Source organism: Oncorhynchus keta, chromosome 25 (genome assembly GCF_023373465.1).
Source record: "Oncorhynchus keta strain PuntledgeMale-10-30-2019 chromosome 25, Oket_V2, whole genome shotgun sequence".
NCBI lineage: Eukaryota > Metazoa > Chordata > Actinopteri > Salmoniformes > Salmonidae > Oncorhynchus > Oncorhynchus keta.
This window is the reverse complement of record NC_068445.1, coordinates 50,655,084-50,785,083: the sequence shown is the minus strand read 5'-3', so window position 1 is coordinate 50,785,083 and position 130,000 is coordinate 50,655,084. Positions and strand designations below refer to the sequence as shown.

The following is a 130,000-nucleotide window of genomic DNA, read 5'->3' as shown; positions in this document are numbered from 1 at the left end:
TCACGGCAGACCAGTGTCAGGGCCTGGATTCGCCCTGCCGAAGATTCTTCCCAAGATGTTTGGCCAATGAAAACATCCATTGTGATGTGGATGAGAACCTGTGGCCAAATCCACAAGACAGGGTTGATGGAAATATAGAAGTACAGTAATCAATCCTTTGTTTAGCTTTTTACAGTAAGGTGAGGAACACTGCAGTTGATGTTTTACAGTAAGCCGGGAACACTGCAGTGATGTTTTACAGTAAGCCAGGTGAGGAACACTGCAGTGATGTTTTACAGTAAGCCAGGTGAGGAACACTGCAGTTGATGTTTTACAGAAGCCAGGTGAGGAACACTGCAGTGATGTTTTACAGTTAAGGAACACTGCATTGATGTTTTTACACAAGCTCTCACTGAATGTGTTTTGTTTATCGAGGAACACTGCAGTGATGTAAGCCAGGAACACTGCAGTGATGTTTTAAAAATCACAGGAACACTGCAGATGTTTTACAGTAAGCCAGGGAGGAACACTGCCATGTGTGGCTGATGTTTACAGTATACCAGGAACACTGCAGTTGATGTTTTACAGTAAGCCAGGTGAGGAACACGTTGTTTACAGTAAGCCAGGAACACTAATGTTTTACAGTAAGCCGACAACACTGCAGCTGATGTTTTATATACTCCTAAGCCAGATTGAGGAACACTGCAGTTGATGTTTTACAGTAACCTGGAACACCTTGATGTTTTACAGTAAATCAGGAACACTGCAGCTGATGTTTTACAGTAAGAACACTGCAGTTGATGCATTAAGCCAGGAACACTGCAGTGATGTTTTACAGTAAGCCAGGAACACTGCAGTGATGTTTTACAGTAAGCCAGGTAGAGGAACACTGCAGTTGATGTTTTACAGTAAGCCATGGGAACACTGCAGTTGATGTTTTACAGTAAGCCAGGAACATGTTTCTCCACATGGAGGAAAAAGGCAGTGATGTTTTACAGTAAGCCCTCCTCCAGGAACATGGAGTGATGCATAAGCCAATGAACATCACGAACACTGCAGTGACCAGTGTGGGAACACTGTGATGTTTTACCCTGCCGAGGAATACTGCAGTGATGTTTTACAGGCCAATGAGGAACACTCCATTGTGAGTAAGCCAGGTGATGAGAACCTGTGATGTTTTACAGTAAGCCAGGAACACTGCAGTTGATGTTTTACAGTAAGGAACACTGCAGTTGATGTTTTACAGTAAGCCAGGTGAGGAACACTGCAGTGATGTTTTACAGTAAGCCAGGTGAGGAACACTGCAGTTGATGTTTTACAGTAAGCCAGGAACAGTTGATGGTAAGAGGAACACTGCAGTGATGTTTTACAGTAAGCCAGGTGAGGAACACTGCAGTGATGTTTTACAGTAAGCCAGGTGAGGAACACTGCAGTTGATGTTTTACAGTAAACCAGGAACACTGCAGTGATGTTTTACAGTAAGCCAGGTGAGGAACACTGCAGTTGATGTTTTACAGTAAGCCAGGTGAGGAACACTGCAGTGATGTTTTACAGTAAGCCAGGAGAGGAACACTGCAGCTGATATTTTACAGTAAGCCAGGTAGAGGAACACTGCAGTTGATGTTTTACAGTAAGCCAGGTGAGGAACACTGCAGTGATGTTTTACAGTAAGCCGGGAACACTGCAGTTGATGTTTTACAGTAAGCCAGGAACACTGTAGCTGATATTTTACAGTAAGCCAGGAGAGGAACACTGCAGCTGATATTTTACAGTAAGCCAGGTGAGGAACACTGCAGTTGATGTTTTACAGTAAGCCAGGTGAGGAACACTGCAGTGATGTTTTACAGTAAGCCAGGAGAGGAACACTGCAGCTGATATTTTACAGTAAGCCAGGTAGAGGAACACTGCAGTTGATGTTTTACAGTAAGCCAGGTGAGGAACACTGCAGTGATGTTTTACAGTAAGCCGGGAACACTGCAGTTGATGTTTTACAGTAAGCCAGGAACACTGCAGCTGATATTTTACAGTAAGCCAGGAACACTGCAGCTGATATTTTACAGTAAGCCAGGTAGAGGAACACTGCAGTTGATGTTTTACAGTAAGCCAGGAACACTGCAGCTGATATTTTACAGTAAGCCAGGTAGAGGAACACTGCAGTTGATGTTTTACAGTAAGCCTGGAACACTGCAGTTGATGTTTTACAGTAAGCCAGGAACACTGCAGCTGATATTTTACAGTAAGCCAGGTAGAGGAACACTGCAGTGATGTTTTACAGTAAGCCAGGTGAGGAACACTGCAGTTGATGTTTTACAGTAAGCCTGGAACACTGCAGTTGATGTTTTACAGTAAGCCAGGAACACTGCAGTTGATGTTTTACAGTAAGCCAGGAGAGGAACACTGCAGTGATGTTTTACAGTAGGCCAGGTGAGGAACACTGCAGTGATGTTTTACAGTAAGCCAGGAGAGGAACACTGCAGTGATGTTTTACAGTAAGCCAGGTGAGGAACACTGCAGTGATGTTTTACAGTAAGCCAGGAGAGGAACACTGCAGTGATGTTTTACAGTAGTTTTTTTCTTTTTTTGTAGCTAATTATTTTTGCTTTGATTCAAAGAACCCTATGTTATGATTTTATTGTATTTCATCAATAAATGTAATATTTTGTTCAATGATTCCACTGTCTGGACCCTCGACATTCCACCTGGCTGGCACTCCCCTGACCCTTGACATTCCACCTGGCTGGCACTCCCCTGACCCTCGACATTCCACCTGGCTGGCACTCCCCTGACCCTCAACATCTCACCTAGCTGGCACTCCCCCTGACCCTCGACATTCCACCTGGCTGGCACTCCCCTGACCCTCGACATTCCACCTGGCTGGCACTCCCCTGACCCTTGACATTCCACCTAGCTGGCACTCCCCTGACCCTCGACATTCCACCTGGCTGGCACTCCCCTGACCCTCGACATTCCACCTGGCTGGCACTCCCCTGACCCTCGACATTCCACCTAGCTGGCACTCCCCTGACCCTCGACATTCCACCTGGCTGGCACTCCCCCTGACCCTCGACATTCAACCTAGCTGGCACTCCCCTGACCCTCGACATTCCACCTAGCTGCCACTCCCCTGACCCTCGACATTCCACCTAGCTGGCACTCCCCTGACCCTAGACATTCCACCTAGCTGGCACTCCCCCTGACCCTCGACATTCCACCTAGCTGGCAATCCCCTGACCCTCGACATTCCACCTAGCTGGCGCTCCCCTGACCCTAGACATTCCACCAAATCAAAGTTATTTGTCAAGTGCGCTGAATACAACAGGTGAAATGCTTACTTACAGGCTGTAACCAATAGTGCAAAAAAGGTATTAGGTGGACAATAGGTAGGTAAATAAATTAACCAACAGTAAAAAGACAGGCTATATACAGTAGCGATGCTATAAAAGTAGCGAGGCTACATACAGACAGCGGTTCGTCAGGCTGATTGAGGTAGTATGTACATGTAGATATGGTTAAAGTGACTATGCATATAATGCCTACAATTTTTAGGGCCTTCCTCTGACACCGCCTTGTGTAGAGGTCCTGGATGGCAGGAGGCTTATCCCCAGTGATGTACCGGGCCGTACGCATTACCCTCTGTAGTGCCTTGTGGTCAGAGGCCGAGCAGTTACCGTACCAGTCAGTGATGCAACCAGTCAGGATGCTCTCGATGTTGCAGCTGTAGAACCTTTTGAGGATCTCAGGACCCATGACAAATCTTTTTAGTTTCTTGAGGGGGAATAGGCTTTGTCGTGCCCTCTTCACGACTGTCTTGGTGTGTTTGGACCATTCTAGTTTGTTGTTGATGTGGACACCAAGGAACTTGAAGCTCTCAACCTGCTCCACTACAGCCCCGTCGATGAGAATAGGGGCGTGCTCTGTCCACCTTTTCCTGTAGTCCACAATCATCTCATTAGCCTTGGTTACGTTCAGGGAGAGGTTGTTATTCTGGCACCACCCGGCCAGGTCTCTGACCTCCTCCCTATAGGCTGTCTCGTCGTTGTCGGTGATCAGGACTACCACTGTTGTGTCGTCTGCAAATTTAATGATGGTGTTGGAGTCGTGCCTGGCTATGCAGTCGTTGGTGAACAGAGAGTACAGGAGGGGACTAACCACGTACCCCTGGGGATGCTCCAGTGTCCAGTGTTGAGGATCAGCGTAGCAGATGTGTTTCTACCTACCCTCACCACCTGGGGGCGGCCCGTCAGAAAGTCCAAGATCTAGTTGCAGAGGGAGGTGTTTAGTCCCAGGATCCTTAGCTTAGTGATGACCTTTGAGGGTACTATGGTGTTAAACGCTGAGCTGTGGTCAATGAATATGCATTCTCACGCAAGTGTTCCTTTTGTCCGGGTGGGAAAGGGCAGTGTGGAGTGCAATGGAAATTGCATCATCTGTGGATCTGTTAGGGCGGTATGCAAATTGGAGTGGGTCTAGGGTTTCTGGGATGATGGTGTTGATGTGAGCCATTACCAACCTTTCAAAGCACTTCATGGCTACAGACGTGAGTGCTACAGGTCTGTAGTCATTTAGGCAGGTTGCCTTTGTGTTCTTGGGCACAGGGACTATGGTGGTCTGCTTGAAACATGTTGGTATTACAGACTTAATCAGGGACATGTTGAAAATGTCATTGAAGACACCTGCCAGTTGGTCAGCACATGCCTGGAGCACAAGTCCTGGTAATCCGTCTGGTCCCGCAGCCTTGTGTATGTTGACCTGTTTAAAGGTCTTACTCAATTTGGCTACAGAGAGCGTGATAACACAGTCGCCTGGAACAGCTGATGCTCTCATGCACACCTTAGTTTTGCTTGCCTCGAAGCGAGCATGGAAGTGATTTAGCTCGTCTGGTTGGCTCGTGTCTCTGGGCAGCTCAAGGCTGTGCTTCCCTTTGTAGTCTGTAACAGTTTGCAAAACCTGCCACATAAGATAAGCGTCGGAGCCGGTGTAGTGTGATTCAATCTTAGCCCTGTATTGATGCTTTGCCTGTTTGATGGTTCGTCACAGAGAAGACTCTGGTTAGAGGGTGTTGTTATGCGATAAGATTCAAGTTAGAGCATCTTGTTATGTAAGAGGACGCTGGCAAGAGGGTGTTATTATGCGATAAGATTCAAGTTAGAGCATCTTGTTATGTCCCTCGACTTCTTGGCACTGACGGAAACATGGATCACCACAGATAACACTGCCACTCCTACTGCTCTCTCTTCGTCCGCCCACGTGTTCTCGCACACCCCGAGAGCTTCTGGTCAGCGGGGTGGTGGCACCGGGATCCTCATCTCTCCCAAGTGGTCATTCTCTCTTTCTCCCCTTACCCATCGCCTCCTTTGAATTCCATGCTGTCACAGTTACCAGCCCTTTCAAGCTTAACATCCTTATCATTTATCGCCCTCCAGGTTCCCTCGGAGAGTTCATCAATGAGCTTGATGCCTTGATAAGCTCCTTTCCTGAGGACGGCTCACCTCTCACAGTTCTGGGCGACTTTAACCTCCCCACGTCTACCTTTGACTCATTCCTCTCTGCCTCCTTCTTTCCACTCCTCTCCTCTTTTGACCTCACCCTCTCACCTTCCCCCCCTACTCACAAGGCAGGCAATACGCTCGACCTCATCTTTACTATATGCTGTTCTTCCACTAACCTCATTGCAACTCCCCTCCAAGTCTCCGACCACTACCTTGTATCCTTTTCCCTCTCGCTCTCATCCAACACTTCCCACACTGCCCCTACTCGGATGGTATCGCGCCCGTCCCAACCTTCGCTCTCTCTCCCCGCTACCCTCTCCTCTTCCATCCTATCATCTCTTCCCTCTGCTCAAACCTTCTCCAACCTATCTCCTGATTCTGCCTCCTCAACCCTCCTCTCCTCCCTTTCTGCATCCTTTGACTCTCTATGCCCCCTATCCTCCAGGCCGGCTCGGTCCCTCCCTCCCCGCTCCGTGGCTCGACGACTCATTGCGAGCTCACAGAACAGGGCTCCGGGCAGCCGAGCGGAAATGGAGGAAAACTCGCCTCCTGCGGACCTGGCATCCTTTCGCTCCCTCCTCTCTACATTTTCCTCTTCTGTCTCTGCTGCTAAAGCCACTTTCTACCACTCTAAATTCCAAGCTTCTGCCTCTAACCCTAGGAAGCTCCTTGCCACCTTTCTCCTCGCTCCTGAATCCCCCCCCTCCCTCTCTGCAGATGACTTCGTCAACCATTTTGAAAAGAAGGTCGACGACATCCGATCCTCGTTTGCTAAGTCAAACGACACCGCTGGTTCTGCTCACACTGCCCTACCCTGTGCTCTGACCTCTTTCTCCCCTCTCTCTCCAGATGAAATCTCGCGTCTTTGACGGCCGGCCGCCCAACAACCTGCCCGCTTGACCCTATCCCCTCCTCTCTTCTCCATACCATTTCCGGAGACCTTCTCCCTTACCTCACCTCGCTCATCAACTCATCCCTGACCGCTGGCTACGTCCCTTCCGTCTTCAAGAGAGCGAGAGTTGCACCCCTTCTGAAAAAAACCTACACTCGATCCCTCCGATGTCAACAACTACAGACCAGTATCCCTTCTTTCTTTTCTCTCCAAAACTCTTGAACGTGCCGTCCTTGGCCAGCTCTCCCGCTATCTCTCTCAGAATGACCTTCTTCATCCAAATCAGTCAGGTTTCAAGACTAGTCATTCAACTGAGACTGCTCTTCTCTGTATCACGGAGGCGCTCCGCACCGCTAAAGCTAACTCTCTCTCCTCTGCTCTCATCCTTCTAGACCTATCGGCTGCCTTCGATACTGTGAACCATCAGATCCTCCTCTCCACCCTCTCCGAGTTGGGCATCTCCGGCGCGGCCCACGCTTGGATTGCGTCCTACCTGACAGGTCGCTCCTACCAGGTGGCGTGGCGAGAATCAGTCTCCTCACCATGCGCTCTCACCACTGGTGTCCCCAGGGCTCTGTTCTAGGCCCTCTCCTATTCTCGCTATACACCAAGTCACTTGGCTCTGTCATAACCTCACATGGTCTCTCCTATCATTGCTATGCAGACGACACACAATTAATCTTCTCCTTTCCCCCTTCTGATGACCAGGTGGCGAATCGCATCTCTGCATGTCTGGCAGACATATCAGTGTGGATGACGGATCACCACCTCAAGCTGAACCTCGGCAAGATGGAGCTGCTCTTCCTCCCGGGGAAGGACTGCCCATTCCATGATCTCGCCATCACGGTTGACAACTCCATTGTGTCCTCCTCCCAGAGCGCTAAGAACCGTGGCGTGATCCTGGACAACACCCTGTCGTTCTCAACTAACATCAAGGCGGTGGCCCGTTCCTGTAGGTTCATGCTCTACAACATCCACAGAGTACGACCCTGCCTCACACAGGAAGCGGCGCAGGTCCTAATCCAGGCACTTGTCTTCTCCCGTCTGGATTACTGCAACTCGCTGTTGGCTGGGCTCCCTGCCTGTGCCATTAAACCCCTACAACTCATCCAGAACGCCGCAGCCCGTCTGGTGTTCAACCTTCCCAAGTTCTCTCACGTCACCCCGCTCCTCCGCTCTCTCCACTGGCTTCCAGTTGAAGCTCGCATCCGCTACAAGACCATGGTGCTTGCCTACGGAGCTGTGAGGGGAACGGCACCTCAGTACCTCCAGGCTCTGATCAGGCCCTACACCCAAACAAGGGCACTGCATTCATCCACCTCTGGCCTGCTCGCCTCCCTACCACTGAGGAAGTACAGTTCCCGCTCAGCCCAGTCAAAACTGTTCGCTGCTCTGGCCCCCCAATGGTGGAACAAACTCCCTCACGACGCCAGGACAGTGGAGTCAATCACCACCTTCCGGAGACACCTGAAACCCCACCTCTTTAAGGAATACCTAGGATAGGATAAGTAATCCTTCTCACCCCCCCCCCCTTTAAGATTTAGATGCACTATTGTAAAGTGACTGTTCCACTGGATGTCATAAGGTGAATGCACCAATTTGTAAGTCGCTCTGGATAAGAGCGTCTGCTAAATGACTTAAATGTAAATGTAAATGTAATGTGAGAAGATGCTGGCCAGAGGGTGTTGTTATACGATAAGATTCAAGCTAGAGCGTCTCATGAGACAAGGCCGAGTATAGCGCACACTCTTTAGCCATGTGAGAAGACAGGAGATTCCTGCTAGAGGGTCTTGTTAAGTGAGAAGACGCTGGCTAGAGGTTCTTGTTATGGGAAAAGACGCTGGCTAGAGGCTGTTGTTATGTGAGAAGACGCTGGCTGGAGGGTCCTGTTATGTGAGAAGACGATGGCTAGAGTGTCTTGTTAAATGATAAGATGCTGGCTAGAGGTTCTTGTTATGTGAGAAGACACTGTCTATAGTGTCTTGTTTTGTGAGAAGACGCTGACTAGAAGGTCTTGTCATGGGAAAAGACGCTGGCTAGAGGCTGTTGTTATGTGAGAAGACGCTGGCTGGAGGGTCCTGTTATGTGAGAAGACGATGGCTAGAGGGTCTTGTTATCATTACATTACATTTAAGTAATTTAGCAGACGCTCTTATCCAGAGCAGTAGCTAGCTACGATCAAACAAATCAAACCGTTGTGCTGTAATGAAATGAAATGAAAATGTGATACTACCTGTGGAGCGAAGCGGAATGCGACCGGGTTGTTGAGTGCAGAAGTTCTATTCGGTAGACGTTGGCTAGCTGTTGGCTAGCTAGCAGTGTCTCCTACGTTAAGGACGACAAATAGCTGGCTAGCTAACCTCGGTAAATTAAGATAATCACTCTAAGACTACACACTCTAAACTACACAATTATCTTGGATACGAAGACAGCAAAGACAACTATGTAGCTAGCTAACACTACACTAATCAAGTCGTTCAGTTGAGTGTAATAGTTTCTACAGTGCTGCTATTCGGTAGACGGTGGACGTTTGCTAGCTGGCTAGCTGCTGGGCAGATAGCAGTGTAGACTACGTTAGGACGACGAAATACGATAATTACGCAATTATCTTTGATACAAAGACGGCTATGTAGCTAGCTAAGAAGAAATTGCTAAGATTAGACAAATCAAACCATTGTACTATAATGAAATGTAATGAAAAGTTATACTACCTGCGGAGCGAAGTGCGGATGCGACCGTTCGCTCCAACCCGGATGTTATGTGAGAAGACGCTGGCTAGACGCTGGCTAGAGGGTCTTGTTATGTGAGAAGACGCTGGCTAGACGCTGGCTAGAGGGTCTTGTTATGTGAGAAGACGCTGGCTAGAGGGTCTTGTTATGTGAGAAGACGCTGGCTAGAGGGTCTTGTTATGTGAGAAGACGCTGGCTAGACGCTGGCTAGAGGGTCTTGTTATGTGAGAAGACGCTGGCTAGAGGGTCTTGTTATGTGAGAAGATGCTGGCTAGACGCTGGCTAGAGGGTCTTGTTATGTGAGAAGACGCTGGCTAGAGGGTCTTGTTATGTGAGAAGACGCTGGCTAGACGCTGTCTAGAGGGTCTTGTTATGTGAGAAGACGCTGGCTAGAGGGTCTTGTTATGTGAGAAGACGCTGGCTAGAGGGTCTAGTTGTGGTAGACAACGCTGGCTAGAGGGTCTAGTTGTGGTAGATGATGCTGGCTAGAGGGTCTTGTTATGTGACAGTAATGTGGCTATTATGTTCAGTTGAAGAAAGACACTTCAGTGTTCTAGACACAGAATAATATTCTCTGTCTTTTTAGAATGGCATGTTGTTTGAAGTTGATATGAAAATAAAGATATTTGATCTTTCCTTCTGTATTGAGACATGAGTACATTAGAAGGGTTGTGAACATGGTGTGTGTTTGTGTTAGAGTGAGAGAGGGAGAACGAGAGAGAGACAGCTCTCTCCCTGGCCCGCTCCCGGTATTTATTTCCCCCAGCAGAGCAGGTAATCAGTTGGCCAAACACACACACCCACCAAGCAGCCAAATAACCTTCAGGATGCCCCCTCCCCCCCACAGAGTTAGTGAGCGGGAACAGTTAAGATTTACAAACAATGATGAAGCTTGTCATACGTCTTTCTCCATCCGTCACGCGGGGCCGCGGCGGGCCGCCCCAGTGTTCTTCATAAAACCCAGCTCGCTGTGAAATATGCCCTGCCGCCCTGTTTACTGCCCCACGCCCGTCAGCAGCCCCACGCCGTAAATCCACCGGACGGGAGGAGAAGTGGCGCTGCAGTCCATCAACCCCATCCCCACACCTCACCCCCCCACCCCGCTAGAAGCCACTCCAGATGAGCTGCCCCTCCTGAGTTATGTCTTAGTCTCAATGTTATATGAGACAGCCCTCCCTCCCTCCCTCGCTCCCTCCCTCGCTCCCTCTCTCGCTCCCTCCGTGACTTTCTCCCTCCCTCCCTTCCTCCCTCCCTCCCTCGCTCCCTCCCTCCCTCGCTCCCTCTCTCGCTCCCTCCGTGACTTTCTCCCTCCCTCCCTCCCTCCCTCCCTCCCTCCCTCCCCCTCCCTGACTTCTCCCTCCCTCCCTCCCTCCCTCCCTCCCTCCCTCCCTCCCTCCGTCCCTTTCCCTCCCTCCCTCCCTCCCCCCCTCCCTCCCTCCCTCCCTCCCTCCCTCCCTCCCTCCCTCCCTCCCTCCCTCCGCTCCCTCCGTGACTCCCTCCCTCCCTCCCTCCCTCCCCCCCTCCCTCCCCCTCTCCCTCCCTCCCTCCCTCCCTCCCTCGCTCCCTCTCTCGCTCCCTCCGTGACTCCCTCCCTCCCTCCCTCCCTCCCCCCCTCTCTCCATCCTCCCCTCTCTCCCTCTCTCCATCTCTCCCTCTCTCCATCCCTCCCTCCCTCCATCCCTCTCTCTATCCCTTCCTCTCTATCAGCCCACATACATGTCACAGTATGTCACCAGTATTCACTGAAACACCCTTGTGGCTCCCTGGAGCCGACTACACAACACAGCCCCTCCCTACGTCACATAACCAAGAACTAACATCACACAGTACCAGTCAACAGTTTGGACACACCTACTCATTCAATAGTTTTTCTTTATTTTTACTATTTCCTACATTGTAGAATAATGAAGACATCAAAACTATGAAATCATGTAGTAACCAAAAAAGTGTTAAATATGCCAAAATAAATGTAATATTTGAGATTCTTCAAAGCAACCACCCTTTGCGTTGATGACAGCTTTGCACACTCTTGGCATTCTCTCATCCAGCTTCACGAGGAATGCTTTTACACCTGCATTGTTTGCTGTTTGGGGTTTTAGGCTGGGTTTCTGTACAGCACTTTGAGATATCAGCTGATGTACGAAGGGCTATATAAATAAATTTGATTTGATTTGATTTTCCAACAGTCTTGAAGCAGTTCCCACATATGCTGAGCACTTGTTGGCTGCATTTCCTTCGCTCTTCGGTCCAACTCATCCCAAACCATCTCAACTGGGTTAAAGTTCTTTGAATGTGGAGACCAGGTCATCTGAGGCAGCACCATCACTCTCTTTCTTGGTCAAATAGCTTTTACACGGCCTGCAGGTGTGTAGGGTCATTGTCCTGTTGAAAAACAAATGATAGTCCCACTAAGCCCAAACCAGATGGGATGGCGTATCGCTGTAGAATGCTGTGGTAGCCATGCTGGTTAAGTGTGCCTTGAATTCTAAGTAAATCACAGACTGTGTCACCAGAAATGCACCATCACACCTCCTCCTCCATGCTTCACACATGTAGAAATCATTCGTTCACCACCTCCTCCATGCTTCACACATGTAGAAATCATTCGTTCACCTCCTCCTCCATGCTTCACACATGTAGAAATCATTCGTTCACCTCCTCCTCCATGCTTCACACATGTAGAAATCATTCGTTCACCTCCTCCTCCATGCTTCACACATGTAGAAATCATTCGTTCACCTCCTCCTCCATGCTTCACACATGTAGAAATCATTCGTTCACCTCCTCCTCCATGCTTCACACATGTAGAAATCATTCGTTCACCTCCTCCTCCATGCTTCACACATGTAGAAATCATTCGTTCACCTCCTCCTCCATGCTTCACACATGTAGAAATCATTTGTTCACCTCCTCCTCCATGCTTCACACATGTAGAAATCATTTGTTCACCTCCTCCTCCATGCTTCACACATGTAGAAATCATTCGTTCACCTCCTCCTCCATGCTTCACACATGTAGAAATCATTCGTTCACCTCCTCCTCCATGCTTCACACATGTAGAAATCATTTGTTCACCTCCTCCTCCATGCTTCACACATGTAGAAATCATTCGTTCACCTCCTCCTCCATGCTTCACACATGTAGAAATCATTTGTTCACCTCCTCCTCCATGCTTCACACATGTAGAAATCATTCGTTCACCTCCTCCTCCATGCTTCACACATGTAGAAATCATTCGTTCACCTCCTCCTCCATGCTTCACACATGTAGAAATCATTCGTTCACCTCCTCCTCCATGCTTCACACATGTAGAAATCATTCGTTCACCTACTCGGCGGTTGGAACCAAAATCTCAAATTTTGACTCATCAGACCAAAGGACAGATTTCCACTTTTCAAATTTCCATTGCTTGTGTTCTTTGACCCAAGCCCGTCTCTTCTTCTTATTGGTGTCCTTTAGTACTGGTTTCTTTGCAGCACTTCGACCATGAAGGCCTGATTCACGCAGTCTCCTCTGAACAGTTAACGTTGAGATGTATCTGTTACTTGAGCTCCGTGAAACATTTATTTGGGCTGCAATCTGAGGTGCAGTTAACTCTAATGAACGTATCCTTTGCAGCAGAGGTAATTCTGGGTCTTCCTTTCCTGTGGCGGTCCTCATGAGAGCCAGTTTCATCACAGCGGTTGATGGTTTTGCGACTGCACTTGAAATGAAATTCAAAGATTTTGAAATGTTCTGTTTTCACATACCTTCATGTCTTAAAGTAATGATGGACTGTCGTTTCTCTTTGGTTATTTGAGCTGTTCTTGCCATAATATGGACTTGGCTTTTACCAAATACGTCTATCTTCGTTATTCACCCTTACCTCATCATAACACAACTGTGTGTTGGACTGAGTGTTGTCAGAGAGTGATGGTGTATCAGGAAAGAGTGATGTTAGAGAGAGATGGTCATTCAGGACAGAGTGATATCAGAGAGTGCTGTTGATTCAGGACAGAGTTATTTAGAGAGTGATGGTGTTTCAGGACTGAGTGATGGTGTTTCAGGACAGAGTGATGGTGTTTCAGGACTGAGTGATGTCAGACAGTGATGGTGATTCAGATGAGTGTGATGTTAGAGTTATGGTCATTCACCACAGAGCGACGTTACAGAGTGATTGTATTTTAGGACAACGTGATGTTAGAGAGTGATGGTTTTTCAGGACAGAGTGGTGGTGATTCAGGACCGAGTGATGTCAGAGAGTGATGGTCATTCAGGACAGAGTGATGTTAGAGAGTGATGGTCATTCAGGACAGAGTGATGGTGATTTAGGACAGAGTGATGGTGATTCAGGAAATATTTATATCAGAGAGTGAGGGTGTTAAAAGACAGAGTGATGTCAGAGAGTGATGGTGTTTCAGGACAGAGAGATATTTGAGAGATGGTCATTCAGTACAGAGTTATGGTAGAGAGTGATGGTCAATCAGGAAAGAGTGATGGTTATCCGGACAGAGCGATGTTGGAGAGTGATGGTAATTCAGGACAGAGTGACTGTGATTCAGGACAGATTGATGGTGTTTCTGGACAGAGTGATGTTAGAGAGTGATGGTAATTCAGGACAGAGTGATGTCAGCGAGTGCTGGTCATTCAGGACAGAGTGATGTCAGAGAGAGAATGTGATTCAGGACAGAGTGATGTAGAGAGTGATGGTGATTCAGGACTAAATTATGTTAGAGAGTGATGATGTTTCAGGACAGAGTGATGTTGGAGAGGGAGGGTGTTTTAGGACAGAGTGATGTCAGAGAGTGATGGTCAGTCAGGACAGAGTGATGTCAGAGAGTGATGGTCAGTCAGGACAGAGTGATGGTGATTCAGGACCGAGTGATTTCAGAGAGTGATGGTCATTCAGGACAGAGTGATGGTAATTCAGGACAGAGTGACTGTGTTTCAGGACAGAGTGATCTTAGAGAGTGATGGTTATCCTGGACAAAGTGATGTTTGAGAGTGATGGTGTTTCAGGACAGAGTGATGTTAATGCGTGATGGTCATTCAGGACAGAGTGATGTCAGAGAGTGATGGTGATTCAGGACAGAGTGATGGTGAGTCAGGACAGAGTGATGGTGAGTCAGGACAGAGTGATGGTCATTCAGGACAGAGTGATGTCAGAGAGTGATGGTCATTCAGGACAGAGTGATGTCAGAGAGTGATGGTCATTCAGGACAGAGTGATGTCAGAGAGTGATGGTCATTCAGGACAGAGTGATGTCAGAGAGTGATGTTCTTTTTTGACAAAGTGATGTTATTGAGTGATGTTGATTCAGGACTGAGTGATGTTGGAGAGTGATAATGTTTCAGGACTGAGTGATGGTAGAGAGTGATGGTCATTCAGGACAGAGTGATGGTGATTCAGGACAGAGTGATTTCAGAGAGTGATGGTGATTCAGATGAGTGTGATGTTAGAGTTATGGTCATTCACCACAGAGCGATGTTACAGAGTGATTGTGTTTTAGGACAACGTGATGTTAGAGGTGATGGTAATTCAGGACAGAGTGACGGTGTTTAAGGACAGGACAGGACATGTTGAGAGTGATGGTCATTCAGGACAGAGTGATGGTCATTCAGGACAGTGATGTCAGAGAGTGATTTTGATTCAGGACAGAGTGATGGTGTTTTAGGACAATGTGATGTTGGAGACAGAGTGATGTAAATGAGTGAAGAGTGATGGTGATTCAGGACAGAGTGATGGTGTTTCAGGACAGAGTGATGGTGTTTCAGGACAGAGTGATGGTGATTCAGGACAGAGTGATGGTGATTCAGGACAGAGTGATTTTGATTCAGGACAGAGTGATGGTGTTTTAGGACAATGTGATGTTAGAGACAGAGTGATGTAAATGAGTGAAGAGTGATGGTGTTTCAGGACAGAGTGATGGTGATTCAGGACAGTGATGTCAGAGAGTGATGGTGATTCAGGACAGAGTGATGTTAGAGAGTGATGGTGATTCAGGACAGAGTGATGGTGTTTTAGGACAATGTGATGTTAGAGACAGAGTGATGTAAATGAGTGAAGAGTGATGGTGTTTCAGGACAGAGTGATGGTGATTCAGGACAGAGTGATGGTGATTCAGGACAGAGTGATGGTGATTCAGGACAGAGTGATGGTGATTCAGGACAGACTGATGGTGATTCAGGACAGAGTGATGGTGTTTCAGGACGGAGTGATGGTGTTTTAGGACAGAGTAATGGTCTTTCAGGACAGAGTGATGGTGTTTCAGGACAGAGTGATGTTTTTTTCAGGACAGAGTGATGGTGATTCAGGACAGAGTGATGGTGTTTCAGGACAGAGTGATGGTGTTTCAGGACAGAGTGATGGTGATTCAGGACAGAGTGATGGTGTTTCAGGACAGAGTGATGGTGTTTCAGGACAGAGTGATGGTGTTTTAGGACAGAGTAATGGTCTTTCAGGACAGAGTGATGGTGTTTCAGGACAGAGTGATGTTTTTTCAGGACAGAGTGATGGTGATTCAGGACAGAGTGATGGTCTTTCAGGACAGAGTGATGGTGTTTCAGGACATAGTGATGGTGATTCAGGACAGAGTGATGGTGATTCAGGACAGAGTGATGGTGTTTTAGGACAGAGTGATGGTGTTTTAGGACAGAGTGATGGTGATTCAGGACAGAGTGATGGTGTTTCAGGACAGAGTGATGGTGATTCAGGACAGAGTGATGGTGTTTCAGGACAGAGTGATGGTGATTCAGGACAGAGTGATGGTGATTCAGGACAGAGTGATGGTGTTTTAGGACGGAGTGATGGTGTTTTAGGACAGAGTAATGGTCTTTCAGGACAGAGTGATGGTGTTTCAGGACAGAGTGATGTTTTTTCAGGACAGAGTGATGGTGATTCAGGACAGAGTGATGGTGTTTCAGGACAGAGTGATGGTGATTCAGGACAGAGTGATGGTGTTTCAGGACAGAGTGATGGTGATTCAGGACAGAGTGATGGTGATTCAGGACAGAGTGATGGTGTTTCAGGACAGAGTGATGGTGTTTCAGGACAGAGTGATGGTGTTTCAGGACAGAGTGATGGTGTTTCAGGACAGAGTGATGGTGATTCAGGACAGAGTGATTTTGATTCAGGACAGAGTGATGGTGTTTCAGGACAGAGTGATGGTGTTTCAGGACAGAGTGATGGTGTTTCAGGACAGAGTGATGGTGTTTCAGGACAGAGTGATGGTGTTTCAGGACAGAGTGATGGTGTTTCAGGACAGAGTGATGGTGATTCAGGACAGAGTGATGGTGTTTTAGGACAATGTGATGTTAGAGACAGAGTGATGTAAATGAGTGAAGAGTGATGGTGTTTCAGGACAGAGTGATGGTGATTCAGGACAGAGTGATGGTGTTTCAGGACAGAGTGATGGTGATTCAGGACAGAGTGATGGTGTTTTAGGACAGAGTGATGGTGTTTAGGACAGAGTGATGGTGATTCAGGACATAGTGATGGTGTTTCAGGACAGAGTGATGGTGATTCAGGACAGAGTGATGGTGTTTCAGGACAGAGTGATGGTGATTCAGGACAGAGTGATGGTGATTCAGGACAGAGTGATGGTGATTCAGGACAGAGTGATGGTGTTTCAGGACAGAGTGATGGTGATTCAGGACAGAGTGATGGTGTTTCAGGACAGAGTGATGGTGTTTTAGGACAGAGTAATGGTCTTTCAGGACAGAGTGATGGTGTTTCAGGACAGAGTGATGGTGATTCAGGACAGAGTGATGGTGATTCAGGACAGAGTGATGGTCTTTCAGGACAGAGTGATGGTGTTTCAGGCCAGAGTGATGGTGTTTCAGGACAGAGTGATGGTCTTTCAAGACAGAGTGATGGTGTTTCAGGACAGAGTGATGGTGTTTCAGGACAGAGTGATGGTGTTTCAGGACAGAGTGATGGTGATTCAGGACAGAGTGATGGTGTTTCAGGACAGAGTGATGGTGAATCAGGACAGAGTGATGGTGAATCAGGACAGAGTGATGGTGAATCAGGACAGAGTGATGGTGTTTCAGGACACAGTAATGGTCGTTCAGGACAGAGTGATGGTATTTCAGGACAGAGTGATGGTGATTCAGGACAAAGTGATGGTGTTTCAGGACAGAGTGATGTAAGAGTGATGGTAATTCAGGACATAGTGATGGTCATTCAGGACAGAGTGATGGTGTTTCAGGACAGAGTGATGTTAGAGAGTGATTTGTTTCAGAACAGAGTGCTGTTATAGGGTGATGCTGTTTCAGTACAGAGTGATGGTTATTCAGGACCGCGTGATGGTGTTTCAGGACAGAGTGATGGTGTTTCAGGACAGAGTAATGGTCTTTCAGGACAGAGTGATGGTGTTTCAGGACAGAGTGATGGTGTTTTAGGACAGAGTGATGGTGTTTTAGGACAGAGTGATGGTGTTTTAGGACAGAGTGATGGTGTTTCAGGACAGAGTGATGGTGATTCAGGACAGAGTGATTTTGATTCAGGACAGAGTGATGGTGTTTTAGGACAATGTGATGTTAGAGACAGAGTGATGTAAATGAGTGAAGAGTGATGGTGTTTCAGGACAGAGTGATGGTGATTCAGGACAGAGTGATGGTGTTTCAGGACAGAGTGATGGTGATTCAGGACAGAGTGATGGTGTTTTAGGACAGAGTGATGGTGTTTTAGGACAGAGTGATGGTGATTCAGGACAGAGTGATGGTGTTTCAGGACAGAGTGATGGTGATTCAGGACAGAGTGATGGTGTTTCAGGACAGAGTGATGGTGATTCAGGACAGAGTGATGGTGATTCAGGACAGAGTGATGGTGATTCAGGACAGAGTGATGGTGTTTCAGGACAGAGTGATGGTGATTCAGGACAGAGTGATGGTGTTTCAGGACAGAGTGATGGTGTTTTAGGACAGAGTAATGGTCTTTCAGGACAGAGTGATGGTGTTTCAGGACAGAGTGATGGTGATTCAGGACAGAGTGATGGTGATTCAGGACAGAGTGATGGTCTTTCAGGACAGAGTGATGGTGTTTCAGGCCAGAGTGATGGTGTTTCAGGACAGAGTGATGGTCTTTCAAGACAGAGTGATGGTGTTTCAGGACAGAGTGATGGTGTTTCAGGACAGAGTGATGGTGTTTCAGGACAGAGTGATGGTGATTCAGGACAGAGTGATGGTGTTTCAGGACAGAGTGATGATGGTGAATCAGGACAGAGTGATGGTGAATCAGGACAGAGTGATGGTGAATCAGGACAGAGTGATGGTGTTTCAGGACACAGTAATGGTCGTTCAGGACAGAGTGATGGTATTTCAGGACAGAGTGATGGTGATTCAGGACAGAGTGATGGTGTTTCAGGACAGAGTGATGTAAGAGGTGATGGTAATTCAGGACATAGTGATGGTCATTCAGGACAGAGTGATGGTGTTTCAGGACAGAGTGATGTTAGAGAGTGAATTTGTTTCAGAACAGAGTGCTGTTATAGGGTGATGCTGTTTCAGTACAGAGTGATGGTTATTCAGGACCGCGTGATGGTGTTTCAGGACAGAGTGATGGTGTTTCAGGACAGAGTAATGGTCTTTCAGGACAGAGTGATGGTGTTTCAGGACAGAGTGATGGTGTTTTAGGACAGAGTGATGGTGTTTTAGGACAGAGTGATGGTGTTTTAGGACAGAGTGATGGTGTTTCAGGACAGAATAATGGTCTTTCAGGACAGAGTGATGGTCTTTCAGGACAGAGTGATGGTCTTTCAGGACAGAGTGATGGTCTTTCAGGACAGAGTGATGGTGTTTCAGGACAGAGTGATGGTGTTTCAGGACAGAGTGATGGTGTTTTAGGACAGAGTGATGGTGTTTTAGGACAGAGTGATGGTGTTTCAGGACAGAATAATGGTCTTTCAGGACAGAGTGATGGTGTTTCAGGACAGAATAATGGTCTTTCAGGACAGAGTGATGGTCTTTCAGGACAGAGTGATGGTGTTTTAGGACAGAGTGATGGTGTTTCAGGACCGAGTGATGGTGTTTCAGGACAGAGTAATGGTCTTTCAGGACAGAGTGATGGTCTTTCAGGACAGAGTGATGGTGTTTCAGGACAGAGTGATGGTGTTTCAGGACAGAGTAATGTTCTTTCAGGACAGAGTGATGGTGTTTCAGGACAGAGTGATGGTGTTTCAGGACAGAGTGATGGTGTTTCAGGACAGAGTGATGGTCTTTCAGGACAGAGTGATGGTGTTTCAGGACAGAGTGATGGTGTTTCAGGACAGAGTGATGGTGATTCAGGACAGAGTGATGGTCTTTCAGGACAGAGTGATGGTCTTTCAGGACAGAGTGATGGTCTTTCAGACAGAGTGATGGTCTTTCAGGACAGAGTGATGGTGTTTCAGGACAGACTGATGGTGATTCAGGACAGAGTGATGGTGTTTCAGGACAGAGTGTTGGTCATTCAGGACAGAGTGATATCAGAGAGTGATGTTGATTCAGGACTGAGTGATGGTGTTTCAGGACAGAGTGATGGTGTTTCAGGACAGAGTGATGGTGTTTCAGGACAGAGTGATGGTGTTTCAGGACAGAGTGATGGTGTTTCAGGACAGAGTGATGGTGTTTCAGGACAGAGTGATGGTCTTTCAGGACAGAGTGATGGTCTTTCAGGACAGAGTGATGGTCTTTCAGGACAGAGTGATGGTGTTTTAGGACAGAGTGATGGTGTTTCAGGACAGAGTGATGGTGTTTTAGGACAGAGTGATGGTCTTTCAGGACAGAGTGATGGTGTTTCAGGACAGAGTGATGGTGTTTTAGGACAGAGTGATGGTGATTCAGGACATAGTGATGGTCTTTCAGGACAGAGTAATGGTATTTCAGGACATAGTGATGGTTATTCAGGACAGAGTGATGGTTATTCAGGACCAGTGGTAAAAGAGAGTGATGGTGATTCTGGACAGAGTGGTAAAAGAGAGTAATGGTTATTCTGGACAGAGTGGTGTTCCAGAGTAATGGTGATTCACGACCGAGTGATGAAAGAGAGTGATGGTCATTCAGGACAGAGTGATGAAAGAGAGTGATTGTGATTCAGGACAGAGTGATGGTGAGTCAGGACAGAATGATGGTGAGTCAGGACAGAGTGATGGTGAGTCAGGACAGAGTGATGGTGAGTCAGGACAGAGTGATGGTGAGTCAGGACAGAGTGTTGTCAGAGAGTGATGGTGTTTCAGGACAGAGTTATTTAGAGAGTGATGGTTTCTCAGGACTGAGTGATATTTGAGAGTGATGGTGATTCAGGAAAGAGTGATGTCAGAGAGTGATGGTGTTTTAGGACAGAGTGATGTCAGAGAGTGATGGTGTTTTAGGACAGAGTGATGAAAGAGAGTAGTGGTTATTCAGGACAGAGTGATATTTGAGAGTGATGGTGATTCAGGACAGAGTGATGAAAGAGAGAGTGGTTATTCAGGACAGAGTGGTAAAAGAGAGTGATGGTGATTCTGGACAGAGTGGTAAAAGAGAGTAATGGTTATTCTGGACAGAGTGGTGTTCCAGAGTAATGGTGATTCAGGACAGATGAGAGTGATGGTCATTCAGGACAGAGTGATGAAAGAGAGTGATGGTGATTCAGGACAGAGTGATGGTGAGTCAGGACAGAATGACGGTGAGTCAGGACAGAGTGATGGTGAGTCAGGACAGAGTGATGGTGAGTCAGGACAGAGTGATGGTGAGTCAGGACAGAGTGTTGTCAGAGAGTGATGGTGTTTCAGGACAGAGTTATTTAGAGAGTGATGGTTTCTCAGGACTGAGTGATATTTGAGAGTGATGGTGATTCAGGAAAGAGTGATGTCAGAGAGTGATGGTGTTTTAGGACAGAGTGATGTCAGAGAGTGATGGTGTTTTAGGACAGAGTTATTTAGAGAGTGATGGTTTCTCAGGACAGTGATATTTGAGTGATGGTGATTCAGGAAAGAGTGATGTCAGAGAGTGATGGTGTTTTAGGACAGAGTGATGTCAGAGAGTGATGGTGTTTTAGGACAGAGTGATGGTCATTCAGGACAGATTGATGTTAGAAAGTGATGGTGTTTCAGGACAGAGTGATGGTCATTCAGGACAGAGTGATGTCAGAGAGTGATGGTGTTTCAGGACAGAGTGATGTCAGAGAGTGATGGTCATTCAGGACAGAGTGATTTTAGGGAGTGATGGTGATTCAGGTGAGTGTGATGTTAGAGAGTTATGGTGATTCAGGTGAGTGTGATGTTAGAGAGTTATGGTGATTCAGATGAGTGTGATGTTAGAGAGTTATGGTCTTTCAGCACAGAGTGTTACAGAGTGATGGTGTTTTAGGACAACGTGATGTTGAGTGATAATGTTTCAGGACAGTGATGTGAGGGTGTTTCAGGACAGAGTGTGGTAGTGAGTGATGGTCATTCAGGACAGAGTGATGTCAGAGAGTGATGGTCATTCAGGACAGAGTGATGTCAGAGATTGATGGTCAGTCAGGACAGAGTGATGTCAGAGATTGATGGTCAGTCAGGACAGAGTGATGTCAGAGAGTGATGGTCATTCAGGACAGAGTGATGTCAGAGAGTGATGGTCATTCAGGACAGAGTGATGTCAGAGAGTGATGGTCATTCAGGACAGAGTGATGGTCATTCTGGACAGAGTGATGTCAGAGATTGATGGTCTTTCAGGACAGAGTGATGGTCATTCAGGACAGAGTGATGTCAGAGAGTGATGGTCATTCAGGACAGAGTGATGGTCATTCTGGACAGAGTGATGTCAGAGATTGATGGTCATTCAGGACAGAGTGATGTCAGAGAGTGATGGTCATTCAGGACAGAGTGATGGTCATTCTGGACAGAGTGATGTCAGAGATTGATGGTCTTTCAGGACAGAGTGATGGTCATTCAGGACAGAGTGATGTCAGAGAGTTATGGTCATTCAGGACAGAGTGATGTCAGAGATTGATGGTCATTCAGGACAGAGTGATGTCAGAGAGTGATGGTCATTCTGGACAGAGTGATGTCAGAGATTGATGGTCATTCAGGACAGAGTGATGTCAGAGAGTGATGGTCATTCTGGACAGAGTGATGTCAGAGATTGATGGTCATTCAGGACAGAGTGATGTCAGAGAGTGATGGTCATTCTGGACAGAGTGATGTCAGAGATTGATGGTCTTTCAGGACAGAGTGATGGTCATTCAGGACAGAGTGATGTCAGAGATTGATGGTCATTCAGGACAGAGTGATGTCAGAGAGTGATGGTCATTCTATACAGAGTGATGTCAGAGATTGATGGTCTTTCAGGACAGAGTGATGGTCATTCAGGACAGAGTGATGGTCATTCAGGACAGAGTGATGTTAGAGAGTGATGGTCATTCTATACAGAGTGATGTCAGAGAGTGATGGTCATTCAGGACAGAGTGATGTCAGAGAGTGATGGTCATTCTATACAGAGTGATGTCAGAGATTGATGGTCTTTCAGGACAGAGTGATGTCAGAGAGTGATGGTCATTCAGGACAGAGTGATGTCAGAGAGTGATGGTCATTCAGGACAGAGTGATGTTATGGAGTGAATTTGATTTTGGACAGAGTGATGTTAGAGAGTGATGGTCTCTCAGGACAGAGTGATGGTCTCTCAGGACAGAGTGATGTCAGAGAGTTATGGTCATTCAGGACAGAGTGATGTCAGAGATTGATGGTCATTCAGGACAGAGTGATGTCAGAGAGTGATGGTCATTCTGGACAGAGTGATGTCAGAGAGTGATGGTCATTCTGGACAGAGTGATGTCAGAGATTGATGGTCATTCAGGACAGAGTGATGGTCATTCTGGACAGAGTGATGTCAGAGATTGATGGTCATTCAGGACAGAGTGATGTCAGAGAGTGATGGTCATTCAGGACAGAGTGATGGTCATTCTGGACAGAGTGATGTCAGAGATTGATGGTCTTTCAGGACAGAGTGATGGTCATTCAGGACAGAGTGATGTCAGAGAGTTATGGTCATTCAGGACAGAGTAATGTCAGAGATTGATGGTCATTCAGGACAGAGTGATGTCAGAGAGTGATGGTCATTCTGGACAGAGTGATGTCAGAGATTGATGGTCATTCAGGACAGAGTGATGTCAGAGAGTGATGGTCATTCTGGACAGAGTGATGTCAGAGATTGATGGTCATTCAGGACAGAGTGATGTCAGAGAGTGATGGTCATTCTGGACAGAGTGATGTCAGAGATTGATGGTCTTTCAGGACAGAGTGATGGTCATTCAGGACAGAGTGATGTCAGAGATTGATGGTCATTCAGGACAGAGTGATGGTCATTCAGGACAGAGTGATGGTCATTCAGGACAGAGTGATGTTAGAGAGTGATGGTCATTCTATACAGAGTGATGTCAGAGAGTGATGGTCATTCAGGACAGAGTGATGTCAGAGAGTGATGGTCATTCAGGACAGAGTGATGGTCATTCAGGACAGAGTGATGTTAGAGAGTGATGGTCATTCTATCAGAGTGATGTCAGAGAGTGATGGTCATTCAGGACAGAGTGATGTCAGAGAGTGATGGTCATTCTATACAGAGTGATGTCAGAGATTGATGGTCTTTCAGGACAGAGTGATGTCAGAGAGTGATGGTCATTCAGGACAGAGTGATGAGTGATGGTCAGGACAGAGTGATGTTATGGAGTGAATTTGATTTTGGACAGAGTGATGTTAGAGAGTGATGGTCTCTCAGGACAGAGTGATGGTCTCTCAGGACAGAGTGATGTCAGAGAGTTATGGTCATTCAGGACAGAGTGATGTCAGAGATTGATGGTCATTCAGGACAGAGTGATGTCAGAGAGTGATGGTCATTCTGGACAGAGTGATGTCAGAGATTGATGGTCATTCAGGACAGAGTGATGGTCATTCTGGACAGAGTGATGTCAGAGATTGATGGTCATTCAGGACAGAGTGATGTCAGAGAGTGATGGTCATTCAGGACAGAGTGATGGTCATTCTGGACAGAGTGATGTCAGAGATTGATGGTCTTTCAGGACAGAGTGATGGTCATTCAGGACAGAGTGATGTCAGAGAGTTATGGTCATTCAGGACAGAGTAATGTCAGAGATTGATGGTCATTCAGGACAGAGTGATGTCAGAGAGTGATGGTCATTCTGGACAGAGTGATGTCAGAGATTGATGGTCATTCAGGACAGAGTGATGTCAGAGAGTGATGGTCATTCTGGACAGAGTGATGTCAGAGATTGATGGTCATTCAGGACAGAGTGATGTGAGTGATGGTCATTCTGGACAGAGTGATGTCAGAGATTGATGGTCTTTCAGGACAGAGTGATGGTCATTCAGGACAGAGTGATGTCAGAGAGTGATGGTCATTCTATACAGAGTGATGTCAGAGATTGATGGTCTTTCAGGACAGAGTGATGTCAGAGAGTGATGGTCATTCAGGACAGAGTGATGTCAGAGAGTGATGGTCATTCAGGACAGAGTGATGTTATGGAGTGAATTTGATTTTGGACAGAGTGATGTTAGAGAGTGATGGTCTCTCAGGACAGAGTGATGGTCTCTCAGGACAGAGTGATGGTCTCTCAGGACAGAGTGATGTCAGAGAGTTATGTCACTGCTGAAGAGTCATTGTGTCTTTGTTTCCCTGAGAGATTAAGTTTCCTGAATAGTTGAATAGACACACACACACACACACACACACACACACACACACACACACACACACACACACACACACACACACACACACACACACACACACACACACACACACACACACACACACACACACACACACACACACACACACGTAACACACACGTCAGCACACACACACACATGCACGTAACACACACGCTCATCACATACACACACATGCACGTAACACACACGCTCAGCACATACACACACATGCATAACACACACACACATGCACGTAACACACACGCTCAGCACATACACACACATGCATCACACACACACACATGCACGTAACACACACGCTCAGCACATACACACACATGCATAACACACACACACATGCACGTAACACACACGCTCGCACATACACACACATGCATAACACACACACACATGCACGTAACACACGCTCAGCGCATACACACACATGCACGTAACACACACGCTCAGCACATACACACACATGCACGTAACACACACGCTCAGCACATACACACACATGCACGTAACACACACGCTCAGCACATACACACACATGCACGTAACACACACGCTCACACACACACACATGCACGTAACACACACGCTCAGCACACACACACACATGCACGTAACACACACGCTCAGCACACACACACATGCACGTAACACACACGCTCAGCACATACACACACATTCATCACACACACACGCTCAGCACATACACACACATGCACGTAACACACACGCTCAGCACATACACACACATTCACACGCTCAGCACATACACACACATGCACGTAACACACACGCTCAGCACATACACACACATGCACGTAACACACACGCCAGCACATTCACACACATTCATCACACACACACACACACATGCACGTTACACACACGCTCAGCACATACACACACACATGCACGTAACACACACGCTCAGCACATACACACACATTCATCACACACACACACATGCACGTAACACACACGCTCAGCACATTCACACACATTCATCACACACACACACACACATGCACGTTACACACACGCTCAGCACATACACACACATGCACGTAACACACACGCTCAGCACATACACACACATGCACGTAACACACACGCTCAGCACATTCACACACATTCATCACACACACACACACACATAACACACACGCTCAGCACATACACACACATTCATCACACACGTGCACATGCACACGCACACTACTGAGGTTTTGGAGCTAGGAACTCAAGCATTTCGTAACATCTGCTAAATATGATAATATATGTGACCAATAAAATGTGAATAGATTTTATTTGAATACAGAAATAAATCTAGAGGAAGTAGTGTAGCCTCTGTCTCTCTCGCTCGCTCTCTGCCTCTCTTTGTCTCTCTCTCTAAATCTCTCTCTCTCTCTCTGTCAATTCAATTCAAGGGGTTTTATTGGGAAACATATGTTAACACTGCCAAAGCAAGTGACGTAGGTTTACATACACCTTAGCCAAATAAATTTAAACTCAGTTTTTCACAATTCCTGACATTTAATTCTAGTAAAAATTCTGTTTAGGTCAGTTAGATTCACCACTTTATTTTAAGAATGTGAAATGTCTGAATAATAGTAGAGAGAATGATTTATTTCATCACATTCCCAGTGGGTCAGAAGTTTACATACACTCAATTAGTATTTGGTAGCATTGCCTTTAAATTGTCTTGCTGAGCGGCCTTTCAGGTTATGTTGATACAGGACTCGTTTTACTGTGGATATAGATACTTTTGTTTCTGTTTCCTCCAGCATTTTCACAAGGTCCTTTGCTGTTGTTCTGGGACTGATTTGCACTTTTCGCACCAATGTACGTTCATCTCTAGGAGACAGAACGCATCTCCTTCCTGAGCGGTAAAACGGCTGCGTGGTCCCATGGTGTTTATACTTGCGACCTATTGTTTGTACAGGTCACATGTCTGCCTACCCATGTCAGAAACGCAGACTCGGTCTCAACCTTTAAGTCTTTACTGAAGACTCATCTCTTCAGTGGGTCATATGATTGAGTGTAGCCTGGCCCAGGAGTGGGAAGGTGAACGGAAAGGCTCTGGAGCAACGAACCGCCCTTGCTGTCTCTGCCTGGCCGGTTCCCCTCTTTCCACTGGGATTCTCTGCCTCTAACCCTATTACAGGGGCTGAGTCACTGGCTTACTGGGGCTCGCTCATGCCGTCCCTGCAGTGGGTGCGTCACCTGAGTGGGTTGATTCACTGTTGTGGTCATCCTGTCTGGGTTGGCGCCCCCCTTGGGTTGTGCCGTGGCGGAGATCTTTGTGGGCTATACTCAGCCTTGTCTCAGGATGGTAAGTTGGTGGTTGAAGATATCCCTCTAGTGGTGTGGGGGCTGTGCTTTGGCAAAGTGGGTGGGGTTATATCCTTCCTGTTTGGCCCTATCCGGGGTGTCCTCGGATGGGGCCACAGTGTCTCCTGACCCCTCCTGTCTCAGCCTCCAGTATTTATGCTGCAGTAGTTTGTGTCGGGGGCTAGGGTCAGTTTGTTATATCTGGAGTACTTCTCCTGTCCTATTCGGTGTCCTGTGTGAATCTAAGTGTGCGTTCTCTAATTCTCTCCTTCTTTCTTTCTCTCTCTCGGAGGACCTGAGCCCTAGGACCATGCCCCAGGACTACCTGACATGATGGCTCCTTGCTGTCCCCAGTCCACCTGGCCATGCTGCTGCTCCAATTTCAGCTGACCTGAGCCCTAGGACCATGCCCCAGGACTACCTGACATGATGACTCCTTGCTGTCCCCAGTCCACCTGGCCATGCTGCTGCTCCAGTTTCAACTGTTCTGCCTTACTATTATTTGACCATGCTGGTCATTTATGAACATTTGAACATCTTGGCCATGTTCTGTTATAATCTCCCCGACACAGCCAGAAGAGGACTGGCCACCCCACATATGCTCTCTCTAATTCTCTCTTTCTTTCTCTCTCTCGGAGGACCTGAGCCCAAGGACCGTGCCCCAGGACGACCTGACATGATGACTCCTTGCTGTCCCCAGTCCACTTGACTGTGCTGCTGCTCCAGTTTCAACTGTTCTGCCTTGTTATTATTCGACCATGCTGGTCATTTATGAACATTTGAACATCTTGGCCATGTTCTGTTATAATCTCCACCCGGCACAGCCAGAAGAGGACTGGCCACCCCACATAGCCTGGTTCCTCTCTAGGTTTCTTCCTAGGTTTTGGCCTTTCTAGGGAGTTTATCCTAGCCACCGTGCTTCTACACCTGCATTGCTTGCTGTTTGGGGTTTTAGGCTGGGTTTCTGTACAGCACTTTGAGATATCAGCTGATGTACGAAGGGCTATATAAATAAAATTTGATTTGATTTTGATTTGACATGGTACCTTCAGGCATTTGGAAATTGCTCCCAAGGATAAACCAGACTTGTGGAGGTCTACAAGTTTTTTTCTGAGGATTTGGCTGTTTTCTTTTGATTTTCCCATGATGTCAAGCAAATAGGCACTGATTTTGAAGGTAGGCCTTGAAATACATCCACAGGTACACCTCCAATTGACTCAAATGATGTCAGAAGCTTCTAACTTTTCTGGAATTTTCTGGAATTTTCCAAGCTGTTTAACCTGTTAACCCTACTTTTTCGAACATTCTGTTAAAAAGCAACATTTCAGCGCCCTGCTACTCATGCCAGGAATATAGTATATGCATGTGATTAGTATGTGTGGATATAAAACACTCAGACGTTTATAAAACTGTTTAAATCACGGCTGTGACTATAACAGAACGTGCGTTTCATCGAAAAGCGCAGGAAAATCTGATCACTGAAAATGGAAATATCCATGCGCGACTTGAACCCATTGATAAAGGTGAACCACATTTAATGGGGCTGAGGTTGCAATACCTACAGCTTCCACACGTTGACTAGAGTCTTGTCATTTGCCTACTATTTGTTTCTTGGTCAAACAGACGCAAGGCAACGCATTTCCTCGGTCTCCGACCGGATATTTTGCTGAGATTTACCGGACATTATTTCCAGACGTACCCCTATAGAATATACATCGCCTCGTGATCAATTTGATCGCTTATTAACATTTAATAATACCTAAAGTTGCATTACAAAAGTATTTCGAAGTGTTTTGTGAAAGTTTATCGTCGACTTTTTTAATTTAAAAAAATGACGTTACGTTATAAGACGCTATTTTTGTCCGTTTATCACACAGTCTTCATAGATCGATATCTAGGCTATATATGGACCGATTTAATCGAAAAAAAAGACCCAATAGTGATTATGGGACATCTAGGAGTGCCAACAAAGAAGATGGTCAAAGGTAATGAATGTTTTATATTTTATTTGTGCGGTTTGTGTAGCGACGACTATGCTAATTATTTTGTTTGCGTCCCCTGCGGGTCTTTTGGGGTGTTACATGCTATCAGATAATAGCTTCTCATGCTTTCGCCGAAAAGCATTTTAAGAATCTGACTTGTTGCCTGGATTCACAACGAGTGTAGCTTTAATTCAATACCCTGCATGTGTACTTTAATGAACGTTTGAGTTTTAACTAGTACTATTAGCATTTAGCGTAGCGCATTTGCATTACCAGATGTCTAGATGGGACGCCTGCGTGTCGGGTAGGAGCAAGAGGTTAACCTCCATCCTTCTGTAGCTCAGTTGGTAGAGCATGGTGCTTGTAACGCCAGGGTAGTGGGTTCGATTCCGGGACCACCCATACGTAGAATGTATGCACACATGACTGTAAGTCGCTTTGGATAAAAGCGCCTGCTAAATGGCATATATATATATATATATTTTTTTAACTAACTAGCCTGTTTTAACCTCCATCAAGAGGACCATGACAGCTAACTAGCCTGTTTTAACCTCCATCAACAGGACCATGACAACTAACTAGCCTGTTTTAACCTCCATCAACAGGACCATGACAACTAACTAGCCTGTTTTAACCTCCATCAACAGGACCATGACAACTAACTAGCCTGTTTTAACCTCCATCAACAGGACCATGACAACTAACTAGCCTGTTTTAACCTCCACCAACAGGACAACTAACTAGCCTGTTTTAACCTCCATCTAGAGGACCATGACAGCTAACGAGCCTGTTTTAACCTTCATCAACAGGACCATGACAACTAACTAGCCTGTTTTAACCTCCATCAACAGGACCCTGACAACTAACTAGCCTGTTTTAACCTCCATCTAGAGGACCATGACAACTAACTAGCCTGTTTTAACCTCCATCAACAGGACCTGACAACTAACTAGCCTGTTTTAACCTCCATCTAGAGGACCATGACAGCTAACTAGCCTGTTTTAACCTCCATCAACAGGACCCTGACAACTAACTAGCCTGTTTTAACCTCCATCAACAGGACCATGACAGCTAACTAGTCTGTTTTAACCTGCATCAAGCGGACGATGACAGCCAACTAGTCTGTTTTAACCTCCATCAAGCGGACCATGGTAGCTCACTAGCCTGTTTTAACCTCCATCAACAGGACCATGACAACTAACTAGCCTGTTTTAACCTCCATCAAGAGGACCATGACAGCTAACTAGCCTTTATTAACTACTAGCCTGGGGCAGCACGGGAGATTACACACATTCACACAACCTCTCCTCTCGTCTTATCCCTCTATTCTTTCCTCTCTTCTCCTCCTCTCTCCTCCTCTCTACTCTTCTCCTCCTCTCTTCTCATCCTCTCCTCCTCTCTCTCTCTTTTTGTCCTCTCTTCTCCTCCTCTCTCCTCCTCTCTTCTCTTCTCCTCCTCTCTCCTCATCCTCTCCTCCTCTCTTCTCTTCTCCTCCCTCTCTCCTCCTCTCTTCTCTTCTCCTCCTCTCTCCTCATCCTCTCCTCCTCTCTTCTCTTCTCCTCTCTCTCCTCCTCTCTACTCTTCTCCTCCTCTCTTCTCATCCTCTCCTCCTCTCTTCTCTTTTTGTCCTCTCTTCTCCTCCTCTCTCCTCCTCCTCTCTTCTCTTCTCCTCCTCTCTTCTCATCCTCTCCTCCTCTCTTCTCTTTTTGTCCTCTCTTCTCCTCCTCTCCTCCTCTCTTCTCTTCTCGTCCTCTCTCCTCATCCTCTCCTCCTCTCTTCTCTTCTCCTCCTCTCTCCTCCTCTCTTCTCTTCTCCTCCTCTCTCCTCCTCTCTTCTCATCCTCTCCTCTCTCTTCTCTTCTCCTCTCTTCTCTTCTCCTCTCTTCTCTTCTCCTCCTCTATTCTCCTCTCTTCTCTTCTCCTCCTCTCTTCTCAACTCCTCCTCTCTTCTCTTCTCCTCCTCTCTCCTTATCTTCTCCTCCTCTCTTCTCCTCCTCTCTCCTTATCCTCTTCTCCTCATCCTCTTCTCATCTCCTCTCTCCTTTCCTCGCCTCCTCCTCTCGTCTCGACCAGTTTGTCTGCTGTTTAAATGTTTGTAAATCATCCTGACTCGTCTTCTGAAGGTTTGACAGATGGTGCTTGTGGTTCAGAAGGGTTAGGTTTAGTGCTGTGCTCTCCGAAACAGTTGAGCGACTTAGATAAACACAGTTTAGTGATCTCATCCTCCCAGAGGTCCGGCCTGATGGATTTCACTGTCTGTCCGTCCGTCTGTCCGTCTGTCCGTCTGTCCGTCTGTCCGTCTGTCCGTCTGTCCGTCTGTCCGTCTGTCCGTCTGTCCGTCTGTTCGTCTGCCCGTCTGCCCGTCTGCCCGTCCGTCTGCCCGTCTGTCCGTCTGTCCGTCTGCCCGTCTGCCCGTCTGCCCGTCTGCCCGTCTGCCCGTCTGCCCGTCTGCCCGTCTGCCCGTCTGCCCGTCTGTCCGTCTGCCCGTCTGCCCGTCTGTCCGTCTGTCCGTCTGTCCGTCTGTCCGTCTGTCCGTCTGCCCGTCTGCCCGTCTGTCCGTCTGTCCGTCTGTCCGTCTGCCCGTACTACTGATGTGATGCCTCTACACCTGCATTGCTTGCTGTTTGGGGTTTTAGGCTGGGTTTCTGTACAGCACTTTGTGACATCAGCTGATGTAAGAAGGACTTTATAAAAATGTGATTGATTGCTTGATTTCACTGTGTGGTGTGTCTAGCTATAATGACTCTCTATTGTTTAAAGGTAATGATGCCATTGCCCTTCAGTTCAATATTGTATATTTTCCATAATGTCTATCTATAATGTTTCTGTGGATCAGAGAGGAGACAGACAGGTCATTACCAGGGTTGAGGATTAAACGGGTTAGATGGAACTTTAGCATAGGGACAGGTCAATAAGGGACGGTCTGGGTGGTGATTTAACAGACGGACAGATGCAGGGTCACGCCTCTCCACTGGGGACAGATTGGTTAACAATAACGGAGCAGGACAGGGGCTAATGTGTTTAATTAGCCTTTGACCCCCAGGGGCTGACCCCTTCTGGTGTGTCAAACACAGAGCTCCTCTGTCAGACCACTGACCAATCAAAGATCTCCCCTAACAGTGTCATAATAGGGATTAGTTCAAAGTGTCCCTGGTCCTAGATAGACCGTCGCTGTACCGCTTGCTTGTGGGGAAATAGTCTGTGCTTACCTAGGTTACCCCATTGGCTCACAGCAAATAACTGACCTTTTTCAAATGCAATTTTCTTGTCTGCTTGTTTTAGTCGATTACAAAACCACATTTAGTTTTTTTACAGATATGTTCAATATCTCCCAGTCTGCTGTCCCCAATTGCTTCAAAATGTATACCATTGTTACTGTACCCAAGAAAGCAAAGGTAACTGAACTAAATGACTATTGCCCCGTAGTCTCAATTACCTCGACTAACCGGTGCCCCCACACACTGACTCTGTACCGGTACCCACCCTGTATATAGTCTCCACATTGACTCTGTACCAGTACCCACCCTGTATATAGCCTCCACATTGACTCTGTACCGGTATCCCCTGTATATAGCCTCCACATTGACTCTGTACCGGTATCCCCTGTATATAGCCTCCACATTGACTCTGTACCGGTACCCCCTGTATATAGCCTCCACACTGACTCTGTACCGGTACCCACCCTGTATATAGCCTCCACATTGACTCTGTACCGGTACCCCCTGTATATAGCCTCCACACTGACTCTGTACCGGTACCCACCCTGTATATAGCCTCCACATTGACTCTGTACCAGTACCCCCTGTATATAGCCTCCACACTGACTCTGGACCAGTACCCCCTGTATACAGCCTCCACATTGACTCTGTACCAGTACCCCCTGTATATAGCCTCCACACTGACTCTGGACCGGTACCCCCTGTATACAGCCTCCACATTGACTCTGTACCAGTACCCCTGTATATAGCCTCCACACTGACTCTGGACCGGTACCCCCTGTATATAGCCTCCACATTGACTCTGTACCGGTACCCCCTGTATATAGCCTCCACATTGACTCTGTACCGGTACCCCCTGTATATAGCCTCCACACTGACTCTGTACCAGTACCCACCCTGTATATAGCCTCCACATTGACTCTGTACCGGTACCCCCTGTATATAGCCTCCACATTGACTCTGTACCGGTACCACCTGTATATAGCCTCCACATTGACTCTGTACCGGTACCCCCTGTATATAGCCTCCACACTGACTCTGTACCGGTACCCCCTGTATACAGCCTCCACATTGACTCTGTACCGGTACCCCCTGTATAAAGCCTCCACACTGACTCTGGACCGGTACCCCTGTATATAGCCTCCACATTGACTCTGTACCGGTACCCACCCTGTATATAGTCTCACTATTGTTATCTTACTGCTGCTCTTTAATTACTTGTTACTTTTATTTCTTATGCTTATTCATATTTTTATTCATTTTTATACTGCATTGTTGGTAAGCATTTCACTGTAAGGTCTACATATGATTAATACAATTTGATTTGATTTGATTAGCACTCACTTCTGTCATCATGACGTGCTTTGAGAGGCTTACGGATCATATCACCTCCACCTGACAGAGACTCACTTCAATTTGCATACCGCCCCAATAGATGCACAGAAGACGCAATCGCCGTCGCACTGCACACTGACCCATCTGGACAAGAGGAGACCTACGGCAACTGGACGCACAACCGCAGGGCTCTCCAAAGGGTGGTGCAGTCTGCCCAATACCGGGGCAATAAGCCTGTCCTCCAGGACACTTACCCGATGTTACAGGAAGGCCATAAAGAAATACTGCATCCCCCATCTCATATGTATATACTGTATTCTATACTATTCCACCCATCTCATATGTATATACTGTATTCTATACTATGCCACCCATCTCATATGTATATACTGTATTCTATACTATTCCACCCATCTCTTATGTATATACTGTATTCTATACTATGCCACCCATCTCATATGTATATACTGTACTCTATACTATGCCACTGTATCTTAGTCCAATACCCTCTGACATAAACTCAGCAAAAAAGAAACGTCCCTTTTTCAGGACCTTGTCTTTCAAAGATAATTCGTAAAAATCCAAATAACTTCACAGATCTTCATTGTAAAGGGTTTAAACACTGTTTCCCATGCTTGTTCAATGAACCATAAACAATTAATGAACATGCACCTGTGGAACGGTCGTTAAGACACTACTTCTGTCTCTGCTGCTAAAGCCACTTTCTACCACTCTAAATTCCAAGCTTCTGCCTCTAACCCTAGGAAGCTCTTTGCCACCTTCTCCTCCCTCCTGAATCCCCCCCTCCCTCTCTGCAGATGACTTCGTCAACCATTTTGAAAAGAAGGTCGACGACATCCGATCCTCGTTTGCTAAGTCAAACGACACCGCTGGTTCTGCTCACACTGCCCTACCCTGTGCTCTGACCTCTTTCTCCCTCTCTCTCCAGATGAAATCTCGCGTCTTGTGACGGCCGGCCTCCCAACAACCTGCCCGCTTGACCCTATCCCCTCCTCTCTTCTCCAGACCATTTCCGGAGACCTTCTCCCTTACCTCACCTCGCTCATCAACTCATCCTGACCACTGGCTACGTCCCTTCCGTCCTCAAGAGAGCGAGAGTTGCACCCTTCTGAAAAAACCTACACTCGATCCCTCCGATGTCAACAACTACAGACCAGTATCCCTTCTTTCTTTTGTCTCCAAAACTCTTGAACGTGCCGTCCTTGGCCAGCTCTACCGCTATCTCTCTCAGAATGACCTTCTTGATCCAAATCAGTCAGGTTTCAAGACTAGTCATTCAACTGAGACTGCTCTTCTCTGTATCACGGAGGCGCTCCGCACCGCTAAAGCTAACTCTCTCTCCTCTGCTCTCATCCTTCTAGACCTATCGGCTGCCTTCGATACTGTGAACCATCAGATCCTCCTCTCCACCCTCTCCGAGTTGGGCATCTCCGGCGCGGCCCTCGCTTGGATTGCGTCCTACCTGACAGGTCGCTCCTACCAGGTGGCGTGGCGAGAATCTGTCTCCTCACCACGCGCTCTCACCACTGGTGTCCCCAGGGCTCTGTTCTAGGCCCTCTCCTATTCTCGCTATACACCAAGTCACTTGGCTCTGTCATAACCTCACATGGTCTCTCCTATCATTGCTATGCAGACGACACACAATTAATCTTCTCCTTTCCCCTTCTGATGACCAGGTGGCTCATCGCATCTCTGCATGTCTGGCAGACATATCAGTGTGGATGACGGATCACCACCTCAAGCTGAACCTCGGCAAGACGGAGCTGCTCTTCCTCCTGGGGAAGGACTGCCCGTTCCATGATCTCGCCATCACGGTTGACAACTCCACTGTGTCCTCCTCCCAGAGCGCTAAGAACCTTGGCGTGATCCTGGACAACACCCTGTCGTTCTCAACTAACATCAAGGCGGTGGCCCGTTCCTGTAGGTTCATGCTCTACAACATCCGCAGAGTACGACCCTGCCTCACACAGGAAACGGCGCAGGTCCTAATCCAGGCACTTGTCATCTCCCGTCTGGATTACTGCAACTCGCTGTTGGCTGGGCTCCCTGCCTGTGCCATTAAACCCCTACAACTCATCCAGAACGCCGCAGCCCGTCTGGTGTTCAACCTTCCCAAGTTCTCTCACGTCACCCCGCTCCTCCGCTCTCTCCACTGGCTTCCAGTTGAAGCTCGCATCCGCTACAAGACCATGGTGCTTGCCTACGGAGCTGTGAGGGGAACGGCACCTCAGTACCTCCAGGCTCTGATCAGGCCCTACACCCAAACAAGGGCACTGCGTTCATCCACCTCTGGCCTGCTCGCCTCCCTACCACTGAGGAAGTACAGTTCCCGCTCAGCCCAGTCAAAACTGTTCGCTGCTCTGGCCCCCAATGGTGGAACAAACTCCCTCACGACGCCAGGACAGCGGAGTCAATCACCACCTTCCGGAGACACCTGAAACCCCACCTCTTTAAGGAATACCTAGGATAGGATAAGTAATCCTTCTCACCCCCTTTAAGATTTAGATGCACTATTGTAAAGTGTTCCACTGGATGTCATAAGGTGAATGCACCAATTTGTAAGTCGCTCTGGATAAGAGCGTCTGCTAAATGACTTAAATGTAAATGTAACAGTCTACAGATGGTAGGCAATTAAGGTCACAGTTATGAAAAGTTAGGACACTGAAGAGGCCTTTCTACTGACTCTGAAAAACAACAAAGAAAAATGCAGAGGGTCCCTGCTCATATGCGTGAACGTGTGAGATGCCAAAGGCAGCGCTACAGGGAGACAGGACGGACAGCTAATCGTCCTCGCAGTGGCAGACCACGTGTACCAACACCTGCACAGGATCGGTACATCCGAACATAACCCCTGCGGGACAGGTACAGGATGGCAACAACAACTGCCAGAGTTACACCAGGAACGCACAATCCCTCCATCAGTGCTCAGACTGTCCGCAATAGGCTGAGAGAGGCTGGACTGAGGGATTGTAGGCCTGTTGTAAGGCAGGTCCTCACCAGACATTACCGGCAACAACGTCGCCTATGGGTACAAACCCACCGTCACTGGACCAGACACGACAGACAAAAAGTGCTCTTCACTGATGAGTCGCGGTTTTGTCTCACCTGGGGTGATAGTCGGATTTGCGTTTATCGTCGAAGGAATGAGCGTTATACAGAGGCCTGTACTCTGGAGCGGGATCGATTTGGAGGTGGAGGGTCCATCATGGTCTAGGGCGGTGTGTCACAGTATCATCGGACTGAGCTTGTTGTCATTGCAGGCAATCTCAACGCTGTGTGTTACAGGAAGACATCCTCCTCCCTCATGTGGTACCCTTCCTGCAGGCTCATCCTGACATGACCCTCCAGCATGACAATGCCACCAGCCATACTGCTTGTTCTGTGCATGATTTCCAGCAAGACAGGAATGTCAGTGTTCTGCCATGGCCAGCGAAGAGCCTAGATCTCAATCCCATTGAGCACGTCAGAGACCTGTTGGATCGGAGGGTGAGGTCTTGGGCCATTCCCCACAGAAATGTCCAGGAACTTGCAGGTGCCTTGGTGGAAGAGTGGGGTAACATCTCACAGCAAGAACTTACAAATCTGGTGCAATTCATGAGGTGGAGATGCACTGCAGTACTTAATGCAGCTGGTGGCCACACCACACACTGACTGTTACTCACTGCAGTACTTAATGCAGCTGGTGGCCACACCACACACTGACTGTTACTTTTGATTTTGACCCCCCTTTGTTCAGGGACACATTATTCCATTTCTGTTAGACACATGCCTGTGGAACTTGTTCAGTTTATGTCTCAGTTGTTGAATCTTGTTATGATCATACAATTTCTTGCACATGTTAATTAAGTTTGCTGAAAATAAATGTAGTTGACAGAGAGGACGTTTATTTTTTTCTGAGTTTATATGTGTATATTCCTAATCCTCCTTTCTTAGATTTACGTGTATTTTGGGCATATGTTGTGAAACTGTTAAATATTACTTATTAGATATTACTGGACTGTTGGAGCTAGAAGCACAAGCATTTCACTACACCCACAATAATATCTGATAAACACGTGTATGTGACCAATAAGATCTGCTAACCATGGGTATGTGACCAATAACATCTGCTAACCATGTGTATGTGACCAATAACATCTACTAACCATGTGTATGTGACCAATAACATCTACTAACCATGCGTATGTGACCAATAACATCTGCTAACCATGGGTATGTGACCAATAACATCTACTAACCATGCGTATGTGACCAATAACATCTACTAACCACGGGTATGTGACCAATAACATCTGCTAACCATGGGTATGTGACCAATAACATCTACTAACCATGCGTATGTGACCAATAACATCTGCTAACCCTGTGTATGTGACCAATAACATCTGTTAACCATGGGTATGTGACCAATAACATCTACTAACCACGTGTATGTGACCAATAACATCTACTAACCATGGGTATGTGACCAATAACATCTACTAACCATGGGTATGTGACCAATAACATCTACTAACCATGCGTATGTGACCAATAACATCTACTAACCATGGGTATGTGACCAATAACATCTACTAACCATGTGTATGTGACCAATAACATCTACTAACCATGGGTATGTGACCAATAACATCTACTAACCATGTGTATGTGACCAATAACATCTACTAACCATGTGTATGTGACCAATAACATCTACTAACCATGGGTATGTGACCAATAACATCTACTAACCATGTGTATGTGACCAATAACATCTACTAACCATGGGTATGTGACCAATAACATCTACTAACCATGTGTATGTGACCAATAACATCTACTAACCATGTGTATGTGACCAATAACATCTACTAACCATGGGTATGTGACCAATAACATCTACTAACCATGTGTATGTGACCAATAACATCTACTAACCATGGGTATGTGACCAATAACATCTACTAACCATGTGTATGTGACCAATAACATCTACTAACCATGGGTATGTGACCAATAACATCTACTAACCATGGGTATGTGACCAATAACATCTACTAACCATGTGTATGTGACCAATAACATCTACTAACCATGGGTACGTGACCAATAACATCTACTAACCATGTGTATGTGACCAATAACATCTACTAACCATGTGTATGTGACCAATAACATCTACTAACCATGGGTATGTGACCAATAACATCTACTAACCATGTGTATGTGACCAATAACATCTACTAACCATGGGTATGTGACCAATAACATCTACTAACCATGTGTATGTGACCAATAACATCTACTAACCATGTGTATGTGACCAATAACATCTACTAACCATGGGTATGTGACCAATAACATCTACTAACCATGTGTATGTGACCAATAACATCTACTAACCATGGGTATGTGACCAATAACATCTACTAACCATGTGTATGTGACCAATAACATCTACTAACCATGGGTATGTGACCAATAACATCTACTAACCATGGGTATGTGACCAATAACATCTACTAACCATGTGTATGTGACCAATAACATCTACTAACCATGGGTATGTGACCAATAACATCTACTAACCATGGGTATGTGACCAATAACATCTACTAACCATGTGTATGTGACCAATAACATCTACTAACCATGTGTATGTGACCAATAACATCTACTAACCATGGGTATGTGACCAATAACATCTACTAAACACGTGTATGTGACCAATAACATTTAATTTGATTTGATATGTAAGAATGCTGTTAATTGACTACAGCTCAGACTTCAACACCATAGTGCCTCCAAGCTCATCACTAAGCTCAGGGCCCTGGGTCTAAAACCCCACCCTGTGCAACTGGGTCCTGGACTTCCTGATGAGCCGCCCCAGGTGGTGAAGGTAGGGAACAGCACCTCCACCTTATCACTGCATTGTCGGAACTGGAAGCACAAGCATTTAGCTACACTCGCATTAACATCTGCTAACCATGTGTATGTGACAAATAACATTTGATTTGATTTGACCTCGCTGACTATCAACACAACCAAAGTTTGCGTGCTCAGCCCCTCCTGTACTCCCTGTTCACCTATGACTGCGTGGCCATGCACGCTCCATCTCAATCATCAAGTTTTGCAGACAACACAACAGTAGTAGGCCTGATTACCAACAACATCGAGATGGGGGTACTCGGGCAGCCCTGGTGGAGTGGCGCCAGGAAACCTCTCCTCAATGTCAACCAAATAAAGGAGCTGATCGTGGACTTCAGGAAACAGCAGAGAGACGTACTGATCAACATCGATGGGACAGCAGTGGAGAAGGTGAAAAGATTTAAGTTCCTCGCGTACACCTCACTGACAATCTGAAATGGTCCACCCACACAGACAGTGTGGTGAAGGGCCGGCAGCACCCCTTCAACCTCAGGATGCTCTCCTGCCCAACGCATCACCGGGGCATCCTGCCCTCCAGAACCAACATCTGCTAAAAAATGTGTGTGTGACCAATAAAATTACTTTTCAACATTGCCTACTCCCTAGTGTTGTCACTACTTAGAAACATGTAATATTGTAGGGCATCCTCATGCGCACTTCATGGCGGTGCCACCTGAGTGAGAGAGTAAGTTAGTTAGCTTGCTAATGAATGGAACATTAATCTTAGGGATAGGCGTCCCTCCTGCGGTGAAACTGGAGGCTGCACAATTCAAATAAATAATCATAAAAATGATGGATATCAAACATTTAGGTACATACATAGTGTCTTATATTGGTTGAAAGCTGAAATTCTTGTTAATCTAACTGCACTGTCTGATTTACAGTAGCCATTACAGTGAAAACATGCCATGTGATTGGTTGAGGACGGTGTCCTACATCAAAACAGTTTTCCACAGGTTTCATAAATTCACAAATAACGATGAAGTATTCAACTACTTTTTGAAAATCTTACTCTGATTGTTAACCATATGGTCCCAGCTCTACACTTTGTTAAAACAAGTTAAAATACATTTCTATCCACTCCTCAGATCCCCTAAAATGTAATCAAACTATAATATTTCATACGGACAGAAGTATGTTCAATAGGAAACCGATTTTAGCAGGTGCGTCTTGTCTTCATCGCGCGCCCAAACACGAATTTCCAAGAGTGTGTCCCTGTACTAAAACTCATACTTCTTACTCGTTTTGGAAGTTACAAGCCTGAAACCTCAAACATAGACTAGGCTCTGGACTGGGCTAACGCGGTCTGGAACAGTCCAGACTCGGTTCGGGACCACTACCTGGAGTTCACCCGCCGTTTCGAGCTGTGTTCGATCATCCACCAGAGGGTAAACAAACTTCTTACTCGTTTTGGACAAGCCTGAAACTTCGAACATAGACTGCTGACACACTGTGGAAGGAATCGCATCCTGGGAGCTAAAAATTATTATTTCCATATTCAAAAATGTCAAAAATCCATTTTATTCTTGTTTTTTTCTCCTACCATATTTATGGTGTTATAGTCTCCTACATTATTTTAACATTTCTACAACCTTCAAAGTGTTTTCTTTCCAATGGTACCAATTATATACATATCCTGGCTTCAGAACCTGAGCAACAGGCAGTTTACTTTGGGCACGTCATTCAGGCGGAAATGGAGAAAAAGACTAGTTTTCAGCTTGCCATGACAAAAAACAAACAGACTATACGACTACAAGTAGTGAGTGGAGTTATTATTTGGTATTTTATTAGGATCCCCATTATCTGTTGCAAAAGCAGCATCTTCTCTTCCTAGGGTCAACACAAAACATGAAACATAATACAGTGCCTTAAGAAAGTATTCGGCCCCCTTGAACTTTGCGACCTTTTGCCACATTTCAGGCTTCAAACATAAAGATATAAAACTGTATTTTTTGTGAAGAATCAACAACAAGTGGGACACAATCATGAAGTACAACGACATTTATTGGATATTTCAAACTTTTTTAACAAATCAAAAACTGAAAAATTGGGCGTGCAAAATTATTCAGCCCCCTTAAGTTAATACTTTGTAGCACCACCTTTGCTGCGATTACAGCTGTAAGTCGCTTGGGGTATGTCTCTATCAGTTTTGCACATCGAGAGACTGACATTTTTCCCAATTCCTCCTTGCAAAACAGCTCGAGCTCAGTGAGGTTGGATGGAGAGCATTTGTGAACAGCAGTTTTCAGTTCTTTCCACAGATTCTCGATTAGATTCAGGTCTGGACTTTGACTTGGCCATTCTAACACCTGGATATGTTTATTTTTGAACCATTCCATTGTAGATTTTGCTTTATGTTTTGGATCATTGTCTTGTTGGAAGACAAATCTCCATCCCAGTCTCAGGTCTTTTGCAGACTCCATCAGGTTTTCTTCCAGAATGGTCCTGTATTTGGCTCCATCCATCTTCCCATCAATTTTAACCATCTTCCCTGTCCCTGCTGAAGAAAAGCAGGCCCAAACCATGATGCTGCCACCACCACGTTTGACAGTGGGGATGGTGTGTTCAGGGTGATGAGCTGTGTTGCTTTTACGCCAAACATAGCGTTTTGCATTGTTGCCAAAAAGTTCAATTTTGGTTTCATCTGACCAGAGCACCTTCTTCCACATGTTTGGTGTGTCTCCCAGGTGGCTTGTGGCAAACTTTAAACAACACTTTTTATGGATATATTTAAGAAATGACTTGATTACACACAGGTGGATTGTATTTATCATCATTAGTCATTATCATCATTAGTCATTTAGGTCAACATTGGATCATTCAGAGATCCTCACTGAACTTCTGGAGAGAGTTTGCTGCACTGAAAGTAAAGGGGCTGAATAATTTTGCACGCCCAATTTTTCAGTTTTTGATTTGTTAAAAAGTTTGAAATATCCAATAAATGTCGTTCCACTTCATAATTGTGTCCCACTTGTTGTTGATTCTTCACAAAAAATGTAGTTTTATATCTTTATGTTTGAAGCCTGAAATGTGGCAAAAGGTCGCAAAGTTCAAGGGGGCCGAATACTTTCGCAAGGCACTGTATCTCAGTCTATATCAGTCAGTCTGTTGCTGCTACCGTCTCTCATGACCGAAATGGCTTCTGGACATCAGAACAGCGGCTATTCACCTCGAATTGGACAAAGAGTTTTTCTTTAATGAGTTGGACGGGAAGGATATACTCCAAACACCCAAACAGGCCCTGAACCCCATCATTCACTTGAGACAGAAACTGAGACTTTGCTGAAAGAGATCAGGGTGCCTTGTGAGGATCAGGCGACGAATCTAATCTGCATTTTGCCATTAGTATTGTTAGCAAACGTTCAATCGCTGGAAAATAAATGAGACAAACTGAAAGCACATATATCCTACCAACGGGACATTAAAAACTGTAATATCTTATGTTTCACTGAGTCGTGGCTGAACGAAAACATTAATAACATACAGCTAATAGATTATACACTGTATAGGCAGGATAGAATAGCAGCCTCTGGTAATTACATTGTTTTATGTATTTATTTTACCTTTATTTGAAAGTCAGTTAATTAAGAACAAATTCTTATTTACAATGAAGGTCTAGGAACAGTGGGTTAACTGACTTGTTCAGGGGCAGAACGACAGATTTTTACCTTGTCAGCTCGGGGATTTGATCTAGCAACCTTGCAAACCATTACAGATTATAAATGGAAGCACAGCTGAGAGCTGCCCAGTGACAAGAGCCTACCAGACGAGCTAAATAACTTCTATGCTCGCATCGAGGCAAGCAACACTGAAACATGCATGAGAGCACCAGCTGTTCCGGACGACTGTGTGATCACGCTCTCCAGAGCCAATGTGAGTTATACCTTTAAACAGGTCTACATTAACACGGCTGCAGGGCCAGACAGATTATCCGGATGTGTACTCTGAGGATCCACTGACCAACTGACAAGTGTCTTCATTGACATTTTCAACCTCTGCCTGTCTGAGTCTGTAATAACAACATGTTTAAAACAGGCCACCATAATCCCTGTACCCAAGAACACTAAGGTAACTGCCTAAATGACTACCGACCCTTAGCACTCGCGTCTGTGGTAATGACATGCTTTGAAAGGCTGGTCATGGCTCACATCAACGCTATTATCCCGGAAACCCTACACCTACTCCAATTTGCATATCGACCCAACAGATCCACAGATGATGCAATCTTTGTTGCACTCCACACTGCCCTTTCACACCTGGACAAAAGGAACACCTACGTTAGAATGCTATTCATTGACTACAGCTCAGCGTTCAACACCATAGTGCCCTCAAATCTCATCACTAAGTTAAGGAACATGGGACTAAACACCTCCCTCTGCAACTGGATCCTGGACTTCCTGACGGCCCGCCCCCAGGTGGTAAGGGGAGGTAACAACACATCCGATATGCTGATCCTCAACACCCCTCAGGGGTGCTCAGTCCCCTCCTGTACTCCCTGTTCACTCATGACTGCACTGCCAGGCGCGACTCCAACACCATCATTAAGTTTGCCGATGACACAACAGTGGTAGGCCTGATCACCGACATCGATGAGCCTATTCGCAGGTTAGAGTCCTGACCGTGTGGTGCCAGGACAACAACCTCTCTCTCATTTTGATCAAGACAAAAGAGATGATTGTGGACTATAGGAAAAGGTGGACCAAGCACGCCCCCATCCTCATCGACGGGGCTGTAGTGGAGCAGGTTGAGAGCTTCAAGTTCCTTGGCATCCACATCACCAACAAACGAACATACCTTACATGGTTCAGGGACACCAAGACAGTTGTGAAGAGGGCACAACAAAACTTATTCTCCCTCAGGAGACTGAAAATATTTGGCATGAGTCCTCAGGTCCTCCAACGCTTTTACTATGGATATAGATACTTTTGTACCTGATTCCTCCAGCATCTTCACAAGGTCCTTGCTGTTGTTCTGGGATTGATTTGCACTTTTTGCACCAAAGTACGTTCATCTCTAGGAGACAGAATGAGTCTCCTTCCTGAGCGGTATGACGGCTGCGTGGTCCCATGGTGTTTATACTTGCGTACTATTGTTTGTACAGATGAACGCGGTACCTTCAGGCGTTTGGAAATTACTCCCAAGGATGAACCAGACTTGTGGAGGTCTACAATTATTTTTCTGAGGTCTTGGCTGATTTCTTTTGATTTTCCCATGATGTCAAGTAAAGAGGCACTGAGTTTGAAGGTAGGCCTTGAAATACATCCACAGGTTTGTAAGTCGCTCTGGATAAGAGCGTCTGCTAAATGACTTAAATGTAAATGTAATGTAAATGTACACCTCCAATTGATTCAAATGATTCGAATTAGCTTATTAGAAGCTTCTAAAGCCATAACATCATTTTCTGGAATTTTCCAAGCTGTTTAAAGGTACAGTCAACTTAGTGTATGTAAATTCCTGACCCACTGGAATTGTGATACAGTGAATTATATGTGAAATAATCTGTCTGTAAACAATTGTTGGAAAAGTTTCATACACAAAGTAGATGTCCTAACCGACTTGCGAGAACTATAGTTTGTTCACAAGAAATGTGTGGAGTGGTTGAAAAACGAGTTTTAATGACTCCAACTTGAGTGTATGTAAACTTCCGACTTCAACTGTATATCAGTCATTATCTCTGTATATCAGTCGAAATCAGTCAGTCCATATCAGTCTATACCAGGGCATCCATATCAGTCTATACCAGGGCATCCATATCAGTCTATCTATATCAGTATATATTAGTCAGGCTATATTTGTTCATATCAGTCAGTCTATATCAGCTTATATCAGTTAGTCTATATCAGTCCGTCTATATCAGTCTATATCAGTTAGTCTATATCAGTCAGTCTATATCAGTTAGTCTATAACAGTTAGTCTATATCCGTCCGTCTATATCAGTCTATACCAGTCAGTCTATTTCAGTTAGTCAGTTAGTCTATATCATATCACCTCCACCCTACCTGACACCCTAGACCCACTCCAATTTGCTTACTGCCCAAATAGGTCCACAGATGATGCAATCTCAACTACACTGCACACTGCCCTAACGCATCTGGACAAGAGGTGAGAATGCTGTTCATCGATTACAGCTCAGCATTTGACACCATAGTACCCTCCAAACTAGTCATCAAGTTCGAGACCCTGGGTCTCGACCCCGCCCTGTGCAACTGGGTACTGGTCTTCCTGACGGGCCGCCCCCAGGTGGTGAGGGTAGGTAACAACATCTCCACCCCGCTGATCCTCAACACTGGGGCCCCACAAGGGTGCGTTCTGAGCCCTCTCCTGTACTCCCTGTTCACCCACGACTGCGTGGCCACGCACGCCTCCAACTCAATCATCAAGTTTGCGGACGACACAACAGTGGTAGGCTTGATTACCAACAACGACGAGACGGCCTACAGGGAGGAGGTGAGGGCCCTCGGAGTGTGGTGTGTCCTCACACTCAACGTCAACAAAACTAAGGAGATGATTGTGGACTTCAGGAAACAGCAGAGGGAACACCCCCCTATCCACATCGATGGGACAATAGTGGAGAGGGTAGAAAGTTTTAAGTTCCTCGGCATACACATCCACCCACACAGACAGCATCATGAAGAAGGCGCAGCAGCGCCTCTTCAACCTCAGGAGGCTGAAGAAATTCGGCTTGTCACCAAAAGCACTCACAAACTTCTACAGATGCACAATCGAGAGCATCCTGTCGGGCTGTATCACCGCCTGGTACGGCAACTGCTCCGCCCACAACCGTAAGGCTCTCCAGAGGGTAGTGAGGTCTGCACAATGCATCACCGGGGGCAAACTACCTGCCCTCCAGGACACCTACACCACCCGATGTCACAGGAAGGCCATAAAGATCATCAAGGACATCAACCACCGAGCCACTGCCTGTTCACCCCGCTGTCATCCAGAAGGTGAGGTCAGTACAGGTGCATCAAAGCTGGGACCGAGAGACTAAAAACAGCTTCTATCTCAAGGCCATCAGACTGTTAAACAGCCACCACTAACATTGAGTGGCTGCTGCCAACACACTGACTCAACTCCAGCCACTTTAATAATGGGAATTGATGGGAAATTATGTAAAATATATCACTAGCCACTTTAAAAATGCTACTTAATATAATGTTTACATACATTACATTATTCATCTCATATTTATACGTATATACTGTACTCTATATCATCTACTGCATCTTTATGTAATACATGTATCACTAGCCACTTTGAACTATGCCACTTTGTTTACATACTCATCTCATATGTATATACTGTACTCGATACCATCTACTGCATCTTGCCTATGCCGCTCTGTACCATCACTCTGTCACGCCCTGGTCTTAGTATTTTTTGTTTATATATTTATTTGGTCAGGCCAGGGTGTGACATGGGTTTATTTTGTTGTGTTCTTATTGGGGTTTTAGTAGGCATTGGGATTGCGGCTGAGTAGGGGTGTCTAGCATAGGTTGGCTGCCTGAGGCGGTTCTCAATCAGAGTCAGGTGATTCTCGTTGTCTCTGATTGGGAACCATATTTAGGTAGCCTGGGTTTCACTGTGTGTTTGGTGGGTGATTGTTCCTCTCTCTGTGTTTGTTGTCACAAGATAGGCTGTATAGATTTTCTCGTTTCGTTTGTTGTTTTGTATATTTAGTTATTTCATGTATCGTTCATGTTTCATTAAAGAACATGAATAACCACCACGCCACATTTTGGTCCACTCTTCATTCAACAGAAGAACGTTGTTACACACATATGTCTATGGCGCTCTGTACCATCACTCATTCATATATCTTTATGTACATATTCTTTAAATCTTTACACTTGTGTGTATAAGATAGTAGTTTTGGAATTGTTAGTTAGATTACTCGTTGGTTATTACTGCATTGTCGGAACTAGAAGCACAAGCATTTCGCTACACTCGAATTAACATCTGCTAACCATGTGTATGTGACAAATACATTTGATTTGGTTTGATTTATCAGTCAGTCTATATCAGTCGGTCTGCATCAGTCTATATCAGTCAGTCTATATTAGTCAGTGTACATCAGTCTATATCAGTCAGTCTATATTAGTCAGTATGCATCAGACTATATCAGTCAGTCTATTTCTTTCTAAATGAGTCAGTATGCACCAGTCTATATCAGTCAGTCTATATTAATCAGTCTGCATTAGTCAGTCTGCATCAGTCAATATCAGGCTGTCTATATTAATCAGTCTGCATTAGTCAGTCTGCATCAGTCAATATCAGGCTGTCTATATCAGTCAGTCTATATCAGACTATATGAGACAGTGTGTGTACACTGTAACCCTGGTATGTAGGAGGTGATATCCACACACTGTAACCCTGGTATGTAGGAGGTGATATCCACTCACTGTAACCCTGGTATGTAGGAGGTGATGTCCACACACTGTAACCCTGGTATGTAGGAGGTGATATCCACACACTGTAACCCTGGTATGTAGGAGGTGATGTCCACACACTGTAACCCTGGTATGTAAGGAGGTGATATCCACTCACTGTAACCCTGGTATGTAGGAGGTGATGTCCACACAGTTTTAAGGGAGTTTTAAAATCACCCAATTGGAACCTCCCATTTTAAATTGGTAATAAAACACTTGGTGAATGCACTTGGTGAATGCACCAATTTGTAAGTCGCTCTGGATAAGAGCGTCTGCTAAATGACTTAAATGTAAATGTAAACAAACAGTGCCATATGTTTAATGTGTGTTTTAATGGTGAGGAGGAAGTGTTTAATGTGTGTTTTAATAGTGAGGAGGAAGTGTTTAATGTGTGTTTTAATAGAGAGGAGGAAGTGTTTAATGTGTGTTTTAATAGAGAGGAGGAAGTGTTTAATGTGTGTTTTAATAGAGAGGAGGAAGTGTTTAATGTGTTTTAATAGAGAGGAGGAAGTGTTTAATGTGTGTTTTAATAGAGAGGAGGAAGTGTTTAATGTGTGTTTTAATAGAGAGGAGGAAGTGTTTAATGTGTTTTAATAGAGAGGAGGAAGTGTTTAATGTGTGTTTTAATAGTGAGGAGGAAGTGTTTAATGTGTTTTAATAGTGAGGAGGAAGTGTTTAATGTGTGTTTTAATAGAGAGGAGGAAGTGTTTAATGTGTGTTTTAATAGAGAGGAGGAAGTGTTTAATGTGTTTTAATAGAGAGGAGGAAGTGATTAATGTGTGTTTTAATAGAGATGAGGAAGTGTTTAATGTGTTTTAATAGTGAGGAGGAAGTGTTTAATGTGTGTTTTAATAGAGAGGAGAAAGTGTTTAATGTGTGTTTTAATAGAGAGGAGGAAGTGATTAATGTGTTTTAATAGTGAGGAGGAAGTGTTTAATGTGTGTTTTTTTTTTTTTTTTAATAGTGAGGAGGAAGTGTTTAATGTGTTTTAATAGTGAGGAGGAAGTGTTTAATGTGTTTTAATAGTGAGGAGGAAGTGTTTAATGTGTTTTAATAGAGAGGATGAAGTGATTAATGTGTTTTAATAGAGAGGAGGAAGTGATTAATGTGTTTTAATAGAGAGGAGGAAGTGTTTAATGTGTTTTAATAGTGAGGAGGAAGTGTTTAATGTGTTTTAATAGTGAGGAGGAAGTGTTTAATGTGTTTTAATAGAGAGGAGGAAGTGTTTAATGTGTTTATGTCATTGTTTTAATAGTGAGGAGGAAGTGTTTAATGTGTTTTAATAGTGAGGAGGAAGTGTTTAATGTGTTTTAATAGTGAGGAGGAAGTGTTTAATGTGTTTTAATAGTGAGGAGGAAGTGATTAATGTGTTTTAATAGAGAGGAGGAAGTGTTTAATGTGTGTTTTAATAGTGAGGAGGAAGTGTTTAATGTGTTTTAATAGTGAGGAGGAAGTGTTTAATGTTTTTAATAGTGAGGAGGAAGTGATTAATGTGTTTTAATAGTGAGGAGGAAGTGTTTAATGTGTGTTTTAATAGTGAGGAGGAAGTGTTTAATGTGTTTTAATAGTGAGGAGGAAGTGATTAATGTGTTTTAATAGAGAGGAGGAAGTGATTAATGTGTCTTTTAATAGTGAGGAGGAAGTGTTTAATGTGTTTTAATAGAGAGGAGGAAGTGTTTAATGTGTGTTTTAATAGTGAGGAGGAAGTGTTTAATGTGTTTTAATAGTGAGGAGGAAGTGATTAATGTGTTTTAATAGTGAGGAGGAAGTGTTTAATGTGTGTTTTAATAGTGAGGAGGAAGTGTTTAATGTGTTTTAATAGAGAGGAGGAAGTGTTTAATGTGTTTTAATAGTGAGGAGGAAGTGTTTAATGTGTTTTAATAGAGAGGAGGAAGTGTTTAATGTGTTTTAATAGAGAGGAGGAAGTGATTAATGTGTTTTAATAGAGAGGAGGAAGTGTTTAATGTGTGTTTTAATAGAGAGGAGGAAGTGTTTAATGTGTGTTTTAATAGTGAGGAGGAAGTGATTAATGTGTTTTAATAGTGAGGAGGAAGTGTTTAATGTGTGTTTTAATAGTGAGGAGGAAGTGTTTAATGTGTTTTAATAGTGAGGAGGAAGTGATTAATGTGTTTTAATAGTGAGGAGGAAGTGTTTAATGTGTGTTTTAATAGTGAGGAGGAAGTGTTTAATGTGTTTTAATAGAGAGGAGGAAGTGTTTAATGTGTTTTAATAGAGAGGAGGAAGTGTTTAATGTGTGTTTTAATAGAGAGGAGGAAGTGTTTAATGTGTGTTTTAATAGAGAGGAGGAAGTGTTTAATGTGTGTTTTAATAGTGAGGAGGAAGTGTTTAATGTGTGTTTTAATAGTGAGGAGGAAGTGTTTAATGTGTGTTTTAATAGTGAGGAGGAAGTGTTTAATGTGTGTTTTAATAGTGAGGAGGAAGTGTTTAATGTGTTTTAATAGAGAGGAGGAAGTGTTTAATGTGTTTTAATAGTGAGGAGGAAGTGTTTGTGTGTTTTAATAGAGAGGAGGAAGTGTTTAATGTGTTTTAATAGAGAGGAGGAAGTGTTTAATGTGTTTTAATAGTGAGGAGGAAGTGTTTAATGTGTTTTAATAGAGAGGAGGAAGTGTTTAATGTGTTTTAATAGAGAGGAGGAAGTGTTTAATGTGTGTTTTAATAGTGAGGAGGAAGTGATTAATGTGTTTTAATAGAGAGGAGGAAGTGTTTAATGTGTGTTTTAATAGAGAGGAGGAAGTGTTTAATGTGTTTTAATAGAGAGGAGGAAGTGTTTAATGTGTTTTAATAGAGAGGAGGAAGTGTTTAATGTGTGTTTTAATAGAGAGGAGGAAGTGTTTAATGTGTTTTAATAGAGAGGAGGAAGTGTTTAATGTGTTTTAATAGTGAGGAGGAAGTGTTTAATGTGTTTTAATAGAGAGGAGGAAGTGTTTAATGTGTGTTTTAATAGAGAGGAGGAAGTGTTTAATGTGTGTTTTAATAGTGAGGAGGAAGTGTTTAATGTGTGTTTTAATAGTGAGGAGGAAGTGTTTAATGTGTGTTTTAATAGTGAGGAGGAAGTGTTTAATGTGTGTTTTAATAGTGAGGAGGAAGTGTTTAATGTGTTTTAATAGTGAGGAGGAAGTGTTTAATGTGTTTTAATAGTGAGGAGGAAGTGTTTAATGTGTTTTAATAGTGAGGAGGAAGTGTTTAATGTGTTTTAATAGAGAGGAGGAAGTGTTTAATGTGTTTTAATAGAGATGAGGAAGTGTTTAATGTGTGTTTTAATAGTGAGGAGGAAGTGTTTAATGTGTTTTAATAGAGAGGAGGAAGTGTTTAATGTGTTTTAATAGTGAGGAGGAAGTGTTTAATGTGTTTTAATAGTGAGGAGGAAGTGTTTAATGTGTTTTAATAGTGAGGAGGAAGTGTTTAATGTGTGTTTTAAGTGTTTAGTGAGGAGGAAGTGTTTAATGTGTTTTAATAGTGAGGAGGAAGTGTTTAATGTGTTTTAATAGTGAGGAGGAAGTGTTTAATGTGTTTTAATAGAGAGGAGGAATGTGTTTTTTAATGTTTAATGTGTTTTAATAGAGAGGAGGAAGTGTTTAATGTGTTTTAATAGTGAGGAGGAAGTGTTTAATGTGTTTTAATAGTGAGGAGGAAGTGTTTAATGTGTTTTAATAGTGAGGAGGAAGTGTTTAATGTGTTTTAATATGAGGAGGAAGTGTTTAATGTGTTTTAATAGAGGAGGAGGAAGTGTTTAATGTGTTTTAATAGTGAGGAGGAAGTGTTTAATGTGTTTTAATAGTGAGGAGGAAGTGTTTAATGTGTTTTAATAGTGAGGAGGAAGTGTTTAATGTGTTTTAATAGTGAGGAGGAAGTGTTTAATAGTGAGGAGGAAGTGTTGTGTTTTAATAGTGAGGAGGAAGTGTTTAATGTGTTTTAATAGTGAGGAGGAAGTGTTTAATGTGTGTTTTAATGAGGAGGAAGTGTTTAATGTGTTTTAATAGGAGGAAGTGTTTTTAATGTGTGTTTTAATAGTGAGGAGGAAGTGTTTAATGTGTTTTAATAGTGAGGAGGAAGTGTTTAATGTGTTTTAATAGTGAGGAGGAAGTGTTTAATGTGTTTTAATAGAGAGGAGGAAGTGTTTAATGTGTTTTAATAGAGAGGAGGAAGTGTTTAATGTGTTTTAATAGTGAGGAGGAAGTGTTTAATGTGTTTTAATAGTGAGGAGGAAGTGTTTAATGTGTTTTAATAGTGAGGAGGAAGTGTTTAATGTGTTTTAATAGTGAGGAGGAAGTGTTTAATAATGTGTTTAATTAGTGAGGAGGAGTTTAATGTGTTTTTAATGTGAAGTGTTTAATGTTTTAATAGTGAGGAGGAAGTGTTTAATGTGTAGTGAGGAGGAAGTGTTTAATGTGTTTTAATAGTGAGGAGGAAGTGTTTAATGTGTTTTAATAGTGAGGAGGAAGTGTGTTTTTTAAGTGATTAATGTGTTTTAATAGTGAGGAGGAAGTGTTTAATGTGTTTTAATAGTGAGGAGGAAGTGTTTAATGTGTTTTAATAGTGAGGAGGAAGGAATGTGTTTTAATGTGTTTTAATAGTGAGGAGGAAGTGTTTAATGTGTTTTAATAGTGAGGAGGAAGTGTTTAATGTGTTTTAATAGTGAGGAGGAAGTGTTTAATGTGTTTTAATAGTGAGGAGGAAGTGTTTAATGTGTTTTAATAGTGAGGAGGAAGTGTTTAATGTGTTTTAATAGTGAGGAGGAAGTGTTTAATGTGTTTTAATAGTGAGGAGGAAGTGTTTAATGTGTTTTAATAGTGAGGAGGAAGTGTTTAATGTGTTTTAATGTGTTTTAGAGAGGAGGAAGTGATTAATGTGTTTTAATAGAGAGGAGGAAGTGTTTAATGTGTGTTTTAATAGAGAGGAGGAAGTGTTTAATGTGTTTTAATAGTGAGGAGGAAGTGTTTAATGTGTTTTAATAGTGAGGAGGAAGTGTTTAATGTGTTTTAATAGTGAGGAGGAAGTGTTTAATGTGTTTTAATAGTGAGGAGGAAGTGTTTAATGTGTTTTAATAGTGAGGAGGAAGTGTTTAATGTGTTTTTTAATAGTGAGGAGGAAGTGTTTAATGTGTTTTAATAGAGGAGGAAGTGTTTAATGTGTTTTAATAGAGAGGAGGAAGTGTTTAATGTGTGTTTTAATAGAGAGGAGGAAGTGTTTAATGTGTGTTTTAATAGAGAGGAGGAAGTGTTTAATGTGTGTTTTAATAGTGAGGAGGAAGTGTTTAATGTGTGTTTTAATAGTGAGGAGGAAGTGTTTAATGTGTTTTAATAGTGAGGAGGAAGTGTTTAATGTGTTTTAATAGTGAGGAGGAAGTGTTTAATGTGTTTTAATAGTGAGGAGGTGATTAATGTGAAGTGTTTAATGTGTTTTAATAGAGAGGAGGAAGTGAATGTGTTTTAATAGAGAGGAGGTGTTTTAATGTGTTTTAATAGTGAGGAGGAAGTGTTTAATGTTTTAATAGGAGGAAGTTTTAATAGAGAGGAGGAAGTGTTTAATGTGTTTTAATAGTGAGGAGGAAGTGTTTAATGTGTGTTTTAATAGAGATGAGGAAGTGTTTAATGTGTTTTAATAGTGAGGAGGAAGTGTTTAATGTGTGTTTTAATAGAGAGGAGGAAGTGTTTAATGTGTGTTTTAATAGAGAGGAGGAAGTGTTTAATGTGTTTTAATAGTGAGGAGGAAGTGTTTAATGTGTGTTTTAATAGAGAGGAGGAAGTGATTAATGTGTTTTAATAGAGAGGAGGAAGTGTTTAATGTGTTTTAATAGTGAGGAGGAAGTGTTTAATGTGTGTTTTAATAGAGAGGAGGAAGTGATTAATGTGTTTTAATAGAGAGGAGGAAGTGTTTAATGTGTGTTTTAATAGTGAGGAGGAAGTGTTTAATGTGTGTTTTAATAGAGAGGAGGAAGTGTTTAATGTGTGTTTTAATAGTGAGGAGGAAGTGTTTAATGTGTGTTTTAATAGAGATGAGGAAGTGTTTAATGTGTTTTAATAGTGAGGAGGAAGTGTTTAATGTGTTTTAATAGTGAGGAGGAAGTGTTTAATGTGTTTTAATAGAGAGGAGGAAGTGTTTAATGTGTGTTTTAATAGAGAGGAGGAAGTGTTTAATGTGTTTTAATAGAGAGGAGGACGTGTTTAATGTGTGTTTTAATAGAGAGGAGGAAGTGTTTAATGTGTTTTAATAGAGAGGAGGAAGTGATTAATGTGTGTTTTAATAGAGAGGAGGAAGTGTTTAATGTGTTTTAATAGAGAGGAGGAAGTGTTTAATGTGTTTTAATAGAGAGGAGGAAGTGTTTAATGTGTGTTTTAATAGTGAGGAGGAAGTGTTTAATGTGTTTTAATAGAGATGAGGAAGTGTTTAATGTGTGTTTTAATAGTGAGGAGGAAGTGTTTAATGTGTTTTAATAGAGAGGAGGAAGTGTTTAATGTGTGTTTTAATAGAGAGGAGGAAGTGTTTAATGTGTTTTAATAGAGAGGAGGAAGTGTTTAATGTGTTTTAATAGTGAGGAGGAAGTGTTTAATGTGTTTTAATAGTGAGGAGGAAGTGTTTAATGTGTTTTAATAGAGAGGAGGAAGTGTTTAATGTGTTTTAATAGAGAGGAGGAAGTGTTTAATGTGTTTTAATAGAGAGGAGGAAGTGTTTAATGTGTTTTAATAGAGAGGAGGAAGTGTTTAATGTGTTTTAATAGAGATGAGGAAGTGTTTAATGTGTTTTAATAGTGAGGAGGAAGTGTTTAATGTGTTTTAATAGAGAGGAGGAAGTGTTTAATGTGTGTTTTAATAGTGAGGAGGAAGTGTTTAATGTGTTTTAATAGAGAGGAGGAAGTGTTTAATGTGTGTTTTAATAGTGAGGAGGAAGTGTTTAATGTGTTTTAATAGAGAGGAGGAAGTGTTTAATGTGTTTTAATAGTGAGGAGGAAGTGTTTAATGTGTGTTTTAATAGAGAGGAGGAAGTGATTAATGTGTTTTAATAGAGAGGAGGAAGTGTTTAATGTGTTTTAATAGTGAGGAGGAAGTGTTTAATGTGTGTTTTAATAGTGAGGAGGAAGTGTTTAATGTGTTTTAATAGTGAGGAGGAAGTGTTTAATGTGTTTTAATAGTGAGGAGGAAGTGTTTAATGTGTTTTAATAGTGAGGAGGAAGTGTTTAATGTGTTTTAATAGAGAGGAGGAAGTGTTTAATGTGTTTTAATAGAGAGGAGGAAGTGTTTAATGTGTGTTTTAATAGAGAGGAGGAAGTGTTTAATGTGTTTTAATAGAGAGGAGGAAGTGTTTAATGTGTGTTTTAATAGAGATGAGGAAGTGTTTAATGTGTGTTTTAATAGTGAGGAGGAAGTGTTTAATGTGTTTTAATAGAGAGGAGGAAGTGTTTAATGTGTTTTAATAGTGAGGAGGAAGTGTTTAATGTGTTTTAATAGTGAGGAGGAAGTGTTTAATGTGTTTTAATAGTGAGGAGGAAGTGTTTAATGTGTTTTAATGGTGAGGAGGAAGTGTTTAATGTGTTTTAATAGAGAGGAGGAAGTGTTTAATGTGTGTTTTAATAGAGAGGAGGAAGTGTTTAATGTGTGTTTTAATAGAGAGGAGGAAGTGTTTAATGTGTGTTTTAATAGTGAGGAGGAAGTGTTTAATGTGTGTTTTAATAGTGAGGAGGAAGTGTTTAATGTGTTTTAATAGTGAGGAGGAAGTGTTTAATGTGTTTTAATAGAGAGGAGGAAGTGTTTAATGTGTTTTAATAGAGAGGAGGAAGTGTTTAATGTGTGTTTTAATAGTGAGGAGGAAGTGTTTAATGTGTTTTAATAGAGAGGAGGAAGTGTTTAATGTGTGTTTTAATAGTGAGGAGGAAGTGTTTAATGTGTTTTAATAGAGAGGAGGAAGTGTTTAATGTGTTTTAATAGTGAGGAGGAAGTGATTAATGTGTGTTTTAATAGTGAGGAGGAAGTGTTTAATGTGTTTTAATACATTTACATTACATTTAAGTCATTTAGCAGACGCTCTTATCCAGAGCGACTTACAAATTGATGCAAACACCTATGACAACCAGTGGAACAGCCACTTGCATCTAACTCTTGTTGGGGGGAGTGAGAAGGATTACTTACCCTTACTTACCCTATCCTAGGTATTCCTTGAAGAGGTGGGGTTTCAGGTGTCTCCGGAAGGTGGTGATTGACTCCGCTGTCCTGGCGTCGTGAGGGAGTTTGTTCCACCATTGGGGGCCAGAGCAGCGAACAGTTTTGACTGGGCTGAGCGGGAACTGTACTTCCTCAGTGGTAGGGAGGCGAGCAGGCCAGAGGTGGATGAACGCAGTGCCCTTGTTTGGGTGTAGGGCCTGATCAGGGCCTGGAGGTACTGAGGTGCCGTTCCCCTCACAGCTCCGTAGGCGAGCACCATGGTCTTGTAGCGGATGCGAGCTTCAACTGGAAGCCAGTGGAGAGAGCGGAGGAGCGGGGTGACGTGAGAGAACTTGGGAAGGTTGAACACCAGACGGGCTGCGGCGTTCTGGATGAGTTGTAGGGGTTTAATGGCACAGGCAGGGAGCCCAGCCAACAGCGAGTTGCAGTAGTCAAGACGGGAGATGACAAGTGCCTGGATTAGGACCTGCGCCGCTTCCTGTGTGAGGCAGGGTCGTACTCTGCGGATGTTGTAGAGCATGAACCTACAGGAACGGGACACCGCCTTGATGTTAGTTGAGAACGTCAGGGTGTTGTCCAGGATCACGCCAAGGTTCTTAGCGCTCTGGGAGGAGGACACAATGGAGTTGTCAACCGTGATGGCGAGATCATGGAACGGGCAGTCCTTCCCCGGGAGGAAGAGGAGCTCCGTCTTGCTGAGGTTCAGCTTGAGGTGGTGATCCGTCATCCACACTGATATGTCTGCCAGACATGCAGAGATGCGATTCGCCACCTGGTCATCAGAAGGGGGAAAGGAGAAGATTAATTGTGTGTCGTCTGCATAGCAATGATAGGAGAGACCATGTGAGGTTATGACAGAGCCAAGTGACTTGGTGTATAGCGAGAATAAGAGAGGGCCCAGAACAGAGCCCTGGGGGACACCAGTGGTGAGAGCGCGTGGTGAGGAGACAGATTCTCGCCACGCCACCTGGTAGGAGCGACCTGTCAGGTAGGACGCAACCAAGCGTGGGCCGCGCCGGAGATGCCCAACTCGGAGAGGGTGGAGAGGAGGATCTGATGGTTCACAGTATCGAAGGCAGCCGATAGGTCTAGAAGGATGAGAGCAGAGGAGAGAGAGTTAGCTTTAGCAGTGCGGAGCGCCTCCGTGATACAGAGAAGAGCAGTCTCAGTTGAATGACTAGTCTTGAAACCTGACTGATTTGGATCAAGAAGGTCATTCTGAGAGAGATAGCGGTAGAGCTGGCCAAGGACGGCACGCTCAAGAGTTTTGGAGAGAAAAGAGAGAAGGGATACTGGTCTGTAGTTGTTGACATCGGAGGGATCGAGTGTAGGTTTTTTCAGAAGGGGTGCAACTCTCGCTCTCTTGAAGACGGGAGGGACGTAGCCAGCGGTCAGGGATGAGTTGATGAGCGAGGTGAGGTAAGGGAGAAGGTCTCCGGAAATGGTCTGGAGAAGAGAGGAGGGGATAGGGTCAAGCGGGCAGGTTGTTGGGCGGCCGGCCGTCACAAGACGCGAGATTTCATCTGGAGAGAGAGGGGAGAAAGAGGTCAGAGCATAGGGTAGGGCAGTGTGAGCAGAACCAGCGGTGTCGTTTGACTTAGCAAACGAGGATCGGATGTCATCGACCTTCTTTTCAAAATGGTTGACGAAGTCATCTGCAGAGAGGGAGGAGGGGGGAGGATTCAGGAGGGAGGAGAAGGTGGCAAAGAGCTTCCTAGGGTTAGAGGCAGATGCTTGGAATTTAGAATGGTAGAAAGTGGCTTTAGCAGCAGAGACAGAGGAGGAAAATGTAGAGAGGAGGGAGTGAAAGGATGCCAGGTCCGCAGGGAGGCGAGTTTTCCTCCATTTCCGCTCGGCTGCCCGGAGCCCTGTTCTGTGAGCTCGCAATGAGTCGTCGAGCCACGGAGCGGGAGGGGAGGACCGAGCCGGCCTGGAGGATAGGGGACATAGAGAGTCAAAGGATGCAGTAAGGGAGGAGAGGAGGGTTGAGGAGGCAGAATCAGGAGATAGGTTGGAGAAAGTTTGAGCAGAGGGAAGAGATGATAGGATGGAAGAGGAGAGAGTAGCGGGGGAGAGAGAGCGAAGGTTGGGACGGCGCGATACCATCCGAGTAGGGGCAGTGTGGGAAGTGTTGGATGAGAGCGAGAGGGAAAAGGATACAAGGTAGTGGTCGGAGACTTGGAGGGGAGTTGCAATGAGGTTAGTGGAAGAACAGCATCTAGTAAAGATGCGGTCAAGCGTATTGCCTGCCTTGTGAGTAGGGGGGGAAGGGGAGAGGGTGAGGTCAAAAGAGGAGAGGAGTGGAAAGAAGGAGGCAGAGAGGAATGAGTCAAAGGTAGACGTGGGGAGGTTAAAGTCGCCCAGAACTGTGAGAGGTGAGCCGTCCTCAGGAAAGGAGCTTATCAAGGCATCAAGCTCATTGATGAACTCTCCGAGGGAACCTGGAGGGCGATAAATGATAAGGATGTTAAGCTTGAAAGGGCTGGTAACTGTGACAGCATGGAATTCAAAGGAGGCAATAGACAGATGGGTAAGGGGAGAAAGAGAGAAAGACCACTTGGGAGAGATGAGGATCCCGGTGCCACCACCCCGCTGACCAGAAGCTCTCGGGGTGTGCGAGAACACGTGGGCGGACGAGGAGAGAGCAGTAGGAGTAGCAGTGTTATCTGTGGTGATCCATGTTTCCGTCAGTGCCAAGAAGTCAAGGGACTGGAGGGAGGCATAGGCTGAGATGAACTCTGCCTTGTTGGCCGCAGATCGGCAGTTCCAGAGGCTACCGGAGACCTGGAACTCCACGTGGGTCGTACGCGCTGGGACCACCAGATTAGGGTGGTCGCGGCCACGCGGTGTGGAGCGTTTGTATGGTCTGTGCAGAGAGGAGAGAACAGGGATAGACAGACACATAGTTGACAGGCTACAGAAAAGGCTACGCTAATGCAAGGAAATTGGAATGACAAGTGGACTACACGTCTCGAATGTTCAGAAAGTTAAGCTTACGTAGCAAGAATCTTATTGACTAAAATGATTAAAAAGATACAGTACTGCTAAAGTAGGCTAGCTGGCAGTAGCTGCGTTGTTGGCACTACACTAATCAAGTCGTTCCGTTGAGTGTAATAATTTCTACAGTGCTGCTATTCGGGGGCTAGCTGGCTAGCTAGCAGTGTTGTTAACGTTACGTTGAGTTAAAAGAACGACAATAGCTGGCTAGCTAGCCTAGGAAATCGGTCTAGACTACACAATTATCTTTGAGACAAAGACGGCTATGTAGCTAGCTATGTAGCTAGCTACGATCAAACAAATCAAACCGTTGTACTGTAATGAAATGAAAATGTGATACTCCTGACCGGTGATTGAATTCGAATCAGTAAACGTGTGGTGACGTTGGCTAGCTGTTAGCTGTTAGCTGTTGGCTAGCTAGCAGAGTCTCCTACGTTAAGGACGACAAATAGCTGGCTAGCGAACCTCAGTGAATTAAGATAATCACTCCAAGGCTACACACACTAAACTACACAATTATCTTGAAACAAAGACAGCTATGTAGCTAGCTAACACTGAACTAATCAAGTCGTACAGTTGAGTGAATAGCACTACAGTGATGCTAATCTGTGTGCGTTAGCTAGCGTTGCTAGCTCCTGGGCGAATAGCAGTGAAGGCTACGTTAGGGGCGACGAAATACGAAATACGATAATTATGCAATTATCTCTGATACAAGGACGGCTATGTAGCTAGCTAAGAAGAATTGCTAAGATTATGTAGCTAGCTAACAGTAAACTAATCAAGTCGTACAGTTGAGTGAATAGCACTACAGTGATGCTAATCTGTGTGCGTTAGCTAGCGTTGCTAGCTCCTGGGCGAATAGCAGTAAGGCTACGTTAGGGCGACGAAATACGATAATTATGCAATTATCTCTGATACAAGGACGGCTAAGTAGCTAGCTAAGAAGAATTGCTAAGATTAGACAAATCAACCTTTGTACTATAATGAAATGTAATGAAAAAGTTATACAACCTGCAGAGCGAAGTGCGAATGCGACCGCTCGCTCCAACCGGAACCGGTCCCCGGTGAGGAGGAAGTGTTTAATGTGTTTTAATAGAGAGGAGGAAGTGTTTAATGTGTTTTAATAGAGAGGAGGAAGTGTTTAATGTGTTTTAATAGTGAGGAGGAAGTGTTTAATGTGTGTTTTAATAGTGAGTAGGAAGTGTTTAATGTGTGTTTTAATAGTGAGGAGGAAGTGTTTAATGTGTGTTTTAATAGAGAGGAGGAAGTGTTTAATGTGTTTTAATAGAGAGGAGGAAGTGTTTAATGTGTTTTAATAGTGAGGAGGAAGTGATTAATGCGTGTTTTAATAGAGAGGAGGAAGTGTTTAATGTGTTTTAATAGTGAGGAGGAAGTGTTTAATGTGTGTTTTAATAGTGAGGAGGAAGTGTTTAATGTGTTTTAATAGAGAGGAGGAAGTGATTAATGTGTTTTAATAGAGAGGAGGAAGTGTTTAATGTGTTTTAATAGAGAGGAGGAAGTGTTTAATGTGTTTTAACAGTGAGGAGGAAGTGATTAATGTGTGTTTTAATAGTGAGGAGGAAGTGTTTAATGTGTTTTAATAGAGAGGAGGAAGTGTTTAATGTGTTTTAATAGTGAGGAGGAAGTGTTTAATGTGTTTTAATAGAGAGGAGGAAGTGTTTAATGTGTTTTAATAGAGAGGAGGAAGTGTTTAATGTGTTTTAATAGTGAGGAGGAAGTGTTTAATGTGTGTTTTAATAGTGAGGAGGAAGTGTTTAATGTGTTTTAATAGTGAGGAGGAAGTGTTTAATGTGTTTTAATAGAGAGGAGGAAGTGTTTAATGTGTTTTAATAGTGAGGAGGAAGTGTTTAATGTGTTTTAATAGAGAGGAGGAAGTGTTTAATGTGTTTTAATAGTGAGGAGGAAGTGTTTAATGTGTGTTTTAATAGAGAGGAGGAAGTGTTTAATGTGTTTTAATAGAGAGGAGGAAGTGTTTAATGTGTTTTAATAGTGAGGAGGAAGTGTTTAATGTGTGTTTTAATAGTGAGGAGGAAGTGTTTAATGTGTTTTAATAGAGAGGAGGAAGTGTTTAATGTGTTTTAATAGAGAGGAGGAAGTGTTTAATGTGTGTTTTAATAGTGAGGAGGAAGTGATTAATGTGTTTTAATAGAGAGGAGGAAGTGTTTAATGTGTGTTTTAATAGAGAGGAGGAAGTGTTTAATGTGTGTTTTAATAGTGAGGAGGAAGTGTTTAATGTGTTTTAATAGTGAGGAGGAAGTGTTTAATGTGTTTTAATAGAGAGGAGGAAGTGTTTAATGTGTGTTTTAATAGAGAGGAGGAAGTGTTTAATGTGTGTTTTAATAGTGAGGAGGAAGTGTTTAATGTGTTTTAATAGAGAGGAGGAAGTGTTTAATGTGTGTTTTAATAGAGAGGAGGAAGTGTTTAATGTGTGTTTTAATAGAGATGAGGAAGTGTTTAATGTGTTTTAATAGAGAGGAGGAAGTGTTTAATGTGTGTTTTAATAGAGAGGAGGAAGTGTTTAATGTGTTTTAATAGTGAGGAGGAAGTGTTTAATGTGTGTTTTAATAGTGAGGAGGAAGATTCTTTACTAACAGATTATTTTATAAACAGTATATCAACATGTTCATCCACACTCTCTCATAGCAGAACACCAAGACCCTAAAACAAATACATTTTGCTTTAAAAATATCAACGACCATATAAGCTTACAACAACCACCCGAGCCACTGCCTGTTCACCCCGCTATCATCCAGAAGGCGAGGTCAGTACAGGTGCATCAAAGCTGGGACCGAGAGACTGAAAAACAGCTTCTATCTCAAGGCCATCAGACTGTTAAACAGCCACCACTAACACTGAGTGGCTGCTGCCAACTTACTGACTCAACTCCAGCCACTTTAATAATTAACAATTGGATGTAATAAATGTATCACTAGTCACTTTAAACATTGCCACTTTATATAATGTTTACATACCCTACATTACTCATCTCATATGAATATACTGTATTCTATATCATCTACTGCATCTTGTTTACATACCCTACATTACTCATCTCATATGAATATACTGTACTCTATACCATCTACTGCATCTTGTTTACATACCCTACATTACTCATCTCATATGAATATACTGTACTCTATACCATCTACTGCATCTTGTTTACATACCCTACATTACTCATCTCATAGGTATATACTGTACTCTATACCATCTACTGCATCTTGCCTATGCCGTTCGGAAATCGCTCATCCATATATTTATATTTACATATTCTTATTCATTCCTTTACACTTGTGTGTATAAGGTAGTTGTTGTGAAATTGTTGGATTACTTGTTAGATATTACTGCACGGTTGGAACTAGAAGCACAAGCATTTCGCTACACTCACATTAACATCTGCTAACCATGTGTATGTGACCAATAAGATTTGATTTGGTTTCTTAGGGAGAGGCGTCTAATGGGACACCAGACGACAACATCCTGTGAAATTGGAGGGCGCTCAATTCAAATAAATAATCGTGATTTTAAACATTCCTGAACATACAATTATCTGGTATAATTTAAAAGCTTAAATTATCGTTAATCTAACTGCGTTGTCAGATTTACAACAGCGAAAGCATACCATGAGATTGTCTGAGGACAGCGCCCCACAACATATTTTTCAACCAGCCCAGGCTTCACAAAATCACAAATAGTGATTAAATAAATAACTTACTTTTGAAGATCTTCCTCTGTTTGCAATCCCAAGGGTCCCAGCTACAACATAAATGGTGGTTTTGTTCGATAAAATCCTTCTTTATATCCCAAAAACACAGTTTAGTTGGCACAATCGATTTCAGTAATCCACTTGTTCAACTTGCAGACAAAGGAGTCCAAAAAGCTACCCCAAAACTTTATCCAAACAAGTCAAACGACGTTTCTATCTAATCCTCATGTACTCTAAAATGTAAATAAACTATAATATTTCATACGGACAGTAGAATGTTCAATAGGGAAATTAGAGCGCCCCCTCCCTTGTGCGGAAGACTGATACTGTTCCGGTGCTCTTCTCACCAGAACTCCAAATACTTGTTCGTTTTTCAAAAGACAACCCTGAAACTTTGAACAAAGACTGTTGACATCTATTGGAAGCCATCGGAATAGCAACCTGGGAGATGGATTGACATAGAAACAATAGGTTCCCATTATAAGAGCCTTGGAGCTAAATTGTTTTCTTTTTTTTAAGAATCTGGTTGGATTTTCTTCTGATTTTTGCCTGCCATACCAATTCTGTTATAGTCTCAGACATTTTTTTAACAGTTTTAGAAACTTCAAAGTGTTTTCTATCCAATGCTACCAATTATATGCATATCCTGGGCCTGAGTAACAAGCTTTGTGCACGTCAGTTAGACTGAAATTCAGGAAACTAGACCCTGTTAGTCTGTTTGTGAGTTTAACACTACTGAACTCTTGTTAGTCTGATTGTGAGTTTAACACTACTGAACTCTATCAGTCTGATTGTGAGTTTAACACTACTGAACTGTGTTAGTCTGATTGTGAGTTTAACACTACTGAACTGTGTTAGTCTGATTGTGAGTTTAACACTACTGAACTGTGTTAGTCTGATTGTGAGTTTAACACTACTGAACTCTATCAGTCTGATTGTGAGTTTAACACTACTGAACTCTGTTAGTCTGATTGTGAGTTTAACACTACTGAACTGTGTTAGTCTGATTGTGAGTTTAACACTACTGAACTCTGTTAGTCTGATTGTGAGTTTAACACTACTGAACTGTGTTAGTCTGATTGTGAGTTTAACACTACTGAACTGTGTTAGTCTGATTGTGAGTTTAACACTACTGAACTGTGTTAGTCTGATTGTGAGTTTAACACTACTGAACTGTGTTAGTCTGATTGTGAGTTTAACACTACTGAACTCTGTTAGTCTGATTGTGAGTTTAACACTACTGAACTGGGTTAGTCTGATTGTGAGTTTAACACTACTGAACTCTATCAGTCTGATTGTGAGTTTAACACTACTGAACTGGGTATCTTGTGGTCTGTTTTATGGAGTATAGTTTTGAATTACATCTTACAAAAGTGTTTGTTTGTGGTGAAGTTTTAATCAAACAGCAACAAATGTAATTTGTAATATTGGAGTTCATGTCGCTACAGGTTCTACAGAAATAAACCACTTATTGATGACAGAGTTGAAATGTGATTGTATGTAGGGGAGCAAGATATAAAACAGAAAAATGAAATGACTTGTATTTTCTTTGGCTGGGCGCTATGAAAACATTCATTTGATTCTGTCCCCGTCTGTCGTTATCAATAACAACACCATCTTGTCTTTTATTAAATGCACTTACTCTTAATTTCACCCACCAGTGGTTTTACAGAGAATAATGTGGAGTTACCTATATGGCTGTGACATTATAAATCACCTCTCCCGATCGCACAGCGCTATCGATTGATCCTGATATATCACAAAAATTTACTGTCACTTCTGTTTTCAATTAAAGATACAATCAGTCAGATAATGACTTAATTGGATTTTCCAGGAGATGGAGTTTTATTGCTGCTTTACGACTTTAGTTAAGGCCGTTTTATCACGTCAGGGCAGGCTGAGGCTGGGTGTCAGGGCTGGCTGAGGCTGGGTGGCAGTGTTGGTGTGGGTGGGGGGGTGGGGGGGTGTCAGGGCTGGCTGAGGCTGGGTGGCAGGGCTGGTAGGTGGGGTTGGGGGGGTGGGGGGGGAGTCCTGTCCTTCAGTTACTGCTCTCCCCCCCCCGGTACACACCACAGTTACTGCTCCTCCCCCCGGTACACACCACTGACGCCAGGGGAGAAAGTGTCAGAGGATTTGTTTTCCTTGAGCTGCCACTGGCTCCATCCATCATGCCAACCCGGTGATACACTGTGATAGATAAAATAAAACCTTCTCTCAGCTCACAGAGTTATGGTGGCCAGACAGTGGAGTAGATGGAAAAGTTGACTACTGTACTCAGCTGGAAGATCACAGTTTTGGATTAGAGGAGAAAAGAAAGGGATCACTGTTTCACACACCCCCTCTCCCTCCATCCATCCCTCTCCCTCCATCCCTCTCCCTCCATCCCTCTCCCTCCATCCCTCTCCCTCCACCCCTCTCCCTCCATCCCTCTCCCTCCATCCCTCTCCCTCCATCCCTCTCCCTCCATCCCTCTCCCTCCATCCCTCTCCCTCCACCCCCTCTCCCTCCATCCCTCTCCCTCCATCCCTCTCCCTCCACCCCTCTCCCTCCATCCCTCTCCCTCCATCCCTCTCCCTCCATCCCTCTCCCTCCACCCCCTCTCCCTCCATCCCTCTCCCTCCATCCCTCTCCCTCCATCCCTCTCCCTCCACCCCCTCTCCCTCCATCCCTCTCCCTCCATCCTTCTCCCTCCATCCCTCTCCCTCCATCCCTCTCCCTCCATCCCTCTCCCTCCATCCCTCTCCCTCCATCCCTCTCCCTCCATCCCTCTCCCTCCACCCCTCTCCCTCCATCCCTCTCCCTCCATCCCTCTCCCTCCATCCCTCTCCCTCCATCCCTCTCCCTCCATCCCTCTCCCTCCATCCCTCTCCCTCCATCCCTCTCCCTCCACCCCCTCTCCCTCCATCCCTCTCCCTCCATCCTTCTCCCTCCATCCCTCTCCCTCCATCCCTCTCCCTCCATCCCTCTCCCTCCATCCCTCTCCCTCCATCCCTCTCCCTCCATCCCTCTCCCTCCATCCCTCTCCCTCCATCCCTCTCCCTCCATCCCTCTCCCTCCATCCCTCTCCCTCCATCCTTCTCCCTCCATCCCTCTCCCTCCATCCCTCTCCCTCCATCCCTCTCCCTCCATCCTTCTCCCTCCATCCCTCTCCCTCCATCCCTCTCCCTCCATCCCTCTCCCTCCATCCCTCTCCCTCCATCCTTCTCCCTCCATCCCTCTCCCTCCACCCCTCTCCCTCCATCCCTCTCCCTCCATCCTTCTCCCTCCATCCCTCTCCCTCCATCCCTCTCCCTCCATCCCTCTCCCTCCATCCCTCTCCCTCCATCCCTCTCCCCCATCCCTCTCCCTCCCCCTCTCCCTCCATCCCTCTCCCTCCATCCCTCTCCCTCCACCCCCTCTCCCTCCATCCCTCTCCCTCCATCCCCTCTCCCTCCATCCCTCTCCCTCCATCCCTCTCCCTCCATCCCTCTCCCTCCATCCCTCTCCCTCCATCCCTCTCCCTCCATCCCTCTCCCTCCATCCCTCTCCCTCCATCCCTCTCCCTCCATCCCTCTCCCTCCATCCCTCTCCCTACTGTTGGTGACACAAACACTCGGTTTCATTCAGAGGAATATGTTCCCACCCTGTGATTTGGAAGTATTTGAAAGAATATGGTATATGTATAACACCGTAATGCCATTTCCTGCCATGGTGCCCTTGAGCAAGGCAATTGACCCCTAAAAACTAATCCAGGGGTGACTGTGACTCTGATTGGCCCTGGCTTCCAACCACTGTCTCTCTATCCCTCTCCCTCCACCTTTCTCTCTCCATCTGTCTCCCTCCATCTCTCTCCCTCCATCTGTCTCCCTCCATCTTTCTCCCTCCATGTCTCCCTCCATCCGTCTCCCTCCATCCATCTCCCTCCATCCTTCTCCCTCCATCCTTCTCCCTCCATCCATCTCCCTCCATCCTTCTCCCTCCATCTGTCTCCCTCCCTCCATCTCTCTCCCTCCATCTGTCTCCCTCCATCTGTTTCCCTCCATCTTTCTCCCTCCATGTCTCCCTCAATCCTTCTCCCTCCATCCGTCTCCCTCCATCCTTCTCCCTCCCTCCATCTCTCTCCCTCCATCTGTCTCCCTCCATCTGTTTCCCTCCATCTTTCTCCCTCCATGTCTCCCTCAATCTCTCTCCTTCCATCCCTCTCCCTCCCCTGTTCCTCCATCCCTCTCCCTCCATCCCTCTCCCTCCACCCCCTGTTCCTCCATCCCTCTCCCTCGATCCCCTGTCCCTCCATCCCTCTCCCTCCATCCCTCTTCCTCCATCCCTCTTCCTCCATCCCTCTCCCTCCACCCCCTGTTCCTCCATCCCTCTCCCTCCACCCCCTGTTCCTCCATCCCTCTCCCTCCACCCCTGTCCCTCCATCCCTCTCCCTCCACCCCCTGTCCCTCCACCCCTGTTCCTCCATCCCTCTCCCTCCACCCCCTGTTCCTCCATCCCTCTCCCTCCACCCCTGTTCCTCCATCCCTCTCCCTCCACCCCTGTCCCTCCATCCCTCTCCCTCCACCCCCTGTTCCTCCATCCCTCTCCCTCCACCCCCTGTTCCTCCATCCCTCTCCCTCCACCCCTGTCCCTCCATCCCTCTCCCTCCACCCCCTGTTCCTCCATCCCTCTCCCTCCACCCCCTGTTCCTCCATCCCTCTCCCTCCACCCCTGTCCCTCCATCCCTCTCCCTCCACCCCTGTTCCTCCATCCCTCTCCCTCCACCCCCTGTTCCTCCACCCCTCTCCCTCCATCCCTCTCCCTCCACCCCTGTCCCTCCATCCCTCTCCCTCCACCCCTGTTCCTCCATCCCTCTCCCTCCACCCCTGTTCCTCCATCCCTCTCCCTCCACCCCCTCTCCCTCCATCCCTCTCCCTTCACCCCTCTCCCTCCATCCCTCTCCCTCCACCCCTGTTCCTCCATCCCTCTCCCTCCACCCCCTGTTCTTCCACCCCTCTTCCTCCATCCCTCTCCCTCCACCCCTGTTCCTCCATCCCTCTTCCTCCATCCCTCTCCCTCCACCCCTGTTCCTCCATCCCTCTTCCTCCATCCCTCTCCCTCCACCCCTGTCCCCCATCCCTCTCCCTCCATCCCTCTCCCTTTATCCCTCTCCCTCCACCCCTGTCCCTCCACCCCCTGTCCCTCCAACCCTGTCCCTCCATCCCTCTCCCTCCACCCCCTGTTCCTCCATCTCTCTCCCTCCACCCCCTGTCCCCCATCCCTCTCCCTCCACCCCCTGTCCCTCCATCCCTCTCCCTCCACCCCCTGTCCCTCCATCCCTCTCCCTCCACCCCCTGTCCCTCCATCCCTCTCCCTCCACCCCTGTTCCTCAATCCCTCTTCCTCCATCCCTCTCCCTCCATCCCTCTCCCTCCATCCCTCTCCCTCCACCCCTGCCCCCCCATTCCTCTCCCTCCATCCCTCTCCCTCCACCCCTGTTCCTCCATCCCTCTCCCTCCACCCCCTCTCCCTCCATCCCTCTCCCTCCACCCCTGTACCCCCATCCCTCTCCCTCCACCCCTGTCCCCCATCCCTCTCCCTCCATCCCTCTCCCTCCACCCCATGTCCCTCCACCCCTGTCCCTCCATCCCTCTCCCTCCACCCCTGTTCCTCCATCCCTCTCCCTCCACCCCTCTCCCTCCATCCCTCTCCCTCCACCCCCTGTTCCTCCATCCCTCTCCCTCCACCCCCTGTTCCTCCATCCCTCTCCCTCCACCCCCTGTTCCTCTATCCCTCTCCCTCCACCCCTGTTCCTCCATCCCTCTTCCTCCATCCCTCCCCCTCCACCCCCTGTCCCTCCACCCCTGTGAATATTATGTGATTATTACTAAACCGTGACTGAGAGAGGGACTGCTGTCTGTCTGACGTGCTGCTGTGCTGAGCAGTGAATATTATGTGATTATTACTAAACCGTGACTGAGAGAGGGACTGCTGTCTGTCTGACGTGCTGCTGTTCTGAGCAGTGAATATTGTGTGATTATTACTGAGTAGTAAATATTACATTATATGATTATTAATACACATCATGTCCCATAATGCTCATTTAAATGTCATTAATTTAATGGAGATCATCATCTCCTCTTTAATCTCTGTTTGAATCCTGTTGTTGATTTTTACTGAGTCAATTCTGATGTTGGTATGTTGCAGACATAAAAAATACTCTGTCATTTTCCAGAATGTTAGTGCGATCACTCACTCAGTATAGTAGGTTGATTTGAGAACACAGCCATTCTGACTCACTCGGTCACTGTGGAAACCAAGGTGAACGATTAATAACAGGTGTGTGGGAATGAGGGGTTATTGTGGAGGGCAAAGTGGATTGAAGAATCTCCCCACTTGGAGTTTACCCCACCTGGAGAAATCCCCACATTTTTACAAATATTTTTCATTTGACATGCCTTTTTGTTCCCTATTAGTATATTAAGATTCTGTCACATACTGTGATTATAGCTAACGTGTTCTAACCAAATGTTCTGCAAATCGGGGTCCAGGTGATTCTCTCTGTAAACGGTCAGTAGACAGGAGCAAAGTTAATTAATTACTTCCGGCGCCGACTGAGATGGCCGCCTCGCTTCGCGTTCCTACGAAACTATGCAGTTTTTTGTTTTTTTACGTGTTATTTCTTACATTAGTACCCCAGGTCATCTTAGGTTTCATTACATACAGTCGAGAAGAACTACTGAATCATAAGATCAGAGTCAACTCACCATCAGTACGACCAAGAATGTTTTCCGCGACGCGGATCCTGTGTTCTGCCTTACAAACAGAACAACGGAATGGATCGCAGGCAGCGACCCAAGGAAACGACTCCGAAAAAGAGGGAAACGAGGTGGTGTTCTGGTCAGACTCCGAAAAAGGGCACATCGCGCACCCCTCCCCAGCATTCTTCTTGCCAATGTCCAGTCTCTTGACAACAAGGTTGACGAAATCCGAGCAAGGGTGGCATTCCAGAGGGACATCAGAGACTGCAACGTTCTCTGCTTCACGGAAACATGGCTCACTGGGAAGACGCTATCCGATGCGGTGCAGCCAGCTGGTTTCTCCACGCATCGCACCGACAGAAACAAACATCTTTCTGGTAAGAAAAGTGGCGGGGGCGTATGCCTCATGACTAACGAGACATGGTGTGATGAAGGAAACATACAGGAACTCAAATCCTTCTGTTCACCTGATTTAGAATTCCTCACAATCAAATGTAGACCGCATTATCTTCCAAGAGAATTCTCTTCGATTATAATCACAGCCGTATATATCCCCCAAGCAGACACATCGATGGCTCTGAACAAACTTTATTTAACTCTTTGCAAACTGGAAACCATTTATCCGGAGGCTGCATTCATTGTAGCTGGGGATTTTAACAAAGCTAATCTGAAAACAAGACTCCCTAAATTTTATCAGCATATCGATTGCGCAACCAGGGGTGGTAAAACCTTGGATCATTGTTACTCTAACTTACGCGACGCATATAAGGCCCTGCCCCGCCCCCTTTCGGAAAAGCTGACCACGACTCCATTTTGCTGATCCCTGCCTACAGGCAGAAGCTAAAACAAGAGGCTCCCACGCTGAGGTCTGTCCAACGCTGGTCAGACCAAGCTGACTCCACACTCCAAGACTGCTTCCATCACGTGGACTGGGACATGTTTCGTATTGCGTCAGATGGAAATATTGACGAATACGCTGATTCGGTGTGCGAGTTCATTAGAACGTGCGTCGAAGATGTCGTTCCCATAGCAACGATAAAAACATTCCCAAACCAGAAACCGTGGATTGATGGCAGCATTCGCGTGAAACTGAAAGCGCGAACCACTGCTTTTAATCAGGGCAAGGTGTCTGGTAACATGTCCGAATATAAACAATGCAGCTATTCCCTCCGCAAGGCTAATAAACAAGCTAAGCGTCAGTATAGAGACAAAGTAGAATCTCAATTCAATGGCTCAGACACAAGAGGCATGTGGCAGGGTCTACAGTCAATCACGGACTACAAGAAGAAACCCAGCCCAGTCACGGACCAGGATGTCTTGCTCCCAGGCAGACTAAATAACTTTTTGCCCGCTTTGAGGACAATACAGTGCCACTGACACGGCCTGCAACGAAAACATGCGGTCTCTCCTTCACTGCAGCCGAGGTGAGTAAGACATTTAAACGTGTTAACCCTCGCAAGGCTGCAGGCCCAGACGGCATCCCCAGCCGCGCCCTCAGAGCATGCGCAGACCAGCTGGCCGGTGTGTTTACGGACATATTCAATCAATCCCTATACCAGTCTGCTGTTCCCACATGCTTCAAGAGGGCCACCATTGTTCCTGTTCCCAAGAAAGCTAAGGTAACTGAGCTAAACGACTACCGCCCGTAGCACTCACTTCCGTCATCATGAAGTGCTTTGAGAGACTAGTCAAGGACCATATCACCTCTACCCTACCTGACACCCTAGACCCACTCCAATTTGCTTACCGCCCAAATAGGTCCACAGACGATGCAATCTCAACCACACTGCACACTGCCCTAACCCACCTGGACAAGAGGAATACCTATGTAAGAATGCTGTTCATCGACTACAGCTCGGCATTCAACACCATAGTACCCTCCAAGCTCGTCATCAAGCTCGAGACCCTGGGTCTCGACCCCGCCCTGTGCAACTGGGTACTGGACTTCCTGACGGGCCGCCCCCAGGTGGTGAGGGTAGGCAACAACATCTCCTCCCCGCTGATCCTCAACACCCACAAGGGTGCGTTCTGAGCCCTCTCCTGTACTCCCTGTTCACCCACGACTGCGTGGCCACGCACGCCTCCAACTCAATCATCAAGTTTGCGGACGACACAACAGTGGTAGGCTTGATTACCAACAACGACAAGACGGCCTACAGGGAGGAGGTGAGGGCCCTCGGAGTGTGGTGTCAGGAAAATAACCTCACACTGAACGTCAACAAAACTAAGAAGATGATTGTGGACTTCAGGAAACAGCAGAGGGAACACCCCCCTATCCACATCGATGGAACAGTAGGAGAGGGTAGCAAGTTTTAAGTTCCTCGGCATACACATCACAGACAAACTGAATTGGTCCACTCACACTGACAGCGTCGTGAAGAAGGCGCAGCAGCGCCTCTTCAACCTCAGGAGGCTGAAGAAATTCGGCTTGTCACCAAAAGCACTCACAAACTTCTACAGATGCACAATCGAGAGCATCCTGGCGGGCTGTATCACCGCCTGGTACGGCAACTGCTCCGCCCTCAACCGTAAGGCTCTCCAGAGGGTAGTGAGGTCTGCACAATGCATCACCGGGGGCAAACTACCTGCCCTCCAGGACACCTACACCACCCGATGTTACAGGAAGGCCATAAAGATCATCAAGGACATCAACCACCGAATCACTGCCTGTTCACCCCTCTATCATCCAGAAGGCGAGGTCAGTACAGGTGCATCAAAGCTGGGACCGAGAGACTGAAAAACAGCTTCTATCTCAAGGCTATCAGACTGTTAAACAGCCACCACTAACATTGAGTGGCTGCTGCCAACACACTGTCATTGACACTGACTCAACTCCAGCCACTTTAATAATGGGAATTGATGGGAAATGATGTAATCTGCATCTTTATGTAATACATGTATCACTAGCCACTTTAACTATGCCACTTTGTTTACATACTCATCTCATATGTATATACTGTACTCGATACCATCTACTGTATCTTGCCTATGCCGCTCTGTACCATCACTCATTCATATATCTTTATGTACATGTTCTTTATCCCCTTACACTGTGTATAAGACAGTAGTTTTGGAATTGTTAGTTAGATTACTTGTTGGTTATCACTGCATTGTCGGAACTAGAAGCACAAGCATTTCGCTACACTCGCATTAACATCTGCTAACCATGTGTATGTGACAAATACAATTTGATTTGATTTGATTTGAAGTGTTAGGCGGGTGGTTGAGGCTAGCGCTTCTCTCTATTCCTTCTCTTCTAACTCCCCTCTCTCTAACTCCTCTCTCTCTAACTCCTCCATCTCATCTAGCTCCTCTCCCTTCAGATCTTCTCTCTATTTAGAAGTCTTCTCTCTCTAGCTCCTCGAGTTAATCTCTCTCTAACGCCTCTCTCTCTAGCCTCTCTAGCTTTTATCTCTCTCTAGCTCCTCTCTCTCCAGCTCCTCTCTCCAGCTCCTCTCTCTCTAGCTCATCACTCTCAAGCTCCTGTCACGCTGATATAAAGGATTTAGAGACAGGCACAGGAATACACAATAGGGGTTTTAATACAACCCAAACAAACACGTATACAAAACACTGGGCTGTACCCAAACAAAATAGCGAGGTTAAACATCATTGAACGACACAGGATGTAATACACAATATATAAAGCACCTAACAGCTGCACCAATGCATAGGTACTCACACCACCAACGGACATGGAAACCATAACCGATAAGGGCAGAGGGAACAGAGGGCACATATATAACATACTAATCAGGGGAAATGGGAACCAGGTGTGTGTAATCAGACAAGACAGTCCGGGGTTGATGATAATGAATCCCGTTCAGTGAAGCCTAGAGAGCCGGTGACGTAGACCTCCGGAACTGGTGAACAGAATGAGCAGCAGTACTGGGGGATCCGTGACAGCACCCCCCCATGCTAGGCACCAGCAGTGGGAAGACACTGGCCTCGGGGATGAGTTGGTCTGAAAATCCCTGGTCAGCAAAACATCCAGAATGTTCACCGCAGAAACCCAGCACCTTTGGGCCGTACCCCTCCCAGTCGAGGAGGTACTGTAGACGCCTCTCCCGAAGCCTCGAATCCAGGACCTCCCGGACCAAGTATGCCGGACCTCCCTCGATGTCCAGAGGAGGAGGCGGGGCGTCACTGGGTCCAGCCTCAGCGAGGGGACCAGGCACCACTGGCCTGAGAAGAGACATATGAGAGGTTGGTTTAATGCAGTAATCAAAGTTAAGTTAAACGTCCAGACAAACCATGGGCTCAGCTTCTGTCAGGGCAGGCGGAGGGGCAGGTTCCAGGTGGGGAGCCAGACCCGGTCACCTGGGGAGAAAACAGGTTCCTGTTCCTTGTGCTGACGCTTGGCGCACTGGAGATGAGTGTGGTAGCATTCCAGATCTCCGCAGTTCCCCAAAACCACTCATCCACCGCAGGAGCATCGGTCTGGCTCGGATGCCAAGGTGCCAGGGCCTGCTGATACTCAAACACACACTGGAAAGGAGTGAGGTTAGTGTATGAGTAGCAGAGGGAATTCTGCACAAGGTATGGAATCCACCCACTTCCCCGGCCGATACTGACAGTAACACCGCAGGAACCTGCCCACCTCCTCGTTGACCCTCTCCACCTGCCCATTAGCTTTAGGCCGAAACCCGTAGGTGAGACTGACATTGACCCCCATGAACAACTTCCATACCCGTTGTGAGGTGAACTGAGGGCCACGGTCTGACACAATATCCTCTGGGATCCCGTAGTTTTTTAAATTTATTTTTTAAAATGTATTTCACCTTTATTTAACCAGGTAGGCTAGTTGAGAACAAGTTCTCATTTGCAACTTGCGACCTGGCCAAGATAAAGCATAGCAGTGTGAACAGACAACAGAGTTACACATGGAGTAAACAATTAACAAGTCAATAACACAGTAGAAAAAAATTAAAGGCATGAGGAGGTATGCGAAAAATTACAATTTTGCAAATTAAAACTGGAGTGATAAATGATAAGATGGTCATGTACAGGTAGAGATACTGGTGTGCAAAAGAGCAGAGAAGTAAATAAATAAAAACAGTATGGGGATGATGTAGGTAAAATTGGGTGGGCTATTTACCGATAAACTATGTACAGCTGCAGCGATCGGTTAGCTGCTCAGATAGCAGATTTTTGAAATTGGTGAGGGAGATAAAAGTGTCCAACCTCAGAGATTTTTGCAATTCATTCCAGTCACAGGCAGCAGAGAACTGGAACGAAAGGCGGCCAAATGAGGTGTTGGCTTTAGGGATGATCAGTGAGATACACCTGCTGGAGAGCGTGCTGCGGGTGGGTGTTGCCATCATGACCAGTGAACTGAGATACATTTACATTACATTTAAGTCATTTAGCAGACGCTCTTATCCAGAGCGACTTACAAATTGGTGCATTCACCTTATGACATCCAGTGGAACAGCCACTTTACAATAGTGCATCTAAATCTTTTAGGGGGGTGAGAAGGATTACTTATCCTATCCTAGGTATTCCTTAAAGAGGTGGGGTTTCAGGTGTCTCCGGAAGGTGGTGATTGACTCCGCTGTCCTGGCGTCGTGAGGGAGTTTGTTCCACCATTGGGGGGCCAGAGCAGCGAACAGTTTTGACTGGGCAGAGCGGGAACTGTACTTCCTCAGTGGTAGGGAGGCGAGCAGGCCAGAGGTGGATGAACGCAGTGCCCTTGTTTGGGTGTATGGCCTGATCAGAGCCTGGAGGTACTGAGGTGCCGTTCCCCTCACAGCTCCGTAGGCAAGCACCATGGTCTTGTAGTGGATGCGAGCTTCAACTGGAAGCCAGTGGAGAGAGCGGAGGAGCGGGGTGACGTGAGAGAACTTGGGAAGGTTGAACACCAGACGGGCTGCGGCGTTCTGGATGAGTTGTAGGGGTTTAATGGCACAGGCAGGGAGCCCAGCCAACAGCGAGTTGCAGTAATCCAGACGGGAGATGACAAGTGCCTGGATTAGGACCTGCGCCGCTTCCTGTGTGAGGCAGGGTCGTACTCTGCGGATGTTGTAGAGCATGAACCTACAGGAACGGGCCACCGCCTTGATGTTAGTTGAGAACGACAGGGTGTTGTCCAGGATCACGCCAAGGTTCTTAGCGCTCTGGGAGGAGGACACAATGGAGTTGTCAACCGTGATGGCGAGATCATGGAACGGGCAGTCCTTCCCCGGGAGGAAGAGCAGCTCCGTCTTGCCGAGGTTCAGATTGAGGTGGTGATCCGTCATCCACACTGATATGTCTGCCAGACATGCAGAGATGCGATTCGCCACCTGGTCATCAGAAGGGGGAAAGGAGAAAATTAATTGTGTGTCGTCTGCATAGCAATGATAGGAGAGACCATGTGAGGTTATGACAGAGCCAAGTGACTTGGTGTATAGCGAGAATAGGAGAGGGCCTAGAACAGAGCCCTGGGGGACACCAGTGGTGAGAGCGCGTGGTGAGGAGACAGATTCTCGCCACGCCACCTGGTAGGAGCGACCTGTCAGGTGGGCCGCGCCGGAGATGCCCAACTCGGAGAGGGTGGAGAGGAGGATCTGATGGTTCACAGTATCGAAGGCAGCCGATAGGTCTAGAAGGATGAGAGCAGAGGAGAGAGAGTTAGCTTTAGCAGTGCAGAGCGCCTCCGTGATACAGAGAAGAGCAGTCTCAGTTAAATGACTAGTCTTGAAACCTGACTGATTTACCTAGCATGGACGTGTAGATGACCTGGAGTCAGTGGGTCTGGCGACGAATATGTAGCGAGGGCCAGCCGACTAGAGCATACAGGTCGCAGTGGTGGGTGGTATAAGGTGCTTTAGTAACAAAACGGGTGGCACTGTGATAAACTGCATCCAGTTTGCTGAGTAGAGTTTTGGAAGCTATTTTGTAGATGACATCGCCGAAGTCGAGGATCGGTAGGATAGTCAGTTTTACTAGGGTAAGTTTGGTGGCGTGAGTGAAGGAGGCTTTGTTGCAGAATAGAAAGCCGACTCTAGATTTGATTTTAGATTGGAGATGTTTGAAATGAGTCTGGAAGGAGAGTTTACAGTCTTGCAAGACACCTAGGTACTTATAGATGTCCACATATTCTAGGTCGGAACCATCCAGGGTGGTGATGCTAGTCGGGCGTGCGGGTGCAGGCTGCGAACGGTTGAAAAGCATGCATTTGGTTTTACTAGCGTTCAAGAGCAGTTGGAGGCCACGGTTAGACAGCACAGTGTCCAAGGACGGGCCGGAAGTATACAGAATGGTGTCGTCTGCGTAGAGGTGAATCAGGGAATCGCCCGCAGAAAGAGCAACATCATTGATATATACAGAGAAAAGAGTCGGCCCGAGAATTGAACCCTGTGGCACCCCCACAGAGACTGCCAGAGGACCGGACAGCATGCCCTCCGATTTGACACACTGAACTCTGTCTGCAAAGTAATTGGTGAACCAGGCAAGGCAGTCATCAGAAAAACCGAGGCTACTGAGTCTGCCGATAAGAATATGGTGATTGACAGAGTCGAAAGCCTTGGCAAGGTCGATGAAGACGGCTGCACAGTACTGTCTTTTATCGATGGAGGTTATGATATTGTTTAGTATCTTGAGCGTGGCTGAGGTGCACCCGTGACCGGCTCGGAAACCAGATTGCACAGCGGAGAAGGTACAGTGGGATTCGAGATGGTCAGTGACCTGTTTGTTGACTTGGCTTTCGAAGAACTTAGATAGGCAGGGCAGGATGGATATAGGTCTGTAACAGTTTGGGTCCAGGGTGTCTCCCCCTTTGAAGAGGGGGATGACTGCGGCAGCTTTCCAATCCTTGGGGATCTCGGACGATATGAAAGAGAGGTTGAACAGGCTGGTAATAGGGGTTGCGACAATGGCGACGGATAGTTTCAGAAATAGAGGGTCCAGATTGTCAAGCACAGCTGATTTGTACGGGTCCAGGTTTTGCAGCTCTTTCAGAACATCTGCTATCTGGATTTGGGTAAAGGAGAACCTGGAGAGGCTTGGGTGAGCAGCTGCGTGGGGGGCGTTGAGAAGTGCTTGTTGAAGTTTTCGATAACCATGGATTTATCGGTGGTGACCGTGTTACCTAGCCTCAGTGCAGTGGGCAGCTGGGAGGAGGTGCTCTTGTTCTCCATGGACTTCACAGTGTCCCAGAACTTTTTGGAGTTAGAGCTACAGGATGCAAATTTCTGCCTGAAGAAGCTGGTCTTTGCTTTCCTGACTGACTGTGTGTATTGGTTCCTGACTTCCCTGAACAGTTGCATATCGCAGGGACTATTCGATGCTATTGCAGTCCGCCACAGGATGTGGTCCTTCTGTAGCTCAGTTGGTAGAGCATGGCGCTTGTAACGCCAGGGTAGTGGGTTTAATTCCCGGGACCACCCATACGTAGAATGTATGCACACATGACTGTAAGTCGCTTTGGATAAAAGCGTCTGCTAAATGGCATATATTATTATTATTATGTTTTTGTGCTGGTCGAGGGCAGTCAGGTCTGGAGTGAACCAAGGGCTATATCTGTTCTTAGTTCTGCATTTTTTGAACGGAGCATGCTTATCTAAAATGGTGAGGAAGTTACCAAAGAATGACCAGGCATCCTCAACTGACGGGATGAGGTCAATATCCTTCCAGGATACCCGGGCCAGGTCGATTAGAAAGGCCTGCTCACAGAAGAGTTTTAGGGAGCGTATGATAATGATGAGGGGTGGTCGTTTGACTGCGGATCCGTAGCGGATACAGGCAATGAGGCAGTGATCGCTGAGATCCTGGTTGAAGACAGCGGACGTGTATTTGGAGGGCCAGTTGGTCAGGATGACGTCTATGAGGGTGCCCTTGTTTACAGATTTAGGGTTGTACCTGGTGGGTTCCTTGATGATTTGTGTGAGATTGAGGGCATCTGGCTTAGATTGTAGGACTGCCGGGGTGTTAAGCATATCCCAGTTTAGGTCACCTAACAGAACAAAATCTGAAGCTAGATGGTGGGCGATCAATTCAAAAATGGTGTCCAGGGCACAGCTGGGAGCTGAGGGGGTCGGTAGCAGGCGGCAACAGTGAGAGACTTATTTCTGGAGAGAGTAATTTTTAAAATTAGTAGTTCGAACTGTTTGGGTATGGACCTGGAAAGTATGACATTACTTTGCATGCTATCTCTGCAGTAGACTGCAACTCCTCCCCCTTTGGCAGTTATATCTTGACGGAAAATGTTATAGTTGGGTATGGAAATCTCCAAATTTTTGGTGGCCTTCCTGGGCCAGGATTCAGACACGGCAAGGACATCAGGGTTAGCAGAGTGTGCTAAAGCAGTGGGTAAAACAAACTTAGGGAGGAGGCTTCTGATGTTGACATGCATGAAACCAAGGCTTTTTCGATCACAGAAGTCAACAAATGAGGGTGCCTGGGGACATGCAGGGCCTGGGTTGACCTCCACATCACCCGCGGAACAGAGGAGGAGTAGTATGAGGGTGCGGCTAAAGGCTATCAAAACTGGTCGCCTCGAGCGTTGGGGACAAAGAATAAAAGGAGCAGATTTCTGGGCATGGTGGAATATATTCAGGGCATAATGCGCAGACAGGGGTATGGTGGGGTGCGGGTACAACGGAGGTAAGCCCAGGCACTGGGTGATGATAAGAGAGGTTGTATCTCTGGACATGCTGGTTGTAATGGGTGAGGTCACCGCATGTGTGGGAGGTGGGACAAAGGAGGTATCAGGGGTATGAAGAGTGGAACTAGGGGCTCCATTTTAAACTTAAACAATGTTAACTAACCTGAACAACAGTATACAAGGCATATTGACATTTGAGAGAGACATACAGCGAGGCATACAGTAATCGCAGGTGTTGATTGGGAGAGCGAGCTAAAACAGTAGGTGAGACAACAACAGCTAATCAGCTAGCACAACAACAGCAGGTAAAATGGCGTTGACTAGGCAGAGAGGGTCGGATTAACTACACACAGAGCCTGAGTGCGGCTGGGGCCGACAGATAAAACATAAACAAACAGAATGGAGTACCGTGATTTATGGACAGTCCAGCAGGCATCAGCTATGTAGCCAAGTGATCACAGTGTCCAGGGGGCAGCGGTGGATGGGACAGGGAAGCTAGACCGGCGAGTATTATCCAGGCAAAAGAAAAACTGTCTGGCTGTGCAGAAGGTAAGAGCCGCTAGCAGTGACTAACAATGACTAAATATTGTGTAGCTGGTTAGCTTCTGGAGGTTCTTGAATGTGTTCTAAAAAATAAAAAATAATAGCGATTCCGTATCACAATGGGTGAGGCAGGTTACCGCAAGGTATAATCGAATTAAAAATCAAAAAGAGATTGAAAGTGAATATGGGTCCAGTGAGTGGTTGGGCTGGCTGGGGACGTGGCGATTCAGACAGTTAGCAGGCCTGTGCTAATAAGCTAACAGTTAGTAGGCCGGGGCTAAACAAGCTAGCAGTTAGCAGACCGGGGCTAAACAAGCTAGCAGTTAGCAGGCCGAATTAGCAAGCAAGCAGATAGCAAGGGCTAGAAAGTTAGCCTTTGGGGGACGTCGCGATGGGGTTAAGTCTGTTTATGCCTCTTCATGCGGTGACATCGATAGACCGGTCGTGGGTCCGGATATTGTAGCCCAGGACTATGCTTCGGTGGTAGCACAGGAGCTCTAGCTTCAAGATAAGTGGATGGAAACGCTAGCCAGGAGTAGTCATCCGGGGTTGCGGTTAGCTAGTTAGCTAGTTGTGAAGATCCAGATGAAAATGTTCCGTTTGCGGTGGGAATCTGGGGATAATAATAATAGGTCCATTATGCTCTGGTTAGAGTCGCGTTGTTCGAACTGGCGAGAGCTTTCCGAGCTAAAGGTTAGCTGACGACCGCTAGCAATGGTTTGCTGACTGATAGCTGTTAGTTAGCTGGCTAGCTTCAGTTGAGTGGTTCCGGATCCGAAGTAAATATAAATACTTTAGGAAAAAAAAGCAGATCCACGCTACATTGGGTGAGGCGGGTTGCAGGAGAGTATTTAGATGTTGAAGTTTAGCAAAATGTTTTAAAAGATATGCGAAGAAAAATATGTTAAAAAAACGATATATACAAGGGACAAGACGTCTGACTGCTAATGCCATCTTGGATGGGATAGTGCCGGGAGACGTGCGTTAAAAGAGCCTCCGCAGTTTCCATGGATGACGGAAGCCTAGGCAGAGGAAGGAGGAGACAAGCTTTGGAAAACCAGTCCACAATGACGAGACTGGTGGTGTTCCCATGGGAGGGGGGCAGGTCAGTGACAAAGACCACCGAGAGGTTGTTGCACCGGCAGAGGAAGGAAGGGAAACCACCTCGGCTTCCTGCAGCTGTTAATATTGTAACTAAAAGCCTGTTAGGGAGGTGAATACCAGAACATCCTGTCTGTCTCCTCTCTGTCCCATCCACCACCTTGGCTTCCTGCACCTGTTAATATTGTAACTAAAAGCCTGTTAGAGAGGTGTCTGGGTGTCTTTGACTGAGCACAGATGGAGCAGGAAGAGACATAAACCCGGACTTCCCAAGGTGAGCCACCAGTACTTCTTCGTTAGGCTGGCGATGGTACGGCCTATCCCAGGATGACCTGACACAGGGTCTGTGTGCTCCCAGGAAAGGAGACAGTCCCGCACACCTGTGGGCAAGTAGGCATAGTTGTTCCGGGCACTGTGCAGGTGCGGGTTCCGTACGCAGGACTGACGTATGTTGGTGTCCATGTCCCATACCACTGGCGCGATGATGCGGAACAGAGGAATGATGGGGGTTTCCTCTCCCTGCCTCTCCTCTGCATCATATTCTTCCAGCCTGGCCTGTCTTGGGTTTAACTGATGTACTCCAGTTTGCGGTGGTCCACACCAGGAAAGGGTGTTTGGACCCCTCCAGCCAGTGCCTCCATGCCTTCAGATCCTTCTTGACCGCCAAGAGTTCCCGGTCCCCTACGTCATAGTTCCTCTGGGACGGGGCTCAGCTGCTTAGAGTAGTAAGGGAAATGGACAAAAATGAATAGGAACTTATTGGAACCGTACGAAACATATACACGATGTACAATACCACTCAAATGGAAGTTGTTTCATTCAAAACGTATTGCAAATGCCATATGACAAATGTCAAGTGTCAAACAGCAAAAATCCAATAGATGGCGAGCGCTCTCCATGGTACATTTTCATATTGCAAATGCACATCAAGTCAAGACCCAAGGGTCAAATTTTGAACATTTTAACATTGTTTCAAAAACTCATCACCCACTTAAAAAAGTGCTTTCTGGACCGTTTTTCAAAATTCTTTAAAAAGAAATTGCCAATTATACATGTATTACAACTGCCTAAAGGCATTAAAAAACATTTTAAAAATGTGCTCCTTAACCTGTTAGTCCTATAGGGGCAGTATTTCATTTTTGGATAAAAAGACGTGCCCGTTTTAAGCGCAATATTTTGTCACGAAAAGATGCTCGACTATGCTTGGAATAGTTTTGGAAAGAAGACACTCTTACGTTTCCAGAACTGCAAAGATTTTCACTGTGAGTGCCCTAGAACAAATGCTTCAGGCAAAACCAAGATGTTTGACCGACCAGGAAATGAACAGGATTTCTGAGGCTACGTTTTCCATGATCGCCTTATATGGCTGTGAATGCGACAGGAATGAACGGACACTTTCTCTTGTTTCCCCAAGGTGTCTGCAGCATTGTGACGTATTTGTAGGCATATCATTGGAAGATTGACCATAAGAGACTACAATTGCCAAGTGTCCCGCACGGTGTCTGCGTGGAAATTGGTGCGCAAAAGTCAGCTACCAGTATTTTTCCATCCGAATCAGAGAAGAATGCAGGCTTCCAGGGACGGCATTTCAATTAAGAGATATATGACAAAACACCTTGAGGATTGATTCAAACAACGTTTTCCATGTTTCAGTCGATATTATGGAGTTAATTCGGAAAAAAGTTTGACGTGTAGGTGACTGAATTTTCGGTTAGTTTCGGTAGCCAAATGCATAGTAACAAAACGGAACGTTGTGTCCTACACAAGAATCTTTCAGGAAAAACTGGACATCTGCTATGGAACTGAGAGTCTCCTCATTGAAACATCTGAAGTTCTTCAAAGGTAAATTATTTTATTTGATCCCTTTGCTGGTTTTTGTGAATATGTTGCGTGCTAAATGCTAACCTAGCTATCACCACTCTTACACAAATTATTGATTTTCTCTGGTTCTAAAGTTCTAAAGCATATTTTGAAAATCTGAGACGACAGGATTGTTAAGAAAAGGATATTTCATTTCATTTGCGATTTTTAGAAATCGCTAACGTTGCGTTATGGTAATGAGCTTGAGGCTGTAGTAACACGACCGCATGCGGGATGGGGCGGACTATGAGGTTAAACATTTCTTTGAACATCACCAATTGTACATTGTACGATTTCTCTTAACCTGTAGTGACACACCATCCCGTGAACGGGACCGTTGTCATCATCTGACACTAATTAGCATAACTCAACGGACATAAATCTTCCTAGAAAATATTCCTATTCATGAAAATCACAAGTGAAATATATTGGAACACAGCTTCGCCTTTTGTTAATCACCCTGTCATCTCAGTTTTTCTAAATATGCTTTACAGCCAACGCTAGACAAGCATTTGTGTAAGTTTATTATAGCCTAGCATAGCATTATGCCTTGCTAGCAGCAGGCAACCTTGTCACAGAAATCAGAAAAGCAATCAAATTAAATAATTTACCTTTGATGAACTTCAGATGTTTTCACTCATGAGACTCCCAGGTAGACAGCCAAAGTTCATTTTTTCCCAAAATATTATTTTTGTAGGCGAAATAGCTCCGTTTGTTCTTCAAGTTTGACTGAGAAATCGCCCGAAATTGTGGTCACCACCATGCTGAAAAATATTCCAAATTAGCTCTATAATATCGACAGAAACATGGCAAACGTTGTTTAGAATCCATCCTCAAGGTGTTTTCTAATATCTATTCGATAATATATCCGTTGGGACAATTCGTTTTTCACTAGGACCGATTGGAATAATGGCTACCTCTGTATTTTAAGCGAAAATCTCTTTCGGAGCCACCATGTGACCACTTATGCAATGTGGCCGCCTATGTCTATTCTTCGACAGAAATAACTCAAAAAGCGTTGAGGCCACGACGTCATCTTTTTTCGGGGATAACAGCCCGCTAGTCCAAACCTATGCTCACCAAGTTTCGTCTTCGAAGTCTTTTCCGTTTAGGATAAATGGCCATGTCGTGATTGGTGATGTTTTGTACATTTGCAATAAAATTCCATTCGGCATCTGGTGGAATTTACCGCGACAGTGGAAAATGACAAAAATTTGAAAATGTTATAAAACGGAGCCCGGATGTTCTAGAGACTTCGTTCGATGACTTCCCGGAAGATGTGGCCCCGGTGCATGGCCCGCCACCATTGGCAAATTTTACAAACATTCGCTGACATCTAGTAAAGGACCGTACATTTGCAATATGGAGTTTCTCATCGATCATACAGCAAATGCCAAAATGTGCCCGTCATGTATGAAAGCGCAGGGCCGCAGGGCCGCAGCTTTGGAGGGGTTCCGGTACGCTGGGACAGCACTGCCCCGACTCCTACTTCAGAGGCATCCGCCTCGACAATGGAACGGAGGGAGGGGTTGGGATGTGCCAACATGGGAGCAGTGGTGTGCTTTCAGCACCTCGAATACCCTAAAACAATGGGGTGCACGAGGGTGTCTATAATCAAGAAAGTGATCTGTTCTGAATGAGGGCCAGCAAAGAAACAGGAGCAGTAATGTGAAGAGCTCGAACTGGGTGACTGTAGGGGAACCAAAGGAATTGTAATGCAGTGGCTAATGCGCTATTTAAGAGATTCCCAGCAGCTCCGGAATGAATCAGAGCTAACTAGAGTAAAGGGCTAGGGTACTCAGAGAAATTAACAGGAAAACACACTGGTTGATTTGAAAGACAAGGAGAGGAGACCTTGCCTTCTACCTTGGTTGGTGCAGGGGAATTCCCTGGCTTGTCACCTCGTATCCTAGGGGAAACCCTTTCTCCACAATAGAAGCAGAGGCCCAGATTCCTCCTTCTCCTATGCTCTGCCTCAGGCAAACGTGCCGAGTCCACCTCCCTCGGCTCTGGCCATGGAGCAGGGCTAGCCATAGGCTCCGAATTCCACGCAAGTCTTCTTCGGGACCGCAGGAGGTTGTCCAACTGGATCGCCATGCTGATGAGCCGGTCGAATGACAGGATGTCCTCACGGCAGGTTAACTCCAGCTGTACCTCCAGAACAGAGTCAGCTCGTTCCATCCGGTCGGGAACCCAGAGGCAGTCCTAGATACCTGGCGTAGTCGGAGTAGACATCACCCTCCTCTCGGCACAGGATGATCAAACATCGTAGGACTCAACCTCGGGTCCGCCTTTCTCCCAGACGCTGGCATCCCAGTCCAGAGCCAGTCCGGTCAGTGCTCAACCTCAGGTCTGCCTTTCTCCCAGACCTCAGGTCTGCCTTTCTCCCAGACCCCAGTCCAGAGCCAGTCCGGTCAGTGCCGAGATGATGGTGGCAACCCTGTCTCTTCTGGAAACAGCCCCGGCATAGCGAGAGAGTTACAGGTAGCATTGTAGAAGGAACCCCTTGCATCTTGCTTGTGCACTGTCGACAGCTCCTTTCTCTAGCTTCTCTCATTCTAGCTCCTCTAGCTCTTCTAGCTCCTCTTAGTCCTCTCTCTAGCTCATCTCCCTCCAGGTAATCTCTCCCACTAGAAGTCCTCGCTCTCTAGCCTCTCTAGCTCCTCTCTTAGCTCCTCTCTCTAGCTTATATCTCTTTACCACCTCTCTCTGTAGCTCCTATAGGTCCACTCTCTCTAGCTCCCCTCCCCTATCTTTAGCTCGTCTAGCTTCTCTCTCTAGATCCTCTCTCTCTAGTTCCTTTTTATTCTCCCTCCAGCTCCGCTAGCTTTTCTCTCTCTATCTCCTCTGTTCAACGGACGTGCTACCTTGTCCCGGACATAATGATTTGACTCTCTCTCTCTACCACACCTGCTGTCTCTTACTCTGAATGCTCGTCTATGAAAAGTCAACTGACTATTTACTTCTGAGGTGCTGACCACTGAGATTATTATTATTTGGCCCTGCTGGTCAACTATGAACATTTGAACATCTATTATAATCTCCACCCGGCACAGCCAGAAGAGGACTGGCCACCCCGCATAGCCTGGTTCCTCTCTAGGTTTCATCCTAGGTTCCAGCCATTCTAGGGTGTTTTTCCTAGCCACCTTGCTTCTACATCAGAATTGCTTGCTGTTTGGGGTTTTAGGCTGGGTTTCTGTATAGCACTGTGACAAATGGCTTTATAGGGCTTTATAAACACATTTGATTGATAGCTCTCTCTAGGTCCTCTCTTTCTAGCTTCTCTAACCACCACCATCACCACCATCTTTAAACTGCTACCATTAACATCATCCCTCTATCCCTCTCTCTCTAGCTTCTCTCTCTCTCTCCAGCTCCTCTCTCTGTAGCGCCTCTCTCTCTCTCCAGCTCCTCTCTTTCTAGCTCCTTTCACTCCAGCGCCTCTCTCTCTAGCTCCTCCCTCTCCTGCTCCTCTCTCTCTAGCTCCTCTCTCTCCTGCTCCTATCTCTCTTGCTCATCTCTCTCTAGCTCCTCTAGTTCCTCTCTCTCCAGATCCTCTCTCTCAAACTCCTCTAGTACCTCTCTCTCCTGCTCCTCTCTCTCCTGCTCCTCTCTCACACTCCTCTCTCTCCAGCTCCTCTCTCTAACTCCTCTCTCTCCAGCTCCTCTAGTTCCCCTCTCTCCATCTCCTCTCTCTCTAGCTCCTCTCTCTAGCTTCTCTCTTCTTTAGCTCCTCTCTCTCTAGCTCATCTGGCTCCTTTCTCTCTAGCTCATCTCTCTCTAGCTCCTCTCACTTAATCTTCTCTCTAGCTCCTCCATGTCCTCTCTCTAGCACCTCTCTTTCTAGCACATCTTGCTGTAGCTCCTCTCCCTCCAGCTCCTCTAGCTCCCCTCTCTCTCTAGATCCCTTTTTTCCATCTTCTCTCTTTCTCTAGCTCATCTAGCTCATCTCTATCTAGCTCGTCTGGCTCCTCTATTTCTCGTCTGGCTCCTCTCTTTAGCTCCTCTGGCTCTCTTTCTAGCATGTCTTGCTGTAGGTCCTCTCTCTTTAGGTCCTCTCTCTCTAGCTCCTCTCTCTCTTGCTCGTCTCTCTCTAGCTCATCTCTCTCTAGTTCATCTCTCTCTAGCTCCTTTCTCTCTAGCTCATCTTTCTCTAGCTCCTTTCTCTCTAGCTCCTCTCTCTCTAGCTCCTCTCTCTCTAGCTCCTCTCTCTCTATAGCTCCTCTCTCTCTAGCTCATCTAGCTCCTCTCTCTCTAGCTCCTCTCTCTCTAGCTCATCTTATCAGAACTCAGGATTAGACCCAGATGGAGACAGAAGTTTATTTACAAAACGGGGCAAACGACAGGTCAAGGCCAGGCAAACGACAGGTCAGGTAGAGGTCAGTAATCCAGGGCAGAGACCGTAAAGTTAATCCTTGATACATGACAGTGGGATGTTTATGGAGGGTGTTGGGCAACAGAAGACGAACAGCCGAGGGGCTAAGAATCTCAGAGATGGGTAAATGGAGGATAAAACGCGGGTAAAGTTTGTGGGAATCCACCCGGAGGGGCAGATCCCGAGTAGACAGCCATAACCTCTGCCCTAGATGATAGCGGGGAGCCGGGGTCTGGTGGTAGCTTGAGGAGAGGAATGAAATGGGCAGCTTTGGAAAGCCTGTCCATAAGGATATTGCTGTTGCCATCAGACGGAGGGAGACCATTGCCAAAGTCCAGAGATATGTGACCAGGGACAGTAAGGGACAGGAAGTGGCTGCCGAGGAGTCTTATTCTGAGCACAGACAGTGCAGGTGTCGTTGAACGCGGCGACATCAGGGACCATGGTGGGCCACCAAAAGAGTTGTCAAACAGAGGCTAGGGTCTGACGGGAGCCAAGGTGACAGGCACGCCTGGATTAATGATTAATGAGCCCATTCCAGGACTGGAAAGCGGGCAGCGTCTGGGATAAACATCCGGTCAGCCAGGCCACCGGGCAGGAAGGATGGTCTCTGGGTCCGAGAGTGTAGCAGCGGGGCTATAGCGGTGTGAAAGCACATCTGGCTTAACATTCTTGGACCCCAGGCGGTAGGAGATGGTCAAGTTGAACCAATTGAAAAGCAGGGCCCATTGAGCTGGCCTGGAGTTGAGGCGCTTGGCGGTGCAGAGATATTCTAGGTTCTTGAAATCCGTCCACACAATTAATGGATGTTCCGCCCCCTCTAACCAGTTCCTCCACATACCTTAAGGGAAGAATTCGGCAGTACCTGTATGGTTAGTGAGAAAGTCCATATTGCAAATGTACGGTCCCTTACTAGACGTCCGAAATCGTTTGTAAAATTCGCAGACGGCGTCGGGCCGAGCGGCAGGGCCGGACCTACCAGGAAGTCATCAAATGAACGTTGTCGGACATTCGGTTTCCGTTTTACAAAAATAATAAGATTTATGTCATTTTTCCCATGTCCCGGAAATTCCCACAAGAGGGCATAAGCAATCATATGGCTATTGCTACAAAACATCACGATTCACGACGGGGCCTTATCTCGAAAACTGAAAATATTTAGAAGCCGAAACTCGGTGAGCGTAGGGGCGGCATAATGGGCAGTTGGCCCCGAACAAGATGGCGTCTAGGCCTCAACGGTTTTTGAGTTATGGCCATTTATCTGGGATTAAAGGTCCAAAATGAAAATAGAGAAATTCTTTTTCCACTTCACGTCAAAGTCAAGGAGCCTCCGGTGTCAATAAAAAAAAGAACCAGCCATTTATCTATCGTCATTTAAGAGAAATCATACAACGACACCTTGGTGATGTTCACGGATAGGTGTTTTTTTTTTTCAACGGTTACAGATCCAGTTGCAGGTTGTTCTTACGAATCTTTTTAAAGTGTGCTGCGGAGCTCTGCGAGATTTCTGTGATTTTCTATGATTTTCTGAAATAACACACACTCACTAAACCCTCCGTAAATAACTCAGTTCTTAACGTAAAGACTTAAAACTCAGGATTCTGTAAAGGCATACCCCAATCATGATATGAGTTTATTTATAGCTTCCTGTGCCAACCGGAAGTGCCTTTAATGGTGTCACAGTGGCAGTTTCCATGGGTTAAAAAGGTCAGATCTTTTCAAAACTTCATATGTGTGACTAGGTAACCCTCATGAACTGTAAATCAGTCATTTCTCCCAACAGATGTCAAAGAAAATCTCTCACACGCACACACAGCAAGGATGGAGTGAAAAAGTGTGGTTCTCAAAGACACAGAGAGCAGGCAATGGCATAAACATAATGTCTAGGCCGTGCCGAGTTCAACGAGATATCCCGCTTGACCGTAGCTCGCTCGGTCTGAGCGCAGCGGCCATTAGAAAAGTAGGCCCAAAATGAAGCCTGCCCCACAACGTCATTTGCTTTTGGGTGACAGTGAGAGAACCGTTAGGGTGAGAAGCACAATTCGACCTCAGGTATGTTCCTAAGGTCCTTCCGATCCGTGCAAGCCTAACGTTGACCGTGTGGCATTAACCCTTAATAGTTAAAAGAAGGTGTTTACTTCAAAGAGTTTGCATTGACTTCTCTCCCCATAGGAATACATTGCCTTTACCCCTAAATTCAACCTGAGGTCTATATGGGTTATGAATGCCGTATGAACCTGTCTTTGGTAACAGTCCATCAGGCCAGTGTGAGGTCTACCTGTGTTGATTCTAAGCTTCCTGGACCAACCGGAAGTGGTTAAAATCACCCTAAAAGTGTTTTTCCATTACCTGCCTGCAGTTTGATAGACATAGTGCATTCAACCCTGTGTAAATCAGTCAATTCTTAACGTAAGGACTTAAAACTCAGGATTCTGTAAAAGCATAGCCCAGTGAGGATATGTGTTGACTTATAGCTTCCTGTGACAACCGGAAGTGCATTAATTGGTGTCTCAGGGGCTGTTTCGAGGGGTTAAAAAAGTCAGATCTGTCCAAAACTTCATATGTGTGATTAGGCAACCCCCATGAACTGTAAATCAGTCATTTTTCCCATAAAATTTCAAAGGAAAACTAAATCACACAGACACACAACTTGGAAGGAGGGACGTATTGGGGTTTGTAGAGACAGACAGTGCCTCCAATAGTTAGCTTTGTTCGAGCTAAAAAAGAACCGTCAGACCTACAGTTCCGAAACTTTAGAAACCTGTTCTAGACCTCGGGTCGATAGTGCGTGGTGAGTTAGGTGGCTCTAGAAGGTTCTCGGACCGAGAAATAGCCTCGTACATTTGCAATGACTTCAATTCATTTTGACCATTACGAAAATGGCGACATTTAGAAAAGTCTCAGAGACACAAGACTAGGTGCATTGGAACCGGCTCGGCCCATAGAGACGGACTCCAACGTTTCGGTCCGATAGCTCATTCAAGGACCCCATAGCAAGGCATGGAAAAAAGTGGATTTTCAGCACCAATTAGGATTTTACTCGGGCACCGAAGGACCTATCGAGCCGAAACTCGGGATTCGGGGTCGCCTCACATAGGCCTTCACATAATGTCCGACCTGGACCCGCAGCTAGAACGTAACTATGTGTTTTACGTTTTTATTATGTTTTAAACTAAAGGCGCTGTGAATTATGGGCCTGCTCTGACATATATGATAGTTGGCTTCTAAATGAGTTGGAAAAAGTGGGTTTGGTGTCAATTGGTATCAGTTTGGTGTCAAAATGACATCTAATTGACTGATGGACACTGACTTGCTAGTTGACTTTTGTACATTAGCAATATGTTTAAACGGAGAGGGACCATCACCAAAAGTGACATTCTGAAATCAACCCTAACGAGCCATGGAGATGAACCAGAATCACTGCCCAGCTATCCCGAGTTCATCGGGCCAGTCAATTTCACATTCCTGCAGGATTTTTATAGCATGACAAATTCGTGATGGTACCTGCCCATTGAACCATATTGCAAATGCACAGTGACTTTGCAAAAGTGAGAAAACATAAACAAATGGACATGATGAAATCAACACAACGAGTGATGGAAATGTACAACTATCACTGTTCGGCCATCCTGTGTTCATCAGACCAGTCAATTTTGCATTTTTGAGCAAGGTCAAATTTCATATGGTAAATGCACATTGAAACATATTGCAAATGCACGTGCACTTACAATATGATTCTATAGTGAAAAAAAATCACCTAACGGAGATAATGAAATCAACACAACGAGTGATGGAAATGTACAACTATCACTGCTCAGCCATCCTGTGTTCATCAGACCAGTCAATTTTGCATTTTTGAGCATGTCAAATTTCATATGGTAAATGCACATTGAAACATATTGCAAATGCACGTGCACTTACAATATGATTCTATAGTGAAAAAACATCACCTAATGTTCACGATGAAATCAACACAACGAGTGATGGAAAGGAACAACTATCACTGCCCGGCCATCCTGTGTTCCCATAGCGGGCATTAATATCAGAATGACCGGTAAATGCATTTACAACCATATTTTTATTTTTGGGTTACCAGTTGCACAACAATGCACGTGCATTTGCAATATGATTCTATAGTGAAAAAACATCACCTAATGGACATGATGAAATCAACACAACGAGTGATGGAAATGTACAACTATCACTGCTCGGCCATCCTGTGTTCATCAGACCAGTCAATTTTGCATTTTTGAGCATGTCAAATTTCATATGGTAAATGCACATTGAAACATATTGCAAATGCACGTGCACTTACAATATGATTCTATAGTGAAAAAACATCACCTAATGTTCATGATGAAATCAACACAACGAGTGATGGAAAGGTACAACTCTCACTGCTCGGCCATCCTGTGTTCATCAGACCAGTCAATTTTGCATTTTTGAGCATGTCAAATTTCATATGGTAAATGCACATTGAAACATATTGCAAATGCACGTGCACTTACAATATGATTCTATAGTGAAAAAACATCACCTAATGGACATGATGAAATCAACACAACGAGTGATGGAAATGTACAACTATCACTGCTCAGCCATCCTGTGTTCATCAGACCAGTCAATTTTGCATTTTTGAGCATGTCAAATTTCATATGGTAAATGCACATTGAAACATATTGCAAATGCACGTGCACTTACAATATGATTCTATAGTGAAAAACATCACCTAATGTTCACGATGAAATCAACACAACGAGTGATGGAAATGTACAACTATCACTGCCCGGCCATCCTGTGTTCCCATAGCGAGCATTAATATCAGAATGACCGGTAAATGCATTTACAACCATATTTTTATTTTTGGGTTACCAGTTGCACAACAATGCACGTGCATTTGCAATATGATTCTATAGTGAAAAAACATCACCTAATGGACATGATGAAATCAACACAACGAGTGATGGAAATGTACAACTATCACTGCTCGGCCATCCTGTGTCCATCAGACCAGTCAATTTTGCATTTTTGAGCATGTCAAATTTCATATGGTAAATGCACATTGAAACATATTGCAAATGCGCGTGCACTTGCAATATGATTCTATAGTGTAAAAACATCACCTAATGGACATGATGAAATCAACACAACGAGTGATGGAAATGTACAACTATCACTGCCCGGCCATCCTGTGTTCCCATAGCGAGCATTAATATCAGAATGACCGGTAAATGCATTTACAAGCATATTTTTGGGGGGTTACCAGGTGCCTATTTTCAATCACCAGTTGCACAACATGCGTATCCATCAGAATATTTTAAACAGTCCATAAAGCACTCAGGACGGACTCCATAGATAGAGGGCCGTAGTAGGGTACTCCCATAGCGGGCATGGACAATAGGCGTCCCGGTAAATGCATTTACAACCATATTTTTATTTTTGGGTTACCAGTTGCACAACAATGCACGTGCATTTGCAATATGATTCTATAGTGAAAAAACATCACCTAATGGACATGATGAAATCAACACAACGAGTGATGGAAAGGAACAACTATCACTGCCAGGCCATCCTGTGTTCATCAGGCCAGTCAATTTCACATTCCTGCAGGATTTTTATAGCATGACAAATTCGTGATGGTACCTGCCCATTGAACCATATTGCAAATGCACAGTGACTTTACAAAAGTGAGAAAACATAAACAAATGGACATGATGAAATCAACACAAAGAGTGATGGAAAGGTACAACTCTCACTGCTCGGCCATCCTGTGTTCATCAGACCAGTCAATTTTGCATTTTTGAGCAAGGTCAAATTTCATATGGTAAATGCACATTGAAACATATTGCAAATGCACGTGCACTTACAATATGATTCTATAGTGAAACAACATCACCTAACGGAGATGATGAAATCAACACAACGAGTGATGGAAATGTACAACTATCACTGCTCGGCCATCCTGTGTTCATCAGACCAGTCAATTTTGCATTTTTGAGCAAGGTCAAATTTCATATGGTAAATGCACATTGAAACATATTGCAAATGCACGTGCACTGGCAATATGATTATATAGTGAAAAAACATCACAAAATGGACATGATGAAGTCAACACAACGAGTGATGGAAAGGAACAACTATCACTGCCCGGCCATCCCGAGTTCATCAGGCCAGTCAATTTTGCATTTCTGCAGGATTTTTGAGCATGTCAAATTTCTTACGTCATTTGGCCCAAAAAAATTCCTTATGCACAATTTAAAAAAATATATAAAAAAATATGATAATAAAATTGGACAAAAGTATATTCATACAGTTCTTACACATGTGTAATTGACAAAAAAATTGAAAGAATTTCAAAAAACGGTCCAGAAAGCACTTTTTTAAGGGTGTGTGAAGTTTTTTACAAAATTTTGACATTTTTGACTTTTGACTTTTGACTTCCTATGAAATCATATTGAAATTGGACAAAACATATTCCTTATGCGCATGTAAAAAAAAAAAAAAAAAATTACGATAATAAAATTGGACAAAAGTATATTCATACAGTTCTTACACATGTGTAATTGACAAAAAAATCGAAAGAATTTCGAAAAACGGTCCAGAAAGCACTTTTTTAAGGGTGTGTGAAGTTTTTTACAAAATTTTGACATTTTTGACTTTTGACTTTTGACTTCCTATGAAATCATATTGGAATTGGACAAAACATATTCCTTATGCGCATGTAAAAAAAAAAAAAAAATTATGATAATAAAATTGGACAAAAGTATATTCATACAGTTCTTACACATGTGTAATTGACAAAAATCGAAAGAATTTCGAAAAACGGTCCAGAAAGCACTTTTTTATGGGTGTGTGAAGTTTTTACAAAATTTTGACATTTTTGACTTTTGACTTTTGACTTTTGACTTCCTATGAAATCATATTGGAATTGGACAAAACATATTCCTTATGCGCATGTAAAAAAAAAAAAAAAAAAAAAAATTATGATAATAAAATTGGACAAAAGTATATTCATACAGTTCTTACACATGTGTAATTGACAAAAAATCGAAAGAATTTCGAAAAACGGTCCAGAAAGCACTTTTTTAAGGGGTGATAAGTTTTGAAAAAATTTCATTTTTTCAAAATTTTACTTTTGGACATTGACTTGGGTTACATCTCCAATATGAAAACCCCGGTGGAGCGCATTTGCCCCCTGTTGAATTTTTTTAAAGTGTTACAACTGGCAATTGCCATATGGCATTTGCAATACACTTTGCATGAATCAACGCCGAATTGGGTGGTATTGGCCAATGTGTATATGGTTTGTCCGATGCCAATGACTTGCCATTCATTTTTGTCCAATACAGGGGGACTTCCTTACAACTTCAAAGCCACCTTGGTCCTCGTGGTCCTTCTGTAGCTCAGTTGGTAGAGCATGGCGCTTGTAACGCCAGGGTAGTGGGTTCGATTCCCGGGACCACCCATACGTAGAATGTATACACACATGACTGTAAGTCGCTTTGGATAAAAGCGTCTGCTAAATGGCATATATTATTTTATATTATTATATTACCTTCACTGCGAGAAGTTCTCAATTTCCCACATCCTAATTCCATCCTAATTCCACTCCGTGGTGTTAAGACGATGGGAGAAGAAGACACAGGGATGCAGCATAATGTCCAGTGTAGAATGCTGGGACAGGACAGCCCCGACTCCGACATCCGAAGCATCGACCTCCACCATGAACTGACGGGTTCGGATGGATTAATACGGGAGCTGTGGGGAAGCGGTGCAGGAACGCCCAGTCAGCAGCTGGTGACCACGTGAACGGGACCTTGGGAGAGTGGAAGCCCCGGATAAAACAGCGATAGAAATGGGCAAATCTCAGGAAGCGTTGCAGCTGCACTCTGGACGTGGGTTTGGGCCAGTCCACCACCGCTCCATCTGCACTTTACCAGCAGCAATGATATATCCAAGGAAGGAGATGGTGGAGTGATGGACTTTTTGGACGTGGAGAACATGTTCTTGAGCTGAGCGGGAAATTACGAGGATGTCGTTGACGTAGCCGAACACGAACTGGTTCAACATGTCGCGGAGAACGTTGTTAACCAGGGCCTGGAACACAGCAGGAGAGTTGGTCAGACCGAATGGCATCACCAGGTATTCGTAGAGTCCGCTAGCTGTGTTGAAGGCTGTCTTCCACTCGTCACCTTCCCGTACCTCCACCAGAAGGTAGGCGTAGAGAAAATGGTGGCCCCTTGAAGTGACTCGAAAGCCAAGGCGAAGAGTGGTAGCGGGTAGAGTTGCTTTACCGTGATGTCATTGAGGCTCTGGGAGTCGGTGTGCAGGGTTTTGTCCCTCTTCTGTCCCTCACAAAGAAGAACTCTGGTGGGGAGGCAGAAGGACAGATACACCCTGCAGCCAGGGAGTCCTCGATGTACGTCTCCATAACCTTGGTCTCCATAGCCTTGGTCTCCAGAGCCTTGGTCTCCATAGCCTTGGTCTCCATAGCCTTGGTCTCCATAGCCTTGGTCTCCATAGCCTTGGTCTCCATATCCTTGGTCTCTAGACCTGACAGTGAATACAGCCGTCCCCGGGGTGGTGCCCGGAAGAAGGTTGATCACGCAGTCATAGGGTTGATGCGAAGTGGCCAGAGCTTTGCTGAAATCCTCCCGGAGGCCCTGGTACTCCACGGGAAAGGCAGAGAGGTCCGAAGCCCCATGAATTGTGTCATGCACAAAGTAGATGTCTTAACCGACTTCCCAAAACTATAGTTTGTTATCAGGAAATTTGTGGAGTGGTTGGAAAATGAGTTTAATGACTCCAACCTAAGTGTATGTAAACTAGTTTTAATGACTCCAACCTGAGTGTATGTAAACTAGTTTTAATGACTCCAACCTGAGTGTATGTAAACTAGTTTAATGACTCCAACCTAAGTGTATGTATTGTGGTCCTTCTGTAGCTCAGTTGGTAGAGCATGGCGCTTGTAACGCCAGGGTAGTGGGTTCGATCCCCGGGACCACCCATACGTAGAATGTATGCACACATGACTGTAAGTCGCTTTGGATAAAAGCGTCTGCTAAATGGCATATATTATTATTATTATATTAAACTAGTTTTAATGACTCCAACCTAAGTGTATGTAAACTAGTTTTAATGACTCCAACCTAAGTGTATGTAAACTAGTTTTAATGACTCCAACCTAAGTGTATGTAAACTAGTTTTAATGACTCCAACCTAAGTGTATGTAAACTAGTTTTAATGACTCCAACCTGAGTGTATGTAAACTAGTTTTAATGACTCCAACCTGAGTGTATGTAAACTAGTGTTAATGACTCCAACCTAATTGTATGTAAACTAATTTTAATGACTCCAACCTGAAGCGAGGGCCAGCCAACAATAGCATACAGGTTGCAGTGGTGGGTAGTATATGGGGCTTTGGTGATAGAATGGATGGCACTGTGATAGACTGCATCCAATTTTCTGAGTGGAGAGTTGGAGGCTATTTTGTAAATGACATCGCCAAAGTCAAAGATCAGCAGGATGGTCAGTTTTACGAGGGTATGTTTGGCGGCATCAGTGAAGGAGGCTTTCTTGCGAAATAGGAAGCCAATTCTAGATTTAAGTTTGGATTGGAGATGCTTAATGTGACTCTGGAAGGAGAGTTTACAGTCTAACCAGACACCTAGGTATTTATAGTTGTCCACATATTCTAAGTCAGAGCCGTCCAGAGTAATGATGCTCGTCGGGCGGGCAGGTGCGGGCAGCGATCGGTTGAAGAGCATACATTTAGTTTTACTAGCGTTTAAGAGCAGTTGGAGGCCACAGAAGGAGCATTGTATGGCATTGAAGCTCATTTGGAGGTTTGTTAACACAGTGTCCAAAGAAGGGCCAGAAGTATACAGAATGGTGTCGTCTGTGTAGAGGTGGATCAAGGAATCACCCAGAGCAATAGCAACATCATTGATATAGACAGAGAAAAGAGTCGGCCTGAGAATTGAACAATGTGGCATCCCTATAGAGACTGCCAGAGGTCCGGACAACAGACCCACCGATTTGACACACTGAACTCTATCTGAGAAGTAGTTGGTGAACCAGGCGAGGCAGTCATGAGAAACCAAGGCTGTTGAGTCTGCCGATTTAGAATGCAGTGATTGACAGAGTCAAAAAACTTGGTCAGGTTGATGAAGATGGCTGCACAGTACTGTTTTTTATCGATGGTGGTTATGACATCGTTTAGGACCTTGAGCGTGGCTGAGGTGCACCCGTGACCAGCTCGGGAACTGGATTGCATTACGGAGAAGGTAAGGTGGTATTCAAGATGGTCGGTGATCTGTTAGTTCACTTGGCTTTCGAAGACTTTAGAAAGGCAGGGCAGGATGGATACAGGTCTGTAACAGTTTTGGTCTAGAGTGTCACCCCTTTGAAGAGGGTGATCACTTTCCAATCTTTAGGAATCTCAGACGATTCAAAAGAGAGGTTGAATAGACCAGTAATAGGGGTTGCGACAATGGAGGGGGATAATTTTAGGAAGAGAGGTTCCAGATTGTCTAGCTCAGCTGATTTGTACGGGTCCAGATTCTGCTTGCTCTTTCAGGAAATCAGCTGTCTGGATTTGGGTGAAGGAGAAGGGGGGTCTTGGGCCAGTTGCTGCGGGGTATGCAGAGCTGTTGGCCGGGGTTGGGGTAGCCAGGTGGAAAGCATGGCCAGCCGTAGAAACATTATTATTGAAATTCTTTGATTTATCGGTGGTGACAGTGTTTCCTATCCCCAGTGCAGTGGGCAGCTGGGAGGAGGTGCTGCAGGATACAATGTTCTGTTTGAAAAAGCTAGCCTTTGCTTTCCTAACTGACTGTGTAAATTGGTTCCTGACTTCCCTGAAAAGTTGCATATCGCGGGGACTATTCGGAACGCCAGAGTGGAGAACGCCAGAGTGGAGTTGTAAATATTATCTAGCTTGACCATGCTCTAGGTCATCTAATTGTCTGTTACTGTACATACAATATGCTTTGTGGACTTCATTGGACAGAGGTTGCTCTCCGGCATTGTGATGAAACAAAGGTGTGGTTGAATTAATTCTGCCAGTGTGTCTTCTTATTGTCTCAGCCTTTAAGCCTAGAAAGAGAGCTAGAGAGAGGCGAGGGACGGAGAGAGAGGCGAGGGACGGAGAGAGAGGGGACAGATGGAGAGAGAAGGGAGGCGCGGAGAGAGGGGAGGGATAGAGAGAGAGGCGAGGGATGGAGAGAGAAGGGAGGGGCGGAGAGAGAGGCGAGGGACAGAGACAGAGGGGGGGGGGGGCGGAGAGAGGGGCGGGGTAGAGAGAGACAGGAGAGGAGGGGATAGAGGGGAGGGGCGGAGAGAGAGGCGAGGGATAGAGAGAGGGGAGGGGTGAAGAAAGAGGGGACGGATGGAGAGAGAGTCAAGGAACGGAGAGAGAGGGGAGGGAATGAGAGGGGCGGTGTAGAGAGAGACGGGAGAGGAGGATATAGAGGGAAGGGATGGAGAGAGAGGGGAGGGATCGAGAGAGAAGGGAGGGGCGGAGAGAGAGGTGAGGAGCGGAGAGAGAGGGGAGGGGAGAAGAGAGAGGGGAGGGGAGAGAACCGAGGGATGGAGAGAGAGGGGAGGGGCACAGTTTAGGCAGGTCAGCCACCAGACAGTCAGAACCGTGCACTTAGTCTGTCTATCAGTAATCAAACAATGTATCTCACAATTTCTTGACTTGCGATATCTCACAATTTCAGTAAAGCAGGGCCTATCATCGGTGAATATGCTAGGATATTCTACACACAACAGACCAAAGACTGAAGAGAAAGAGTTGGCAAGCCAGAGAGAGGGAAAGAGATAGAACCATGCAGTATGTCTTGGTAATCTGGATCTCACAATATCTCAGTGGTGGAAAAAGTACCTGACTGTCACAGGTACTTTAATAGGGTTAGGGAAAATGACTCAAGTAAAAAGTAAATGTCACTCAGTAAAACACTACTTGAGTAAAAATCTAAAAGTATTTGGTTTAAAATATAGTTTAGTATTAAGAGTAGAAGTTATTTGAAATGGAAATTGGATTCCTCCCTGCCAGTTGCAATGTGGCTATCGGAAGTTAATAGTTGTATCCCGTTGGAGAAAATCACTTACTGCTTGAGGAATAAGTTAAAGGCATTTTACAGAATTTGGCAACCTTTTATTGACTATATGGAGAATCTCCCCCCACATCTCATTGATTGAATCTATATATAATCCTCAAATAATGTTTCACATAATGTTTCACACTAATGTATAATATGTAACCTACGGCCAATATCTCGTTATTTTTTTAAATATTTTTTATATTTTATTTTTTTAAATAATTGTATGTTTGTTTATATAACTATAATTATAATTTATTTTTGTTACGTTCGTCTGTTACTGTCACTTTGTCCTATCGTTGTCTAATATCTTTTCACTTTTGTTTTGAATGTTCTTAATTGGAAAATGCAAAAATAAAATATTTAAAAAAAAAAACATTTCAAATTCCTTATATTATGCAAACCAGATCGCACCATTTCCTTGTTATTTAAATATATGAAAAGACAGGGGCACACTGCAACACTCAGCCATAATTGACAAACAAAGCAGATCAGAGGCAGTAGGGATGACCAGGAATGTTCTCTGTTTAGTGAGTACTCCAGATCAGAGGCAGTAGGGCTGACCAGGAATGTTCTCTGTTTAGTGAGTCCTCCAGATCAGAGGCAGTAGGGATGACCAGGAATGTTCTCTGTTTAGTGAGTCCGCCAGATCAGATGCAGTAGGGATGACCAGGGATGTTCTCTGTTTAGTGAGTCCTCCAGATCAGAGGCAGTAGGGATGACCAGGGATGTTCTCTGTTTAGTGAGTCCTCCAGATCAGAGGCAGTTGGATGACCAGAGATGTTCTCTGTTTAGTGAGTCCTCCAGATCAGATGCAGTAGGGATGACCAGGGATGTTCTCTGTTTAGTGAGTCCTCCAGATCAGAGGCAGTAGGGATGACCAGGGATGTTCTCTGTTTAGTGAGTCCGCCAGATCAGAGGCAGTAGGGATGACCAGGGATGTTCTCTGTTTAGGGAGTCCTCCAGATCAGAGGCAGTTGGAATGACCAGAGATGTTCTCTGTTTAGTGAGTCCTCCAGATCAGAGCCAGAAGGTATGACCAGGGATGTTCTCTGTTTAGTGAGTCCTCCAGATCAGAGTGAGTAGGGATGACCAGGGATGTTCTCTGTTTCGTGAGTCCTCCAGATCAGAGGCAGTAGGGATGACCAGGGATGTTCTCTGTTTAGTGAGTCCTCCAGATCAGAGGCAGTAGGGATGACCAGGGATGTTCTCTGTTTAGTGAGTCCTCCAGATCAGAGGCAGTAGGGATGACCAGGGATGTTCTCTGTTTAGGAGTCCTCCAGTTCAGAGGCAGTTGGGATGACCAGAGATGTTCTCTGTTTAGTGAGTCCTCCAGATCAGAGGAAGTAGGGATGACCAGGGATGTTCTCTGTTTAGTGAGTCCTCCAGATCAGAGGCAGTAGGGATGACCAGGGATGTTCTCTGTTTAGTGAGTCCTCCAGATCAGAGGCAGTAGGGATGACCAGGGATGTTCTCTGTTTAGTGAGTCCTCCAGATCAGGGGCAGTAGGGATGACCAGGGATGTTCTCTGTTTAGTGAGTCCTCCAGATCAGAGGCAGTTGGAATGACCAGAGATGTTCTCTGTTTAGTGAGTCCTCCAGATCAGAGCCAGAAGGTATGACCAGGGATGTTCTCTGTTTAGTGAGTCCTCCAGATCAGAGTGAGTAGGGATGACCAGGGATGTTCTCTGTTTCGCGAGTCCTCCAGATCAGAGGTCGTAGGGAGGAACAGGGACGTTCTCTGTTTAGTGAGTCCGCCAGATCAGAGGCAGTGTGGTTGACCAGGGATGTTCTCTGTTTCGGGAGTCCTCCAGATCAGAGGCAGTAGGGACGACCAGGGATGTTCTCTGTTTAGTGAGTCCTCCAGATCAGAGGCAGTAGGGATGACCAGGGATGTTCTCTGCTTAGTGAGTCCTCCAGATCAGAGGTAGTAGGGATGACCAGGGATGTTCTCTGTTTAGTGAGTCCTCCAGATCAGGGGCAGTAGGGATGACGAGGGATGTTCTCTGCTTAGTGAGTCCTCCAGATCAGAGGCAGTAGGGATGACCAGGGGTGTTCTCTGTTTTGTGAGTCCTGCAGATCAGAGTCAGTAGGGATGACCAGGGATGTTCTCTGTTTAGTGAGTCCTCCAGATCAGAGGCAGTAGGGATGACCAGGGATGTTCTCTGTTTAGTGAGTACTCCAGATCAGGGGCAGTAGATGACCAGGGATGTTCTCTGTTTAGTGAGTCCTCCAGATCAGAGGCAGTAGGGATGACCAGGGATGTTCTCTGTTTAGTGAGTCCTCCAGATCAGAGGCAGTAGGGATGACCAGGGATGTTCTCTGTTTAGTGAGTCCTCCAGATCAGAGGCAGTAGGGATGACCAGGGATGTTCTCTGTTTAGTGAGTCCTCCAGATCAGAGGCAGTAGGGATGACCAGGGATGTTCTCTGTTTAGTGAGTACTTCAGATCAGGGGCAGAAGATGACCAGGGATGTTCTCTGTTTAGTGAGTCCTCCAGATCAGAGGCAGTAGGGATGACCAGGGATGTTCTCTGTTTAGTGAGTCCTCCAGATCAGAGGCAGTAGGGATGACCAGGGATGTTCTCTGTTTAGTGAGTCCTCCAGATCAGAGGCAGTGGGATGACCAGGGATGTTCTCTGTTTAGTGATTCCTCCAGATCAGATTCAGTAGGGATGACCAGGGATGTTCTCTGTTTAGTGAGTCCTCCAGATCAGAGGCAGAAGGGATGACCAGGGATGTTCTCTGTTTAGTGAGTCCTCCAGATCAGAGGCAGTAGGGATGACCAGGGATGTTCTCTGTTTAGTGAGTCCTCCAGATCAGAGGCAGTAGGGATGACCAGGGATGTTCTCTGTTTAGTGAGTCCTCCAGATCAGAGGCAGTAGGGATGACCAGGGATGTTCTCTGTTTAGTGAGTCCTCCAGATCAGAGGCAGTAGGGATGACCAGGGATGTTCTCTGTTTAGTGAGTCCTCCAGATCAGAGGCAGTAGGGATGACCAGGGATGTTCTCTGTTTAGTGAGTCCTCCAGATCAGAGGCAGTAGGGATGACCAGGGATGTTCTCTGTTTTGTGAGTCCTCCAGATCAGAGTCAGTAGGGATGACCAGGGATGTTCTCTGTTTAGTGAGTCCTCCAGATCAGAGGCAGTAGGGATGACCAGGGATGTTCTCTGTTTAGTGAGTCCTCCAGATCAGAGGCAGTAGGGATGACCAGGGATGTTCTCTGTTTAGTGAGTCCTCCAGATCAGAGGCAGTAGGGATGACCAGGGATGTTCTCTGTTTAGTGAGTCCTCCAGATCAGAGGCAGTAGGGATGACCAGGGATGTTCTCTGTTTAGTGAGTCCTCCAGATCAGAGGCAGTAGGGATGACCAGGGATGTTCTCTGTTTAGTGAGTCCTCCAGATCAGAGGCAGTAGGGATGACCAGGGATGTTCTCTGTTTAGTGAGTACTCCAGATCAGGGCAGTAGATGACCAGGGATGTTCTCTGTTTAGTGAGTCCTCCAGATCAGAGGCAGTAGGGATGACCAGGGATGTTCTCTGTTTAGTGAGTCCTCCAGATCAGAGGCAGTAGGGATGACCAGGGATGTTCTCTGTGTAGTGAGTCCTCCAGATCAGAGGCAGTAGGGATGACAAGGGATGTTCTCTGTTTAGTGAGTTCTCCAGATCAGAGGCAGCAGGGATGACAAGGGATGTTCTCTGTTTAGTGAGTCCTCCAGATCAGAGGCAGTAGGGATGACCAGGGATGTTCTCTGTTTAGTGAGTCCTCCAGATCAGAGGCAGTAGGGATGACCAGGGATGTTCTCTGTTTAGTGAGTCCTCCAGATCAGAGGCAGTGGGATGACCAGGATGTTCTCTGTTTAGTGAGTCCTCCAGATCAGAGGCAGTAGGGATGACCAGGGATGTTCTCTGTTTAGTGAGTCCTCCAGATCAGAGGCAGTAGGGATGACCAGGGATGTTCTCTGTTTAGTGAGTCCTCCAGATCAGAGGCAGTTTAGGGATGACCAGGGATGTTCTCTGTTTAGTGAGTCCTCCAGATCAGAGGCAGTAGGGATGACCAGGGATGTTCTCTGTTTAGTGAGTCCTCCAGATCAGAGGCAGTAGGGATGACCAGGGATGTTCTCTGTTTAGTGAGTCCTCCAGATCAGAGGCAGTAGGGATGACCAGGGATGTTCTCTGTTTAGTGAGTCCTCCAGATCAGAGGCAGTAGGGATGACCAGGGATGTTCTCTGTTTAGTGAGTCCTCCAGATCAGAGGCAGTAGGGATGACCAGGGATGTTCTCTGTTTAGTGAGTCCTCCAGATCAGAGGCAGTAGGGATGACCAGGGATGTTCTCTGTTTAGTGAGTCCTCCAGATCAGAGGCAGTAGGGATGACCAGGGATGTTCTCTGTTTAGTGAGTCCTCCAGATCAGAGGCAGTAAGATGACCAGGGATGTTCTCTGTTTAGTGAGTCCTCCAGATCAGAGGCAGTAGGGATGACCAGGGATGTTCTCTGTTTAGTGAGTCCTCCAGATCAGAGGCAGTAGGGATGACCAGGGATGTTCTCTGTTTAGTGAGTCCTCCAGATCAGAGGCAGTAGGGTTGACCAGGGATGTTCTCTGTTTAGGGAGTCCTCCAGATCAGAGGCATTTGGGATGACCAGAGATGTTCTCTGTTTAGTGATTCCTCCAGATCAGAGGCAGTAGGGATGACCAGGGATGTTCTCTGTTTAGTGAGTCCTCCAGATCAGAGGCAGAAGGGATGACCAGGGATGTTCTCTGTTTAGTGAGTCCTCCAGATCAGAGGCAGTAGGGATGACCAGGGATGTTCTCTGTTTAGTGAGTCCTCCAGATCAGAGGCAGTAGGGATGACCAGGGATGTTCTCTGTTTAGTGAGTCCTCCAGATCAGAGGCAGTAGGGATGACCAGGGATGTTCTCTGTTTAGTGAGTCCTCCAGATCAGAGGCAGTAGGGATGACCAGGGATGTTCTCTGTTTAGTGAGTCCTCCAGATCAGAGGCAGAAGGGATGACCAGGGATGTTCTCTGTTTAGTGAGTCCTCCAGATCAAAGGCAGTAGGTATGACCAGGGATGTTCTCTGTTTTGTGAGTCCTCCAGATCAGAGGCAGTAGGGATGACCAGGGATGTTCTCTGTTTAGTGAGTCCTCCAGATCAGAGGCAGTAGGGATGACCAGGGATGTTCTCTGTTTAGTGAGTACTTCAGATCAGGGGCAGAAGATGACCAGGGATGTTCTCTGTTTAGTGAGTCCTCCAGATCAGAGGCAGCAGGGATGACCAGGGATGTTCTCTGTTTCGTGAGTCCTCCAGATCAGAGGCAGTAGGGATGACCAGGGATGTTTTCTGTTTAGTGAGTCCGCCAGATCAGAGGCAGTAGGGTTGACCAGGGATGTTCTCTGTTTAGGGAGTCCTCCAGATCAGAGGCATTTGGGATGACCAGAGATGTTCTCTGTTTAGTGATTCCTCCAGATCAGATTCAGTAGGGATGACCAGGGATGTTCTCTGTTTAGTGAGTCCTCCAGATCAGAGGCAGAAGGGATGACCAGGGATGTTCTCTGTTTCGGGAGTCCTCCAGATCAGAGGCAATTGGGATGACCAGAGATGTTCTCTGTTTAGTGAGTCCTCCAGATCAGAGGCAGTAGGGATGACCAGGGATGTTCTCTGTTTAGTGAGTCCTCCAGATCAGAGGCAGTAGGGATGACCAGGGATGTTCTCTGTTTAGTGAGTCCTCCAGATCAGAGGCAGTAGGGATGACCAGGGATGTTTTCTGTTTAGTGAGTCCGCCAGATCAGAGGCAGTAGGGTTGACCAGGGATGTTCTCTGTTTAGGGAGTCCTCCAGATCAGAGGCAGTTGGGATGACCAGGGATGTTCTCTGTTTAGTGATTCCTCCAGATCAGATTCAGTAGGGATGACCAGGGATGTTCTCTGTTTTGTGATTCCTCCAGATCAGAGGCAGTAGGGATGACCAGGGATGTTCTCTGGTTTGTGAGTCCTCCAGATCAGAGTCAGTAGGGATGACCAGGGATGTTCTCTGTTTAGTGAGTCCTCCAGATCAGAGGCAGTAGGGTTGACCAGGGATGTTCTCTGTTTAGGGAGTCCTCCAGATCAGAGGCAGTAGGGATGACCAGGGATGTTCTCTGTTTAGTGAGTCCTCCAGATCAGAGGCAGTAGGGATGACCAGGGATGTTCTCTGTTTAGTGAGTCCTCCAGATCAGAGGCAGTAGGGATGACCAGGGATGTTCTCTGTTTAGTGAGTCCTCCAGATCAGAGGCAGTAGGGATGACCAGGGATGTTCTCTGTTTAGTGAGTACTCCAGATCAGAGGCAGTAGGGATGACCAGGATGTTCTCTGTTTAGTGAGTCCTCCAGATCAGAGGCAGTAGGGATGACCAGGGATGTTCTCTGTTTAGTGAGTCCTCCAGATCAGAGGCAGTAGGGATGACCAGGGATGTTCTCTGTTTAGTGAGTCCTCCAGATCAGAGGCAGTAGGGATGACCAGGGATGTTCTCTGTTTAGTGAGTCCTCCAGATCAGAGGCAGTAGGGATGACCAGGGATGTTCTCTGTTTAGTGAGTCCTCCAGATCAGAGGCAGTAGGGATGACCAGGGATGTTCTCTGTTTAGTGAGTCCTCCAGATCAGAGGCAGTAGGGATGACCAGGGATGTTCTCTGTTTAGGGAGTCCTCCAGATCAGAGGCAGTAGGGATGACCAGAGATGTTCTCTGTTTAGTGAGTCCTCCAGATCAGAGGCAGTAGGGATGACCAGGGATGTTCTCTGTTTAGTGAGTCCTCCAGATCAGAGGCAGTAGGGATGACCAGGGATGTTCTCTGTTTTGTGAGTCCTCCAGATCAGAGGCAGTAGGGATGACCAGGGATGTTCTCTGTTTAGTGAGTACTCCAGATCAGGGGCAGAAGATGACCAGGGATGTTCTCTGTTTAGTGAGTCCTCCAGATCAGAGGCAGCAGGGATGACCAGGGATGTTCTCTGTTTTGTGAGTCCTCCAGATCAGAGGCAGTAGGGATGACCAGGGATGTTCTCTGTTTAGTGAGTCCTCCAGATCAGAGGCAGTAGGGATGACCAGGGATGTTCTCTGTTTAGTGAGTCCTCCAGATCAGAGGCAGTAGGGATGACCAGGGATGTTCTCTGTTTAGTGAGTCCTCCAGATCAGATTCAGTAGGGATGACCAGGGATGTTCTCTGTTTAGTGAGTCCTCCAGATCAGAGGCAGTAGGGATGACCAGGGATGTTCTCTGTTTAGTGAGTCCTCCAGATCAGAGGCAGTAGGGATGACCAGGGATGTTCTCTGTTTAGTGAGTCCTCCAGATCAGAGGCAGTAGGGATGACCAGGGATGTTCTCTGTTTAGTGAGTCCTCCAGATCAGAGGCAGTAGGGATGACCAGGGATGTTCTCTGTTTAGTGAGTCCTCCAGATCAGAGGCAGTAGGGATGACCAGGGATGTTCTCTGTTTAGTGAGTCCTCCAGATCAGAGGCAGTAGGGATGACCAGGGATGTTCTCTGTTTAGTGAGTCCTCCAGATCAGAGGCAGTAGGGATGACCAGGGATGTTCTCTGTTTAGTGAGTCCTCCAGATCAGAGGCAGTAGGGATGACCAGGGATGTTCTCTGTTTAGTGAGTCCTCCAGATCAGAGGCAGTAGGGATGACCAGGGATGTTCTCTGTTTAGTGAGTCCTCCAGATCAGAGGCAGTAGGGATGACCAGGGATGTTCTCTGTTTAGTGAGTCCTCCAGATCAGAGGCAGTAGGGATGACCAGGGATGTTCTCTGTTTAGTGAGTCCTCCAGATCAGAGGCAGTAGGGATGACCAGGGATGTTCTCTGTTTAGTGAGTCCTCCAGATCAGAGGCAGTAGGGATGACCAGGGATGTTCTCTGTTTAGTGAGTCCTCCAGATCAGAGGCAGTAGGGATGACCAGGGATGTTCTCTGTTTAGTGAGTCCTCCAGATCAGAGGCAGTAGGGATGACCAGGGATGTTCTCTGTTTAGTGAGTCCTCCAGATCAGAGGCAGTAGGGATGACCAGGGATGTTCTCTGTTTAGTGAGTCCTCCAGATCAGAGGCAGTAGGGATGACCAGGGATGTTCTCTGTTTAGTGAGTCCTCCAGATCAGAGGCAGTAGGGATGACCAGGGATGTTCTCTGTTTAGTGAGTCCTCCAGATCAGAGGCAGTAGGGATGACCAGGGATGTTCTCTGTTTAGTGAGTCCTCCAGATCAGAGGCAGTAGGGATGACCAGGGATGTTCTCTGTTTAGTGAGTCCTCCAGATCAGAGGCAGTAGGGATGACCAGGGATGTTCTCTGTTTAGTGAGTCCTCCAGATCAGAGGCAGTAGGGATGACCAGGGATGTTCTCTGTTTAGTGAGTCCTCCAGATCAGAGGCAGTAGGGATGACCAGGGATGTTCTCTGTTTAGTGAGTCCTCCAGATCAGAGGCAGTAGGGATGACCAGGGATGTTCTCTGTTTAGTGAGTCCTCCAGATCAGAGGCAGTAGGGATGACCAGGGATGTTCTCTGTTTAGTGAGTCCTCCAGATCAGAGGCAGTAGGGATGACCAGGGATGTTCTCTGTTTAGTGAGTCCTCCAGATCAGAGGCAGTAGGGATGACCAGGGATGTTCTCTGTTTAGTGAGTCCTCCAGATCAGAGGCAGTAGGGATGACCAGGGATGTTCTCTGTTTAGTGAGTCCTCCAGATCAGAGGCAGTAGGGATGACCAGGGATGTTCTCTGTTTAGTGAGTCCTCCAGATCAGAGGCAGTAGGGATGACCAGGGATGTTCTCTGTTTAGTGAGTCCTCCAGATCAGAGGCAGTAGGGATGACCAGGGATGTTCTCTGTTTAGTGAGTCCTCCAGATCAGAGGCAGTAGGGATGACCAGGGATGTTCTCTGTTTAGTGAGTCCTCCAGATCAGAGGCAGTAGGGATGACCAGGGATGTTCTCTGTTTAGTGAGTCCTCCAGATCAGAGGCAGTAGGGATGACCAGGGATGTTCTCTGTTTAGTGAGTCCTCCAGATCAGAGGCAGTAGGGATGACCAGGGATGTTCTCTGTTTAGTGAGTCCTCCAGATCAGAGGCAGTAGGGATGACCAGGGATGTTCTCTGTTTAGTGAGTCCTCCAGATCAGAGGCAGATGACCAGGGATGTTCTCTGTTTAGTGAGTCCTCCAGATCAGAGGCAGTAGGGATGACCAGGGATGTTCTCTGTTTAGTGAGTCCTCCAGATCAGAGGCAGTAGGGATGACCAGGGATGTTCTCTGTTTAGTGAGTCCTCCAGATCAGAGGCAGTAGGGATGACCAGGGATGTTCTCTGTTTAGTGAGTCCTCCAGATCAGAGGTTAGGGATGACCAGGGATGTTCTCTGTTTAGTGATTCCTCCAGATCAGAGGCAGTAGGGATCCTCCAGATCAGAGGTAGGGATAACCAGGGATGTTCTCTGTTTAGTGAGTCCTCCAGATCAGAGGCAGAAGGGATGACCAGGGATGTTCTCTGTTTAGTGAGTCCTCCAGATCAGAGGCAGTAGGGATGACCAGGATGTTCTCTGTTTAGTGAGTCCTCCAGATCAGAGGCAGTAGGGATGACCAGGGATGTTCTCTGTTTAGTGAGTCCTCCAGATCAGAGGCAGTAGGGATGACCAGGGATGTTCTCTGTTTAGTGAGTCCTCCAGATCAGAGGCAGTAGGGATGACCAGGGATGTTCTCTGTTTAGTGAGTCCTCCAGATCAGAGGCAGTAGGGATGACCAGGGATGTTCTCTGTTTAGTGAGTCCTCCAGATCAGAGGCAGTAGGGATGACCAGGGATGTTCTCTGTTTAGTGAGTCCTCCAGATCAGAGGCAGTAGGGATGACCAGGGATGTTCTCTGTTTTGTGAGTCCTCCAGATCAGAGGCAGTAGGGATGACCAGGGATGTTCTCTGTTTAGTGAGTCCTCCAGATCAGAGGCAGTAGGGATGACCAGGGATGTTCTCTGTTTAGTGAGTCCTCCAGATCAGAGGCAGTAGGGATGACCAGGGATGTTCTCTGTTTAGTGAGTCCTCCAGATCAGAGGCAGTAGGGATGACCAGGGATGTTCTCTGTTTAGTGAGTCCTCCAGATCAGAGGCAGTAGATGACCAGGGATGTTCTCTGTTTAGTGAGTCCTCCAGATCAGAGGCAGTAGGGATGACCAGGGATGTTCTCTGTTTAGTGAGTCCTCCAGATCAGAGGCAGTAGGGATGACCAGGGATGTTCTCTGTTTAGGGAGTCCTCCAGATCAGAGGCAGTTGGGATGACCAGAGATGTTCTCTGTTTAGTGATTCCTCCAGATCAGATTCAGTAGGGATGACCAGGGATGTTCTCTGTTTAGTGAGTCCTCCAGATCAGAGGCAGTAGGGATGACCAGGGATGTTCTCTGTTTAGTGAGTCCTCCAGATCAGAGGCAGTAGGGATGACCAGGGATGTTCTCTGTTTAGTGAGTCCTCCAGATCAGAGTCAGTAGGGATGACCAGGGATGTTCTCTGTTTAGTGAGTCCTCCAGATCAGAGGCAGTAGGGATGACCAGGGATGTTCTCTGTTTAGTGAGTCCTCCAGATCAGAGGCAGTAGGGATGACCAGGGATGTTCTCTGTTTAGTGAGTCCTCCAGATCAGAGGCAGTAGGGATGACCAGGGATGTTCTCTGTTTAGTGAGTCCTCCAGATCAGAGGCAGTAGGGATGACCAGGGATGTTCTCTGTTTAGTGAGTCCTCCAGATCAGAGGCAGTAGGGATGACCAGGGATGTTCTCTGTTTAGTGAGTCCTCCAGATCAGAGGCAGTAGGGATGACCAGGGATGTTCTCTGTTTAGTGAGTCCTCCAGATCAGAGGCAGTAGGGATGACCAGGGATGTTCTCTGTTTAGTGAGTCCTCCAGATCAGAGGCAGTAGGGATGACCAGGGATGTTCTCTGTTTAGTGAGTCCTCCAGATCAGAGGCAGTAGGGATGACCAGGGATGTTCTCTGTTTAGTGAGTCCTCCAGATCAGAGGCAGTAGGGATGACCAGGGATGTTCTCTGTTTAGTGAGTCCTCCAGATCAGAGGCAGTAGGGATGACCAGGGATGTTCTCTGTTTAGTGAGTCCTCCAGATCAGAGGCAGCAGTAGGGATGACCAGGGATGTTCTCTGTTTAGTGAGTCCTCCAGATCAGAGGCAGTAGGGATGACCAGGGATGTTCTCTGTTTAGTGAGTCCTCCAGATCAGAGGCAGTAGGGATGACCAGGGATGTTCTCTGTTTAGTGAGTCCTCCAGATCAGAGGCAGTAGGGATGACCAGGGATGTTCTCTGTTTAGTGAGTCCTCCAGATCAGAGGCAGTAGGGATGACCAGGGGTGTTCTCTGTTTAGTGAGTCCTCCAGATCAGAGGCAGTAGGGGTGACCAGGGATGTTCTCTGTTTAGTGGGTCCCCCAGATCAGAGGCATAGGGATGACCAGGGATGTTCTCTGTTTAGTGAGTCCTCCAGATCAGAGGCAGTAGGGATGACCAGGGATGTTCTCTGTTTAGTGAGTCCTCCAGATCAGAGGCAGTAGGGATGACCAGGGATGTTCTCTGTTTAGTGAGTCCTCCAGATCAGAGGCAGTAGGGATGACCAGGGATGTTCTCTGTTTAGTGAGTCCTCCAGATCAGAGGCAGTAGGGATGACCAGGGATGTTCTCTGTTTAGTGAGTCCTCCAGATCAGAGGCAGTAGGGATGACCAGGGATGTTCTCTGTTTAGTGAGTCCTCCAGATCAGAGGCAGTAGGGATGACCAGGGATGTTCTCTGTTTAGTGAGTCCTCCAGATCAGAGGCAGTAGATGACCAGGGATGTTCTCTGTTTAGTGAGTCCTCCAGATCAGAGGCAGCAGGGATGACCAGGGATGTTCTCTGTTTAGTGAGTCCTCCAGATCAGAGGCAGTAGGGATGACCAGGGATGTTCTGTTTAGTGAGTCCTCCAGATCAGAGGCAGTAGGGATGACCAGGGATGTTCTCTGTTTAGTGAGTCCTCCAGATCAGAGGCAGTAGGGATGACCAGGGATGTTCTCTGTTTAGTGAGTCCTCCAGATCAGAGGCAGTAGGGATGACCAGGGATGTTCTCTGTTTAGTGAGTCCTCCAGATCAGAGGCAGTAGGGATGACCAGGGATGTTCTCTGTTTAGTGAGTCCTCCAGATCAGAGGCAGTAGGGATGACCAGGGATGTTCTCTGTTTAGTGAGTCCTCCAGATCAGAGGCAGTAGGGATGACCAGGGATGTTCTCTGTTTAGTGAGTCCTCCAGATCAGAGGCAGTAGGGATGACCAGGGATGTTCTCTGTTTAGTGAGTCCTCCAGATCAGAGGCAGTAGGGATGACCAGGGATGTTCTCTGTTTAGTGAGTCCTCCAGATCAGAGGCAGTAGGGATGACCAGGGATGTTCTCTGTTTAGTGAGTCCTCCAGATCAGAGGCAGTAGGGATGACCAGGGATGTTCTCTGTTTAGTGAGTCCTCCAGATCAGAGGCAGTAGGGATGACCAGGGATGTTCTCTGTTTAGTGAGTCCTCCAGATCAGAGGCAGTAGGGATGACCAGGGATGTTCTCTGTTTAGTGAGTCCTCCAGATCAGAGGCAGTAGGGATGACCAGGGATGTTCTCTGTTTAGTGAGTCCTCCAGATCAGAGGCAGTAGGGATGACCAGGGATGTTCTCTGTTTAGTGAGTCCTCCAGATCAGAGGCAGTAGGGATGACCAGGGATGTTCTCTGTTTAGTGAGTCCTCCAGATCAGAGGCAGTAGGGATGACCAGGGATGTTCTCTGTTTAGTGAGTCCTCCAGATCAGAGGCAGTAGGGATGACCAGGGATGTTCTCTGTTTAGTGAGTACTCCAGATCAGGGGCAGTAGATGACCAGGGATGTTCTCTGTTTAGTGAGTCCTCCAGATCAGAGGCAGCAGGGATGACCAGGGATGTTCTCTGTTTAGTGAGTCCTCCAGATCAGAGGCAGTAGGGTTGACCAGGGATGTTCTCTGTTTAGTGAGTCCTCCAGATCAGAGGCATTTGGGATGACCAGAGATGTTCTCTGTTTAGTGATTCCTCCAGATCAGATTCAGTAGGGATGACCAGGGATGTTCTCTGTTTAGTGAGTCCTCCAGATCAGAGGCAGTAGGGATGACCAGGGATGTTCTCTGTTTAGTGAGTCCTCCAGATCAGAGGCAGTAGGGATGACCAGGGATGTTCTCTGTTTAGTGAGTCCTCCAGATCAGAGGCAGTAGGGATGACCAGGGATGTTCTCTGTTTAGTGAGTCCTCCAGATCAGAGGCAGTAGGGATGACCAGGGATGTTCTCTGTTTAGTGAGTCCTCCAGATCAGAGGCAGTAGGGATGACCAGGGATGTTCTCTGTTTAGTGAGTCCTCCAGATCAGAGGCAGTAGGGATGACCAGGGATGTTCTCTGTTTAGTGAGTCCTCCAGATCAGAGGCAGTAGGGATGACCAGGGATGTTCTCTGTTTAGTGAGTCCTCCAGATCAGAGGCAGTAGGGATGACCAGGGATGTTCTCTGTTTAGTGAGTCCTCCAGATCAGAGGCAGTAGGGATGACCAGGGATGTTCTCTGTTTAGTGAGTCCTCCAGATCAGAGGCAGTAGGGATGACCAGGGATGTTCTCTGTTTAGTGAGTCCTCCAGATCAGAGGCAGTAGGGATGACCAGGGATGTTCTCTGTTTAGTGAGTCCTCCAGATCAGAGGCAGTAGGGATGACCAGGGATGTTCTCTGTTTAGTGAGTCCTCCAGATCAGAGGCAGTAGGGATGACCAGGGATGTTCTCTGTTTAGTGAGTCCTCCAGATCAGAGGCAGTAGGGATGACCAGGGATGTTCTCTGTTTAGTGAGTCCTCCAGATCAGGGCAGTAGGGATGACCAGGGATGTTCTCTGTTTAGTGAGTCCTCCAGATCAGAGGCAGTAGGGATGACCAGGGATGTTCTCTGTTTAGTGAGTCCTCCAGATCAGAGGCAGTAGGGATGACCAGGGATGTTCTCTGTTTAGTGAGTCCTCCAGATCAGAGGCAGTAGGGATGACCAGGGATGTTCTCTGTTTAGTGAGTCCTCCAGATCAGAGGCAGTAGGGATGACCAGGGATGTTCTCTGTTTAGTGAGTCCTCCAGATCAGAGGCAGTAGGGATGACCAGGGATGTTCTCTGTTTAGTGAGTCCTCCAGATCAGAGGCAGTAGGGATGACCAGGGATGTTCTCTGTTTAGTGAGTCCTCCAGATCAGAGGCAGTAGGGATGACCAGGGATGTTCTCTGTTTAGTGAGTCCTCCAGATCAGAGGCAGTAGGGATGACCAGGGATGTTCTCTGTTTAGTGAGTCCTCCAGATCAGAGGCAGTAGGGATGACCAGGGATGTTCTCTGTTTAGTGAGTCCTCCAGATCAGAGGCAGTAGGGATGACCAGGGATGTTCTCTGTTTAGTGAGTCCTCCAGATCAGAGGCAGTAGGGATGACCAGGGATGTTCTCTGTTTAGTGAGTCCTCCAGATCAGAGGCAGTAGATGACCAGGGATGTTCTCTGTTTAGTGAGTCCTCCAGATCAGAGGCAGTAGGGATGACCAGGGATGTTCTCTGTTTAGTGAGTCCTCCAGATCAGAGGCAGTAGGGATGACCAGGGATGTTCTCTGTTTAGTGAGTCCTCCAGATCAGAGGCAGTAGGGATGACCAGGGATGTTCTCTGTTTAGTGAGTCCTCCAGATCAGAGGCATTTGGGATGACCAGGGATGTTCTCTGTTTAGTGAGTCCTCCAGATCAGAGGCAGTAGGGATGACCAGGGATGTTCTCTGTTTAGTGAGTCCTCCAGATCAGAGGCAGTAGGGATGACCAGGGATGTTCTCTGTTTAGTGAGTCCTCCAGATCAGAGGCAGTAGGGATGACCAGGGATGTTCTCTGTTTAGTGAGTCCTCCAGATCAGAGGCAGTAGGGATGACCAGGATGTTCTCTGTTTAGTGAGTCCTCCAGATCAGAGGCAGTAGGGATGACCAGGGATGTTCTCTGTTTAGTGAGTCCTCCAGATCAGAGGCAGTAGGGATGACCAGGGATGTTCTCTGTTTAGTGAGTCCTCCAGATCAGAGGCAGTAGGGATGACCAGGGATGTTCTCTGTTTAGTGAGTCCTCCAGATCAGAGGCAGTAGGGATGACCAGGGATGTTCTCTGTTTAGTGAGTCCTCCAGATCAGAGGCAGTAGGGATGACCAGGGATGTTCTCTGTTTAGTGAGTCCTCCAGATCAGAGGCAGTAGGGATGACCAGGGATGTTCTCTGTTTAGTGAGTCCTCCAGATCAGGGGCAGTAGGGATGACCAGGGATGTTCTCTGTTTAGTGAGTCCTCCAGATCAGAGGCAGTAGGGATGACCAGGGATGTTCTCTGTTTAGTGAGTCCTCCAGATCAGAGGCAGTAGGGATGACCAGGGATGTTCTCTGTTTAGTGAGTCCTCCAGATCAGAGGCAGTAGGGATGACCAGGGATGTTCTCTGTTTAGTGAGTCCTCCAGATCAGAGGCAGTTGGGATGACCAGGGATGTTCTCTGTTTAGTGAGTCCTCCAGATCAGAGGCAGTAGGGATGACCAGGGATGTTCTCTGTTTAGTGAGTCCTCCAGATCAGAGGCAGTAGGGATGACCAGGGATGTTCTCTGTTTAGTGAGTCCTCCAGATCAGAGGCAGTAGGGATGACCAGGGATGTTCTCTGTTTAGTGAGTCCTCCAGATCAGAGGCAGTAGGGATGACCAGGGATGTTCTCTGTTTAGTGAGTCCTCCAGATCAGAGGCAGTAGGGATGACCAGGGATGTTCTCTGTTTAGTGAGTCCTCCAGATCAGAGGCAGTAGGGATGACCAGGGATGTTCTCTGTTTAGTGAGCCCTCCAGATCAGAGGCAGTAGGGATGACCAGGGATGTTCTCTGTTTAGTGAGTCCTCCAGATCAGAGGCAGTAGGGATGACCAGGGATGTTCTCTGTTTAGTGAGTCCTCCAGATCAGAGGCAGTAGGGATGACCAGGGATGTTCTCTGTTTAGTGAGTCCTCCAGATCAGAGGCAGTAGGGATGACCAGGGATGTTCTCTGTTTAGTGAGTCCTCCAGATCAGAGGCAGTAGGGATGACCAGGGATGTTCTCTGTTTAGTGAGTCCTCCAGATCAGAGGCAGTAGGGATGACCAGGGATGTTCTCTGTTTAGTGAGTCCTCCAGATCAGAGGCAGTAGGGATGACCAGGGATGTTCTCTGTTTAGTGAGTCCTCCAGATCAGAGGCAGTAGGGATGACCAGGGATGTTCTCTGTTTAGTGAGTCCTCCAGATCAGAGGCAGTAGGGATGACCAGGGATGTTCTCTGTTTAGTGAGTCCTCCAGATCAGAGGCAGTAGGGATGACCAGGGATGTTCTCTGTTTAGTGAGTCCTCCAGATCAGAGGCAGTAGGGATGACCAGGGATGTTCTCTGTTTAGTGAGTCCTCCAGATCAGAGGCAGTAGGGATGACCAGGGATGTTCTCTGTTTAGTGAGTCCTCCAGATCAGAGGCAGTAGGGATGACCAGGGATGTTCTCTGTTTAGTGAGTCCTCCAGATCAGAGGCAGTAGGGATGACCAGGGATGTTCTCTGTTTAGTGAGTCCTCCAGATCAGAGGCAGTAGGGATGACCAGGGATGTTCTCTGTTTAGTGAGTCCTCCAGATCAGAGGCAGTAGGGATGACCAGGGATGTTCTCTGTTTAGTGAGTCCTCCAGATCAGAGGCAGTAGGGATGACCAGGGATGTTCTCTGTTTAGTGAGTCCTCCAGATCAGAGGCAGTAGGGATGACCAGGGATGTTCTCTGTTTAGTGAGTCCTCCAGATCAGAGGCAGTAGGGATGACCAGGGATGTTCTCTGTTTAGTGAGTCCTCCAGATCAGAGGCAGTAGGGATGACCAGGGATGTTCTCTGTTTAGTGAGTCCTCCAGATCAGAGGCAGTAGGGATGACCAGGGATGTTCTCTGTTTAGTGAGTCCTCCAGATCAGAGGCAGTAGGGATGACCAGGGATGTTCTCTGTTTAGTGAGTCCTCCAGATCAGAGGCAGTTGGGATGACCAAGGATGTTCTCTGTTTAGTGAGTCCTCCAGATCAGTGGCAGTAGGGATGACCAGGGATGTTCTCTGTTTAGTGAGTCCTCCAGATCAGAGGCAGTAGGGATGACCAGGGATGTTCTCTGTTTAGTGAGTCCTCCAGATCAGAGGCAGTAGGGATGACCAGGGATGTTCTCTGTTTAGTGAGTCCTCCAGATCAGAGGCAGTAGGGATGACCAGGGATGTTCTCTGTTTAGTGAGTCCTCCAGATCAGAGGCTGTAGGGATGACCAGGGATGTTCTCTGTTTAGTGAGTCCTCCAGATCAGAGGCAGTAGGGATGACCAGGGATGTTCTCTGTTTAGTGAGTCCTCCAGATCAGAGGCAGTAGGGATGACCAGGGATGTTCTCTGTTTAGTGAGTCCTCCAGATCAGAGGCAGTAGGGATGACCAGGGATGTTCTCTGTTTAGTGAGTCCTCCAGATCAGAGGCAGTAGGGATGACCAGGGATGTTCTCTGTTTAGTGAGTCCTCCAGATCAGAGGCAGTAGGGATGACCAGGGATGTTCTCTGTTTAGTGAGTCCTCCAGATCAGAGGCAGTAGGGATGACCAGGGATGTTCTCTGTTTAGTGAGTCCTCCAGATCAGAGGCAGTAGGGATGACCAGGGATGTTCTCTGTTTAGTGAGTCCTCCAGATCAGAGGCAGTAGGGATGACCAGGGATGTTCTCTGTTTAGTGAGTCCTCCAGATCAGAGGCAGTAGGGATGACCAGGGATGTTCTCTGTTTAGTGAGTCCTCCAGATCAGAGGCAGTAGGGATGACCAGGGATGTTCTCTGTTTAGTGAGTCCTCCAGATCAGAGGCAGTAGGGATGACCAGGGATGTTCTCTGTTTAGTGAGTCCTCCAGATCCAGAGGCAGTAGGGATGACCAGGGATGTTCTCTGTTTAGTGAGTCCTCCAGATCAGAGGCAGTAGGGATGACCAGGGATGTTCTCTGTTTAGTGAGTCCTCCAGATCAGAGGCAGTAGGGATGACCAGGGATGTTCTCTGTTTAGTGAGTCCTCCAGATCAGAGGCAGTAGGGATGACCAGGGATGTTCTCTGTTTAGTGAGTCCTACAGATCAGAGGCAGTAGGGATGACCAGGGATGTTCTCTGTTTAGTGAGTCCTCCAGATCAGAGGCAGTAGGGATGACCAGGGATGTTCTCTGTTTAGTGAGTCCTCCAGATCAGAGGCAGTTGGGATGACCAGAGATGTTCTCTGTTTAGTGATTCCTCCAGATCAGATTCAGTAGGGATGACCAGGGATGTTCTCTGTTTAGTGAGTCCTCCAGATCAGAGGCAGAAGGGATGACCAGGGATGTTCTCTGTTTAGTGAGTCCTCCAGATCAGAGGCAGTAGGGATGACCAGGGATGTTCTCTGTTTAGTGAGTCCTCCAGATCAGAGGCAGTAGGGATGACCAGGGATGTTCTCTGTTTAGTGAGTCCTCCAGATCAGAGGCAGTAGGGATGACCAGGGATGTTCTCTGTTTAGTGAGTCCTCCAGATCAGAGGCAGTAGGGATGACCAGGGATGTTCTCTGTTTAGTGAGTCCTCCAGATCAGAGGCAGTAGGGATGACCAGGGATGTTCTCTGTTTAGTGAGTCCTCCAGATCAGAGGCAGTAGGGATGACCAGGGATGTTCTCTGTTTAGTGAGTCCTCCAGATCAGAGGCAGTAGGGATGACCAGGGATGTTCTCTGTTTAGTGAGTCCTCCAGATCAGAGGCAGTAGGGATGACCAGGGATGTTCTCTGTTTAGTGAGTCCTCCAGATCAGAGGCAGTAGGGATGACCAGGGATGTTCTCTGTTTAGTGAGTCCTCCAGATCAGAGGCAGTAGGGATGACCAGGGATGTTCTCTGTTTAGTGAGTCCTCCAGATCAGAGGCAGTAGGGATGACCAGGGATGTTCTCTGTTTAGTGAGTCCTCCAGATCAGGGGCAGGGATGACCAGGGATGTTCTCTGTTTAGTGAGTCCTCCAGATCAGAGGCAGTAGGGATGACCAGGGATGTTCTCTGTTTAGTGAGTCCTCCAGATCAGAGGCAGTAGGGATGACCAGGGATGTTCTCTGTTTAGTGAGTCCTCCAGATCAGAGGCAGTAGGGATGACCAGGATGTTCTCTGTTTAGTGATTCCTCCAGATCAGAGATTCAGTAGGGATGACCAGGGATGTTCTCTGTTTAGTGAGTCCTCCAGATCAGAGGCAGTAGGGATGACCAGGGATGTTCTCTGTTTAGTGAGTCCTCCAGATCAGAGGCAGTAGGGATGACCAGGGATGTTCTCTGTTTAGTGAGTCCTCCAGATCAGAGGCAGTAGGGATGACCAGGGATGTTCTCTGTTTAGTGAGTCCTCCAGATCAGAGGCAGTAGGGATGACCAGGGATGTTCTCTGTTTAGTGAGTCCTCCAGATCAGAGGCAGTAGGGATGACCAGGGATGTTCTCTGTTTAGTGAGTCCTCCAGATCAGAGGCAGTAGGGATGACCAGGGATGTTCTCTGTTTAGTGAGTCCTCCAGATCAGAGGCAGTAGGGATGACCAGGGATGTTCTCTGTTTAGTGAGTCCTCCAGATCAGAGGCAGTAGGGATGACCAGGGATGTTCTCTGTTTAGTGAGTCCTCCAGATCAGAGGCAGTAGGGATGACCAGGGATGTTCTCTGTTTAGTGAGTCCTCCAGATCAGAGGCAGTAGGGATGACCAGGGATGTTCTCTGTTTAGTGAGTCCTCCAGATCAGAGGCAGTAGGGATGACCAGGGATGTTCTCTGTTTAGTGAGTCCTCCAGATCAGAGGCAGTAGGGATGACCAGGGATGTTCTCTGTTTAGTGAGTCCTCCAGATCAGAGGCAGTAGGGATGACCAGGGATGTTCTCTGTTTAGTGAGTCCTCCAGATCAGAGGCAGTAGGGATGACCAGGGATGTTCTCTGTTTAGTGAGTCCTCCAGATCAGAGGCAGTAGGGATGACCAGGGATGTTCTCTGTTTAGTGAGTCCTCCAGATCAGAGGCAGTAGGGATGACCAGGGATGTTCTCTGTTTAGTGAGTCCTCCAGATCAGAGGCAGTAGGGATGACCAGGGATGTTCTCTGTTTAGTGAGTCCGCCAGATCAGAGGCAGTGGGGTTGACCAGGGATGTTCTCTGTTTAGTGAGTCCTCCAGATCAGAGGCAGTAGGGATGACCAGGGATGTTCTCTGTTTTGTGAGTCCTCCAGATCAGAGGCAGTAGGGATGACCAGGGATGTTCTCTGTTTAGTGAGTCCTCCAGATCAGAGGCAGTAGGGATGACCAGGGATGTTCTCTGTTTAGTGAGTCCTCCAGATCAGAGGCAGTAGGGATGACCAGGGATGTTCTCTGTTTAGTGAGTCCTCCAGATCAGGGGCAAGTAGATGACCAGGGATGTTCTCTGTTTAGTGAGTCCTCCAGATCAGAGGCAGTAGGGATGACCAGGGATGTTCTCTGTTTAGTGAGTCCTCCAGATCAGAGGCAGTAGGGATGACCAGGGATGTTCTCTGTTTAGTGAGTCCTCCAGATCAGAGGCAGTAGGGATGACCAGGGATGTTCTCTGTTTAGTGAGTCCTCCAGATCAGAGGCAGTAGGGATGACCAGGGATGTTCTCTGTTTAGTGAGTCCTCCAGATCAGAGGCAGTAGGGATGACCAGGGATGTTCTCTGTTTAGTGAGTCCTCCAGATCAGAGGCAGTAGGGATGACCAGGGATGTTCTCTGTTTAGTGAGTCCTCCAGATCAGAGGCAGTAGGGATGACCAGGGATGTTCTCTGTTTAGTGAGTCCTCCAGATCAGAGGCAGTAGGGATGACCAGGGATGTTCTCTGTTTAGTGAGTCCTCCAGATCAGAGGCAGTAGGGATGACCAGGGATGTTCTCTGTTTAGTGAGTCCTCCAGATCAGAGGCAGTAGGGATGACCAGGGATGTTCTCTGTTTAGTGAGTCCTCCAGATCAGAGGCAGTAGGGATGACCAGGGATGTTCTCTGTTTAGTGAGTCCTCCAGATCAGAGGCAGTAGGGATGACCAGGGATGTTCTCTGTTTAGTGAGTCCTCCAGATCAGAGGCAGTAGGGATGACCAGGATGTTCTCTGTTTAGTGAGTCCTCCAGATCAGAGGCAGTAGGGATGACCAGGGATGTTCTCTGTTTAGTGAGTCCTCCAGAGGGATGACCAGGGATGTTCTCTGTTTAGTGAGTCCTCCAGATCAGAGGCAGTAGGGATGACCAGGGATGTTCTCTGTTTAGTGAGTCCTCCAGATCAGAGGCAGTAGGGATGACCAGGGATGTTCTCTGTTTAGTGAGTCCTCCAGATCAGAGGCAGTAGGGATGACCAGGGATGTTCTCTGTTTAGTGAGTCCTCCAGATCAGAGGCAGTAGGGATGACCAGGGATGTTCTCTGTTTAGTGAGTCCTCCAGATCAGAGGCAGTAGGGATGACCAGGGATGTTCTCTGTTTAGTGAGTCCTCCAGATCAGAGGCAGTAGGGATGACCAGGGATGTTCTCTGTTTAGTGAGTCCTCCAGATCAGAGGCAGTAGGGATGACCAGGGATGTTCTCTGTTTAGTGAGTCCTCCAGATCAGAGGCAGTAGGGATGACCAGGGATGTTCTCTGTTTAGTGAGTCCTCCAGATCAGAGGCAGTAGGGATGACCAGGGATGTTCTCTGTTTAGTGAGTCCTCCAGATCAGAGGCAGTAGGGATGACCAGGGATGTTCTCTGTTTAGTGAGTCCTCCAGATCAGAGGCAGTAGGGATGACCAGGGATGTTCTCTGTTTAGTGAGTCCTCCAGATCAGAGGCAGTAGGGATGACCAGGGATGTTCTCTGTTTAGTGAGTCCTCCAGATCAGAGGCAGTAGGGATGACCAGGGATGTTCTCTGTTTAGTGAGTCCTCCAGATCAGAGGCAGTAGGGATGACCAGGGATGTTCTCTGTTTAGTGAGTCCTCCAGATCAGAGGCAGTAGGGATGACCAGGGATGTTCTCTGTTTTGTGAGTCCTCCAGATCAGAGGCAGTAGGGATGACCAGGGATGTTCTCTGTTTAGTGAGTCCTCCAGATCAGAGGCAGTAGGGATGACCAGGGATGTTCTCTGTTTAGTGAGTCCTCCAGATCAGAGGCAGTAGGGATGACCAGGGATGTTCTCTGTTTAGTGAGTCCTCCAGATCAGAGGCAGTAGGGATGACCAGGGATGTTCTCTGTTTAGTGAGTACTCCAGATCAGAGGCAGTAGGGATGACCAGGGATGTTCTCTGTTTAGTGAGTCCTCCAGATCAGAGGCAGTAGGGATGACCAGGGATGTTCTCTGTTTAGTGAGTCCTCCAGATCAGAGGCAGTAGGGATGACCAGGGATGTTCTCTGTTTAGTGAGTCCTCCAGATCAGAGGCAGTAGGGATGACCAGGGATGTTCTCTGTTTAGTGAGTCCTCCAGATCAGAGGCAGTAGGGATGACCAGGGATGTTCTCTGTTTAGTGAGTCCTCCAGATCAGAGGCAGTAGGGATGACCAGGGATGTTCTCTGTTTAGTGAGTCCTCCAGATCAGAGGCAGTAGGGATGACCAGGGATGTTCTCTGTTTAGTGAGTCCTCCAGATCAGAGGCAGTAGGGATGACCAGGGATGTTCTCTGTTTAGTGAGTCCTCCAGATCAGAGGCAGTAGGGATGACCAGGGATGTTCTCTGTTTAGTGAGTCCTCCAGATCAGAGGCAGTAGGGATGACCAGGGATGTTCTCTGTTTAGTGAGTCCTCCAGATCAGAGGCAGTAGGGATGACCAGGGATGTTCTCTGTTTAGTGAGTCCTCCAGATCAGAGGCAGTAGGGATGACCAGGGATGTTCTCTGTTTAGTGAGTCCTCCAGATCAGAGGCAGTAGGGATGACCAGGGATGTTCTCTGTTTAGTGAGTCCTCCAGATCAGAGGCAGTAGGGATGACCAGGGATGTTCTCTGTTTAGTGAGTCCTCCAGATCAGAGGCAGTAGGGATGACCAGGGATGTTCTCTGTTTAGTGAGTCCTCCAGATCAGAGGCAGTAGGGATGACCAGGGATGTTCTCTGTTTAGTGAGTCCTCCAGATCAGAGGCAGTAGGGATGACCAGGGATGTTCTCTGTTTAGTGAGTCCTCCAGATCAGAGGCAGTAGGGATGACCAGGGATGTTCTCTGTTTAGTGAGTCCTCCAGATCAGAGGCAGTAGGGATGACCAGGGATGTTCTCTGTTTAGTGAGTCCTCCAGATCAGAGGCAGTAGGGATGACCAGGGATGTTCTCTGTTTAGTGAGTCCTCCAGATCAGAGGCAGTAGGGATGACCAGGGATGTTCTCTGTTTAGTGAGTCCTCCAGATCAGAGGCAGTAGGGATGACCAGGGATGTTCTCTGTTTAGTGAGTCCTCCAGATCAGAGGCAGTAGGGATGACCAGGGATGTTCTCTGTTTAGTGAGTCCTCCAGATCAGAGGCAGTAGGGATGACCAGGGATGTTCTCTGTTTAGTGAGTCCTCCAGATCAGAGGCAGTAGGGATGACCAGGGATGTTCTCTGTTTAGTGAGTCCTCCAGATCAGAGGCAGTAGGGATGACCAGGGATGTTCTCTGTTTAGTGAGTCCTCCAGATCAGAGGCAGTAGGGATGACCAGGGATGTTCTCTGTTTAGTGAGTCCTCCAGATCAGAGGCAGTAGGGATGACCAGGGATGTTCTCTGTTTAGTGAGTCCTCCAGATCAGAGGCAGTTGGGATGACCAGGGATGTTCTCTGTTTAGTGAGTCCTCCAGATCAGATTCAGTAGGGATGACCAGGGATGTTCTCTGTTTAGTGAGTCCTCCAGATCAGAGGCAGTAGGGATGACCAGGGATGTTCTCTGTTTAGTGAGTCCTCCAGATCAGAGGCAGTGGGGTTGACCAGGGATGTTCTCTGTTTAGTGAGTCCTCCAGATCAGAGGCAATTGGGATGACCAGAGATGTTCTCTGTTTTGTGATTCCTCCAGATCAGAGGCAGTAGGGATGACCAGGGATGTTCTCTGTTTTGTGAGTCCTCCAGATCAGAGTCAGTAGGGATGACCAGGGATGTTCTCTGTTTAGTGAGTCCTCCAGATCAGAGGCAGTAGGGATGACCAGGGATGTTCTCTGTTTAGTGAGTCCTCCAGATCAGAGGCAGTAGGGATGACCAGGGATGTTCTCTGTTTAGTGAGTCCTCCAGATCAGAGGCAGTAGGGATGACCAGGGATGTTCTCTGTTTAGTGAGTCCTCCAGATCAGAGGCAGTAGGGATGACCAGGGATGTTCTCTGTTTAGTGAGTCCTCCAGATCAGAGGCAGTAGGGATGACCAGGGATGTTCTCTGTTTAGTGAGTCCTCCAGATCAGAGGCATTTGGGATGACCAGAGATGTTCTCTGTTTAGTGATTCCTCCAGATCAGATTCAGTAGGGATGACCAGGGATGTTCTCTGTTTAGTGAGTCCTCCAGATCAGAGGCAGTAGGGATGACCAGGGATGTTCTCTGTTTAGTGAGTCCTCCAGATCAGAGTGGCAGATCAGAGGCAGTAGGGATGACCAGGATGTTCTCTGTTTAGTGAGTCCTCCAGATCAGAGGCAGTAGGGATGACCAGGGATGTTCTCTGTTTTGTGAGTCCTCCAGATCAGAGGCAGTAGGGATGACCAGGGATGTTCTCTGTTTAGTGAGTCCTCCAGATCAGAGGCAGTAGGGATGACCAGGGATGTTCTCTGTTTAGTGAGTCCTCCAGATCAGAGGCAGTAGGGATGACCAGGGATGTTCTCTGTTTAGTGAGTCCTCCAGATCAGAGGCAGTAGGGATGACCAGGGATGTTCTCTGTTTAGTGAGTCCTCCAGATCAGAGGCAGTAGGGATGACCAGGGATGTTCTCTGTTTAGTGAGTCCTCCAGATCAGAGGCAGTAGGGATGACCAGGGATGTTCTCTGTTTGGTGAGTCCTCCAGATCAGAGGCAGTAGGGATGACCAGGGATGTTCTCTGTTTAGTGAGTCCTCCAGATCAGAGGCAGTAGGGATGACCAGGGATGTTCTCTGTTTAGTGAGTCCTCCAGATCAGAGGCAGTAGGGATGACCAGGGATGTTCTCTGTTTAGTGAGTCCTCCAGATCAGAGGCAGTAGGGATGACCAGGGATGTTCTCTGTTTAGTGAGTCCTCCAGATCAGAGGCAGTAGGGATGACCAGGGATGTTCTCTGTTTAGTGAGTCCTCCAGATCAGAGGCAGTAGGGATGACCAGGGATGTTCTCTGTTTAGTGAGTCCTCCAGATCAGAGTCAGTAGGGATGACCAGGGATGTTCTCTGTTTAGTGAGTCCTCCAGATCAGAGGCAGTAGGGATGACCAGGGATGTTCTCTGTTTAGTGAGTCCTCCAGATCAGAGGCAGTAGGGATGACCAGGGATGTTCTCTGTTTAGTGAGTCCTCCAGATCAGAGGCAGTGGGATGACCAGGATGTTCTCTGTTTAGTGAGTCCTCCAGATCAGAGGCAGTAGGGATGACCAGGGATGTTCTCTGTTTAGTGAGTCCTCCAGATCAGAGGCAGAAGGGATGACCAGGGATGTTCTCTGTTTAGTGAGTCCTCCAGATCAGAGGCAGTAGGGATGACCAGGGATGTTCTCTGTTTAGTGAGTCCTCCAGATCAGAGGCAGTAGGGATGACCAGGGATGTTCTCTGTTTAGTGAGTCCTCCAGATCAGAGGCAGTAGGGATGACCAGGGATGTTCTCTGTTTAGTGAGTCCTCCAGATCAGAGGCAGTAGGGATGACCAGGGATGTTCTCTGTTTAGTGAGTCCTCCAGATCAGAGGCAGTAGGGATGACCAGGGATGTTCTCTGTTTAGTGAGTCCTCCAGATCAGAGGCAGTAGGGATGACCAGGGATGTTCTCTGTTTAGTGAGTCCTCCAGATCAGAGGCAGTAGGGATGACCAGGGATGTTCTCTGTTTAGTGAGTCCTCCAGATCAGAGGCAGTAGGGATGACCAGGGATGTTCTCTGTTTAGTGAGTCCTCCAGATCAGAGGCAGTAGGGATGACCAGGGATGTTCTCTGTTTAGTGAGTCCTCCAGATCAGAGGCAGTAGGGATGACCAGGGATGTTCTCTGTTTAGTGAGTCCTCCAGATCAGAGGCAGTAGGGATGACCAGGGATGTTCTCTGTTTAGTGAGTCCTCCAGATCAGAGGCAGTAGGGATGACCAGGGATGTTCTCTGTTTAGTGAGTCCTCCAGATCAGAGGCAGTAGGGATGACCAGGGATGTTCTCTGTTTAGTGAGTCCTCCAGATCAGAGGCAGTAGGGATGACCAGGGATGTTCTCTGTTTAGTGAGTCCTCCAGATCAGAGGCAGTAGGGATGACCAGGGATGTTCTCTGTTTAGTGAGTCCTCCAGATCAGAGGCAGTAGGGATGACCAGGGATGTTCTCTGTTTAGTGAGTCCTCCAGATCAGAGGCAGTAGGGATGACCAGGGATGTTCTCTGTTTAGTGAGTCCTCCAGATCAGAGGCAGTAGATGACCAGGGATGTTCTCTGTTTAGTGAGTCCTCCAGATCAGAGGCAGTAGGGATGACCAGGGATGTTCTCTGTTTAGTGAGTCCTCCAGATCAGAGGCAGTAGGGATGACCAGGGATGTTCTCTGTTTAGTGAGTCCTCCAGATCAGAGGCAGTAGGGATGACCAGGGATGTTCTCTGTTTAGTGAGTCCTCCAGATCAGAGGCAGTAGGGATGACCAGGGATGTTCTCTGTTTAGTGAGTCCTCCAGATCAGAGGCAGTAGGGATGACCAGGGATGTTCTCTGTTTAGTGAGTCCTCCAGATCAGAGGCAGTAGGGATGACCAGGGATGTTCTCTGTTTAGTGAGTCCTCCAGATCAGAGGCAGTAGGGATGACCAGGGATGTTCTCTGTTTAGTGAGTCCTCCAGATCAGAGTCAGTAGGGATGACCAGGGATGTTCTCTGTTTAGTGAGTCCTCCAGATCAGAGGCAGTAGGGAGGGATGACCAGGGATGGATGTTCTCTGTTTAGTGAGTCCTCCAGATCAGAGGCAGTAGGGATGACCAGGGATGTTCTCTGTTTAGTGAGTCCTCCAGATCAGGGGCAGTAGGGATGACCAGGGATGTTCTCTGTTTAGTGAGTCCTCCAGATCAGAGGCAGCAGGGATGACCAGGGATGTTCTCTGTTTAGTGACCAGATCAGAGGATAGGGATGACCAGGGATGTTCTCTGTTTAGTGAGTCCTCCAGATCAGAGGCAGTAGGGATGACCAGGGATGTTCTCTGTTTAGTGAGTCCTCCAGATCAGAGTCAGTAGGGATGACCAGGGATGTTCTCTGTTTAGTGAGTCCTCCAGATCAGAGGCAGTAGGGATGACCAGGGATGTTCTCTGTTTAGTGAGTCCTCCAGATCAGGGCAGTAGGGATGACCAGGGATGTTCTCTGTTTAGTGAGTCCTCCAGATCAGAGGCAGTAGGGATGACCAGGGATGTTCTCTGTTTAGTGAGTACTCCAGATCAGGGGCAGTAGATGACCAGGGATGTTCTCTGTTTAGTGAGTCCTCCAGATCAGAGGCAGCAGGGATGACCAGGGATGTTCTCTGTTTAGTGAGTCCTCCAGATCAGAGGCAGTAGGGATGACCAGGGATGTTCTCTGTTTAGTGAGTCCTCCAGATCAGAGGCAGTAGGGATGACCAGGGATGTTCTCTGTTTAGTGAGTCCTCCAGATCAGAGGCAGTAGGGATGACCAGGGATGTTCTCTGTTTAGTGAGTCCTCCAGATCAGAGGCAGTAGGGATGACCAGGGATGTTCTCTGTTTAGTGAGTCCTCCAGATCAGAGGCAGTAGGGATGACCAGGGATGTTCTCTGTTTAGTGAGTCCTCCAGATCAGAGGCAGTAGGGATGACCAGGGATGTTCTCTGTTTAGTGAGTCCTCAGGGATGTTCTCTGTTTAGTGAGTCCTCCAGATCAGAGGCGGTAGGGATGACCAGGGATGTTCTCTGTTTAGTGAGTCCTCCAGATCAGAGGCAGTAGGGATGACCAGGGATGTTCTCTGTTTAGTGAGTCCTCCAGATCAGAGGCAGTAGGGATGACCAGGGATGTTCTCTGTTTAGTGAGTCCTCCAGATCAGAGGCAGTAGGGATGACCAGGTATGTTCTCTGTTTAGTGAGTCCTCCAGATCAGAGGCAGTAGGGATGACCAGGGATGTTCTCTGTTTAGTGAGTCCTCCAGATCAGAGGCAGTAGGGATGACCAGGGATGTTCTCTGTTTAGTGAGTCCTCCAGATCAGAGGCAGTAGGGATGACCAGGGATGTTCTCTGTTTAGTGAGTCCTCCAGATCAGAGGCAGTAGGGATGACCAGGGATGTTCTCTGTTTAGTGAGTCCTCCAGATCAGAGGCAGTAGGGATGACCAGGGATGTTCTCTGTTTAGTGAGTCCTCCAGATCAGAGGCAGTAGGGATGACCAGGGATGTTCTCTGTTTAGTGAGTCCTCCAGATCAGAGGCAGTAGGGATGACCAGGGATGTTCTCTGTTTAGTGAGTCCTCCAGATCAGGGCAGTAGGGATGACCAGGGATGTTCTCTGTTTAGTGAGTCCTCCAGATCAGAGGCAGTAGGGATGACCAGGGATGTTCTCTGTTTAGTGAGTCCTCCAGATCAGAGGCAGTAGGGATGACCAGGGATGTTCTCTGTTTAGTGAGTCCTCCAGATCAGAGGCAGTAGGGATGACCAGGGATGTTCTCTGTTTAGTGATTCCTCCAGATCAGATTCAGTAGGGATGACCAGGGATGTTCTCTGTTTAGTGAGTCCTCCAGATCAGAGGCAGAAGGGATGACCAGGGATGTTCTCTGTTTAGTGAGTCCTACAGATCAGAGGCAGCAGGGTTGACCAGGGATGTTCTCTGTTTCGGGAGTCCTCCAGATCAGAGGCAGTAGGGATGACCAGGGATGTTTTCTGTTTAGTGAGTACTCCAGATCAGGGGCAGTAGATGACCAGGGATGTTCTCTGTTTAGTGAGTCCTACAGATCAGAGGCAGCAGGGTTGACCAGGGATGTTCTCTGTTTCGGGAGTCCTCCAGATCAGAGGCAATTGGGATGACCAGGGATGTTCTCTGTTTAGTGAGTCCTCCAGATCAGAGGCAGTAGGGATGACCAGGGATGTTCTCTGTTTAGTGAGTCCTCCAGATCAGAGGCAGTAGGGATGACCAGGGATGTTCTCTGTTTAGTGAGTCCTCCAGATCAGAGGCAGTAGGGATGACCAGGGATGTTCTCTGTTTAGTGAGTCCTCCAGATCAGAGGCAGTAGGGATGACCAGGGATGTTCTCTGTTTAGTGAGTACTCCAGATCAGGGGCAGTAGATGACCAGGGATGTTCTCTGTTTAGTGAGTCCTCCAGATCAGAGGCAGTAGGGATGACCAGGGATGTTCTCTGTTTAGTGAGTCCTCCAGATCAGAGGCAGTAGGGATGACCAGGGATGTTCTCTGTTTAGTGAGTCCTCCAGATCAGAGGCAGTAGGGATGACCAGGGATGTTCTCTGTTTAGTGAGTCCTCCAGATCAGAGGCAGTAGGGATGACCAGGGATGTTCTCTGTTTAGTGAGTCCTCCAGATCAGAGGCAGTAGGGATGACCAGGGATGTTCTCTGTTTAGTGAGTCCTCCAGATCAGAGGCAGTAGGGATGACCAGGGATGTTCTCTGTTTAGTGAGTCCTCCAGATCAGAGGCAGTAGGGATGACCAGGGATGTTCTCTGTTTAGTGAGTCCTCCAGATCAGAGGCAGTAGGGATGACCAGGGATGTTCTCTGTTTAGTGAGTCCTCCAGATCAGAGGCAGTAGGGATGACCAGGGATGTTCTCTGTTTAGTGAGTCCTCCAGATCAGAGGCAGTAGGGATGACCAGGGATGTTCTCTGTTTAGTGAGTCCTCCAGATCAGAGGCAGTAGGGATGACCAGGGATGTTCTCTGTTTTGTGAGTCCTCCAGATCAGAGGCAGTAGGGATGACCAGGGATGTTCTCTGTTTAGTGAGTCCTCCAGATCAGAGGCAGTAGGGATGACCAGGGATGTTCTCTGTTTAGTGAGTACTCCAGATCAGGGGCAGTAGGGATGACCAGGGATGTTCTCTGTTTAGTGAGTCCTCCAGATCAGAGGCAGTAGGGATGACCAGGGATGTTCTCTGTTAGGTGAGTCCGCCAGATCAGAGGCAGTAGGGTTGACCAGGGATGTTCTCTGTTTAGGTGAGTCCTCCAGATCAGAGGCAGTTGGGATGACCAGGGATGTTCTCTGTTTAGTGAGTCCTCCAGATCAGAGGCAGTAGGGATGACCAGGGATGTTCTCTGTTTAGTGAGTCCTCCAGATCAGAGGCAGTAGGGATGACCAGGGATGTTCTCTGTTTAGTGAGTCCTCCAGATCAGGGGCAGTAGGGATGACCAGGGATGTTCTCTGTTTAGTGAGTCCTCCAGATCAGAGGCAGCAGGGATGACCAGGGATGTTCTCTGTTTAGTGAGTCCTCCAGATCAGAGGCAGTAGGGATGACCAGGGATGTTCTCTGTGTAGTGAGTCCTCCAGATCAGAGTCAGTAGGGATGACCAGGGATGTTCTCTGTTTAGGGAGTCCTCCAGATCAGAGGCAGTTGGGATGACCAGAGATGTTCTCTGTTTAGTGAGTCCTCCAGATCAGAGGCAGTAGGGATGACCAGGGATGTTCTCTGTTTAGTAGGTACTCCAGATCAGGGGCAGTAGATGACCAGGGATGTTCTCTGTTTAGTGAGTCCTCCAGATCAGAGGCAGTAGGGATGACCAGGGATGTTCTCTGTTTAGTGAGTCCGCCACATCAGAGGCAGTAGGGATGACCAGGGA

At 46.6% G+C, this 130,000-nt stretch overlaps 1 protein-coding gene across 1 annotated transcript; it reads right to left on the bottom strand.

Moving 5' to 3' along the window:
- Positions 1-40,164: 40,164 nt before the first annotated feature.
- LOC127911922 (uncharacterized) lies at positions 40,165-76,252 on the bottom strand. Its single transcript, XM_052479972.1, has 3 exons — positions 75,882-76,252; positions 56,251-56,924; positions 40,165-40,219 (listed from the first exon to the last, which is right to left on the bottom strand). The coding sequence occupies exons 2-3, from the start codon at positions 56,877-56,879 to the stop codon at positions 40,165-40,167; spliced, it is 684 nt and encodes a 227-aa protein (XP_052335932.1). The 5' UTR covers positions 56,880-56,924; positions 75,882-76,252.
- Between the last annotated feature and the right edge of the window lie 53,748 nt (positions 76,253-130,000).

Bases quoted from the DNA above. Each gene is read 5' to 3' on its own strand.
- LOC127911922 (XM_052479972.1), bottom strand. From the start codon at position 56,879: ATGACGGATCACCACCTCAAGCTGAACCTCAGCAAGACGGAGCTCCTC. The intron at 40,220-56,250 runs GTTCGCTGCTCT...TCTCTCACTCAG, and splicing joins CGCTCAGCCCAGTCAAAACT to GTGGCACCGCCATGAAGTGC.